Here is a 124,307-nt window from a genome sequence, read left to right as displayed (position 1 = left end):
TAACCCTGGAGCTACAGTGGCCACCATGCCAACACTGGGTGAGAGGTCACCTGAGGATGGATCAAAAAGAGCAGGGCTGAGATGTTGCAGGGGTTGGAGAGAAGGAGAGATAGAGAACTAATGACACACTTTGAGCCTAAAGTGACACACTGTGAATGACACCAGTGATCTAGTGAATGATATACTAGATCCAGCCTGAAGACAGATACCCATGAACCTTTCAGTTATAATACATTCCCTTTCTTGCATAAGTCAGTTAATTTTTTTTTAATTTTAGCATATTATGGAGTACAAGTGTTAAAGTTACATATATTGCCCATAAGTCAGTTAATTTAACTTAGCTGTTTAATAAATGCTTATGTAGCACTTACTAAGTACCAGGAACAAATGTAAGCACTTTACAAATACTAATTTAGTCTTCATGACAGCCCTGTGAAGGGACGTAATTATTTTCATTTTTAAAAAATTTTTGGGCCGGGAGAGGTGGCTCACGCCTGAAATCCTAGCACTCTGGGAGGCCGAGGCGGGAGGATTGCTCGAGGTGAGGAGTTCAAAACCAGCCTGAACAAGAGCAAGACCCCATCTCTACTATAAATAGAAAGAAATTAATTGGCCAACTGATATGTATAGAAAAAATTAGCCGGGCATGGTGGCATGTGCCTGTAGTCCCAGCCACTCGGGAGGCTGAGGCAGTAGGATTACTTGAGTGCAGGAGTTTGAGGTTGCTGTGAGCTAGGCTGATGCCATGGCACTCACTCTAGCCTAGGCAACAAAGTGAGACTCTGTCTCAAAAAAAAAAAAAAATTTTTCCCCGGGCCCGGTGGCTCACGCCTGTAATCCTAGCACTCTGGGAGGCCAAAGTGGGCAGATCGCTCAAGGTCAGGAGTTCAAGACCAGCCTGAGCAAGAGTGAGACCCCATCTCTACTAAAAATAGAAAGAAATTAATTGGCCAACTAAAAATATATAGGAAAAATTAGCCGGACATGATAGCGCATGCCTGTAGTCCCAGCTACTCGGGAGGCTGAGGCAGAAGGATCACTCAAGCCCAGGAGTTTGAGGTTGCTGTGAGCTAGGCTGACGCCACGGCACTCACTCTAGCCTGGACAACAAAGCGAGACTCTGTCTCAAAAAAAAAAAAAAAAAAAAAATTTATTTTTTAATATTTTTTAAGTGATTTTTTTAAGTACTCTGTTGTCCAGGCTGGAATGCAGTGGTGTAATTATAGTTCACTGCAGCCTTGAACTCATGGGCTCAATCGATCCACCTGCCTCAGCCTCCCAAGTTGCTGGGATTACAGGTGTGCCACCATCCTCAGCTAAATTTTAAAATTTTTTGTAGAGGCAGGGTCTCATTATGGTGCCCAGGCAGGTCTTGAACTCCTGGCCCCAAGCAATCCCCCTGTCTTAGCCTCCCAAAGTATTGGGATTACAGGCATGAGCCACTGCCTAATTTCTTTTTAATAAACTATAGAAATGATCACTGAAAGTATGGTTATTTTGGGGTTTTTTGTTTTGAGACAGAGACTTGCTCTGTCATGCAGGCAAGAGTGCAGTGGCATCAGCCTAGTTCACAGCAACCTCAAAACTCCTGGGCTCAAGTGATCCTCCTGCCTCAGCCTTCCAAGTAGCTGGGACTATAGATGTGTGCTACCACGTCCGATTAATTTTTTCTATTTTTAGTAGAAACAGGGTCTCGCTCTTGCTGAGGATGGTCTTGGACTCCTGAGCTCAAGGGATCCTCTCGCCTCAGGCTCCCAGAGTGCTAGGATTACAGGCGTGAGCCACCATGCCCGGCCTTTTTTTCATTTTAAAGATGAGAAAACTGAGGCACTAGGAAGCCAAATAACTCTCCTGGCTCTTTCTTAGGTTGTTTGCCTTTGGAACCCATCCAGAATTTGATCTGGCTCCAGATCCCATACACTTAATCAATCCTTTGCCAGTATTCTTCCATTTCTCCTCATTTCCCTTCCTTCTTTTTTTTTATTTTTTTTTTGAGACAGAGTCTCGCTTTGTTGCCCAGGCTAGAGTGAGTGCCTTGGCATCAGCCTAGCTCACAGCAACCTCAAACTCCAGGGCTCAAGCAATCCTGTTGCCTCAGCGTCCCAGAATGCTAGGATTACAGGCATGAGCTACCGCGCCTGGCCTACCTTCGTTATCATCATTACTATAATCGCAGACCTTCTATACTATTGTTCATTTAATAGTTCCTCTTAAGTCCACTTTAAATCAATTCACTTATTTGTCTCAAGCTGTAATATCAGTGAAATCATGAGTTTCGTGTCCTAGACATGGTTTTCTATTTTAAAAAAGAGGTTAACTATTAACGTGTAAAATGTTTCTCTGTGTAGTGCCTAAAATCGCTGTATCCCTGCCCCCTGCCTCCACTTTGCCTCACTGATGCTTAGTTTCTTCATCTGCAAAATAGGGCTAATCAGATGTCCCTCATAGACTTGTTTTTTTAAACAAATGAGGAAATAACTGAGGCATTACCTTGTCATTCATAAAGCACTAAACAGAAGGGAGGCACTGCAGCTGTTAAGGTGATAAACTCCTAGGCTGGGCACAGCGGCTCATTCCTGTAATCCTAGCACTTTGGGAGGCTGAGGCAGGAGGATCATTTGAGTCCAGGAATTGAGGCTGCAGCGAACTATGATCGTGCACTACACTCTAGCCTGGGTGACAGAGCTAGATCCTGTCTCAAAAAAAAAAAGAGAGAAAAGAATAAAAGAGATGGAATCTATATGAAAGATAAAGGGAAGAAGGGAAAAAGAGAGAGAGAGAGAGATGGAGTCTGTTTCCCTTTCCCTTAAAATGGAATGGGACTTTTTTACTGCCTCAACAATTAGAACATGGTAGACAGGATGCTGAGTGACTTCTGAAGTTGGATCATAGAAGATGATATTGCTTCTGCCTGACTCTCTTTCTTGGGAACTTTGCCCTTGGGACTTAGCCACCATGCCCCAACTGGCCCATGTGGCAAGGAGTTGAGGCCAGTAGCCCACAGCCGGCATCAATCATCAGATAAGAAAGTGTTTTCTAGCAGAATGGGGGTGGGAGAGAAAAGAAAAAAAAAAAAGAAAGAAAGAAAAGTAAGTGGGCAAGGCTTTAGATGGTTCCAGGTTTCAACCTTTAAGTGCTCCAGCTGAGGCCCCAGACACTGGTACAGAGATGAGCCGTCCTGTGGTGCTTATCTGAATTCCTGACCCGGAGAGCTCGTGATTGTAATAAGTGGTTTGTTTAATGCCAATAAGGTTTGGAGGAATTTGGTGTGCACCCTTAGTGTCTAGAATACCTCCTCTCTTTGCCTGCCTAACTCCTACTCACCCTTCCGCTCTCAGCTGAAATGCCTCTTCTTCAGGAAGGCTTTCCCTGAACAAGACTAGGTTAGTTCTCTGGTCATAACCAGTCACAGCATCTTCCATTCCCCTTTTGTAACACTATCTGCACCTGTTGTGATTTTTTTCCCCCGTCTTCTTTGCCATACTAGGAGCCCTGTGAAGGCCAGGACCATGTCTGGCTGCAGAATCTCCAGCAGCTCGCCTGGTGGACCCTTGTGCACGGGATGCTCTCAGCAAGTCCCTACTGAGTGCATGGATGAATGCCTTTCCCCACAGTGCCTGGCACAAACGCTGAACACGCAGCAAGAGCTGGACCCACCCTGGAGGGTTTGGGAATTATTTTTGACAATATTCCTGTCTAGGCTACTCCACTGCAGCCAGGGTAGTCTTGAATTACTATATAAATCTTTCACTGCTGCCATAAAAAGATATCCAAGATATGTTGTTCAGTAACTAAAAGTATGTCTGAAGAAAGTTTAGGCCCCCACTTTCACCTGGAATGAAGCAAGTAGCAATGAACATCACTCCCATCCTAACACTGAGGAAAAGGCAGATAATTTTTGAAGTCATCATTTTTCTTGAGCTCATCAGAAAGTTAAGTTTGCAAGGCAACCAAATGAATTGAATTCCAAAGAGGGATAAGGCTCTCAAAGATGGGATGGGACACACAAATTGTGTCATCTTTGTCAGGGCATGAAAGAAAGTGGTGGCTGCCATCCAAGTGGGTAAAAAGAAAACAGCTAAAATTTTAACAAAATTTTAAAGACCAAGTGTGGGTAGCATGTCTGTTTGGTGGGTTTGGTATACATCAGGGTCCAGACACAAGGGGACTCTGCACTCACTCCAAGCTCTTCTCCACGGGCCTCGGGTGGGTGCTCACGAGAAAGATGGGAGGCAGGGCAGGAGACTAGAGAGAGCCCCCTCAGTGGCACAGGTGACAGTGGCTGCGGTTGAGGGGTGAGCATAAAGCCCTACAAGCTTTTCTTTGCAACAAAGCAAAGGCATCTGGGGTAGGGGAAGCAAACCCTTTCATGCCACGTCTCAGCAAAGATTTATTGCTTCTGGGGAGGAGTAGAAGCAAAACCCATCTGCCTGGGGCAGCGTGTGGGTGGCAAACACTCTGGCCCCATGACACAAGTAAAGACCCACTGCACCTGGGGAAAGAGTAGAATCAAAACCCCTCTACCTTTCTTGGGCCCACGATCCTACAGCAATAACCAAGCTGAGGTCCATTAACACAGCAGACAACCAAAAGTCCAAGAAGAAAGGGCAGAGATGTTTAGAAAGCTCCAGCCAGAGTCCAGGATGCATAAAGCCTGCCTAGGACTGAGGCTGGATCAGGACAACAGAGAAACCCACCCCACTCCTGGAGGAGCATAACCAAGTCACAAGCAACAGCTGTCCACCACAGGGGGTGACTCGGCTCCACTGTGGTGCAGGTGTACAGAGGTGTCTGAAGGCTGAGGAGGAAACAAACAAAAGCTGGGAAAATCCGTTGTCAGCAGACGCAGACCTACACTGAGAAAAGGTAAAGGAGGTTCTTCCCATAGGGGGAGTATGATACCAGAGGGAACTTGCACAAAGAAATGAAAATGGTAAAAATATAAGTTAAATACCAAAAAAAAATTTGGGGGGGGGAAATAGGATCTTACTCTGTCACCTAGGCTGGAGTGCAGTGGTACAATCATAGCTCACTGCAGCCTCAAACTCCTGGGCTCAAGTGATCCTCTGGCCTCCGCCTCCCAAAGTACTGGGATTTTAGGTGTAAGCCACCACCATGTATGGCCACCACTGAAAATTTTAAAAGCTGTATAACCTGCTATAGTCCCTTGTCATGTAAAGAAGAAAAGGAAAAAAAAAAAAGAAAGAAAGAAAAGCGGTATAACCAAAAGACAGTAATGGAGATAAAGTGGAATCATAAAATGAAAAACTCAATACAGATAAAAGGAAACTAGGAACAAGTAAGAGACGAGACAAATAAAAAACACATGGCAAGACAGTACCTTTAAATCCTGTCAAAGACTACATTTTAAATGATCCAAACATCTTAATTGAGAGGCAGAAATTATCAGACTGTATTAAAAAAGCAAGACCAGAAGCATGTGTACCTGGCTCTGGCTGGACTTCTGCTTTTATAAAAGGAAAAAAAGAAAGAAAGAAAGACCCAAAAATATCCTGTCTACAATAATAAATGGCTACTCATGCCGGTAATCCCAGCACTTTGGGAAGCTGAGGCAACAGGATTGCTTAAGCCCAGGAGTTCGGAGTTCAAGACCAGCCTGGGCAATAGTGAGACCTCATTTCTACAAAAAATTAGCCAGAGGTAGTGGTGTGGCCCTGCAGTCACATCTACTTGAGGGGCTGAGGTAGAAGGATCACTTGAGCCTAGGAGTCAAAGGCTACAATGAGCTATGATGATGCCACTGCACTCTAGCTGGGGCAACAGAGCGAGACTCTCTCTGTAAAAAAATAAATAAAAAAAATTTTTTTTTGAATCTGTAGTTAAAACCCTTCAACAAAGAAAACTCCAGATCCAGATGGCTTCGCTGGTGAATTCTACCTTACTCTTAAGGAAGAAATAATATAAATTTTATACAAACTCTTCCTGAAAACTAGAAGAGGAAGGATCACCTTCTAACTCACTTTATACAAAAAGAAGATCACAGACTAATATCCTTTATGAACATAGATGCAAAAAACTTTAAAAAATACAGGCTCACGCCTGTAATCCTAGCTCTCTGGGAGGCCGAGGCGGGCGGATTGCTCAAGGTCAGGAGTTCAAAACCAGCCTGAGCAAGAGTGAGACCTCGTCTCTACTATAAACAGAAAGAAATTAATTGGCCAACTAATATATATAGAAAAAATTAGCCGGGCATGGTGGTGCATGCCTGTAGTCCCAGCTACTCGGGAGGCTGAGGCAGCAGAATCGCTTGAGCCCAGGAGTTTGAGGTTGCTGTGAGCTAGGCTGACGCCATGGCACTCACTCTAGCCTGGGTAACAAAGCAAGACTCTGTCTCAAAAAAAAAAAAAAAATGTAATAGCAATCAAATTTACCAACATATAAAATGATAATACATTATAACCAAACAGGGTTTACGTTAGGAATATAAACTTCTCCTGATGCTTAAAAATCAATTATTGTAACTCACCATATCAACACATTAAGAAAAACCATACAATCATCTTAATATATGCAGCAAAAGCATTTGACAAAAATTCAATATCCATTCATGATAAAAATTTTATTTTTATTTATTTATTTTTTTGAGACAGAGTCTCACTCTGTTGCCCTGAGTAGAGTGCCCTGGCCTCAGCCTAGCTCACAGCAACCTCAAACTCCTGGGCTCTAGCGATCCTTCTGCCTCAGCCTCCTGAGTAGCTGGGACTACAGGCATGCACCACCATGCCCAGCTAATTTTTTCTATTTTTGGTAGAGACAGTGTCTTGCTCTTGCTCAGGCTGGTCTCAAACTCCTGAGCTCAAATGATCTGCCCACCTCTGCCTCCCAGAGTGCTAGGAATACAGGCGAGCCACTGCGCCCAGCCTTGATAATAATTTTAAAAAGCCAATTCTCAGCAAACTAGGAATAGAAGGGAACCTACTTAACCTGACACCTACATCTATAAAAGGCATCTACAAAAAAACCTGTGGCTAGCTGGGCGTGGTGGCTCACGCCTGTAATCCTGGCATTCTGGGAGGCTGAGGCAGGAGGATTGCTTGAGCCCAGGAGTTTGAGGTTGCCGTGAGCTAGGCTGACGCCATGGCACTCACTCTAGCCTGGGCAACAAAGTGAGACTCTGTCTTAAAAAAAAAAAAAAGAAATTAATTGGCCAACTAAAAATATATAGAAAAAATTAGCCAGGCATGGTGGTGCATGCCTGTAGTCCCAGCTACTCGGGAGACTGAGGCAGTAGGATCACTTGAGCCCAGGAGATTGAGGTTGCTGTGAGCGAGGCTGATTGATGCCAAGGCACTCACTCTAGCCTGGGCAACAAAGTGAGACTCTGTCTCAAAAAAATAAAAAACCAAAAAAAACCCTATGGCTAATATCCTACTTAATAGTGAAACACTGAATGCTTTTCCTGTATGATTGGGAATAAGATTAAAATGTCTGCTCTTGGCCAAGCATGGTGGCTCATACTAGCACTTTGGGAAGCCAAGGTGAGAGGACTGCTTGAGTCCAGGGAGTTCAAGTGCAGCCTGGGCAACAGAGCAAGACCCCTCCACCTCTACCAAACAATTTTAAAAATTAGCCAGGCATGATGGTACACACTTATAGGATAGTCCCAGCTACTTGGGAGGCTGAGGCAGGAGAATAGCCTGAGCTTAGCTAAGAGTTCAATGCTGCAGTGAGCTATGATCCTGCCAATGTACTCTAGCCTGGGTTACGGAGTGAGACCCTGTCTCAAAGGAAAAGAAAAAGAAAAAAGAAAAGAAAGTCTGCTCTTACCACTCTTATTCAATCTTGTACTGAAGGCACTAACCAGTGTAATACAGCAAAAAAGAAAGAAAGAAAGAAGAAAAGAAAGAAAGAAATACAAGGCATTGCTGGGGAAATTGGATAGCCACACACAGTAGAATGAAATAGGACCCCTACCTCTCACCACTCACAGCAATTAATTAAATTAAAAAAAAATGAAAAGAAATACAAGGCATATAGATTAGAAAGGAAAAAAATACAACTGTGTTTATTTGTAGCTGACATGATTATCTACTAGCAAAGCACAATAATAAATAACTAAAATAAATTATAAAAGGAGCTAGAACTATTAAACACATTTAACAAGATTGCAGGATACAAAGTCAATATATATAAAAAATCAATTGCATTTCTATATACTAGTGATAAAAAGGAAATTAACATTTTTGAAAAATACCATTTGCAAAAAGCATAAACAAATAAGAAATACTTAGGGATAAATCTAACAAAATATGTGAAATATTTGTATACTAAATATTACAAAATTATCATGAGAGAATTCAAAGAAGATCTCAATGAATGGAGAAATATACCATGTTAATAGATCAGAAGACTTAAAATTAAGAGGTCAATTCTCCCCTAAATGATGAATATACTCAATTAAATTTCAATCAAAATCCCAACAGGGTTTTTTATAGAATTTGGTAAGCTGATTATAAAATTTATATTGAAAGGCAAAGACAACCAAAACATTATTGAAGAATAAGAAAGATGGGCGGGGCGCGGTGGCTCACACCTGTAATCCTAGCACTCTAGGAGGCCAAGGCGGGTGGATTGTTTGAGCTCAGCAGTTCGAGACCAGCCTGAGCAAGAGCAAAACTCTGTCTCTACTAAAACTAGAAAGAAATTAATTGGGCAGCTAAAAATATATAGAAAAAATTAGCTGGGCATGGTGGTGCATGCCTGTAGTCCCAGCTACTTTGGGAGGCTGAGGCAGGAGGATCCCTTGAGCCCAGGAGTTTGAGGTTGCTGTGAGCTAGGCTTACGCCACAGCACTCTAGCCTGGGCAACAGAGTGATACTCCGTCTCAAGAAAAAAAAAAAGATAACATGAAAATAATGGACAGACAAGGCATAGATGGAGAAAATATTTGCTAATCACATATTTGATAAAGGACTTTACTGGTATTATAGACATAAAAAAAAAAAAAAAAAAGATAAAGGACTTGTATCTAGTATATATAAAGAAGATAAATAAAGAACCCTCAAAACTCAAGTTGGTATTGCTATTTGCCAGGCAGGATATGGAAATAAATGAGACTGACACACGTTGTACCTCCATGTGGGTAGTTGAGGCAAAGATTTTAAAAGGAAAGGCAGTGTAGCATGAATGGTGCCAGGCCAGGGGAAGTGTGAAGAATGATGGAGTCCCAGAAGAGCCTTCCTAACCTAGTATTGAAGATCAGAAAAAAAGCCTGCCTAGGGGTGAGATTTAAACTCAAGCCTTCCAGAAAGATCTGTAATATAAACACATTATTTTAGCTGACTCACACATACCAATTTTGTCTTGCCACAAGGCTCTACAAATCCTTGCTACTTAAAGCATGCTCTGGGACCAGCAGCATTGGCATTACCAAGGAACTTATTAGAAATGCAGGTTTTACAAGCTGGCAATGTGGATTTTTAAAGAATAAAAAAGAAGAAATATAGGTTCATGGATTCCATCCCAGACCTACTAAATCAGAAGCCACATTTTAACTAGACCTGTATACATATTACAGTGTAAGACACACTGTTGTGACCAGGTATGGTGGCTCACACCTGTACTCTCAGCACTTTGGGAGGCCAAGGTGGAAGGACCGCTTGAGGCCAGGAGTTCAAGACGCACCCTGAGCAACACAGTGAGGCCACGTCTCTAAAAAAATAAAGACACACTATTCTAAGCTACCTTGATGGCAGGGGCTGTGGGGTTTTTTTGGGGGGTTTTTTTTTGGTCAGAGTCTCACTCTGTTGCCTTGGCTAGAGTGCTGTGGCATCAGCCTAGCTCACAGCAACCTCAAACTTCTGGGCTCAAGCAATCCTCCTGCCTCAGCCTCCTGAGTAGCTGGGACTACAGGCATGTGCCACCATGCCCGCCTAATTCTTTTCTATATATTTTTAGTTGGCCAATTACCTTCTTTCTACTTTTAGTAGAGACGGTCTTACTCTTGCTCAGGCTGGTTTTGAACTCCTGACCTTGAGGGATCTGCCCACCTCCACCTCCCAGAGTGCTAGGATCACAGGCGTGAGCCACTGTGACCAGCCTGGGGCTATAGCTTTTGTACTTAGTACCCTAGGCCCATTAGAACTTTGGTCCCCAACGCGCCAGGCTGCAGACTGGTACCAGTCCTGGCCTGTTAGGGACCAGGCAGCAGAGCTCCACTGTTCCCCTCATCCATCCTTGGAAAATTGTCTCCCATGAAACTTAGGAAGGGAGGGAGGGCCAGGTGTGGTGGCTCACACCTGTAATCTTAGCACTCTGGGAGGCTGAGGCGGGAGGATAACTCAAGGTCAGGAGTTCGAAACCAGCCTGAGCAAGAGTGAGACCCGTCTCTACTAAAAAATAGAAAGAAATTAATTGGCCAACTAAAAATATATAGAAAAAAAAATTAGTTGGGCATGGTGGCGCATGCCTGTAGTCCCAGCTACTCCTGAGGCTGAGGCAGTAGGATTGCTTGAGACCAGGAGTTGGAGGTTGCTGTGAGCTAGGCTGAGGCCAGGGCACTCTACTTAGGGCAACAGAATGAGACTCTGTCTCAAAAAGAAAAAAAAAGGGAAAGGGGAGGGAGGGAGTGTGGTGTGCCATACAGCAGGAGGTGAGCAGTATGGCCCAGGAGCCAGGTTTCATCTGTTTTTATAGCCATTCCCCATCACTGGCATCACCACCTGAGCTCCACGCCCACCCCGCCACCCCTATCCGTGGGAAAATTGTCTTTCATGAAATGGTCACTGGTGCCAAAAAGTTTGGGGACTGCTGCATTAGAATCTTAACTCCAAGAAGGGTGGATTTTTATGCATCTTATTCTCTTTTGTATCCCCCAGTGCTAGTATATGGTTAGGAACTCGGGCTTAGAGCTGGAAAACCTTATGCACTTAATCCTCTACCCTCTGATGCTTTCACAGAGGAGCATACTAGTAGGATACTAAAGCTGGAAGGGGCTGGGCGAGGTGGCTCACGCCTGTAATCCTAGCATTCTGGGAGGCAGAGGCGGGCAGATTGCTCGAGGTCAGGAGTTCAAAACCAGCCTGAGCAAGAACAAGACCCCATCTCTACTATAAATAGAAAGAAATTAATTGGCCAACTAATATATATAGAAAAAATTAGCCAGGCATGGTGGCACATGCCTGTAGTCCCAGCTACTTGGGAGGCTGAGGCAGAAGGATTGCTTGAGCCCAGGAGTTTGAGTTTGCTGTGAGCTAGGCTGACACCATGGCACTCACTCAAACCTGGGCAACAAAGCAAGACTCTGTCTCAAAAAAATAAAATAAAATAAAAAATAAAGCTGAAAGGACCTTAAATACAATTCATCCCTGTCTAATAGAACTATATATGACAATGGACATATTCTATATTTGTGCAGTCCAACTTGACAACTACTATCCACAATTGTCTATTTTTTTCTTTAGAGACAAGGTCTTGCTCTTGCTAAGGCTGATCTCAAACTCCTGACTTCAAGCTATCCTTCTGCCTTGGCCTCTCAGAGTGCTAGGATAACAAGTGTGAGCCACCATGCTCAGTCTGGACAGTTGTCTATTGAGCTCTTGAAATGTGGTTATGTGACTGAGAAGTGAATTTTTAATTTAATTAGTTTTAATTAATTCAGATAGCCACATGACCGACATGCAGTGGGTCATGCCTGTAATCCCAGCACTTTGGGAGGCCTAGGCAGGAGCACTGCTTGAGGCCAGAAGCTAATGGCTACCGTAATGACATCACAGATCTAGACTGATCCTACATTGTCTGTATTGGAAGACTTAGGCCCAGAAAGATGACAGTGATTTGAGTAATATTTGAGCAGGAATCTACAGATGTGATTCGATCAGCATTAAAGGTTAAATGCACCAAACTTAGAAATAGACAGAAGTGGGTCTCTGGTATTGGCTCAATCACAAAACTGGGCAACTTGGATAACTTCTCTGGACTTCATATCTCTTCTGTAAAAGGAAGAGTTTACATTTCTTTGCTCTAAAAATCTAATTCTTCAGGTTCAGAGATTCTAACTGGGTCATGTGTGTACTCTCTGACAGTGCCACCTAGTGGTGCACTATCAGCCCTGCACCTCTCCTCCACTAAATTTTTCGTCACAAAGGATAGAAACCCTCGGAATAGTTGATCACCCCTTTACTGAGTGATCCATTTACTTTCCTCACATAAGACATGGGCAGTGCTGACATTGCTAGGAGATGTCACTGCCAGGGCTCTTCCTGACTGCTTCTCACCCCCTGCATCCACAGGACCAGGGCTTTGTGACCATGAAGCCATATCTTAATTTTCCTTTCAGAAGTCTCCTATCCTTGTGCCTGGTCTGTGGTGCGACAGCCACCTCCTCTGCCAGGCCCCCAGTTTGATTCTGTTTTCTCTTTCTCTCGTCACAGTTCAACTGATGACCAAGAGAAGAGCCAGCAAGTGGCTAATTTTTTTTAACTACAAAAAATTAAAAAATTAGACAGGTGCAGTGGATGTGCCTGTAGTCCCAGCTACTCAGGATGCTGAGGCAGAAGGATCGCCTGAGCCCAGGAATTTGTGGTTACAGTCAGCAGCTACAGTGAGCTACGATTGCACCACTGCACTCCAGCCTGGGAGAAAGAGCAAGACCCTATCTTTGAAAAAACTAAACAAAATAAAACAAAAACAAACAGAAAAAACTAAACATAGAAAAGGTACAGTAAAAATACAGTAGTATAATCTTATGGGATCACCATCATATATTCGGTCCACCGTTGAGCAAAACATTATTAAGCAGTGCCTGACTGTAATATATGTAAAATAGTGCATAATAGGTTATCAATAAATGGTAGTTGTTACAATCACAGTAATAACGTATACCTTCTATTTGCTCGGCACCAGTCTCGGAACTGCAGAAAATGCAGAAGAGCTGAAGGAGATGTGATCCCAGGTGGCTTCCACACCAGTTGTAGAGAGCAGATCATTGGAGACAGGATACGGTGAAGTGCAAAGGGCAGATCACAGCCTGTGAGTGCTGCAGAAGCACAGTGCCAGGAAAGAGATAGTCATCCTCACATCTACATAACACTTCAGTGTTTACACTATCCTTTAACATCTATAATTTTACTTAAAACAACTGGGAAGTAGATATTATTAATGTTATCATCTCCATTGTACAGAGGGAACTGAGGCTGTCAGAGGAAAAGTGACATGCCCAAGGTTGCATCAATAGGAAGTAGCAGAGGTGGGACTTGAGCTAGGGGCATGCTGACTCAGAGGCTGCCTTCGTTTTACTCCCCAGAAGGTTTTCTAGATGACTCTGGACTTGAGATGGGTCTTGAAAGGTGAGAGGCATCAGAGAAGCTGAGGAGGCTATTTGAGCAGTGACATCCATCAGTGAATGGAAAATGGTGGGAAATTGGATCAGGTGACCACTGGAGCCATCCAAGTGGGGGGAATGCCATGATTCTATACACTGAGGATTTCTAACTTGGCCTGGTAGGCAGAAGAGGTCAGGGAAGACTTCCTGGAGAAAGTGGCATCCAGGCTGAGACCTGAATGATGAGCAGGACTTGATCAGAGCTCCCAGGCAAAAGAACTATCATGAGCACATTTGGGGATCTGGAAACAGTTCAACCAGGCAGGAGCAGAGTATGGTTAAAAATGAGGCTGTGGGCCAGGTGCAGTGACTCATGCCTGTAATTCGAGCACTTTGGGAGGCTGAGGCAGGAGCATCACTTGAGGCCAGAAGTTTGAAACCAGTCTAAGAAACATAGTGGGACTGTGTCTCTACAAAAAATAGAAAAATCAGGCCAGGCGTGGAGGCTCACACCTATAATCCTAGCTCTCTGGGAGGCCAAGGAGGGTGGATTGCTCGAGGTCAGGAGTTCGAAACCAGCCTGAGCAAGAGCGAGACCTCCGTCTCTACTATAAATAGAAAGAAATTAATTGGTCAACTAATATATATAGAAAAAATTAGCCAGGCATGGTGGTGCATGCCTGTAGTCCCAGCTACTCAGTAGGCTGAGGCAGCAGGATTGCTTGAGCCCAGGAGTTTGAGGTTGCTGTGAGCTAGGCTGACGCCATGGCACTCACTCAAACCTGGGCAACAAAGCGAGACTCTGTCTCAAAAAAAAAAAAGAAAAATCAGCTGGATGTAATGGTGCACGCCTGTAGTCCCAGCTACTTTGGAGGCTGAGGCAGGAGGCTCACCTAAGGCCAGAAGTTTGAAGTTGCTGTGAGCTACAATGACACCACTGCACTCTACCTGGAGTGGAGTGACAGAGTGAGACTATCTCATAAATACATACATACTTTATCTCAGGTAACTGAGGACTCAGTGGAGTCTTTAACTAGGCAATCTGAGATTCAGACCAATCGCTCTGATTGTCATGTGGAGACTGAATGGCAGGGGCCAAACTGGAGTCAGGAAGGCTGGCGAGGAGGCTGATGCAGTAACCCAAGCAAGAGAGGAAGGTCCCCTGGTGGAGGGGGCATAGCAGGGATTTCGAGGCATGGGCAGATTTCAGATTTCGGAGATGATTAAGAGGCAGAATGGACTGGAGTTGGTGATTAATTGAACACTGGGAGTAGTGAGGGGTGGAGAGCCAAGGGAGGAGTTGATGATGGAGCAGCTTCATCAATCTCTGGGAAGATGAGGGAGACGTGGTCCCTGAAGGGAGAACAAAGGGGTGAGGCTTTGAAGGGCAAGAGGGATTTAGCAGGTGATGGGAGAAGAGGTGTCAAATATTCCTCATGAAAGTGAATTCCCCCTTTTTATTCATTCAGCATGTATCTGTTAGGGGCATACTGTGTGTCAGGCACTATTCCAGGCACTGGGAATATAGCAGTGAACAAAACAGACCAGGTAGTCCTGGTCCTCATGGAGTTTACATTCTAGTGGGTGGAGACAGGCAATAAAGAGATAAGTCTATAAACATGTCAACATGTGGTAGGTGCTATGAAGACAGAAGGGACAGAGTAACAAGCTAATGGGTGGTGGAGGCTGCCATTTGAATAAGGTGATCAGAGCACCCTTCTCTGATTTTCAGACAGAGACCTGAATGAAGTGGGGTGTGACTCCACCAGTGTGGGTCACACCCTTCTGAGCAGAAAGAAAGGCAAGGCTTAGAGGTAAGAGGTTCTTCGTGAGCAGAGGCCATGCTAGCCATGGCAGGGGTGAGAAATGGGGGCTGGATACCCCGAAAGAAATTCGGATTTTACCATAAACTCATTTCCTTCTCCCTGAAAGATGAAATTCCCCAAGATCATTTTCTTTTTTTTTTTAATTTTTATATTATTTACTTATTTTTCTTTACCTATGCCTTAAGTTGAACAGAACAAACCCCAAGGTCGTTTTCGAGTCCACTCAGTCTTCTAGAGAATGGAGCTGGGTTTGCCCTCTCCTAGCTCTGCTGCTTGCTAGCTGCAACTTTTTCCAAGCCCCAATTTTGTCATTTATAAAATGGGTATACAAATACACAGTTGCTGTGAGGACCAAATGAAGTTAAGCATACACTGCCCGGCACGGCACAGATCGTTCAATGTTAGCGTTTTGTTTTTCCGCGGAGGGATAAAAGGTATAGGATGGAGAAAACTGGTTTGATCACGGCGTGAGAATCTAATTCTAGCATTGAACTCTCATTGCTATGTCGTCGGCAAGAAAAGAGCACACGGATACATTTCTTCCCCGTCACCTCCTTTCTCTCTCCCCCTTTTCCTTCCCCCGGCTTCTGACCTGGTCATGTCTGCGGTTCCAAGCAGGCCCATTGAAGAGAGAATGATAACGGATAATTCTCCCAGCTTGATATCCTGGTCCACTCTTGAAGCCCCCTTTTCTGTTCCCAAGCCCCCTTCCCCCACTGATGGACTGGATTTATTCCACTGGTGGAGGAGGGAGTAGCAAAGGGGTGTGGTGGAAGAAATGACTCAACCTCGGACTTGTAGAATTCCACTTAGGCTCCGCCCCGCAACTCCCTGCCCAGGGTCTCTGGGCTGGGTGGGTTGAAAGGTGGCGCCAGCCCTCACCAGGTGTGGCATATTGAAATTCTAAATGCTGAGCCTCTAAAGACAAACGCCCTGGGGCGGAAGTGGGAGGGTGGGCAATAGAGATGATCTCTATGCTAATGACTTAGATTCAGGCCAGAGCTAGGCCTCGGAAGGCAAAGAAGGAAGAACCCTTGAAGAGGCGTTGGGTGGGGGAGGGGAGGATTATAGGGAGTCCTGAGAAGCCGAACTGCGTGACCTTGGCTGAGTCACTTTGTAATCAGGCCACACCTTTGCTTAATAGCCCTCAATGGCTCCCCGCTGCCACAGGATAAAGTTCCCAAGAGTTAACCCAGACCCAACCTACAATTTCAGTTGGGCTTGCCTCCCCCTGCTTCCTGCCGTGCAGACCCCACCAAAGATCTCTACTTGTTATAAGCAAGAACTCCTTTCTCTCCTTTCTTCTTTTTAATGCCTTGTGAAATAAAATAAACTCTTAAGCTCTCGCCCCCCCCCCCCAACTGACTGAATGGACTCTCTCGGCCAAGGGGATATCCTAAAACTTAAGTTACTGCCCATGAGATGGGAGGTGAGACCTGCCTCATTAGGCGCCCCTCCCTTCTTGGAGAATATCCTTTGTAACCTGGCCTCAGGCTATGCAAGAGACAAACCTACAGGTCCACAATTCACACAACAAATATGTCCTGTAGCCTGTCTCTAATTCACAGATTTACTTATCTTAAAACAGTCTAAGCCTTTAGACAGAAGCTTCCTGTCTTTAACCAATTACAAATCAAAGAGACTTTTTTTTTTAGTAGTACATTCCTTCCTGTTGTAAGGTCAAAGAGTCTTTTTTTTAATTTTTTTTTTTTTGGGACAGAGTCTCGCCTTGTTGCCCAGGCTAGAGTGAGTACCATGGCGTCAGCCTAGCTCACAGCAACATCAAACTCCTGGGCTCAAGCAATCCTCCTGCCTCAGCCTCCCAAGTAGCTGGGACTACAGGCATGCGCCACCATGCCCGGCTAATTTTTTCTATATATATTAGTTGGCCAATTAATTTTTTTCTATTTATAGTAGAGATGGGGGTCTCGCTCTTGCTCAGGCTGGTTTCGAACTCCTGACCTCAAGCAATCCGCCTGCCTCGGCCTCCCAGAAAGCTAGGATTACAGGCGTGAGCCACGCGCCCGGCGTCAAAGAGTCTTTAAACTCACCTATAACCTGTAGGCCCCTCGCCCCATTTGAGATGTCCCACCTTTTCGGGCCAGACCAATGTTTGCCTTCCATGTAATTGATTTATGACTTTACCTGTAATTCCTGTCTCCCTGAAATGTATAAAACCAAACTGTAACTCAACCACAGCCAGTCCACTTGCTCGAGGCTACTTGGGCATAGCTCCAGGTCATGGCCCTCAAATTTGGCTCAGAATAAACCTCTTTGAATTATTTTACAGAGTTTGGCTTCTTTTCCATTAACAACAGTCTTAAGATTTACTGGCCAGGTATTTTGCAGAATGCCCCTCAATTTGAGTTTGCCTGACATTTTCCTCCCGACTTGACCAGGTTATGGGTTTGGTGGAGAATCCCAGAGGTGAAGTGCCCTTCTCATCACATCGTATCAGGCTCCCATGCAAACCACATAACATTACTGGCGATGATGCTTGCCAGCTTTCTCCACTGTAAAGTTACTTCTACCCACTCCGACATCTTACTCCTCCCCTTTCCCACTCTGTTCTTCTGAAGCCAAGTCACTAAGTCCAGCCCACACTCTAGAGGTAGATGATGGGCTTAAGCGCCTCCTCCTGGAGGGGTGGAGGTGGCATATCTACATAAATTACACATTTATACATTTCAGGGAGACAGGAATTACAGGTAAAGTCATAAATCAACCTTTTCAGGTGGGACCTCTCAAAAAGTGGAGGGGGGCTCTATAGGTTATAGGTGGGTTTAAAGACTCTTTGACTTGTAATTGGATAAAGAAATGAAGCTTTGTCTAAGGGCTTGGAATGGTTTTTTTGTTTTTTTTTTTTGAGACAGAGTCTCACTTTGTTGCCCAGGCTAGAGTGAGTGCCGTGGCATCAGCCTAGCTCACAGCAACCTCAAACTCCTGGGCTCAAGCAATCCTCCTGCCTCAGCCTCCCAAGTAGCTGGGACTACAGGCATGTGCCACCATGCCCGGCTAATTTTTTTGTATATATATCTAAGTTAGCCAATTAATTTCTTTCTATTTATAGTAGAGATGGGGGGGGGTCTTGCCCTTGCTCAGGCTGGTTTTGAACTCCTGACCTTGAGCAATCATCCCACCTCGGCCTCCCAGAGTGCTAGGATTACAGGCGTGGGAATGTTTTAAGTTAAGATCCTAGCACTCTGGGAGGCCGAGGCCGGTGGATCACTCAAGGTCACTCAAAGTCAGGAGTTCGAAACCAGCCTGAGCAAGAGCGAGACCCCATCTCTACTAAAAAATAGAAATTAATTGGACAACTAAAAATATACAGAAAAAATTAGCCAGGCATGGTGGCGCGTGCCTGTAGTCCCAGCTACTCAGGAGGCTGAGGCAGAAGGATCGCTTGAGCCCAGGAGTTTGAGGTTGCTGTGAGCTAGACTGACACCACGGCACTCTAGCCCAGGAAACAGAGACTCTGTCTCAGAAAAAAAAAGATAAGGAAGCCTGTTAATCAGAGATGAGCCACTGGTCACATACCCAGACTCAAGTAATTTGTTATGTAAATTGAGAACCTGCAGGTTTGTCTTGCATAGCCTGGGGCCTGTTGATGAGTTACAAAGAATACTCTCCAAGAAGAGAGGGAGGGGTATGATACCTCTTGTCTGATCTCCCTTCTCATTGCTGGTAACTCAGTTTTAGGGTATCTCCTTCACCAAGAGGAGATCCATTCAGTCAGCAGCAGTGAGGGAGCCTTAAGTGTTTATTTTAGTTCACAGGGAGCTCTTTCAGGGTTGTCTCCTGTGTACCTTTGACATACCCTCATGCTTTTGTTTCTTTGTTTTGAGTCAGAGCTTACTCCTGTCACTAGAGTGCAGTGGTTTCATCATAGATCACAGCAACCTCAAAATCCTCGGCTCAAGCGATTCTCCTGCCTCAGCCTCCCGAGTAGCTGGGACTACAGGCATGCGCCACCATGCCCAGCTAATTTTTTCTATATATATTAGTTGGCCAATTAATTTCTTTCTATTTATAGTAGAGACGGGGTCTCGCTCTTGTTCAGGCTGGTTTCAAACTCCTGACCTCGAGCAATCCCCCCAGCCTCGGCCTCCCAGAGTGCTAGGATTACAGGTGTGAGCCACCATTCCCAGTCAGATTTCTCTTTTTTTGAGACAGTCTCACTCTGCTGTCCCAGCTAGATTGCAGTGGTGTCATCATAGCTCCCTGTAACCTCAAATTCCTGAGCTCAAGCTCCCCTGGGCTACTCATGGTGGCTCATGCCTGTAATCCTAGCACTCTGGGAGGCTGAGGCGGGATAATTCCTAATGAGCTCAGGAGTTCGAGACCACCCTGAGCAAGAGCAAGACCCTGTCTCTACTAAAAGTAGAAAACATTAGCTGGGTATGGTGGTGTGCTCCTGTAGTCAGAGCTAATTGGGAGGCTGAGGCAGAAGGATTGCTTGAGCCCAGGTGTTGGAGGTTGCAGTGGGCTAGGCTGACACCACAGCACTCTAGCCTGAGGAACAGACCAAGACTCTGACTCAAGGAAAAAAAATTGTCTAAATGCTTGGAATATTTTAAGGAGAAAAGAGAGAGAGGGGGAAAAAAAAAAGAATCCTTCCCTATAAGAGTCTTGCTGTTGCTCAGGTGGTCTCCTGAGCTCAAGCAATTCTCCTACCTGGGCCTTCCATAGCGCTAGGACTATAGGAGTGAGCCTCTGTGCCCGGCCTGTGACATAGGTTCTATTATTACTGCCATCTTATGGATAAAGACAGTGAGGTACAGTGAAGCAAAGCAACAACTTTCCCTGGGTCACATAGCTAGATAGTAGTAGAGATAGCTCTCAATCCAGGCAGTCTGGATTCAAGTTGGTCCCATTGAACATTATGTTCTTTTTTTTTTTTTTGAGACAGAGTCTCACTGTGTTGTCTGGGCTAAAGTGCCATGGCATCAGCCTAGCTCACAGCAACCTCAAACTCCTGGGCTCAAGCAATCCTTCTGCCTCAGCCTCCCAAGTAGCTGGGACTATGGGCATGCGCCACCATGCCCGGCTAATTTTTTCTATATATTTTTAGTTGGCCAATTAATTTCTTTATATTTTTAGTAGAGACGGGGTCTCGCTCTTGCTCAGGCTGGTCTTGAACTTCTGACTTTGAGCGATCCATCCACCTCGGCCTCCCAGAGTGCTAGGATTATAGGTGTGAGCCACCATGCCCAGCCAACCATTATGCTCTTAATGTCTTGAATTTGATCTTTTACGTCAGTTTGAACCAAAGACTGGTAAGGTTGCGGCCGCATTCCAGAACATGGGTTCTTTCGCGTCTCAACCTTCTGATGAGTTCAAGGGCGCGGCGCCTCCGGAATTTGCCTCACCACCCAAACCTGCGCCCCCAGCTACCTCCGAAGCGCCCGCCGCTCCAGGGGCGCAAGCTCCTCTACTTAAAAACTGCTGGAGGTGTCGCGTGCTCTCTGAGTTTGGGCTGATGGGGGCAGGCGGGTAAGTGAACTTGGCGGCGCGGAAGCCCATGAAGCTGGGATACGCCCCCCGGGTCCAGGGACTGTTACGGAGATGGTCATCGGCAGCACAGCATTTTCTGCTGGGGTGTAGCTATGCTGGCAGACCCCAAAGGAAAGTCCTACTGAGCTAGTTGAAGGAACCACCTGTGAATTTGTCTTCTCTCATCCCTGTCCCTGCGACACGCAGAGCAAGCATGGGGTTTACGGATGTTCTGGACAGACACTTGGACATGGACAGACTTCAGTACTGTGGATACTATAAGACTGAAAAGACAATCATAGGTTGTCATTCTTTGTGCATATTTGTGGCCTTCTCATATTTCACAGGGACCAATAAATCCCTCCAAGAAGAAAACAGGTTTTGTGTCTTATCTGGGGAGAGAGGGTATAGTTTAAATTATATATAAATATAAAGTTTAATTATTTAAACATTATGTTACTGCATGTTAATAATATTACTATGTTATAGAGACAGAAATGTGTTTCACACATTGACTGCCACACTAGGAAAAAATGGTGTTTTATTACAAAAATAGAATAAAAACTTCAAAAACAATACAAAAATGCCTTGAATTTCTGCTATCACAGAACTTATGTTCTAGTAAGTTCCATGCTAATAAAATATATAGCATGTCAGACAGCGAACGAGTGGTAGAGAGAAATGAAACAGAGAAGCTAAGAGGGCCTGTGGGGTGGGGGTATTGTACTTTAAAATAAACTGGTCAGGGAATGCCTCACTGAGAGAGAACATTTGAGGACAGATCCCAAAGAAGTGAAAGAGGAGACTGTGCAGATCTCTTGAGGGTAGCATCCCAGGCAGAGGAAACAGCAAGGTCAAATGCTCTGATAGGAGTAGACTGGAGTGTTTGAGGAATAAATGGCAAAGAAGCTAGCGTGGCTAAAGCAGAGGGAGCAAAGGGAAACAGAGTCAGAGGTGAGGTCAGAGAGAGGTGGGGGTAGATTGAGTTGGGGCTTGTTGGCGTAATAAGCACCTTGGAGGGGGCTGAGCAGGGGATGACAGCTCCAACTTAGGCTTTAAAGGGATCCCCCGGGCTACTTTATCAAGACAATAACCTAGACCAAAAAAAAAAAAAAAAAAAAAAAAAAAACGGGCGCTGGCTTGGACCAGAGCAGTAGCAATGGAGGTGGTAAGAAGTGGTTGGATTCTGGAAATATTTTGCAGATTGAATTGACACTATGTGCAGGTTTGACAGGAAAGAAAGGAGTCAAGGACGACTCAAGGTATTGGCCTGAGTAAGCAGGAAGATGGAGTGGCTGTTTCTTGGATGGGGAAGATAGCAGAACAGATGTGTTTGGGGAGGGCATGGGAAGGTCTGGAGTTCAGTTTTGGACATGCCAAACTTGAGATGTCTATTGGACAGCCAGGTAGAGATGTTGAACATTCAGCTGGATGTAGGAGTCTAGAGTTTAAAGCTGAGAACTGGACTAGAGATACAAACCTATGAGTTGTCCTCATATAGATGTTTCAAATCATTGAGATGTTTCAAATCATGAGGTCACCAGAGAAATGAATGTCAATACACAAGTGCAAAGATGAGAACCAAGCTGGGGCCTCCACCATTTAGAAGTTGCGGCTAAAGCAGAGAAGGAGATGATTCAGCAAGGGAAGAGGGAGAAGGAACAGCCAGGGAGGTGGGAGAAAAACCAAGAGGTTGCAGGTTTCCTAGGCCAATTGAGGAAAGTGTTTTCAGAAGGATTACAAGTGAGCATATGTTTTGAAGTCTGCTGATAGGTAAAGAAAGATGAAGACCAATAAATGTCCACTTGATTGAACAACATGGAAGTCATTGGCAACACTGACAAGAGCAGTTTAGGGGGGTAAGCACATGGGGGTGAAAAGCCAACTGGATCTGGTTCAAGAGAATGGGAAGAGAGAAGCAGGCGTTGTCAGCAGAAGTCAGCAGATGCCCTTCTGCTGGCTTTGAAGATGGAGGAAGAGGCCACAAGCCACGGAACATACAGGTGGCCTCTAGGAGCTGGAACAGGCAGGGAAATACATTCTCCCTGCTGACACTTGGATTTCAGCCCGGTGAGATCCATTTTGGATTTCTGATCTCCAATACCATAAATGAATAAATTTATGTTGTTTTAAGCAAAAAAAAAAAGAGAGAGAGAGAGAGAGAGAATGGGAAGAGAGAAACAAGGCAGCCATTGTAGACAACTCTCTGGTGTTTTCAGCAGGGCTAGAGGGGGGACTGGGGTCAAGAGATGTGTGTTAAAGTGCCAAATAACATGTTACACACATGATAGAGATGCCAGGGAGTGGGAAGAAGGGAGGGAAATGTCATTGATGGCTCAAAAGACTTTCAAATTTGATAAAACAGCACAGATAGCTATAAAACACATAGCAAATATATATATATATTTATATATATATATCAAATATAACAAACTGTAACAGCTGAGAATTCCAAAAGTTGGAATTTTGGGTGTTTGTTATATTATATTTATACTTTAAAAATTTTCTTATATTTATAAGAAAATTATTAGGAAAAAAAGGTTTGTGGGCCAGATTGTACGAAGGCCTTTGAGTGCTGTGCTGGGATGGGGTGTGCGTATAGACAGGGGATGGCCACAACTCAGACAGTTCTTCTTGAAAGTTGTGTGAAGGATGGAATGGAGCAGGTGGTAATTAAAAGTTTAATAGGCTGGGCGCGGTGGCTCAAGCTTGTAATCCTAGCACTCTGGGAGGCCGAGGCGGGCGGATTGCTCAAGGGCAGGAGTTCAAAACCAGCCTGAGCGAGACCCCGTCTCTACTATAAAAATAGAAAGAAATTAATTGGCCAACTAACATATATATATATATATAAATTAGCCGGGCATGGTGGCTCGTGCCTGTAGTCCCAGCTACTCGGGAGGCTGAGGCAGGAGGATGGCTTGAGCCCAGGAGTTTGAGGTTGCTGTGAGCTAGGCTGACGCCATGGCACTCACTCTAGCCTAGGCAAGAAAGCGAGACTCTGTCTCAAAAAAAAAAAAAAAGTTTAATAGTCCAGGCCACAGTTTTCCAAAGTGTGGATGGAGTGAGGAACTTTTTTATCAGAATCTTCCTGGGGGCTATGAGGGAGGCCGAGGTGAGAGGATTGGTTGGGGCAAGGAGTTTGAGGCTGCTGTGAGCTATGATTGCACCTGTGAATAGCTATTGCACTCCAGCCTGGGCAGCATAGTGAGACCCCCATCTCTAAAATAAAATAAAAGAATCTTCCTGGCTGGGCGCGGTGGCTCACGCCTGTAATCCTAGCACTCTGGGAGGCTGAGGCAGGAGGATTGCTCAAGGTCAGGAGTTTGAAACCAGCCTGAGCAAGAGCAAGACCCTGTCTCTACTAAAAATATTAAGAAATTAATTGGCCAACTAAAAATACACAGAAAAAATTAGCTGGGCATGGCGGCACATGCCTGTAGTCCCAGCTACTTGAGAGGCTGAGGCAGCAGGATCGCTTAAGCCCAGGAGTTTGAGGTTGCTATGAGCTATGATGATGCTACTGCACTCTAGCCCGGGCAGCACAGTGAGACTCTGTCTCAAAAAATAAATAAATAGCTGGGTGGGGTGGCTCACGCCTGTAATCCTAGCTCTCTGGGAGGCCGAGGCGGGCGGATTGCTCAAGGTCAGGAGTTCGAAACCAGCCTGAGCAAGAGTGAGACCCTGTCTCTACTATAAATAGAAAGAAATTAATTGGCCAACTAATATATATATAAAAAATTAGCTGGGCATGGTGGCACATGCCTGTAGTCCCAGCTACTTGGGAGGCTGAGGCAGAAGGATTGCTTGAGCCCAGGAGATTGAGGTTGCTGTGAGCTAGGCTGACGCCATGGCACTCATTCTAGCCTAGGCAACAAAGCGAGACTCTGTCTCAAAATAAATAAATAAATAAATAAATAAAATAAAGGCACTAAATAGAAGAATTATACTGTACATAGAAAAAAGAAACAGGGTAAGGAGCTGGGAAGGGTGGTAGTGGTGGTGATCCATCGGGCAGGGCAAACGTCACTATTATTATTATTATTTATTTTTTTTTTTTTTTGAGACAGAGTCTCACTTTGTTGTCCAGGCTAGAGTGAGTGCCGTGGCGTCAGCCTGGCTCACAGCAACCTCAATCTCCGGGGCTCAGCGATCCTACTGCCTCAGCCTTCCGAGTAGCTGGGACTACAGGCATGCGCCACCATGCCCGGCTAATTTTTTGTATATATATTTTTAGTTGGTCAATTAATTTCTTTCTATTTTTGGTAGAGACAGGGTCTTGCTCAGGCTGGTTTTGAACTCCTGACCTTGAGCAATCCGCCCGCCTCGGCCTCCCAAAGTGCTAGGATTACAGAAACGTCACTATTAAATAGGGTTACCATGTAGTAGGCTACACCGAGGAGGGAGATTTGGGGAAAGGCTTGAAGGAGGTAAGGGAGTGAGTTGAGTGGACATTTGGGGAAGAGTGTTCCAAGCAGAAGGAATAGCAAGTGCTAGAGCCCTGCAGCAGAAGTGTCCCTGGCAATGTTGGAGACATATGAAGGAACCAGTGTGGTTGCAGTGAAGTGAGTGAAGGGGAGGAAGAAGGCCTTGCCAGGCTGTAACATTATGACAAAAGAATGAAGGAAATTAACTGAGTGCTGAGTATGTGCCAGGAACTGTGCTTGACATACACTGACCTTTTCATCCTTGCAATAACCTTACAAGGCAGGTAATGTGACCCCACCCATCTTTCATATACATGAACAAAGTGAGGGACAGAAACAAAATGTGACTTTCCTATGATGCACAGCTAATAAGTGGCTGAGCAGGTCCTTTCCTAGTGCCATGCGTTATGTGCCATGTATCTGTTGATGTCGTAGCTGTAACAATTCCATTACATTCCCAGCATTTTTAGTGAAAGGATTCAATGAGGGGATTGGGAAGCAGATATGGTTTAAGTAGAGGGAGATGCCACACAGGGCCTGGGCATCCTCAGGCTGTCCTGCATCCTCAGGGGACAGGTCTGCAGAGACACAGCCTGTCCGAGTCAAGAGCAGTGTGACTGAAGCAGATCAGGACAAGGAAAATATAGCACACACACACACACACACACACACACACACACACACACAAAGAACAGTGTGAGCCTGGAATGGTTAAAAAATGAGTTCTTGCTCAAACAATATTACAAATATTACAGTATATTTTAACTGATTTCCTTTAGCAAGATTATGCTTTTAACACATTACCTTGTGTTAAAAGTACACAATACACAGTAATATGATTTATTTAAAAGTGTTAAAATTCATAGCATGCCACAGGTGATATGGTATGATGCTGAGACCCATCTCACGGCTGTGAGGGTCTTCTTCCCAGATTTCCAATTGTCTCTGTGACTGAATGTGTAATTCATGTGGTCCTAATGTCAAAAGTCTACACTTGAGGCCCTTGGGACATGTCAATAAAGATAGTGATGGTGAATATATGTGCTGCCTGCTGGACACTGCTCTAAGTGCTTCATGCACAGTGGCTAATATCTTCACGACAGCCCGTGGGGTTGGCAATATTGTTGCCCCCCACTATGGAGGGAGAAACTGGAGAACAGGGACTGACTTACCCAAGGTCTTTTTTTTTTGAGGCAGAGTCTTGCTCTATGGCCCGGACTAGATTGCCGTGATATCAGCCTAGCTCACAGCAACCTCAAACTCCTTGGCTCAGGCAATCCTCCTGCCTCAGCCTCCTGAGTAGCTCAGAGTACAGGTTTGCACCACCATGCTGGATAATTTTTTTAAATGTATTTTTAGTCGTCCATCTAATTTCTTTCTATTTCTAGTAGAGATGGGGTCTCACTCTTGCTCAGGCTGGTCTTGAATTTCTGACCTTGAGTGATCCTCTCACTTCAGCCTCCCAGAGTGCTAGGATTACAGGTGTGAGCCACTACACCCGGCCCCCAAGATCTTATAATTTGTCAGTGGCGGTCCTGGGATTTGAACCTAGACAACATGGCTATCCACATTAGGCAGCCCCAGTATTTAACTATTATTCTTCACTGCCTCCCCAGGGCTGGGCCTTGCCAACAGGCTCTCCCAGGTGGTTTCTACCAAGGACTCTTTCCTGGTATTGTCATATTGTAACCTTCTTCAGGCCATGGAGGATCTCAGGGCTGGCATTTCCTGGTCTTCCTGGGATCTGCTGGCACCCAAAGACTGGGCTGGCACCCAGAGACTGGGCTGGCATCCAAAGACTGTGGACTGGAGTTGGGGAGAGTCAGAGAGTGGGGAGGATGAGAGCACACCAGTGAGTGCTGCCTTCAAGACTGGAAAGGACTATGTCTTGGAGTTATGGCCTGGGGGCACCTGTGGAAAGTCCCTTCGCCAGCCCCACCCTTTCCTTCTCTTTTTCTTCTTTTTACACTGAACCTGTGGTGTTTTAAAAGAGTGCTGGACTCAGATGTTACAAACCTGACTTAAGTCCTGGATCTGCTTCCTAATAGTTGTGTAACCTTGGACAAATGGCTTTATATCTCAGAGCCTTGGTCTTTTCACGTGTAAATGGGAATGAGAATGGTAGCTTCTATTTATTGAGCTGCCTGTGCAGGAGGACTGGGATCATTGATAAACCTGGGCACTTGGCTATGACCTATAGAGATCTGAACAGTTGGGAGGCATTATTGCCATTATTCTGATCCTTGCTCTAAATGCTGTTCTTCTTTTTGGTTATTTTCATTATAGCTGATGTTCTCCTTTCATCTGCTTCTAGATGACACAAGGACCCTGTCCTTCTCTGAAGGCTCTTCCAGGCTTTTTTGTCATCTTCCAGGTGGCTGGACCTGTGCCTGGAGAATGTGAGGTACATTGAACTCAGTTTAATGTTGCCACCCTCAGTTAGTATAATATCACTCTATTATTTATTTATTTACTTTTAGAGACAGGGTCTTGCTATGTTGCCCAGGCTGGACTGCAATGGATATTTCACAGGCATGATCATAGCACACTTAGCCCCAAACTCCTAGGCTCAAGTGATCCTCCTGCCTCAGTCTCCTGAGTAGCTGGGACTACAGGTGCACCACCTTGCCTGGCTATTATTTTAATATAACTTTTTGTGGAAGGATAGCATACTTAGAGAAAAGTATACACATCATGAGCACTCAATGAGTTATCACAAAATAACTATAATACATCTGTGCATCTGTGTAACCTTTGCAACTACCATCCAGTAAAAAAAAAAAAAACATCATCAGCATCCTAGAAGCCCTCATTGTTCCTACCTTATGCCCCCTTTCCTCCTGTTGCCTCCTTCCTCCTCCTTCCTCCTTCCTCCTCATGGCTTATTCTGTGTTGTCAGAGCCCACTACAAAGCCTTGTTAGGAGATCCAGTAAATATTTAAACTGAGCCAAACCTCTGTGAAATTACTTGTGATCTTGAGCTAGTCACTTTGACTTTCTTGGTCTTAATTTGCTCTTCTGCAAAACAGGGACAGCACTTGAGTAATTTCAATAGCTCTCAACCCTCGTTGTGCATGAGAGCCTTTGAAAAAGTATCCATCCTTTAAGCATTGAATTAAATCTCTGAAGGTGGGTCCCAGGAAATGATATTTTACAAAGCTTTCCAGTGTACAGCTATGATCTCTTGAACCTTACCAATTCCATCCAACACCATAGGTTCAAATCTCAGTTCCACTACTTTTGTGGGTTGAATTGTATCCCCCTAAAAGACAGTGAAGTCCTGACTCCCAGTGCCTGTGAATATGAACTTATTTGGATAGGGTCTTTGAAGATGATCAGGTTGAGATGAAGTCTTTAGGGTGGACCCCTAATCCAATCTAACTAGTGTCTTTAGAAAAAGGGGAAATCTGGACCCAGAAACAGAGACACAGGGACAACTCCATGTGAAGATTGGAGTTATGCTGTCACAACCAAGGAATACCAGACATTGCCTATAAACCACCAGAAGGTAGGAGAGAGGCATGGAACAGATTATCCCTCACCACCCTCAGCAGAAACCAACCCTGCCAACACCTAGAGGTTCTGATCTCTGGCCTCCAGAACTGTGAGACAGTAAATTTATGTTGCTTCACCCACCTAGTTTATGGAACTTTGTTACAGCAGCCCTAGTAAACTAACACAACTATTTACATACTAGCTAAGGAACCGTCTTCATCTGTGAAACTGGAATCATAATAATGTGCCAGAGTGCGTTCTAAACACTTTACATAGAGTGTCTCTTTGACATCACATTAGTGCTCTTATATAGGTACTTCTGCTATCTCCACTTTACAGATGAGGAAGCTGTGAAACAGAGATGGTAAGTAACTTGCTCAAGGTCACATGGTTACTGAATACATAAGATTATCTTTCACAGGTTCTGGAAAGCCTTTACGAGACTGCAGTTGTGGATGTGAAGCGAAAGCGCTTTGTAAATAGTACAGCATTTTACGCACGTTAGTTGGAATCTCTGCAGATTCAGGACTTTTTACTTTTCTTTTTTTTTTTTTTGCCATCTCTGACTCTTCTTCCTCTTCCTTCGCGGTACTTCCTTCCCTTGGCGACAGGGGCTGCTGCACTGCGCGGGCGCTGACAGGTCGCTCTAGCCTGTGCGCCGGCTGCTCGCTGGTGCCTATAAATAGCAGCGCCGGGCTCAGCCGGGCATCAGTGCGCTGCTGCCGGGGCCAGGGCAGGGTCCGGAGCTGGACGTGCAGGAGCTGCAGCTGGGCCCGGGCGGAGCGCAGCGCCGCGCCGGGGACGCAAGAAAGGGCGTGTTGCTGTTGGCCCACCGCGAGCCGCCCCCTGCCCGCGCCCGGGCGCCTTCCCGCCAGGCCGCCTGCCTCTGCCTTCCGCCTCCCTCCATTTCCCCGGAATCTATGCCTGGCGCGCCTGGACCCCGGCCCTTCTCTGGGTGGGAAAGCTCTCGGCCGCTTTCCGGCTTCACTCCTTCCTCGCTGACTGGGCTCCCAGCCTCCTCTCTCCTTTTCCTGGACCGGGTCTCATCGCCGTCGGTCCCCTTCCTTTAGCTCAGGCTCCCGACCCCTTCCTTAGCCCACAGTCCCAAGCTCTCCTCACTTTCCTCAGCCAAAGGTCCCAGCCTTTGCTTTCTTTCCCTTGGCCGGGGTCCTGCCTATCCTGTCCCTTCCTCTGTTGTCCCCAGGGCTCATTCTTCCCCTCTCCCAGGCCTGGAGTTCCAGACCTTTAGTTTCCCGTGGTTCTTCCTGGATCCTTGTCCCTCTTCCCCAGTTTGGAGTTCTAGATTGCTAACCCAGCCTCCCTCCACCCCAGGGGAGTGTTTCCACGAAAATACCTCTCTAAAACATGAACTTTTGCTAGAGACTACTCCAGTCTCTCTTCTCACTTGCTGACCCCTTGCTACCTATGTGCCAGGTTTTGCTCTCACTTAGCTAAGGGTCGAGGCCTGCTGGGCTGGGGAAGCAGCATGATGCATCTGTGGTCTGGCATCTGTGGCCTCTCTCCACCTAGGATCTTTCCTTCCTTACTTGTGGCAGTAGCCTTGGTGGGGCTGCTACCTGTTCTCAGCAGCCATGGCCTGCAGCCCAGCCCTACTGCCAGCACCATCCGAGGCTCAGAACCACCACGGGAACGGTCCATTGGGGATGTCACCACTGCTCCACCGGAGATCACCCCAGAGAGCCGCCCTGTTAACCACTCTGTCACTGACCATGACTTGAAGCCGAGAAAGGCCTTTCCAGTCCTGGGCATCGACTATACACATGTGCGCACACCCTTCGAGATCTCCCTCTGGATCCTGCTGGCCTGCCTTATGAAGATAGGTAAGTCCAATTTGCTCTGATGCTACCATTGCCAGCGGACTGGTGAAGCCTCTTACCCCATCTGTTACCATTTGCGATTGCCTAGGAATAAGGGTCTGAACTACTCCTATAATTTAGGGAGGCTCCATCCTGCCATCTTGGTCCTTAAACTCCAGCTATGATCTGAGGCCTTCAAAGATTGGAGCCAGCATTGTGCACAGGAGAGAGAAGGATTACAGGATGGGATGGTTCTGATAGTGAGTACCTTCAGCAGGGCTTCCAGGCCTGGCAAGTCACCTCTGGCTTGGCCAGACCCCAAGGGATGCCAGGCACCCAGCTGTGAGTGAGACAGAGAGGAGTATCTTCTGGCAAGTGGCACATGCTGCTCTGTCAACAGCAACCAGTACAATTTATTACAAGTTCAGTGGCAGGGTGTTCCAGGATGGAGTATATTTCTACTTGGCCTGTTTGAGAAGTTTAAGTATAGCAGGGACCTGGACATAGGAAATTTACAAGTGTGGTGAAACATGAGGGATCCCCATATTCTCACCTTCCTTCATCCCCAGAGTGTTATCTGTCAGCTTTGCCTGCCCAGGCTGGTTAAGGAGCCCCTGAGTCAGTTTCCGGCCCAGGAATGCCAGCCTTTATAGTCTATGGGACAGGGGGCCCTGGCAATTTCTGAAGTCTTCTTTGGGGGTGGAGGGAGAGAGGAGGGGGTCGAGGCTTGGTTTGACCCTAGCTCACCCCCAGGTTGGCAGCTGTGCCAACTGTGTCTCAAGGGGCTGTCTGGGTCAACCAGGCACCTTGTCCTGCTGCTCAGTCAAGTAGGTGAGGTACAGGGGCAGTGGCTAGGGGTGTTCTGGTCTGAAGAGACTTTGAAACATTCTTTTTGGGAGAAGGAAACAGAAAACTTGTTCCCTCTTGGAGGGTTTTTCCCCTGCAGGGCCTGAACACCCTGTTCTACTGGATTATTGGTGGAACTCCCTGGAGGTTCCATAGCCCACGTTCCTGGAAGTGGTGTCCAGGGGGCTTTGAAAACTGCCTATGCTTTTTCAGCCTGCCACCAGCTAGCTGTGGAAAGCATGAGGTCCCAGGACTCTGCTGTCCTCTTTGCTTGAGATTTGGGTTTGGGGAGTTTGAGACTCTTGGCAGAAAGCCTTGTAGCTCTCTCAAGGACATGCAGGAGCTGAGTGGCAATGCCAGGCTGGTGTGAGGCAGGCTCTGGGACATGCTGCAGGAGGGCACTGCTGCCTTTGATTTGATAGATCCAGGAGCTCGTTTCCTGGTGTGGGGCTTTGGTGCTGAGCCGGTCCCAGTGACAGAGCCTTACATGGAGCTGGGCCATCAGCACCTATACCCTGATGGCAGCCAGCTTCCCAGAAAAAAAGTCAAGGACAGCACCTATACCCTGATGGCAGCCAGCTTCCCAGAAAAAATATCAAGGACTGGACAAGTGGAACTGTATGTACTGATTCTGACATAAATGCATGACCTTGAACAGCTGGGGCCTTTTTCCGTAGGTCTCCTTCACCTGTGAAATCTCAGTTTGACCATACCAATTGAGTCATGAAACCTTGTGTCTTAATTTGTTGTAAGAAGCCGAAGTGACAGTGATGTGTCATTTGACTCTGTGAGACCAGGAAGAGACCTCACAAGTGCTGTCTATAAATTGCCTCCTCTCTCCAACACCTTCACCTCCCAACCACACCTGGCATTGTATTAGGGCACTGGGCTGGCACACACACTGCAGGTCTCAATGTCTGCAGTGCGTTGACAGCATGACCACAGACCCCACTCTAGGCAGTCAGAAATTTGTCCCTGCAGGCGTGATATTGCTAGTCCTAACGGGGTCAGGCTTGGCTTGCTTTGTCACCATCTGAGCACTGTGCCCAGGACCGTGGACAGCTGGAGAGCAGAGATGGTGCCATGGCAAGGATATCAGTCTAGAAGTCAGGAAACCTGGCTTCTCATCCCATCTCCCTTGTGACCTTGGGCCAGTCATGCCTCCCTACCCGTCAGTTGATCTTTCTGGTCCCTTCCAGGTCTGATGGTTCTGCCATGCCACTGACTCTGGAAACCCTGGCAAGTCACTCAGCCTTGGGCCTCAGTTTTTCCTGAGGCTGAATGTGATCTCCTTTGCAATTCCAGAAGTCTGTGTCTGATTTGGAAAGGCATTTTTCTGCCTCTAAAAATAAAGAAGCCCTAGCCTCTGGCCATTCTATGCAAAGAGAATGGAGAGAAAGGTGGCCAAAAGATCTCAAGAGTCCCTGTTCAGGTGGCAAAAGTGAAAGCCCATTTTTCCCCCTTCACCTTTGCAGTGTAGAATTTAAGTTTTAGTGTAGAATTCAGCTACCACTGTGCCACTTACCCTCTCTGATCCTGTTTCCTAGTGTTTAAAATGGGAAATAAAGCAGTAGACCTTACAGGTTAAGGGAAAAAAGGGAAATAATAGTATCTAGCTATAGTACTGCTGATGTGACAATAACATAAATGAATGCATATAGGCTGGGTGCAATGGCATAGGCGTCTAGTTCCAGCTCCTTGGGATGCTGAGGCTGGAGGATCCCTTGAGCCCAGGAGTTGGAGGTTGCAGTGAACTATGATCCACTGCACTCTAACCTGGGCAACAGAATGAGACCCTGTCTCGGAAAAAAAAAACAACAAAAACAAAACCATATAAAGCTGATTTTGTATATACAGGAAGTGCTCAGTGCGTGACACCTGCCTCTGTTAGTATTTTAACCATGTAAGACAAATGAATCCCTACCTCAGTCTTCCTCTGAGGCTGGGGGATTACACATCTCTCAAACCGGCCTGGTGGCTCACGCCTGTAATCCTAGCACTCTGGGAGGCCAAGGTGGGAGGATCACTTGAGGTCAGGAGTTTGAGACCAGCCTGAGCAAGAGTAAGACCCAGACCCCATCTCTACTAAAAATAGAAAGAAATTATCCAGGTAACTAAAAGTAGAAAAAATTAGCCGAGCGTGCTGGCACTTGGCTATTTCCCAGCTGTTTGGGAGGCTGAGGCAGGAGGATCACTTGAGCCTAGGAGTTTGAGGTTGCTGTGAGATACGCTGACGCCACGGCGCTCTAGCCAGCGCAAGAGAGCGAGACTGTGTCTCAAAAAACAAAACAAAAACAAATTTCTCAAACTTAGGCTGCCACCAAGTGTCCTTCCTTAAAGTTTCTGGGTTTTGGGTGTGTCCTATTCCCTTCACTTGGGCTGCCTCCAGAGCTGTTGTGGGGAGGGAGGGGAGATGGCACCGGTTGCCTTAGGGGGCAGAGTTGGCGGGTTGAGGCCATGCTTCCTCTGCACTTTCAGCTACCCAGGAGCTTATTTTGGGGTCTTGCCTCTTCTCAACATACCAGCGTGGGTAGCAGTTATGTTGGAGCCCTCATTCTGTCATCTTGGCAGCTGCTTCCCTTGCGAGGTACCCCTCTTTTAAGAATAGAAAGTGCTTTGTGCAGTTCTTCCTATCCTAATCATGGAGCAGAGTCTCAGGTAGATTCCTGCAGAGACTGGTGTGGGAGTGGTAGGGTGGGAGCTAAAGTTCTAGAGTAGATGCTTCTGGGTTCTATTCTGCCTCTGACTCAGTGGGTGACATTAGGCAAGTCACTTCCCTTCTTTGGGCCTTTTTTCTCTCTGTGACAGTCAGGAATTATTGCCTTTTCCTTGGTGGGGAGGAGCCAGTGGCATGGGGGTGGATTTAGGCTGTTGGGAGAACTGTGAGAATAACCCTAAGCCTTAGGGTTAGGTCCATTCCCCACCCCCACCCTGCGTGTGGTTTGGACTCTGCCTGAATTCTGCTTTGTTCCCAGTTCACCTGACTCCCAGTCCAGTGCTTGCTCTAGGGGACTACCTGACTGTAACCCAGCTCACCACCGGCATTCCTTGCGTTTATTTACCCATATTTCTGACCCAGAATGGCTGGCAGAGGCCCGGGAGCCCATAAAGCAGGTATTCATCTTGTCTCCTGACCAGGGACAAAAAAGACTTCCTTTGTCCATTTATATCCTATAGCTTTTTTTTTTTTTGCTTTTGCTTTTTGCAAGGCATATCCTTCCATCTCATCCTTAGAACAAGTCTATGAATAGAGGAGGTGGGGTCACTGCTCACTTCACATTTGTGAATATCAGACCTAGCAACTAGTTTCCTGTAAAAATGACACTAGAATTCTCTCACTTCTCAAAAGAAGAGATGAACAAAACACCTTAAAGGTCACCTTGAAACTGTCTCTAGAAGCCCTGGTGGAGGCCAGAGGTAGTGTCTCATGCCTGTGATCCCAGTACTTTGGGAGGGTGGCTTCAGGTAGGACCTGTGTCTCTAGGAGTGCCGGGGCACTTCAAGGGCTTAAGTTGGTCATATGGCTTGGACTTCATTCAGTTGAGCACCCATGAGGCTCACTTTTCCTCTGGGTCCCAGCCAGCCCCACCCTATCCAGAAAGACGTCATCAGAAACCCTGGGTTCTGCCCCTGACATTGCCTGTGTGTCCATGGACCTTGGGGTTCATGCACCTCATTTCTCTGACTTGCCTCATCAGTAAGGTGAAGATACTGTCTCTGCCTTCTAAGACCCAGGTAGAGATTGAACGTGGGGATGCCCAGCTCACTGTAGCAGCTTTCGGGGCCCGTTCAGGTTCCTCTTCTTTTGGCGGGTCTTCCCAGCTCACTCCAGCCCATGGCATTTACTTTGCCTTTCTCCCCCTGAACCCTGTTCCCTTATTGTTTATGCATAACTTTGCCATTAGGCCTAGTCTGCCCTGTGACATCTCCTCTGTTGGGGTATGTATGTGTGTTTTAATAATTAATAATAATTATAATTAATGTATTATATGATATAATTAATAATAATAATTACAATTTATTGAGTATCTATAGAGTAGTGTCAGGCACTTTATAAAACAAATCTCATTTAATTGCTACTAAAAATCATATGAGATAAAGGTTATCCCTGATTTGCAGATGAGGAAACAGCTCAGAGAGCTGTTTATTTTCTATTCCAGTCTTGGCACAGCCTCCCAAAGGGGTGCAGCTGCATCTTCTGCCTCTCGAGTTTCCCTCAGCAGATGCACAGAGCCCTGCAATGGGTAGTGCCCGGCTCACTACACCTGCTCTCGGGAATGATAGGACTCCCTCCAGGGCTTGGGCTAATGTCGAGGGTGGGAGCCCTCTCCCTGCCCCAAGAAAACTGTAGATGTTCTGTGCCTCGCTTTGGGCCTGTCCTCTGTCCCTGTGAGTCTGTATGGGGGCACCCAAATCCTGCAGTGAGGCTGGGCCTGTCCCTTGTTCCCTGGTAGTGACCATGACTGCCGTTGCTCCTCTGGTGCCCTCTTAGCGATCTGACCAAAGCTCACTTCTTCCCTGTTTGGGCAGGGGAATGCCAGCTAAAGGGTGGTTTTCTTTAGCTGGCAGGTGGTGGCTGACTGTGACCTCCTGCCTCTGAACAGTAAGGGTGACGGGCTTCTTTGGGTTATCCTCAGGGCCCAGCAGGATCCCCTGAGAGGCAGCCTCTGTATTGGGAGCATGTGGTACAACTTTCTTTAGCCCTACAAGGTAGGAGGAATTTAGTAGTAATTCTCATTAGTACTGAAATTTGTTGCCAAAGCACTTGTATATGCAGTATTTAATTTTGATCTTCTCAATGGTCCTGTGGGTTAGAATAGCACATGGTATTGATGTACCCATTTTACATCTAAGGAAACTGAGCCTTGGGTCACTTAGCTAACTAAGCCAAGGTCATTTAGCAAGTAAGTGTCAAAGGATACAATCCCTGGACTTCTAACCCAAGGCCCCATTCTCCTTCCTACCAGACTGACATATTGGGCTGTTGTAGGGATCAAGGGGCACAAGAGATCCAAAAGGGCTTTGAGGAGAGTAAATGAGCAGACACTTCCACATTAGTGACCTGGATGGCTGTCAGAAGGGACACCAGATCCTCCTGTAGGAAGGAAGAGTTGAAGGAGCCGAGTGGTCTGGAGCCTTGGCCGGCTCAGCTCCAAGTTCTTATCAACTCCACAAACACACCTGCATTTGCATGAAGGAGGCATTTGAGGGCTGAAGTCAGACTTGCAACCTTCCTTCTCATAGGCCTTGTCTGTGAAGCGGCTAACCTTTGGAATAGAGGGCTTTTGCCTTCCCTCCAAGTGGCATTATAGGCCCTTGGGGAGAGGACAGGAGAGGCAGGGAAGTGAATTACAACAGAGAACAAGAGACCTGACTGAGACTGGGTCTCTGTTCTTTGCTTCCCAGCTGTGTGACCTTAGGTAAGACACAACCTCTCTTAGCCCTCGTTTCCTAGGTGGTAGTATTTTTGTTTAATGCTTGTTAATTATATTAGCTGCCACTTATGAAGCTCCTATTTCAGAGGCCGTGTTAGGAAGGTGCTTGCACATCTAGAAAATATTGGGATTTAAGCCCACATCTGTCTGACTTCAGAGCCTGTATTCTTTTCATCCTTGTGCCCTGACTCCAAGGGCCTTTTCAGCTTAGAAATTTAGTTTTTCCCATAATCATTTTAAACTGGGTAGGTTTAAAGATTTTAGTATTTCAAGTCTTGGCTGCTCTCTGTGAATCACTTCTTGGGTTTGGGGAAAAAACTGTGACCCACTCCAAGTCCCACTGTGAAACAAATGGCCTTACTCATAGGTGGTGGCGTTCGGAAATACACGGGACTGACAGGGAACTGGAGCTAGGGGGCCGGAGGCTCCCTCTGGGAATGCCAGGCTGTACACAGGCTCCTTTCCTCCTCTCTCCCTTCCCCCACCTTCCCCTATTCCCTCGGAGGCATGGGAAGAAGGCTCGCTCAGCAAACCCAGGACCTAGGTTATTCCTGAGTCATCCACTGCCTGTGTGGGCCTCATTTTGCAGCACTCACTCCCCCTGCAAACGTCTGAGTCAGACATGTCTCCCCAAGGTTGTCTGCACACACCGCACTGGGCCAGACCTTCTCTTTAGATGCCGATAAACATCAACTGATACTTTAAGGCAGCCTGTGATTATATGTGTGTATTTTTAATCTTATAGACTATTCTAATTTTAACTGAACTAAGTTTTGGGTTGGATCTGAATCAGTGGGCTGTCCTCCTTCCCCCTAAAGCGTATCCAACATGCAGGGCCAGTTTTGGGGTCTCAGCCAGACCTGAGTACTGAGATCTAATACTACTTGCTGAGAATCTGGAGTTCCCAAATTACCCCAGCAAGCTGTTTCCTAAAAAGATACGTCCTTAAGCAGCTCTGACTGTGGCTCAGGATGAGAAGGGCTGTTCCTTTTCGGGCCCCTTTCCCAGTCCCTCAGGGGACACTTACCCCTAAGCCCTGATTGGCCTTTCCACAGTGCTGAGCCTGTGTGAGACCAGGCCACCAAAGGTGGAGGGGTGACACACAGCTGTGCATTAGACAGAGTCCACAAGTTCACCAAAACAGTAAATAGCTAATACTTACATGGCACTTGCCGCATGCCAAGTAAAGCTGGAAAAGGTTGTGTTTTTCCTCTGGCCATCTAGGACTACGAGCAGCTTATTTGAGAGCCTGGGTCCAAGAAGCAGGTCCACTGAAGTCAGCCAGCAGGCATTTAGCATGTGGCCCCATGGGGAACAAAGAGGAGTGAGATCCAAGCCTGCTTATTAGGAGCTTCCAGTCTGGGCAGACTGCTGGTAAAGGCAAGGTGCAGAGAGAGCAAGCAGTCCCTGAGGACTAGGGTGTTTAGAGGAGGCCTCACAAAGGAGGTGGAACTTGAGCCCAACTCTAGAAGGATGGAAAGAATTAGATAAGCAGGCTATACTTAGTACCGGTCCCATAAGAATGTAAGCCTCTTGAGGACAGGGGGCCTTTGTTCACCCTTCTTATCTGTGCCTGGCACAGAGTAAGGGCTCTGTAAATATTTGAGGAATGGATGAATAAATGAGCATGTGATTGACTTCCATGAAGAGATAAGGTCCCTGCAAAGCCTTTGGGGCAGACAAGAAACCAGTTTGACTACTCAGAGAGGACGGTGGGCAAGGGTTGCAGAGGCTCCTTGGCGCCAGACTGAATGCCAGGCTAGAGAGTTTAACTGAGTTCACTGGGAAAGTGACACTGGCACTCACAGATGGATGCTTTAGGCATCAGCCAGTGTTTAAGTGGTGCTGCTGCGCCGCTTCCTTGTCATGACTCTAATGGAGGGTCTGCAAGGGCATCCTCTCTGGGCTGGATGGGGTCTCCCTGGGAAGATCTAGGTCTGTTTGGTCTGCCCTCAATTTGTGTAAGTAAAAGCAAGATACCAGAGCTTCCTTGGGGAGCTGCCGAGAGCCCTAATTGAATTAAGCTTTTTCTGGGAAGATTCCTCAAGCCATAAACTGCACTGTGACTGTGAATTAATGAGACCCGTGGCCATAAACCATACAAGAAGGCAATCTTATTAATTTATAGTTATACCTGGACAGGTTTACTTATAGCTTCTCTTTGCTTTTATGTGTGTCGGGGTGGGCTGGGGCCAGAATCTCCTTTCTATGGCAGATTTATTTTTATAATCTGAATAAATAAAGCACATAAAACGTGTTAATGGTAAAACAACAAAAAACAAAACAAAAACAAAGCAACAACAACAAAAAAATAAAACCCAACAGTACGGAAGGGTATTAAGGTAAAAAGTTAAAGTCCCCTCCTCACTTCTCTGACCACCCCCATTGTCATACTCTCTAGAGGTTACCACTGTTAACTTTCTTGTCCATATTTTTAGAAATTCTCTATGTATATATGAGTATGTGAATGTGTGTGTATGTGAGGGCAAATTTATTTTTCATAAAGCCATTTCATAGGCTGGGCATGGTGGCTCATACCTATAATCCTAGCAATTTGGGAAGCCGAGGTGGGAGAATTGCTTGAGGCCAGGAGTTCAAGAAAAGCCTGAGCAACATAGCGAGGCCTCGTCTCTACAAAAATTTTTTTTTTAATTAGTTGGGTGTGGTGGCACATACCTGTAGTCCCAGCCACTTAGGAGGCTGAGGCAAAAGGCTTGAGCCCAGGAGTTTGAGGTTATAGTGACCTATGACTGCACTACTGCACTCCAGCCTGGGTGACAGAGTGAGACCCTGTCTCAGAAAAAAAAAGAAAAGAAAAAGCCATCGTGTAAAGGGAAAGAGCTCTAGGCCGGGAATTGGGGACCTGAGTTCTAGTCCCAGCTCTGTCTCTTTGCTGCATATTGACCTATGGTAGGTCATTTTGCTTCTCTGGGCCTTAGTTTACCTATCTGTTGATTTCATTGTGAAAGGCCCTTTGGGGCTTTCCAATGGGAAGGGCAGTTATTCCCGGGGAGCCCCTGTACTATTGAGGCCTGGGCAGACTCTGAGGTTCTCAGAGGAGGAACTCTGCTACACAGCCCTATCCTTTGGAGGTGGGCCAGTGCTGTATTTGAGCCCTGGCTTCAAAGCACAGATTTCTCAAGTACAGGATCATGGTCATCTCGAACTCCGGCTCAGGATTATGAGATTGAAGAAATGGACATTTATGTTTTACTGGCTGGGATGCTGGAGGGATCAGAGCAGAGGAAAGATGAAGGAAGCTGCTGCCTTTTTTGTTTGTTTTTTTTTAAGACATGGGGTCTTGTTTTGTTGCCAGGCTGGAGTGCAGTGGTGTGGGCATAGCTCACTGCAGCCTCAAATTTCCGGGCTCAAGTGATCCTTCCATCTCAGCCTCCCAAATAGCTACTATAGGTGCAAACCACCGCACCCAAGGGAAGCTTCTTAAAGGAGGTGGTCTTGAGGTGAGCTATCTGGAGAAGAGGAACGTCATTCAGGAGGGGTTGCTGAGGGATTCTGGCTTAGGTGGGAGAATGGACTGGGTGACCTATTGTTCTTCTAAGATCTAGGTTGCTAAGATTCTTCCAAGTCCATGATGGAGTTCATGGACCTTGCAAAACAGTCTGCAGACAGTTGTATATGTGTATTATTTATTTATTTATGAGACAGAGTCTGGCTCTGTTGCCCGGGCTAGAATCCCATGGCATCAGCCTCGCTCACAGCAACCTCAAACTCCTGGGTGCAAGTGATCCTTCTGCCTCAGCCTCCTGAGTAGCTGGACTACAGGCATGCGCCACCATGCCCAGCTATTTTTTTCTATATATTTTTAGTTGGCCAATTAATTTCTTTCTATTTTTAGTAGAGACAGGGTCTCGCTCTTGCTCAGGCTGGCTTTGGACTCCTGACCTTGAGCGATCCTCCCGCCTCAGCCTCCCAGAATGCTAGGATTACAGGCGTGATCCACTGCGCCTGGCCTATATGTGCATTTTTATCAGGGGAAAGGGGTCCGTAGCAGCCACAGATTTTTTTTTTTTTTTTAACATGGTTCATTGTCAGTGTGCAAGTAGCCGTAGATTCTAAAGGTTAAGAGCTTCTGCCTTTTGTGCTTTGGGAATTTGAAGAAGGTTAAAGGCCTGAGTAGTCTGAGGTGCATCCTTGGATGAGGTGGTACTTAATTCTGGGATGAGTAGAGTTTGCCTGGGGTACTGTGCAGCATGCCCTCTAGGCAGGCAAGGGGAATGAACCTGGTCAGAATGAGTAAACTGTGTCCTGAGGGAAGAGGAGGGAAAGTGAGTCCTTAAGGTAGAGAAAAGCTTCTGGGTTGGAGATCAAAGCAGACAGCTCTTCCTGGCTCCTCCTGCACGTGCAGACCGGGAAGGTGCTGGCTTCCTTCTGCCCCCGGTGTTTGCTGGGTTGCCATGGGTGAGCCCATCTCACACCCCAGTAGATGACTCAGCCCTCCTGCCCTTTTTCCTAAAGCGCCTACAGCCCAAGCACATCTCTGAGGCAATGTTAGGGGAGGTGGCCACCTTTGAGGCAGCAGACACACGATAGAGAGCCTCTGAAGGTGGTCTGGCTTTGAGGGTACAGTGCTAGGAAGCCCTGTCTGGCCTCCGCTGTGTCCCTGATCTCTGCTATCACTGTGCTGGGGAGTGAAAGTATAGAATATAATTCCAAACTCAGTGGCTCATACCTGTAATCCAGCACTTTGGGAGGCCAAGGCAGGAGGATTGCTTGAGGCCAGGAGTTCAGGACCAGCCTGGACAACATAGTGAGACCCTGCCCCTACAGAAAAACCCCAAAAATTAACCGTTGTGGTGTGTCCCTATAGTCCCAGCTACTTGGGAGAATAAGGCCAGCGAGGATCACTTGAGTCCAGGAGTTGGGGGCTGCAGTGAGCTATGATTGCACCACTGCACTCCAGCCTGGGTGACAGACTGTCAAAAACAAACAAACAACAACAAAACAACAACAATAACAACCAAAAAGCCCCCAAACGATATTCTAACTCTAGAATATTAGAGGTAGAAAGAACCTTATCATAGCCTGTGGGGACTGGAGATGTTTTGATCCAGTCCTCACATTTTCCAGTTGAGGCCCAGGGAGTACTGGCCCCAGGGCACATGTGAATTAAAGGCTGAGGCAGAGCTCTTCCCTGCTCTGTTAACTAACTGAGGGATCTCTAGGCAGCATTATTGGACAGTGGACCAAGAGGAGGGGCTGTTGTCTTTGGTCTTTGGCCTGGATGTTGGCATCTGAACATTGGCAAATCTGTTTTCCCAGTGGGTCCTTTAAGCCTAAAGGCAGGCAGCTTCCTGTTGGGATATTTATGAGGGAACTGTGCCTGGCAGGGAAACCTTTGTACCTTAGCCACACTGGTCCTTACAGGGGAACCAAGTACAGGGCTTGGTACCTTTGCGTCAGCCCGGAGACTTCTGCCTTCACTCACTGAATTCCTCAGGCCTAGTAGTCTATCACAAACCAATGTTGAGCTTGGGTGCTGTGCTTTTTATAGCATCTTTTCCATCAAGCCAGGGAACAAGATTCTATCTCTCGGGTCCTGGGCCAGGGTCCACAGGAATCTGGATGCTGTACCAGGTAGGCAGCATGCCAGCATTAGGCGGGGCCTACTCACCTAGCCGAGCAAAGCCTAAAACTCAAGTTACAGCTAAAAGGGGGAGGGTGAGCAGGCACCCCACCCTCGCCCTTCCCTGACTGAGCCCAGCCTGCCTGGCTGGTGGAAGAAGGTACAAAAATGTATGAGAATTGCTTCTCTTAAGGAACTCAGGGACTGGTCTAAGATATGCGATACAGATGCAGAAGAATCAGGTAGTAAAAAGTGGGTGTGATTTGAAGTGTAGATGGAATTTCATTGGAGTTTAGAGGTGAAAGAGAGGCCTTCTCACCTGGGAGGATCAGGGGAGGCTTTTGCAAAAGTGATCATTGAGCTAGGCCCAGATGACATGCTTGAATGAGATCTCACTGGGCACAGTGGGAAGCTTCTACTTGAATTAGAACCTCTGGTTTGAAGATGAATGTCCAGAGCAGTTCCCTTTGTAAACAAGCATAGTGGTCAGGAATACAAGTTTTACAGCCCTGCAGACCTGGGTTCAAATCTCAGCTCCACCACTTTGTAGCACCATGACCTTGGGTAAGTCACTTACCCTTTTTGAGTCTCAAGCTGATCATCTGTAACATGGAGTAACACTTACCTGGCAGGGATGTTAGGGGGATGGGGAAGTTTCTATGTAAGGTAGATAGCACAGAGTTTGCCACATTCTGGACACACATAAATGGTGGCCCTTAGGAGTTCCTCTAGAATCAGGAAGAGGAGAAATACTGGCTTGTTTTCTCTGGCTCTTGTATTTCCCAGCAACTGGATAATCACTCGGCAAAACTTATCAGTGCCTTGCTGTGTGTCCAATGGCGTGCCAAGCACAAAGGTGAGCTGGCTATGGTGAGGGAATGTTGATCTTTTGATGCTTATACCCCTTAGGTGGGTAGAGCACTCCCCAACCTCCATCAGGAAACCTTTAGCGGGAAATGCTCTTATTTCTTTTTTTATAAGTGAGGAAATAGGCCCAGAGGGGAGGTGACCTGCTTAGGGTCCTAATGCCTGACTGTAGCACAGCTAAAACCAGACCAAGGGCTTCCCATTCCAAGTCCTGTGCTATTTCTCCTGCATAATATTTATGTTACAATACCTAGCTGGAGCAGCAAGACCACTCGCCTGAAACATTTAATGAGCAAGGCATGATTTTATATGACAACTTGATGTGTAGCTATAAAAGCATTCAATTTTGCAGAACAGATGATAGTTTTGTTTTTTTTTTTGAGACAGAGTCTCGCTTTGTTGCCCAGGCTAGAGTGAGTGCCATGGCGTCAGCCTAGCTCATAGCAACCTCAAACTCCTGGCTCAAGCAATCCTCCTGCCTCAGCCTCCCGAGTAGCTGGGACTACAGGCATTCGCCACCATGCCCGGCTAATTTTTTGTATATATATTAGTTGGCCAATTAATTTCTTTCTATTTTATAGTAGAGACGGGGTCTCGCTCTTGCTCAGGCTGGTTTTGAACTCCTGACCTCGAGCAATCCGCCCGCCTCGGCCTCCCAGAGTGCTAGGATTACAGGCGTGAGCCACCGCGCCCGGCCCAGATGATAGTTTTTATTTATTTTTATTTTATTTTATTTTTTTGAGACAGAGTCTCACTCTGTTGACCAGACTAGCGTGCCGTGGCGTCAGCCTAACATACAGCAACCTCAAATTCCTGGGCTCAAGCAGTCCTTCTGCTTCAGCCTCCTAAGTAGCTGGGACTACAGGCATGCGCCACCATGCCTGGCTAATTTTTTCTATTTTTGGTAGAAATGGAGTCTCGCTTTCACTCAGGCTGGTCTCGAACTCCTGAGCTCAAATGATCCACCCGCATTGGCCTCCCAGAGTGCTAGGATTACAGGCATGAGCCACCTCGCCCAGATGATAGTGTTTTTTTTTTTGAGACAGAGTCTCACTCCATTGCCCAGGCTAGAGTGAGTACCGTAGCGTCAGTCTAGCTCACAGCAACCTCAAACTCCTGGACTCAAGCAATCCTACTGCCTTAGCCTCCCAAGTGGCTAGGACTACAGGCATGTGTCGCCATGCCTGGCTAATTTTTTCTATATATAGTAGTTGTCCAATTAATTTCTTTCTATTTATAGTAGAGACAGGGTCTCACTCTTGCTCAGGCTGGTTTTGAACTCCTGACCTCGAGCAATCTGCCTGCCTAGGCCTCCCAGAGTGCTAGGATTACTGGCGTGAGCCACCGCACCCGGCCCCAGATAATAGTTTTTAACATAGGCTCAGCTATGCTAAGTGCCAGGTGAGCTATGCCAGTGTTAAGGTCAGAAGTCTGCCACTTCCTGGCTGCATTACTCTGTCTGAGCTTCAGTTTCCCCAGTCAAATGGGATAATATCTGTAAAGCCCTGAAGACATTGTGTGTGCTCAGGAATGGGGGTTGCCACTATTCCTGTAGCATTGAAGGAAGAAGTGAGGGTGGACTGGAGACCTGGAGGGTGGTTTTAGGTATATGGGCCAGAGGGCATTGGGGTGGGGCCGAATATCACCAATACTGGGGTTGGAGTATAAATGCCACCGTGAGCTGAATTGTCTGAGTTTAGTCTTTAGTTGGGAGAGAGGGAGACACAGGCTCAGCAAACATTGATTGGATAAATGCTGTACTGAAGATGGAAAGATGAATAAATATAATCATAGCCTCAAGGGAGAGACCAGCATGTAAACAGGCACTTGTGGAGTGCTGTGAATTGCCACAGCAGGGCCCACAGAGCTGTGCATACACGGGAGGGAGGGAGGGGGTGGATCAGGGGAGGCTTCCCAGAGCTTTGAGCTGGGTCCTGAAGGTTAAGCAGGAGTTTGCTCATCTCACACGGAGAGAACTGGAGAAAGGCACAGAGATGTGGATAATGTGGAACCGTTGACCTTTGCTTTTGAAACTCATTGGGACGTTTCCAGCCTTTCCGCCTCACCCCCAAACACGCCTCATCCACCTGCTTGGCTGGGCAGAGAAGGCGGAGGAGCTAACCACACCTGTAAGGGGGTGAGCACCTGTGATGGCTGTCGACCCATGTAGACAGTGAGGTGGGAGCTACCTACCGCTTATTGAGACCCTTTCAGGCCTCGTGCAGAGGGCCTCACGTAGTGCATCGCTGTTCAATGCACTGTGCAACAGCCCTGAAGGCTGTGAGTCTTGGTGTGTAGCTTTATCCGGTTTACAGCTACTTTGGGAAAGTGGAATGGAATAATTAAGTGCTTAATGACTGCTGTGCTACTGCCCCAAAGCACAGAAGGCCTTTATGGAGGGGAGAAGTGTGGCTGGACTAGCAGGGAGCACAGGTTTGTGCAGACACCTTCACCAGACCCTCCTAAGAGGAGGGGAGGTGGCAGGTCAGGCAAGGACCACAACCCCAGCTGAGGCTCTGAGCAGCAGGCATAGGCGGGCACCTAGGGGGAGGCCCAGCCAGCTGGGGGGATGTCAGTGAGCATCTAGAACCCCAGCCGGAGGGGTGTAGACATGGCCAGCACCTCAGGCTGGTGGCAGACATGGCCACAGGTATTGAAGGCTTGCCCTTTCACTCCATCTCCTCTTTGGCTCTCCCCATCCACGGGAGCATCTCCAACCCAGTGACTTCTGAGCCTCTAGCTTCGGAATGGTCTCCCAGCTCCACTCCTGCCTGCCTGTAATCAGCTCTCCACAGAGCAGCCACAGGGAGCTTTTAGAAATGTAAACCAGAACATGATGTTCCCCTGCTGAAACCTTTCAAATGCTTCCTGATAAACTTGGGAGAAAATCCAAGCAAAGTGTGACCCACACCTTTCTCCACTTCATGCTCCACTGCTCTTCCTGCTCCAGGCACACTGGCTCTTGTGCTCCTCAAACACACCTGGCTTGCCAGGCCCAGCCCTCTGTGTGGCCCCCAGCCTGGAGCACTGCCCTTAGACTGTCTGCATTCTCATTCAGGCCCCAGATCAAATGTTGTCCCTTCAGAGAGGCCGCTCTGACCACCCAGTCTAACGTGCAGCACACGCCCCACCAGATGCCTCCCCTGCCATGTCAGACACTATTTGGGATCTGTGGACATGGCCAGGAACAATACAGAAGAGGTTCCTGATGTCAGGGGGCTCCTGTGCCAGCACAGAACATAGGACAGTGGACACAACAATGTCAGGCAGTGGCAAGTGTCCTGAAGAAAACAGACATAGAGAGAGATGGGGTTACCTTGGGGTCAGCAAAGGTTCTCTGAGGAGGTAGCATTTGAGCTGAGACCTGAATGGTGAGAAAGAGCCCACCTTTTGAAGACCAGGGCCCCTTAAAAAAGTATATGTTTGAGGAACCTGGAGTGGGGTAAGAGGGGAAGTGTAGCACGACAGTGGAGAGGAAGGCAGGGGCCAGGTCATGTTGGGCCTAAAAGCCTTAGGTTAGGGTTCAAGGTCTGTGTGGTGCCACCAAAGGCTCTTTGGAGACAGTCTCGCTCTTTCACCCCAGCTAGAATGGAGTGGCAACATCGCAGCTCACTGCCACCTCAAATTCATGGGCTCAAGCGATCCTTCTGCCTCAGCCTCCCAAGTAGCTGGGACTACAGGTGCGTGCCCTGACACTCAGCTAATTTTTCTGGTTTTTTTTAGAGATGGGGTCTCACTCTTGCTCAGGCTGGTCACAAACCACCAATGGCTCTTGAGCAGCATGACAGAGTCTGACCTGCAGAGGGATGTGCAGACAGCCTGAGAGTCAGATGGAGAGTTGGCTCGGGCTCTGGGCTAGCTCCAAAGTGAGCTGAGCAAAGCAGGTTCCCTGCCTACCAGCAGCTCGGCCTGGGTCTGTGAGAGCAGCAGAGCAAAGCTTCCCAGCAGTGGAACGGAGGCTCCAGCCTCGGACAGCCGCTAACAGGGAGCGGGGAGCAGGGCTCTGGAGCAGAGTGGGAGGGGATGGGCTGTGTGGGCGCTGGGCTCTGCCGGACTCCTGCCAGCCCGCCCCCTCCCCTGCCCAGTCTCAGCGCCTGCAGTCCGACAGTCACCAGACCTGTCATGTGGGAGGCGTGGTATTGCCGAGCTCCAGAGCCGGACAGGCCTGTTCCCAGCTGAACCCTATGATCATGGCCTGAAGAGTTGTCAGCCAGGAAAAGACAGACCTGTATTCAGAGAATCAGACTTTAGAGCTGGGAGGGATCCTAGAGACAGAGCGGGGCATCCAAGAGGTGTAACAGAGAAGACGGGTTTGGGAATCAAAAGACCTGGACTTGAAGCCTGGCTCTTCCACCTGCAGCTGTGCAGCCCCCTGCACAGGGCTGTGGGTTAAATGAGCATGCTGTGGAGAGCACCTAGCAGGAAGGACTCGTAAATGTCTGGTACATGATGACAGAGCGTGGCCCAACCGCCTCATCTCACAAGGGGGAGGAAGCAGAAGGCCAGAGCGGAAGGGACTTGCCCAAGGGCCACAGAGCTGGCACTGAGCTCTACTCTCCCGACCCTTAGTCTGAGCTCTTCTGTGATGATGTGAGTGATCCTTCTTCCCACACCGTTTCCTCTGGAACAGTTCCCTGTTCATTCTGCAGAGGTGAGGTGAGGTGGCGTCCCTGATGTCCCACCTTCTTTTCCACCTGCCTTGAGCACCTACTGTGTGGCAGGCACATCTGCGTGGGAGGTGGTTTCCACCCTTGAGGCCCTGACACTTGGGTGGGAGACAGACACGTAAACAGATAAAACACAATGCAGGCTCCAGTTACACATGGACACAGCACAATGCAGGTGACCCAAACCTAAGTTGGAACATACCCACCTCAGATTCAGTGCAGGGGAGTGTGGACTCTTTTCTGTAGATCAGGAACTGCCAAGGCTCTGGGGGAGGCGTGGCCATGACCGGCCTTTGTTTAGGATGAGGGCCCTCCTGGCTGATGGAAAACGGACTAGATGAAGTTTTTCCCCAGTGTTCTTGGCTCTGAGAATTTCCGCCTCCTCCCTCCGTGGATAATTATCCTTCCTAAGAAATTGATCAGATGGGAAACTGCAGGAGACGGTTTGGGACGGGGATTGTGTAGGAGTTGGGGGGAGTGGAGAGGATGTAGCAGGAGAGGGGGATCCGTGCCAAGCAGCAGGAGGTGGCTCCCTTTGGAGTGGGGGAGGGAAGCCTGGTCAGGGCCAGGGACTTAAAGCAGGATGCAAGTGGCTCTGGGGTAGCTAAGTCCCTGGTTGGGGAAAGGTGAAGGTGACTGGCAGGGTCCGGCTTTTCTGGGTCCAGAGGAGCTGGGGAAAGTGTGAGGCAGGGTGGCCCAGCAGTCGGAGCCAGGCCCAGCCCTGCTGCTTGGCTGTTACATGACTCCTATGGCCTTGGCCCTTCCCTGTCGGAAATCCCCTTATTGTGGACTAGGCCTGTCAGGAGCAGTGGGTGTGCACTGGGCACCGTCCCCTGGCACAGAGCATCCCTCCTCCTGCCCCTGCTCCCAGCACACCTGGAACTTGAGTTGTGGGCCTGGCTGCTGCCCCCACTTGGCCTTGCTGGTAACACAGCAGCTCTCAGTGTGCTGAGGCTTCTGGCAGGCCAGCCTTCACTTAGTGACCCATCGAGCCACGGTGGCCAGTGAGGAGCAGACAGCCTTACACATCTGAGCTCAGGAGCCAGGCTGCCTCTGGAGGGGACCCAATGGCTCTGCAGGTAGAGATTGAAGGCATCCTTCTGGACAGCCAGGGGTCATAGAACCCGGTATATTTTTTTTTCTTCTTTTTGAGACAGAATCTTACTCTGTTGCCCTGAGTAGATTTCCATGGCATCAACCTAGCTCACAGCAACCTCAAACTCCTGGGCTCAAGCAGTCCTCTTGCCTCAGCCTCCCTAGTAGCTGGGACTACTGGTACATACCACCATGCCTGGCTAATTTTTCTATTTTTAGTAGAAACAGGGTCTCACTCTTGCTCAGGTTGGTCTCGAGCTCCTGAGCTCAAGTGATCCTCTCATCTCAGCCTCTCAGAGTGCTAGGATTACAGGCATGAGCCACTGCGCCTGGCCGGAGCCTGGTATCTTAAGGTCGCCAGAGTCTGTTTGAATCCCAGCTCCACTGTCCACCTCACCTGTGAGTGTCATTTTCTGCAGATAATTCTTGCCCCAGTGGTTTGTTTTTTCTTTAAACCTTTCTACCTCTATTAATTTGAGGAATTACATGCATACATATATACACACCATAAAGTGTACTAATCCTAAAGTGTACAGCTCAATGATAATTTGCAAATGTTTGCATCCAGTTGATGCAAACCTCGAACCACCCAGGTCAAGATATAGGACGTCTGACCCCTGAGGTCACCTTGTGCCCTTCCCTGTCTGTACCCCAGACTCCCCTGGGGCAACCACTGCTCTGACTTCTATCATTATCTATTGATTTTACATGTTCTTCAACTTCTTACAAATGGACACATACAATAGGTGCTCTTTTGTGTCTGGCTTACTTCGCTCAGCGCTCAGCGAGTCTGTGAGGTTCCTCTTCCTCGTCACACCTACCAGAGGTTTGTTCTTTTTGTTGGCGTTTGGTGTTGCCTCGTGTGAATATACCACAGTTGGCTCATTCTCCTGTTGATGGGCTTTTGGGTTGGTTCCCTTTTTAACAATTATGAATAAAGCTGCTCTGAGCATTCTTGTACTCCATTGGGCTTTTGTGAGAATTAAATGAAATAATCTATTATAGTAAAGTGTTTAATACTGAATTTTGACTCAGATTTTTTTTTTTTGGTTCAGAAAATGTAAGAAAGAAAAAAATTCAAACATTGCATAAATATATAAAGAAAAAAAGATGCGAGTCATATCCCTGCTTCTCACGCTGAGCACTCTGAACAGTTCAGCGTTTCCACCTAGGCTTTTCTTTTTTTTTTTTTTTTTTGAGACAGAGTCTCGCTTTGTTGCCTAGGCTAGAGTGAGTGCCGTGGCGTCAGCCTAGCTCACAGCAACCTCAAACTCCTGGGCTCGAGCGATCCTTCTGTCTCAGCCTCCCAAGTAGCTGGGACTACAGGCACGTGCCACCATGCCCGGCTAATTTTTTCTATATATATTAGTTGGCCAATTAGTTTCTTTCTATTTATAGTAGAGACGGGGTCTTGCTCTTGCTCAGGCTGGTTTCGAACTCCCGACCTCGAGCAATCCACCCGCCTCGGCCTCCCAGAGAGCTAGGATTACAGGCATGAGCCACCGCGCCCGGCCCGCCTAGGCTTTTCTTTATCGTGGTGTGAAATTTTTAATAAAAATAGTTGGCATAAAAACAATCATGCTGTCCATACTCTTTTGCAACTTAACTTTTTAAATTAAATCTGATCTTTTAAAAAAGTTCCCTTATCTGCATTAAGGGAGCAGCTTCGAGAGGGAGTCTGGGATGAGTGCCGGAAGCAGTCACGTGGGCTGCCTGGCCTGGCCTGGCAGGGCCACTGTCACGGGCTTCACTCGGGTGGAACCCAGGGTTTGGTTTCCGGAGCCCTGGGTGCAAGTCTTGGCTCTGTGGCTCCCTGTCTGGGTGTATTCTGAGGCTTAAATGCCCTGAGCTTTGATTTACTTATCTTTAACATAGAAGAACCCATACCTAACTCAGAGAGATGTTATGAGGCTTAAGTAAGATCATATACATGAAAGTACAAAGCAAAATGGAAAGTGATGTATATGCTAGTTATTATGGGCTGTCAAAGCTAGAAGAAACCTCTGAGAACTTAACCCAGCCCTGTCATCTTATGTGTGAGGAGACTGCAGCCAGGGAAGGCCACGGAGCCAGTAAGGAATGGAGCCAGAACCGAACCAAGGGTTTCTGACTCAGAGGAGTCTGCACTGCTGCTTCCTGGGCAGTGGGAACTCCCATGGAGGATTCTCTCTCTGGGCCAGAGCTTAGCTCTGACCCACACACTTCTTATCTTTGGGTTTCCTGCTACGGAGGAAGGGCACTTGATAAGATGTCCAAGGCTCAGTGGTGTGCAGTGGCTCATGCCTGTAATCTAGCACATTGGGAAGCCGAGGTGGGAGGATGACTTGAGCTAAGGCATTCAAGACCAGCCTGAGCAAGAATGAGACCCCGTCTCTACTAAAAATAGAAAAAATTAGGCAGCCATGGTGGCATGCCCCTGTAATCCCAGTTACTCGGGAGGCTGAGGCAGGAGGATCGCTTGAGCCCAGGAATTTGAGGTAGCTGTGAGCTAGGCTGATACCACGGTACTTGCCTGGGCAGTAGGCGAGACTCAGCAGTGAGACTCTGTCTCAAAAAAAAAAAAAAAAAAATTGTCCAAGGCCCTGACTGAAGCCACTGGGTGACTAGAAATTCCAGGCTGTGAGGTGTGCTCCACATCCTGTAGTGTAGAGCAGAAATATGGGGGCTTGGATGGGGAGGGAGCTGCTGTCACAATAGGCCACCGCAGCTCTTCTGTCCTAACTGCAAACTTGGCCCTTGGTACCTTAGTTTCACCAAAGCTCACCCCCACCCGCCAAGAAGTCAAGTTAGAATCCCTGCTCCCTGCCCTCTTGGGCAGATGATTTCAGAAGTCTCTTACACTTCTAGCTCAGTGTTCAGATCTCCTGAATCTTCACCTGCAGCTTCCATAAGAAGACAGAAGTCCCCAGACCTGTGAGACCACAACCTACGCTGAGATGAAGAATCTGGAATCAAAACCTTGACTGGTTTGGGCTGGGCTTTTGCCTCGTTCACCTTGCTTCTTCCCAGGAAGCATTTGGCATGATAAGATTTACATGGACCCACCCGGGTGGGCCTCACTCTGCCAGGTGTTTAACTACCTCAACAGTACCAGGTACCAGGCCGTGGAAATGGCTTCTGGTGGCTCCAGCTCCCGCCCTCTCTTGAAGCCACAGCTCCATAAGAAAGCACCGTGGTAGTGATAACAAGGGAGCCAGGCAGGGCCCACCTGGGAGTGCCCTGTTGGTCCAGGGCGGAGGTTGGGGAGGGACTTCGAGCCCTGGTATCTGCTTTCAGGGCGAGGTCATGGAGTGACACGTGTTCTAATGGCAGCGAATGGTGCTGAGAAAAAGTCCTGCACTAAGAGGAGGAGGCACCCCCAGCTCATGCTTGGGCGCCTGCCTTATCTGGCCCTGTGCTGGGCTTTCTGCAGTTGTCATCTAGGGTGGTCTTTACCCGACTCTGTTAGGTGAGTAAAGGTATCCCCATCCTGTAAATGAGGACCCCAAGGTCCAGAGAGACTAACTTACCCCAGATCACAGACACAAGAAAGTGGTGGAAATGAGTGACCCCGAATCCTAGGAAGTCCAAGTGAAAGAGCCATTTGAGGTTACCTAGTCCACTGTCTTCATTACATGGCCAAGCAAACGCAAAGCCTAGAGTGTCACCTACTGAAAGAGGGCAATGTGGAGACTGGCATTCAAGATCAGCGTTCTTTCCATTCTGTTGACAACAACAGTCGTCATTACCATACTGAGGCCCCCGGCTTGTTCCTTTGAACAGTCCAAGACAGTTCTGGCTATGTCCATCCTTTGGAGAACTGAGAAAATAAAACTTGCAGATCCTTTTCTCTGTGGCTCATGAGGAACCAGTTGAGAAATGCCTTGGAGTATGAGCAGCTCTCAGCTCTGAAGTCCGCTTCCTGGGCTTGAATCCTGCTTGGCCCTGTAACCTAGCCTCTCTGAGCCTCAGTTTCCTCATCTGTGATATGGGCCTGTGCTGGTGCCTACCCTTGGGGTAGTTGTGAGGATTAAGAAGCCCCCAGAAAGTGCTAGGTCTCATTATTGCTATCATCTCCACCTCACGAGGAAGCTGGGTGACTGAGCTGATTGGAACCAGGGCCCCCGCCCGAGTTCCTGACCCTCCATACCCTCCACATCCTGCCCAGTGGTGGCTGTTTCCCCAGTTCCAGCTGCCACAGGCATTGCCCCTGCCCGGCCGCAGGGAGGCGTGTGCACCTCGTGTCTGTGCCATGCACGGGATCACACAACGTGCCCTGCCCAGGCCCAGCAGCCAGCACGGCCAGGCGGAAGCAGGCGCTGACAAAGACTTCCTTATCTCCTTCCTGGGCACAGGGTGCTTATTCTGCGGGGGCTGGCAGGCACGTAGGCAGGCATCCTCTCAGTCTTCTGGGACCCTTGGCCCTCTGTGTTCAGCTCATCTCGGATGGGATCCCAGCCTCCAACCAGGATCTCCTGCCGGAACCTGTGTCCCGAGGACGAGAGCATCAGTGAGAGGCAGTTACCAGGCTTGGTAACCTGAGGGCAGAGCTTGGCCTCTGGGATCAGATAGCAGTTTGGTTTCTTATTGGCTGTGTGTCACGTCAGCAGGTTCTTTAAGCTCTGAGCCTCAGTTTCTCCACTGGAAAATGGAAGCAGTAGTGTCTGCCTCACAGCATTGCTGAGGCTAAATGAGAAAGCACAGGGCTTGGTGGTAATTCTCCCTTTCCATAGTGGCGTGTAGCTGGAGTGCCACACTGTGTCCCCCAAGGCAGTGCACACAAGCTGGAGCAGAGGGAGGCCTGCAGGCCAGACCCCGGCCTGGGAGGTGCTGCCAGCAGAGCTCTGCTCACTGTTTCTAGGGGCCAGACAGCTCCTGCTTCTCCCCTTGTGGGGCACACAGGGAACCAAGGCATGTCGGTGCTACTGAGGGTCTTAGACCAGCGGTTTAGGATGGGTGAGTGGCCTGCCCAATGTCATGCAGCAAAAGAGTGGCAGACCCTGCAGTGAGCAGGGCTCCTGCTCCCCATAACCCATTTGGTCAAGCAATAAGACAAAAAAATCCAGGTTCAGAGCCAATAGGCAGCATGGTTAGGGGCATGGCTGTGCTTGGGTTAATTCCTTTCACCTCTCTCTGCCTCAGTTTCCTTAGCTGTAGAATGAGGGTGATGTCTACATCAGAGGGCTGCTAGGAGAATCATGCAGTTAAAGTACACAAAGCATCAAAGGGAAGAGCTCAGTAAAAAGGTGGTTAAAAGAAAGTGGAGGTGGGATTGGGGCTGGTACCATGTTCCAAGCGAGAACCAGTTTTGGGGTGGATCATCCTGGGCGTGAGTCCCAGCTCTACAACTTTGCTGCATGACCTTGGCCAAGTTCCTGCCCCTCTCTGGGCTTCATCTGTTGCATCACTAAAACAGGGGGGTTAGATTAGATGGTCTCAGAGGGCCCTGCCTCTTCTAATCTCCTGTGGCTTCCTGCTGCCCCTCTTCTCCCCTAGGAGAGGTCTAACCTCCTGTTTCCTTGAACCTTGGGCCCTCCTGACACCAGGACCAAGCCCTGCAGCTGGCTATGTCCTGGTCTTTTCTCTGCAGTGTCCTTTAAAGGGCAGCCTCCTCTGAGCATGCTCAGCTCTCCCATCCACTCAGTACATCTCCTGGCTCCTAGCAGCCTGAGGTGACAAACTGTCCCCAGTATGGTGGGGTGGGAGGCAGGGAGAGGCTCTCCCAGCATGCCCTCCATGTCTCCCACCACGAGCAGGGCTCAGCCAGCTGTGCTGTTTTTGGGAGAAGTGTGTGGAAGACCCTTAGGGCTCCCCTGGAGACAATGCCTCAGGCACCTGCCTAGGGGGAAGCTCTGGCCTCCCCAGCCCTCCTGCCTCTGGGACCCTGCTGAGGGGTTCAGGGACCTACATCTACAGGGGAGTGTTCAGCTTTTACAAAGCCCAGCCACTTTCCCAGCTCTTGTGACCTGTACTCAGGGTCCCTGTGAGGGAGTTTTGCAGATTCTGTGGGAGAAATGAAGCAGGTTCAGTGGGGCTCCAGAGGGTGTCTGCCTCTCCCAGCTTTCTTCAGCGTCTCTGGGGACTCCTGCCAGCCAGGCTCGGCCTGAAACCAGTCATGACAGGGACAGGGACAGGGTGCCAAGCTCTGCTTCTGCAGGGCTGCCTCCGAGTGCAGCGGGTGTGGCAGACCTGGGCCTGAGCGTGCAGAGATGGAACAGAGCCCTTTGCTGAGCGCTGTCTGTGGCCGCTCCAGCTTGAGAACAGCCCTTTGAGATGGAAATGATTATAAGCCCAGCTTTTCAGGTGAAGAAGGCGAGACTCAAAGGTTAAGTACCTGCCAAAGAGATGTGGCTAGTAGGTGGCAGGAAACCAGGCCACCTGGCCACCTCTGTGCTCTCTCACCCACAGGGCTCTCCTGCCTGTCCTGCCTGGTAGCTGGATTTGGGTTGAAGTTTTGGACAAGTCCCTGAGGTGACACTCCCACCCCCACTTCTGGATGCCTCCCTTCCCAGCCACCTTCCTCAGGGTCAGCCTGCATTGCATGTGGGACTGGCTGGGCCTCCCTCAGCCCAGCCACCCTTCTGGCCCAGCGCCCTGCATGCTGCTCCCCAGGCCCCGTGAGAAGCTGCCCCTAGTGTAGGCTACTCCCCTGGCTGTGGGCTGGGCTGAGCCTCCAGCCTGTGCCAGGCAGTGAGTAACCTCTGCTCCCCAGGAAGGCCCAGCCCCTCTGGCTGTCCCAGGAAAGTGGTGGCCACGCTAGGCTGCTGAGTGGGCTGAGCCCTGGGGGGCAGACGTCCTCTTCCCTAAGAACAGAGAAGCCCCTTGACGTCCCACTTTTCCATTCAAGATGCTGTCACCTTGCCCCCTTGTGTCCTCCTTGAAAGCAGAGTTGTCATATAATTACCCCTCTACACCTCTGGGTATTTGTTTTGTTTTTGCTTCCTTCTGAGTGTTTTTACGTCCGTACTCTCCTCTTTCTTTTTTTTTCTTTTTGAGACAGAGTCTCGCTTTGTTGCCCAGGCTAGAGTGAGTGCCGTGGCGTCAGCCTAGCTCACAGCAACCGCAAACTCCTGGGCTCAAGCAATCCTGCTGCCTCAGCCTCCCAAGTAGCTGGGACTACAGGCATGCGCCACCATGCCCAGCTAATTTTTTCTATATATATTAGTTGGCCAATTGATTTCTTTTTATTTATAGTAGAGATGGGGTCTTGCTCTTGCTCAGGCTGGTTTTGAACTCCTGACTCGAGCAATCCACCCACCTCGGCCTCTCAGAGTGCTAGGATTACAGGCGTGAGCCACCGCGCCCGACCTCTCCTCTTTCTGTAACAACCCTGTGCCATAGACGTTGCTTATCCCAGTGTTAGAGAAGACGGAACTGAGCCTCAGGACAGTGCTGTGATTTGCTGTGGGTCACAGAGCAGTTGAGGTTTAGAACTGGGACAGAAACCAGCTCCTTTGTTGGGAAACCAGGTCTCTACGCTGCTCTGCACTGGCTCGTGCTGTCTCGCTATGACACAGACCCTGTTCTGGGCCCAGATACCATGGTTGTTGGCATGGACAGAGATGGTGAGTATTATAGAGCCTGACCTCCAGCAGCAGAGCTCATCAGTCAGTTGTCAGAGGTGGAGAGGCTTTTAGCAAGCCCCTGAGAATGGGGAAACTGAGGCCAGAGAAACACAAGGCTTGTTCTAAGTACCCACTGAGCTAGTGGCACGGTCTAGAGCGTACCCCAGGTCTCCTGAGCCTTGGTCTATGCTTGGCTCGGCCCTTCCTCCTTCTGAATATAGCTTTCTGGTCTCCTGAGGCATTTGGAGGTGGGGTAGGGGAGGCCTTGCCCACCCTGCTGGTATCAGGCAGGGGGCAGGGCTGGCTGTTCTTGGAGCCTAGACTTCATGGCTGTGTAGTTGGACAGCTCTGCCCCACCCCAGGGTGCTGTGGCTGGGTGGCCAGGGCCATTTCCTTTGACCATCTCCCCAGGGTGTCTGTGGAGAGGACTTTCATGTTGTACCTTGGGCCAGAGCCCTCCAGCGGCTCTGCCTGGCTCACCAGGCTGATCAGGAATTCCCTCCCCACAAGGTATTCAAGACCTTCATTGGCCTGGCGTGGTGGCTGACGCCTGTAATCCTTGCACTCTGGCAGGCCAGGGTGGGAGGATCACTCAAGGTCAGGAGTTCAAAACCAGCCTGAGCAAGAGTGAGACCCCGTCTCTACTATACATAGAAAGAAATTAATTAGCCAACTAAAAATATATAGAAAAAATGAACCAGGCATTGTGGTGCATGCCTGTAGTCCCAGCTACTCAGGAGGCTGAGGCAGAAGGATCGCTTGAGCCTAGGAGTTTGAGGTTGCTGTGAGCTAGGCTGATGCCATGGTGCTCTATCCCGGGCAAAGAGTGAGACTGTCTCAATAAAAACAAAAAACAAAAAAACCCCAAAAACGAAAAAACCCATCACAACCTGGCTCTGGCTTAGCACTGGACTGGGAGTCAGCAGTCCTGGGTTTGTGACCTGGCCTCACTGCTATCCATGTTATCTTGGGAATATCTGGACATCTCTGGACTTTTGTTCCACCATCACTGCCCACTGCTCAGGCTTGTGGGAAGCAGAGAAAAGGCTGCTCTGTGAGCATCTAGGTGACAATTTCCTTGCCAGCCTTCACTGTCATGTGTTCCCGGTAGAAATCCTCTACCCACCCCACACGCCTTCCCCTGTCCTGCCTTCCCAGATGCTGCCGCTTCACCTGCAAGGCCTCCCCGGTGCCTCACTCTAACCCTCCCTTCAAGGCAGAGGCCAGTTCAGCTGGAGTTTAGCGTACACGTGCTTAGTGCCTAACACTGGAGATTAACTTAAACCAGACAGGAATTCTGCCCTCACATAGTCTGGGCTGAACATGCGAGTCTCGATCCTTACCGTGTGCCAGGCTCTGGCTACATGCTGGAGAGCGAACGATGAATAGCTCAGCTCCCCACCCTTGCTTGTGGTCTGGAGGGGAAGACAAACTGGCCCTGCAGGGTCATCAGACTCTTGATAGAGGCTCTGCAGGACCACAGAACCCAGTGTGGCTGGTTTCTGCCTCAGGGTATTTAGGGAGAGCTGCAGGGCAGCACCTTGGAGGAGGAGTGGCTCTCCAGGGACAAGCCTGCGGTGACCTGCCCTGACAGGGTCTGTGGTTTGCTCAGTGCTTTCATATTTGTGTCTTAAGTGACCATTACAACAACCTTCTTAGGTCACTGGGGAAACAGAGGCTCATCCATTCAGCAAGCATTGATTGTGAGCCTACTGTGTGCCAGGCACCACTGTAGGTGCCAGGGATACAGCAGTGATCGGGACAGAGTCTGACCTCATGAGGCTCCCGTTCTGGGTGTGGCACTGTCAGAAAGCACAAAGCACATAGGCTGTCAGGAAGTGACAAGTGCTATGAAGGAGAAGAATGCGGAGTGAGTGTGTAGGAGTTGGGGAAGACCTCCCTGAGGAGGCAGCATCTGAGCAGGGAGGGGAGGAACTGAGAGAAGGGAGGGACCCACCTACACAGTGAGAGTGTCTTGGGCACAGGGAGCAGAGAATGCAGACCCTGAGGTGGAATCGTATTTGTGCTCCAAAGGAGCTGGTAGAGCTAGAAGGGAGTGAATGGAGGTTTGGTGGAAAGTCACTGGGGGGCTTTGTCCCCACCTTTCAAGAGTGTACTTACCTCTTAAAAAGGTTCACTCTTGGCTGGGCATGGTGGCTCATGCCTGTAATCCTAGCACTCTGGGAGGCCCAGGCAGGCGGATCGCTTAAGGTCAGGAGTTCGAAACCAGCCTGAGCAAGAGCGAGATCCCGTCTGTACTAAAAATAGAAAGAAATTAATTGACAACTAAAAGTATATAGAAAAAATTAGCTGGGCATGGTTGCGCATGCCTTTAGTCCCAGCTACTCAGAGGCTGAGGCAGGAGGATCGCTTGAGCCCAGGAGTTTGAGGTTGCTATGAGCTAGGCTGACACTACGGCACTGTAGCCTGGGCAACAGAGTGAGACTCTGTCTCAAAAAAAAAAAAGGTTCACTCTTGGCTGGCGTAGAAAGAGCCTGGGGACAAGAGTGGCTGCTGCCACGGTAGTCCAGGCAGGCATTTGTGGTGAGCAGTGTGAGGGTCTGCCCATGTTTAGAAAGTAGAGGCAGTGGAGTTTGCTGGTACATTGGATATGGGGTACAAGAGGAAGAAAGGAGTTGGGATGATTCCAGGGCCTTGGGCCTGAAGCAGCTATAGGAGGAGCAGGTATGGGAATGAAGAAATGAGAGTCCCCTGTCAGGAGCCCCCAGCTCCTGTGCTTTTGCCATTCTGCAGTCCACCATATGCACACCCAGACACACCTGCCCAAGGGTGCCCGTGCCCCCACCCCCCTCTGGGAAGGCTCCCCGTCTCCTCTGGCTCACTCCAAGTTCTGTCCTCTGAGAGTCATTTTCTCTTGATGATGTCTTTCTGGCCCTTGAGAGAGGTCCCAAATGCCCAAGTTAAGGGTGGTTGACACCCCATCATCCTGCCCCCAGATGCTGTGAAGCACACATGAGAGAATAAGCTGACTGAGCTGCAAGGGGGAGAAGGGGTCCTGGTTGCCTCCCTGAGGCTGCTGGTCTCTCTCCCCCACCCAGCCAGTACCACCTGAGTCTTATTCTTCCTTTGCAGTCCCCCCTTCCCTGTAGCACTGAAAATAGGACGCCGTGACTTGCTTTCTGCAGGGCAATTGTCCTGGAAATTGTAGAATTTCTTTTTGTGTTGCTTTCCTACCACCACCGCTGCCTACCTCACCTCTCTACATCCAAGTATGATGATATTTTGAGCAAGTTCAAGTTATATTTAATGGATTTAATACTTTGTTAAGTTTCTAGGCTAAATGACTTTCAAATGGAAGTGACACTAGGAAAAACAGGTATTTGGTATATTCAATTTGAGTTTTCTCCCAAATTTGCATTTTGCAAGCTATACCCTACCCTCACTGAAAAGAAAAGAAAAATCTAGCTTTCCCATGGCTCTAACGTTTCTAGAACTGGAACATCTCTTACTGAGCCTCTGTTTTCTCCCACACTGCTGCCCCACCCCAGGTGTGGGGCAAACTGGTGCTTAGAGCTGTCCCCCACCCTAGGTAACCACCCCTGCAGGCTGCCTGGCACCTCTCCTTTGCCAGGCACTGTTGTGGAGCTCTGTCTCTTGTCAACACACAGGCTGTTTACCTCCGGTCCTGGTCCTGTCCCTCCCCCTGTATGAGTCATCCTCACTGCACAGGGACTCTTGATCCAGCGCCTTTCCTGCAGGGGGGTGGGGAGGATCTGCTGGATCGAAATTCATTCAGCAAACGTTTATGGAGAGCTTGGATGACTGGGGAGACGGGCTGGATACCAAGAGGTGCTGCCCCAGTGTGGGGTGGGATGGCATGGGTTGGGGTACTGAAATAGGTCTTTGAGATGCAGACAGAAGGCTGGTGGCAGTAGAACCTGGCTGCAGGCTGGGACAAGGGCATTCAGGGCCAGGCCTGAAGGCCAGGGGACCCTCTGAGTCCCGCAGCGTCGGCTCCAGCTACTCAGCTCAGTTCTTGCCACAGTCCGCCCATCTCAGGCCCGAGTGCCAGTGCCCCCCACCGTGCAGCCTCATTTCCAGGCTGGCTTCAGGCCTCAGGATCCTCAGAAGGCTTTTGACGTTCCCTCTCTGTTCATTTGTTCACACTCTTCCCCCAGGGGTCCCCCTACCCTTGAGACCAAACTTTCATCCCATGTCCTTGAGGAAGTTTCCATCAGTCCCTTAACCTACTTTTCCTGAGCATCACCTCTGTGGGGCCCAGGGCTGTGTGCCCGGGATGCCATGCTGACTAGAGCACCAGCCACAGATCTCTCCAGTTTGGAGGAGCACCTGACTCAGCCTGGAGATTTGGGAAGGCTTCCCAGAGGAGGTGACACCTGCACTGTGTTTGTTTTTGGGGTTTTTTGTTGTTGTTATTGTTGTTTGAGACAGAGTCTCACTCTGTTGCCCTGACTAGAGTGCCGTGGTGTCAGCCTAGCCTACTGCAACCTCAAACTCCTGGGCTCAAGCGATCCTCCTGCCTCTGCCTCCCGAGTAGCTGGGACTACAGGCATGTGCCACTATGCCCTGCCAATTTTTTCTATATATTTTAGTTGGCCAATTAATTTCTTTCTATTTTTAGTAGAGACGGGGTCTCACTCTTGCTCAGGCTGGTTTCGAACTCCTGACCTTGAGCAATCCACACGCCTCGGCCTCTCAGAGTGCTAGGATTACAAGCATGAACCACCGTGCCCGGCCTGCGCTGGGTTTTGAAAGGTGGGTAGAAGTTCAAGACCAAGACGAAGAGGAGTTTCCCACTAATTGTGCAGAGCTGGGATTTGGGGACTTCTGGCAAGTGGAATCCAGGAGTTGATGGAGAGTGTAGGGTCTGGAGAGACAAAAGAGCTGTAAATTGTGGAGGCTTTTACCCAGCGCTAAGGCCCCTGGCCTTGGAATCCTTGATGGAGACATACCTACCTCTGGAGCAGCCTCTCTTGCCTTGTGTCTGAGCGCAGACTGGGCCAGTCACTGCTGGTGGAGTCACTCTGCTTTTTACTTGGGGAATCACCCCTGATTCCCCACCTGCCTTACCTGTCTTTTATCTCTGCCACTCCACAATACGCAAAGTACTCCTGTGTCTGGTCCCTTAATTCTCAGTCATTTACACGCAAGGAGACTGAGGCCCTTCTGTGCTGTAGTGATTTGCCCAAAACTCATGGTTTCTAAAGGGCAGAGCTGGTCCTGGATGCAGGGTTCTGGCCTCCTGCACCAGGCTCCTCTTTTCCATGGCTCAGGGGCCCAGCATGTGTGGTGTGTGTGTTTCTTTTTGTTTTTTGGTTTTTGGTTTTGTTTTGAAACAGAGTCTTACTCTGTCGCTCAGGCTGGTCTCAAACTCTGGGGCTCAAGCGAGCCTCCTGCCTCAGCCTCCCAAGTAGCTGGACTACATGTGTGCACCACCACACCTGGCTAATTTATTTATTTTTTATAGAGACAGGAGTCTTGCTGTGTTGTCCATGCTGGTCTTAAACTCCTGGCCTCAAGCGATCTTCTCACCTCAGGCTCCCAAAGTGCTGGGATTATAGGCATGAGCCACCGCTCCTGGCCCTGCTGCTGGTGTTTTCTGCTAGTTTTTTAGCTGCTTTCCTAATCAGACCTGATGTTCCAGAGGGTGGGACCCTGTCTCCCCAAGATAATAAGACCTCCTGAAATCTGGGTTGAAACAAACGAGAAGTAGAAGTGCCATTCGGAAGAATGATGGGGAAAGGTACAGAGGGAGAGACCAGCTCCCTTGGGCATAGGGAGTAGTTCCCACCCAGGTACTCGGAACAGATTTATTTGTGGCTGTTTGTGTGGGGGAAGGCACATCACAGACTTGTGAATTCTCTTCCTGGTGATCCTGGCAGGCTTGGTTTTCATCGAAGCAGCATGGCATTAAGAGTTGGCAATTAGGAGGCCTGGGTTCTAATTATAACTCTGCCACTTCCTAGCTAGGTAGCCTTGGGGATGTCACTTTGCCTCCTGAGCCTTGATTCCTTTATCCATCAAATGGGGGTCAGGATATGAGATGAAACGAGGTATATAAAAGCCCCAGCACAGCACCTCACATCAGGTACTATTAAATGTCCAGTAAGCGTTTTTCTCCTTCTCTGTGCTGGAGATTGTATCTTAATGTGGATCATGATCAAATGGGTTTACATTTTTAAAAAAGTGTTATTCATCCATTTACTGCCATGAGCCAGAAGTTCTAGTTAAATTATCTCAGTGTTGCTTCCACCCACCTGGTGGGGGGGATAGCATCATCAACCCAGTTACAGAGAGGAAACGCAACTCAGAGACTCAAAGCCTGCTGTCATGCTAAGCGTTTTGCGTGTGCCATCTCATTTAATCTTCACAAGAGCCTTCATTTTGGACATTGACAAAAGCTTGGTGCAGTCAGCCTGCCTTCCTGTTTGTTGTTGTCTTCCTTTGTTTTTTACACATTCACCACCCACATTTGCTATGTGCAAGGCACTATGCTAGGCTTTTTAGAGGGTACAGACACTTCTCTTCTTGCAAACTTTTATTGATCCTTCAAAGCCCATCTCAAATGGCCCCTGCTCTGGGAACACCACCTACCCTTAAAAATTCAGAGCCATCCCCACCTCCTTCCTCTTTCCTATATTTCATATCTGACGAGGCAGATTTATTTCAGTTCACAAATAATTGATGCCTATTTTGTGCTGGAAGCTGGAGACTCAGATGACTCTAGAAGGTTCCTACCTTCAGGGAGTTTATTGCCCAGTAACGGACACATGCACACCAGAAGGTCAAGATAACATAGAGTGATTTGTGTTATACTGGGGTTTTGAGGAAAATGACAATATAATAGTAGTTGCTACTTTTGGCTAAGGTTGAGTGCCGCCATTGTTTACCTTTCTTAATCCTTATTATCTCCTCCAGAAACCCTCTGAAATAGGCTTGTACATACATGGGGAAACTGAGGCTAGGAGATGTAAAGTAACTTGCTCAAGGCCACCCAGCTGCACCTTGATGGGAACCCAGTTTTCTGGCAGTGGGAGCGTGGGGCTGGGCAGCTCGCACCACACGTCTGCTCTGCAGGTCAGCTTTTGAACCTGCTGAGGCTGCAGCTGGGTCTGTTCTAATCTGGATTACCTTTCTCCCTGGTCCTCAGTAGCCTTCATTGATGGTAGGAATAATCAACATTGAGAAGATCCAGAGTCAAAAAGAATCCGAGCCCTCTCCTACCCAAGGGCCCTCCAGCCCCGGTGGACTCCGGGGCTGAGTGCAGACCAGGCGGGCAGGGGCTGATCAGCCTGGGTCATTTCCACCTCTCACCCTGAGAGTTTGATAGAGAAGCTGACCCTTCCTGGCTGAGTTAGCTTCACTTTCTGGAGGGGGCAGGCTGAACAGATAGGAAGGATGTCATGAGGTCTTTACTAGGCCTCGAAAGTGGGAGGGAGCAGTGGGGAAACTTCTCTGGAGAAGAGCTCGTGAAGGGAAACGTGCACCTCTGGCCCTCTGGGAACTGCTTCAGGCCTCTTTAGTCCTGAGCTGATGCTCCCCTTAGAAATAAAGTGGGAATAAAACGGGATGACATGGCAGGTGGCTAAGAACACAGACTGTGGGCCAGACGGCCTGGGTTTGAATCCCACTTACCAGCTGTGCAACTTTGAGCAAGTTGCTTAACCTTTCTGTGCCTCAGTTTCTTCATCTGTGAAATGCAGAATTGGTAATTGTGACCCCCCAGAGCTGTGGTGAGGAACAAATGAGTTAAAAAGTGTCAGGGCACACTGCTATAAACTGTAGAGTGCTGGGCTTTCATTGGGAAGTATTACCTTTCATTGCTATAGTTGAGACTGGTTGCTGGGGCAGTTGAAGAGGGAGTTAAAGAAATGGAATCATTGTGCAACTAGGAATCCCTTGGGAGCTGGCCGAGTTGCAGCCCCAGAGCAGTCCTCAGGCCTGGAAGTAGGGCGGCAGAGCCCCCAGCGTGCCCCTGGGTCCCTGGTGACCCAGCACTGGTGGGCCTAAGATGCCCCTCTTCCCAGCACTCCCCTCCAACTTCACAGATCAGGACAGGAAGTGGGATCAGGGGTATCTGGTCACCCTGGCAACCCAGGGTGACGTGTGGCAGCCCTGCCTGTTCCAGTGTACCAGTCTCTCAGCAGACGGGGACAGTCGAGGACATGTAAATAAAACATTCTCAGGGTGGAGGGCAGAGCAGCCACCCAGGGGCTGAGGGCCCCTTACTAATTCAGAGTTCGGTGACATGTCTGTTCAGCACACCACTGCGTGAGTGCGTGTGTGTGTTTTCCAGCTGCCACCTACGCAGGATAGAATGAGAAACACCTTTCCCTCCCCCCAGCCTCTTCTAAAAGGGCAACCGGCCCTGAATCACGTCAGAACTTGGTGTGAAGCTCGAAGATGCTGAATACCACACCTTGCCTCCTTGTTCTGACAGGACTGGATACCCTCGAAGGCCGTGTGGCTCAAGCAGACCACTGAACTTGGAGCATCATGGGCTGTCACGTTAGGACTGGTCATGTGATGGCTGGCTCCCCTGGAGTCTCCGCTTCCCTGTCTGTGTAATGGAGAGTTTAGATGCTCTCCAAGGTCCATCCCAGCTCTCATGTCCCTGGATTGATCCCAACTGCCTCTGCCCCACCCCAATTCTGTCCTGGTGACATCACCACTGCTGCAAGTTCAGGCCCTGGAAGTTTTGCCTCATTTCTTTACCTGCTGGGGGCTTGCCTCAATGCTGGGCTTTGTCAGGGTGCCAGGGCCCCCAGCCATTCTTCCACGCCCCTCTCACCACACCTGGTGTCGGCAAGCTTCCTGCACTTTGAAGGGACTCCTCAGGGATGTGGGGTGGGGACAACTGGTGGAGTCAGAGCCTTGGAGAGGGACAAGCTGGAACAGGCCCACGGCTGCCCCTCCTTCCCTGAGCCGCTGTGCCTTTAGGTGCCTTCTGATGACGGAATCCACCCCTCCCCCAGCCGTGGAATAGCTTTCCAGTAATGTGCCGTGTGCCGCCTACTCGTGGGCAAGGAGCCAAGAGTGTATCTCAGACCTCCCTCCTCGGCCAGGCCCAGCCCTCCCCCTCAGCCCAGAGAGCCCTCTGGGGCCCAGATCTCGTGCTGACGGAGAGGCCGAGCAGGAAAGCCTGCCTGGGAGGTCAGCTCGGGAGCTGGTCTGGGAGCTGGGTCATGTAGGAGAAAGGGCGACGCGCTGCTGTCGGAGGCCCAGGACCCAGTCCTGCGTGGCCTGCTGGGCGTGGCCTGCCTCCTCTCGGAGCTCCAGTTTTTCAACTATCCAGTAGGAAAGCCAGCTGTCACTTCACCTAGTGATGTGGGTCCCGAGGTCCAGAAACGTGTGGCCATCCCATGAGCTCCTCCCGGAGGCTTGGAGTCAGTCCCAGTGCCCAGCATGGCCTGGTTCAGAGAAGAACACCTTTTTTATTTTAGGATAGAGTCTTACTCTGTCGCCCTGGGTGGAGTGCAGTGGCGTCTTCGTAGCTCACTGCAACCTCAAACTTCTGGGTTTAAGGGATCCTCCTGCCTCAGCCTCCCGAGTAGCTGGGACTACAGGCATATTCCACCATGCCCAGCTAATTTTTCTGTTTTGAGTAGAGACAGGGTCTTGCTCTTGCTCAGGCTGGTCTAGAACTCACGAGTTCAAGCTATTCACCCTCCTTGGCCTCCCAGAGTGCTAGGATTATAGGCGTGAGCCACCGCGCCTGGCCAATACTGACCTTTGAGTAAAGGAATAATCAGTTCTCAGCTACCACCTGTGCTGGCCAGAATGAGAAACACCTCTCTCTTCCCCCAGCCTCTTCTAAAAGGGCAGTGGCCCTGAACCAGGTCAGAGGGTTTGGCCCCTGGCTTGGAGATGCCAAATTCCACAGCTTCTTGCTCCGACAGGACAGGAGAAGGAGCCCGTGTGGCTTGAGCAGACAGCTTGAGCCACAGGTTTGAGACACCCTAAGCTAGAGCAGAGCTCCTCCCTTAGGCTCTGGGGACGCTGCCCAACCTTGCTGAGCCTCAGCTATGTCTTCTGCAAAATGGGGACAATACGTAGCTCACAGGGCTGTCGTGAGGACTGAATGAGATGGCATATCCCAGGCTCCTGGCATGCTTTCAGAAATGATGAACATGCTTCAAGTTATGCCCTTGGCTTGCTTCACACACCTTCCCCCTCCCCAGGAATGACTGTGTCCCACTCATCTCTGGGCACTGTGTTGTGTCATGGGGCCAGGAAAGCTCTATGTATTAGGCTGATGGCACAGAGGGGTGGGAGGCATTTTTAGGACCTCACCTCCTAGTTAGAGGGAGAAGCCAAGTGGGGAGGTGTTGGTGGGATCAGCTGGCTGGAGCTGGACTTCTGGCCTTGGGAAGCTGCTTTCTGGCTCGTGCCTGCAGGAGTCCCCTAAGCCCCCACGCCTTCCCGCCTGTCTCCTCCTCAGCATGGTGCAGATCTCTAGGGTACGGTGCCATCGTACCCTAGATGGCACCCTGTCTCAGCTGCTTCTGCCTAGGTTGTCCGACTGACCTCAGTGGGTGCCAGAGAGAGAGGACCTGAGCAATGACTGTGGATCAAAGGTTATGGGAGAGGGAGGCACCAGAGAAGGACTCCTGCCCTAACCTGGGCAGACCAGGTGGTCAGGGAACACTGAGGAGGAGGCAGGCAGACGGATATTGTGTCAGCCACGCACAGTGGAGTAGAGGTAGAGAAATGGTGTTCCAGAGAGAGGAAGTGGACTAGGTGAAGGCCAGCAGGCAAAAGAGGTGGTGACTCACGTGGGCAGTTACAAGGAATTTGACAAGGTGACACCAAAGAGACAGTGGAGAGAGTGGGACATGAGGCAAGACCAGATGACAGAGGCAGTGCCAAAAGTTTGGGCCTTATCCTATATAGCAAGAGCGATTTGGACTCAGCATGACATAGCCCGTCCCAGTACAGCGGCCAGCTGCTCACTGGGTGTTACTGGTGGACACTACAAACACTGGGGGACTTTTTAGCAAAAGAGGTGACTTTTGGTCAGATCTCTTGTGAAGTTAGGAGAATGCACATGGTTCTCTGATGTCTTCTCCTGGCCTAGGATGGAGACATATTTTTTTCTGACATGTTTTGAGCGTCTCCCTAGTAGTTGGCACTGTGCCAGGGTTCTGGGCCCGGATGGTGGGCATTTGGAGTGTGAGTCTTGACTTGTAGCTGTGTTAACACTGCCCAGATCAGTACCTGGGAGTGGGAGTGGCTTTGGGTGTGGGGAGAGAAGTTCCTCCTTCTTCCCAGAATCTCAGGGGTAGGACAAGCAGAGGCCTGGCTAGATGGGTTATCGGGAATGGTGTGGGTATTGTCCCATTCCTCTGTGTTTTCAAGTCAGCACATATTTGTTGAGCTCCTGCTACATCGTCAGCCCTGGGCGTACAGTGATAAACAGATGTGGAACCTGCCTGCATGGAGCTTACAGACTAGGGAGGGGAGGAGGGAGAGATTTTACCTTGAGCAAAGGGTCCCACCTCTTGGCAAAGCTAACCGGGGGTTATGGCATCCAACATGCAGCTCTATACTCCATCCACCTCTCCATCCAAAACCAAACAAACAAAACAACAATGCATAGGGAACTTGGAGCCCTGTGGCCAAACCTGGTATCAAGAGAGGGCCTCACTGATGGAGATTTTTGCTGCCTCTCAGCTCTGAGTTTGCAGCCGTAAGGTGGGCCACAGCAGGGAGTGGCCAGCTGCTGCTGGCCAGGAGGTTTGGGGAGATGGTTGGCGGGTGTCAGGCAGAGGCATATATGGATGCCATGGTAGGGAGGAAGGCTAGAGAGCTTGCATTACAGAACTGCGGAGTTTGATAGGAGCTGGCGGGGGGGGGGGGTCAGGCCTGGGTTCTGTCCTGCTTCTGCTACGAACTTGCTGTGTGACTTTGGGCAAGTCCCTTCCCCTTTTTGAGTCTCAGTCACCCCTTCTCTGAAGTGGGTGGCATTAGGCTAGAAAAAAATCTGGCAAATAGGTTTTATCTCACGTGCCAAAACTGATCGGTTGGTGTTGACATCTTGGAGCTCTGTCTCGAGCAGCTGTCTGGCTCAGCGGGAACACGCGCTTGATTATTTTGAGATGTCTGGGACTGGAGGTCGCTGCGAGTGTTCTGTAGGTTTGCAGACCCCAGGCCTTATTATCTCCAAGTTCCTTCCTGCGCTGATAGTCTTTGATTCTTCTGTGCTTTCTTCTGTCTCCTGTGTTGCCTTCCTACGAGCTGGTTGCTGTCTTCTGCTTGAACACCTCCGTGATGGGGACTTCTTCTTCCCTCAGATAGAATTGTTAGATTGTTATTCCTCGTGTTGAGCCCAGATCTGCCTCCCGAACTTGTGCCTGGAAAGATGCCATGGGTTCAGGCGTAGGCGATGCCCTTAGGTCCCCGGTGCCTCAGTAATCAGTTTATAATTTCTGCCTTCTGGAGGCATACAGTTTGGCTTTCTAACATGTTATGGCAGTGGCAGAGATAGCACATGTATATCCTATGAAAAAAGCACTTTGAAAACATCGTCACTTAGTTTCTACGACAACCCTGTGAGGCTGGTGTTATCCCTTCCATTTTACAGGCAGGGAAACGGAGGCTCAGAGAATTAACAGAGCAGCCCTCTGAGACCAAGCCTGTGCTCCTCTCGCCAGCTGCGTTCCTTGGCCCTGGCCCTGGCCCTAACCTCCTGTTCTCCTGGCTCCCCCAAAAGCCCACGGCCTCCCATTCTCTCGCCCTCCGCAGGTTTCCATGTGATCCCCACGATCTCCAGCATCGTCCCAGAGAGCTGCCTGCTGATCGTGGTGGGGCTGCTGGTGGGGGGCCTGATCAAGGGCGTGGGCGAGACACCCCCCTTCCTGCAGTCGGACGTCTTCTTCCTCTTCCTGCTGCCGCCCATCATCCTGGACGCGGGCTACTTCCTGCCGCTGCGGCAGTTCACAGAGAACCTGGGCACCATCCTGATCTTCGCGGTGGTGGGCACGCTGTGGAACGCCTTCTTCCTGGGCGGCCTCATGTACGCCGTGTGCCTGGTGGGCGGCGAGCAGATCAACAACATCGGCCTCTTGGACAACCTGCTCTTCGGTAGCATCATCTCGGCTGTGGACCCCGTGGCCGTCCTGGCTGTCTTTGAGGAAATTCACATCAACGAGCTGCTGCATATCCTCGTCTTTGGGGAGTCCCTGCTCAATGACGCCGTCACTGTGGTGAGGAGGCCGGCGCCGCGCCCACATGCACACAGCACAGACCCGAATGCAGGTCCAGCAGTGAACCCCTCATCCGCCCACCTCTGACAGTAACAAAAGCAGCTCTTCCCGTTCCTGCTCACTGTGTGCCAGGTGCCACGCTGAGCCCTTTGACGTGGATTATCTCATTTAATCCTCACAGCCTCGGGAGGTGCTTATTATTCACAGTTTCCAGAGGGAGAAACAGGCCCAAAGAGGTCAGATGATAACTTGCTAGAATGTGATAGAACCAATTTATGAATGAACCAGGTCGGTCTGACTCCAGGGCCTGTGCTCTTGGCTTTACCAGGTCATAGGCTCCCTCCTTGACTTGCCTTTTGATGTCATCTTGAGCAAATTACTTGGCCTTTCTGTGCCTCAGTTTCCTCTTTATAGACCGTTTAACCTGAGAGGCCTTTTGGCTCTCATGTTGACTATGTCTTAAGTTTGAATTTGGTTTGCCCAGAGTTTTAAGGCAGAGATTGGGAAAAGGGTCTTGCCCCTAAAACCTCCAGAAGGTAGTAAGTAACATGGGTTGGCCTGCATTGGCCACTTGCTTGCTGTGTGACCTTAAGCAAGTGACTACCTCACTAGTCCTCACCTTTGACAGGTGCAAAGTGGCAGAGTGTTAGTGCTTTCCTCCCAGGGTCTAGTGAGGATCTGCACAAGCCTTTCCTCCCTGCTGCTTTCCTTGGGAGACAGATATGTGTACATGCACACACGTTGTGGGGTGAGGACACCCCCACCCCCTCCTAAGCTGGCCCCCTCAGAGACGCACGCACAGGAAAACACGGGGCATGTGGCATGCTCGCACACGCACTCCTGCATCCACAGCCCCTCAGGAAGCAACATCTCAGAGTGGAGACGCCGTGGTGTTCAGCTGCCAGCAGCCTGTTTCCTCATCTTCCCCCCTCACCAGCTCCTCACGGGGTTGGGTAGAGCTGCAGCCTGGCCTGAGTAGGCAGGCCTCTGTCCCAGTCTCTTCCAGCACCAGCTGTTGCCCAGGGTTACTGCATAAGCCTCAGTTTCCCCACCTGTGACACAGGATTGCAGTACCCAGCCTGTCATCCTCCGAGGGCTCCTACAGGTGTTACACTAACTAATGTCTTTGAAACCAGTGGGGGCCAAAGACAAAACCCTCCCCAGTGGGTCTGGGTGTTGGGGTTCAGGTTGGCACTGCCGGGGAGCAGTGGGACATGGTTGTGCCACGCGGGTAACTCAGATCCAGCCACTTTAGACCTGCAGCCGTGCCACCTGAAGGCGGTGGTTGTGACTGTGGTGTTCATCAGGTGCTTCCTGTCTGAATGCGCATCGCCTCATCTGCTCTGCACAGTGACTCCATGAGGTTGGCATTGTTATTATTCCAGCTTTTTGAGATGAGGAAACTGAGGCACGGAGAGGCTACATTAGCCCGATAAGTGGTGTAGCTGGGGTTGCCACCTGCACACTTACCACTGTGCTACACTGCCTCTCTGTGGCTTCAGTGGCAATAGCACCAGGCCAGGAAAGGAGGACCTTGCCCTCTGCCCACCCCATTGGTCCACATGGTGGACCATGAAGGTCCATGAATGCTCTCAGGCCAGGAGCACATTTAGGTAGCCCAGGGCTGGGTGCACGCGTGCTAACAAGTCTGTCTGCTGCTGGAGCCCGCCCGCCTCCCAGGTGGCTGTGGGCCAGGCAGCACCAGGCCTGGCCAGTGCAAGTCGGGCCTTTCTGGAGCTGTGGGCATGGGTGTGGGTCCCCGTTTCCCAGACAGTAAAGCTGGAGGCTGCCCCTGTGCTCTATGCCTTAGAGCCAGGCCCTTCTCATACCCCGTTCCCCCTGCCTCCAGGTCCTGGGGGCTTTGGAAGGTTCCCTGTCATGGATTCCTAGGTCTTCTCCTCCCTCCCCCCAGGCCTAGAAACTTCCCACTGGTTCCTGGCAGAGCTGTCTAGGACCGGACTAGGTAGGCCAGGCAGCCAGGGAGCAGCTGCTAGGAGGAGGCAGGACCTCAAAGCTCAGCCTGCTGGGGCGGCCCCAGCCCATGGCTAACAGGGAACAGGTTCTGGGCCCAGTTCTACTGAGATCGTCAACGGGCTTTACGGTGGGTGAAATGCCACTTAAACATCTCACCATAGTGTTACAGTGACCATCTGTTTCCCAGTCCAGGAGATGGGGAAGCCTCAGAGAGCCTCCAGTTCTATGGCATCTGAACTTGGTTGTTGATTGCAACCACCTGGGGAGCTTGTGAAATAGAGATTTCTGGGCCCAGAGAATTCAGTATGGCCTGGCCTTGTGTATTGTCAGAAAACTTCAGAGGTTAAGAAATCACCTTCTAGTTCATGGTCTGAAGGACAGACTGGAACCCAGAGATGGGCGTGATGTGTCCAAAGTCAAACAGTGAGAGAGGCAGAGTTAATAGTACAAGTAGCAGCTCACACTGCATCAGGCGAGGTTCTGAGCACTTTATCAACTAATTTAGTCCTCACAACAGCCCTATAAAGTTGGTACTATTATTATCCTCACTTTATGAATGGGGGACTGAAGTGCAGGAAGATTGTATGATTTGCACTCTGCGTACAGCTCGGGGGCGGCAGAGCCGGGCTTCCAGCCTGGACAGTTTGGCTTCAGGATCTGTGCCCTCACCAGTGGCAGGCTACAGGCCCACGAAAGCCACTCCAGCCCCAGGCCGTAGTTTTGAGCACTGCTTGGCGCTAGGGTTTCTCTGCTCCCATGTGGCCTCTTCTTGTGGCTATGGTCAATGGAGGGGACAGGGTCACTCTGGGTAGACCCCAGAGAGCCATTGGCCAGGGCCCTGCCCTCCTACCCACTAGCCTGCACACCCTCCCCAGGTCCTGTATCACCTCTTTGAGGAGTTTGCCAACTATGACCATGTGGGCATCGTGGACATCGTCCTCGGCTTCCTGAGCTTCTTCGTGGTGGCCCTGGGCGGGGTGTTTGTGGGCGTGGTCTACGGGGTCATCGCAGCCTTCACCTCCCGATTTACCTCCCACATCCGTGTCATCGAGCCGCTCTTCGTCTTCCTCTACAGCTACATGGCCTACCTGTCAGCCGAGCTCTTCCACCTGTCGGGCATCATGGCGTGAGTCTGGGTGTGGCAGGCTTGGTGGGGGGCTGCCAGCTTGGATTTGCCAGGCTTGTAGGGTCACAGAGCTCCCCAGGGCCCAGCCTCCTGCTGCAGGGATGAGATACGAGCTCCAGGCTCCCGACCTGCTTGGTAGTCGTTTAAATGGCCAGGGTCATCAGAGGTGTCTAGAAGGGGTGCACTTCTGGGCTTTGTGGGATCCAGGCATCTGGGCAGAACATTTCTGTCTGTGAGCAGATGCGGCAAGAGTGACCTGTGTTAGGGGAAGCCCAGGGCAGGGGAGGACAGAACCCGGGCTACTCTTGGACCGTGGAAGCCACTAAGCTTAAAGTTTGGAAAAGTCTCGGCTCTGCTGCTTCTCCCCTTCGGTTGTCCCAAAGGGAGTCCCATGGTCATTGCCAGAGAGAGATGCTCATCACTCCTCCCTTGGCAGCCCCAGTAAGGGGGCTTGAGGCTTCTGTTAAAGCGAGGAGCGCCTTCCGCTGGGGCTTGAAGTGGGGGGAGTGGACGTGGCAAGGCAGCGAGATGCGGGGGTGTTCCTAACAAAAGGGGACATTGGAGGCGCAGAGGTGGAGCAGAACTGGGGGCTCCAGGGCAACAGTGAGGAAGCAGGAGCAGAGCCCGGTGTCGGTGCTGGGCTGGGAAGACTTGGGCTGCTGCTTGGAACAAAACACCCTGTGGGGATCTCTGTGCACTGGGGGATGCCACACTCGGGGAATAAGCCCAAGAGACCATGGACATGTCACTGGCTCCCACTGGGCAGCAAGGCAGCATGGCCTTGGGGTGAAAGCACAGGCCCTGCAGCTGGACATACCATAGTATATATCTCTGCTCTGCCAGTCGCTTGGCAATGTGACAGTGGGCAGGTGACTTTATTTCTCCTGGAGTCAGATCTGTCTTCTGAAAAAACCAAGGGTACGCGGTGCCTGTAGGGTGATGGGAGCATCGAGTGGGCACAGGCGTGTGGACACCTTCATCGAGCGCTCTCAGCCCCCAGCAGTGGAGGGCTCGGCAAGGGGCAGCTCAGCGCTGAGCCCTGATCCCCCCTCTTCCCGACCCCAGACTCATCGCCTCGGGAGTGGTGATGCGGCCCTACGTGGAGGCCAACATCTCCCACAAGTCCCACACTACTATCAAATATTTCCTGAAGATGTGGAGCAGCGTCAGTGAGACCCTCATCTTCATCTTCCTCGGCGTCTCCACCGTGGCCGGCTCCCACCATTGGAACTGGACCTTCGTCATCAGCACCCTGCTCTTCTGCCTCATCGCCCGGGTGCTGGGTGAGGAGCGGGCCAGGGCTGGTGGGGAATGTGTGTAGGCGTTGTGGGGAGGGGGCCGGGCTGTGGGGGCCGTGGTGCACTGGGTGTTGGAGGGGCCCTGCTTGGCGCCTGGCTGCTCCAGCACGGCTGGACACTAGGGGCTTCCCATTCCTCCCCTGCAGTGCTGGCTCCATGATGAGGCCTTTCTGAGATGAGTGTTAGGTCTGCAATCCCCTAGCCTAGCTGGGCGTCACATCTACTTGATGCACTTTTTAAAATCCCCTTTATTCCTGACCTTACCCCACCATGGGTTCGGGTTCTGTTAAGATTAGACCCAGCCCTCTGCTTGCTTGTTTGCTTGCTTTATTTATTTATTTATTTATTTATTTTTGAGACAGTGTCTCACTTTGTTGCCCAGGCTAGAGTGAGTGCCGTGGCGTCAGCGTAGCTCACAGCAACCTCAAACTCCTGGGCTCAAGCGATCCTCCTGCCTCAGCCTCCCAAGTAGCTGGGACTACAGGCATGCACCACCATGCCTGGCTAATTTTTTCTATGTATATTAGTTGGTCAATTAATTTCTTTTTTATTTATAGTAGAGACGAGGTCTCGCTCTTGCTCAGGCTGGTTTCGAACTCCTGACCTTGAGCAATCCACCCGCCTCGGCCTCCCAGAGTGCTAGGATTACAGGCGTGAGCCACCGCGTCCAGCCTATTTATTTATTTTTGAGACAGTGTTGCTTTGTTGCCCAGGCTAGAGTGAGTGTCGTGGTGTCAGTCTAGCTCACAGCAACCTCAAACTCCTGGGCTCAAGCAATCCTTCTGCCTCAGCCTCCCGAGTAGCTGGGACTACAGGCATGTGCCACCATGCCCGGCCAATTTTTTCTATATATATTTTAGTTTGCCAATTAATTTTCTTTCTATTTATAGTAGAGACGGGGTCTCACTCTTGCTTAGGCTGGTTTCGAACTCCTGACCTTGAGCAATCCACCCACCTTGGCCTCCCAAGTGCTAAGATTACAGGCGTGCTTTATTTATTTTATTTTATTTATTTATTTATTTATTTATTTATTTATTTATTTATTTATTTTTGAGACAAAAGTCTCACTTTGTTGCCCAGGCTAGAGTGCTATTTTTAAATTTTTGTTAAAAAGTATTTTTCGAGACAGGGTCTTGCTCTGCTGCCCACGCTGGAGTGCAGTGGGCACAATCATAGCTCACTACAGCCTTGAACTCCTGGGCTCAGGCCCTCTTCCCACCACAGCCTCCCGAGTTGCCAGGGTTACAGGTGTGACCCATTGTGCCTGGCCTGCATTTTTTAATGTTTTATTATGGAAATTTTTTTTTTTTTTGAGACAAGAGTCTCGCTTTGTTACCCAGGCTAGAGTGAGTGCTGTGGCGTCAGCCTAGCTCACAGCAACCTCAAACTCCTGGGCTGAAGCAATCCTTCTGCCTCAGTCTCCCAAGTAGATGGGACTATAGGCATGCGCCACCATGCCCAGCTAATTTTTTTTATATATATTAGTTGGCCAGTTAATTTCTTTCTATTTATAGTAGAGACAGGGTCTCGCTCTTGCTCAGGCTGGTTTCAAACTCCTGACCTTGAGCAATCTGTGCGCCTTGGCCTCCCAGAGAGCTCGGATTACCGGCGTGAGCTACCGCACCTGGCCTATTATGGAAATGTTTAAATCCATAGAGTAGTAGAGAGAAAAGGATAATGATCTCTCATGTACCCATCATATTTAAGAAGTATCAGCTTGTGATCAGTTTTGTTTCTTCTCTTCTCCCTCCACCCTCCTCTTCTTCGGCCACTGGAGGCCTCTGTGTCATCTCTAAAGCACATCCAGGTTGTGGAACCCCCTTAAGGGTCCACTCAGCTCTTGGATTGAGGGATTGGAGCACCCAAGGCTGAGGGACCCAGGAGATGAGTGAGTTGGGTGGGCTTAGTAGTGGAGGCCTCCTGGATACTCAGAGAAGTCAGCAGTGCAGAAGCCAAGGAGGGGCTGGGGACAGCCTGACCTGACCTTCCCCCTTCCCCTCTCTGGCAGGCGTGCTGGGCCTGACCTGGTTCATCAACAAGTTCCGCATCGTGAAGCTGACCCCCAAGGACCAGTTCATCATCGCCTACGGGGGCCTGCGAGGGGCCATCGCCTTCTCCCTGGGCTACCTCCTGGACAAGAAGCACTTCCCCATGTGTGACTTGTTCCTCACTGCCATCATCACCGTCATCTTCTTCACTGTCTTTGTGCAGGTGCTGGGCCAGGGCAGTGCAGGCCCTTTCCTTGGGGACCCTAATGCTGTTCCAGTGGAGAGGAAAGCATGTGACTCAAAATGGGGCCACGGGTTCTAGTCTAAGCTCCACCGCTAACTTGCTGCATGACCTTGGGCAAGCCACTCCTCCTTACTGGGCCTCAGTTTCTCCAATTATACAGTGAAAATTATGATAATGAGTCGTTGTGAAGTGACTGATCAGAATATAAAGTAACTAGAATGCTGCCCAATTTAATTAGGAGCCAAAATAGCATTAAGAGAAGCAGGTACAGTCAGCAGGCCCGAGATCTGCCTTTGCTGCATCAGAGGGCTTTAGGCAAGAGATTTCCTATCTTAGGATCTCAGTTTCTGTGTCTGTAAAATGGGAACAATAGCACTGCATGGGGAACTGGGAGGGTCTTGCAGTTCAGGCCAAGCTCAACTGCTGTCCTTGTGACCCACCTTCTATGAAGTAAGGGGACTGGGTAAGATGACCCACAAGAATCCAGCCTGCTAACTGGTGAATTCTGCACATTTAAATGGCCCAGGAGCCAGCCCCCTGCAACCCCCATCCCATGTCCCCAAGGAAGCCCAGCTCTGCCTTGCCTCTGTGTGGCCTTGGCAAGTGAGAACCACCGTCGGGGCCTCCAGTTCTAGACCATCCGTCTGTCTTTCTGGTCACTAATCCTTGCAGAGCCCTAGATGGGACACATCTTGGCCTTCTCCTGAGAAAAACGATAGGGAAACCTCCTGCGGCTGGGCTTATTTTCTGTCCTTTGAAAGAAGGGGCTGCTTCTTTTGTCTTCCTGTCCTGCTTTCACTGTCAAAAATATTTTTTTCACCTTGACTTTGCAGTTAGACATGCTAATGGTTTTCCAAGCCCGTTTTTACTGAAGACAGCATTGGGATGGGGACCTCCTTATGGAGCTAGCCTGCCTGAGTTTGAATCTCGCCTCTCCTACTTCTGTGGACCTTAGAAAGTTGCTTAACCTCTCTGAGCTTCAGTTTCCTCATCCGTAAAAGGGCTATGAAAGGACCTATGTCTAAGGGCTGTTGTGGGTATTAGAGAGCTAATACTGGCCAGGTGCGGTGGCTCACGCCTGTAATCCTAGCACTCTGGAAGGCCGAGGCAGGCAGATTGCTCTGAGGTCAGGAGTTCAAAACCAGCCTGAGCAAGAGCAAGACCCTGTTTCTACTATAAAGAGAAAGAAATTACTTGGCCAACTAATATATATAGAAAAAATTAGCCGGGCATGGTGGCACATGTCTGTAGTCCCAGCAACTTGGGAGGCTGAGGCAGCAGGATTGCTTAAGCCCAGGAGTTTGAGGTTGCTGTGAGCTAGGCTGACACCACAGCACTCACTGTAGCCTGGGCAACAAAGTGAGAGTCTGTCGAAGGAAGGAAGGGAGGGAGGGAGGAAGGAAGGGAGGGAGGGAGGGAGGGAGGGAGGGAGGAAGGAAGGAAGGAAGGAAGGAAGGAAGGAAGGAAGGAAGGAAGGAAGGAAGGAAGGAAGGAAGGAAGGAAGGAAAGAAATTAGCTAGACAATTAAAAATATATATAGAAAAAATTAGCCGGGCATGGTGGTGCATGCCTGTAGTCCCAGCTACTTGGGAGGCTGAGGCAGCAGGATTGCTTGAGCCCAGGAGTTTGAGGTTGCTGTGAGCTAGGCTGATGCCACGGCACTCTAGCCCAGGCAACACAGTGAGACTCTGTCTCAAAAAAGAAAAAAAAAAGAGCTAATACTAATACAACACATACAACACTTGAAACCAAGTCTGTCCCAGGACAAGTGTGCAGTTAAATTAGCTACTGCTGTCATTACGAGGTCCTCCTGCAGTCCTGGGAGGCGGGCAGAGCAGAGCTGGTTCTCCCTGTATGCTAGGCCCTGGGTGTGCAGAGCAAGCCTGCAGTGGAGCCTACATAAGTGCCGGGGTGAAGACTGGGGAGTTCAGGCACCCTTCGTTCCTGGGAGAGGGCAGAGCAGAGGGCAGCCTAGCCTCAGGGCCCTCCCTGCCTGGGTAGCAGAGCTGGAGTGCCTGACACCCACGTGCTCCCCCAGGGCATGACCATTCGGCCCCTGGTAGACCTGCTGGCTGTGAAGAAAAAGCAAGAAACGAAGCGCTCTATCAATGAGGAGATCCACACACAGGTACCGGGAGCTGGGCTGGGCCCTGGGGTGCAGGAGAAGGCTCAGGAGCTGGGGAGCAGCTAGGCCTCACGTCTCCACCCTCCTCCCTTACACCAGTGCTGGCCTCGTCCCTCAGCCCCTTGAGGCTGCCAGGGTGTAGCCACAGGGAACGTTGTGTGAGCAGCTGGGAGCCTGAGGAGAGGGATCATGCCATCTCTGCCTCTAGTGGGAACCTATCCCATGCATTGGTCATATTCGGAGAAGGGGGCTCAGCAGGACACTAGGGGCAGAGGGTTTGGGATGCCCAGAGTTGGTGTTCAGGATGAGTGAGGTGTTGGTGCCACCTCCTGGCCACTCTTGGGACTACAGGGCAGGGTTGAGCAGAGCTGCGGCAGGCAAGGAAGGCTGAGGGGGGGTGGGGCGGCGGCTGTTGGGAGATTTGGGGAAGGAAAGTGCCCAGTAGTGAGCCTTGACCTGGCCCTGGGCCCATTTCAGTTCCTGGACCACCTTCTGACAGGCATCGAGGACATCTGTGGCCACTACGGCCACCACCACTGGAAAGACAAGTAGGTGGCAGGCCCGGTAGGTGGGCAGGGAGGGGCAGTGAGGGTCTCGGGTCCTGGGCATCTTCCCACCCCTGGGAGCTGGCTCCATCCATCTCGTCTCTGTCTCCCACCAGAATCAACCGGTTTAACAAGAAATATGTGAAGAAGTGTCTGATAGCCGGTGAGCGTTCCAAGGAGCCCCAGCTCATCGCCTTCTACCACAAGATGGAGATGAAGCAGGCCATCGAGCTGGTGGAGAGTGGGGGCATGGGCAAGATCCCCTCTGCCGTCTCCACCGTCTCTATGCAGTGAGTGCCCGCGGCCGGCCTGGGTGGCTTCTGCACTCACACCCCAGCCCCCAGCCCCCAGCCCCTACTGGTTGCAGGCCCTCTGGGGGGAGGGGGAGCCCTCTGTTGTCCTGTCAGGGTGGGGAGAGAGCTGTGGGACCCACCTGGGCCATCCCCAGGGGGACCTCCTGGTCCAGCACAGCAAGCTCTAGGATCATAAGAATTTTCTTGGGGACCCAGTCTGTGCCTATTGTCCCAGGAACATCCATCCCAAAACCCTGCCTACTGAGCGCATCCTGCCAGCATTGTCCAAGGACAAGGAGGAGGAAATCCGCAAAATCCTGAGGAACAACTTGCAGAAGACCAGGCAGCGGGTGAGAGCCTGCTCCCGGTCTGGTGCCCCTCTCCACAGTGGCCCTGCCCTGCACGTGCCTCTCTGCTTGGCGCTCCGGAGCCCTAGCCAGGCCTCTAGCACTGTCCCCAGCCCTGCCCCCCACGCACAGCCAGGGCCTCCCAGCCCCAGCTTCTGGGGGCCCGTGCTGATGGCTGTTCCTCCCACAGCTGCGGTCCTACAACAGACACACGCTGGTGGCGGACCCCTACGAGGAGGCCTGGAACCAGATGCTGCTCCGGAGACAGAAGGCCCGGCAGCTGGAGCAGAAGGTGGCCTCTGCCTTTCCCTAGGAGTCTGGGTGGTTCTTCCTGCACCCCACCCGCAGCAGTCCGCTGTGCCCCTTTGAGGAAATGTGCCTGTTCTAGAAACTGAGAGGGTTTGGGCTTGATCCCAAGGACATAGAGAGCCATGAACCCTTGTCCTAAGCAAGGGAGTGACGTGGGGGTAGGGTGGCGGTGGCCTGGATTGGGGCAGTGGCAGGGAGATGCAGAGGAGTGGGTAAGGGACATTGAGGAGGTGAAACTAGCAAGACTAGGTTGTCAGTTTGAGGTGGGCTGAGAGAAGAGGAAAAAGGAGTCGGGGTCACCACTGGGCCTCTGGCTGGGCTGGTTGGGAGAGGCCATGTGGGACCCCAAGGAGGGAACTAGGTTTCAAGGGAAAGTAAGGAGCTGAGCTTGGTTTCAGGGTATTTGATTTGAGCTACATGGGGCTATCTGGGGCCCAGGTGTCCACTCCCGAGCTGGCTTTAAGGGTCTGAGCCTCGGAGCAGGTGTGAGATAGAGCTAGAGGCTGGGGCAGCGTAGGGGTGTTCAGAGCTGCCCAAGGAGGTTGCTGGCTTGACAAGAGCCTGGGACAAGCCCCCCCCACCAAGGCCCAGCGTGGGTGCCGGCACAGGCACAGGGGAAGACGGGGTGAGCACCCCCAGGGACACTGAAGGGGGTGCACTGGCCTTGGGCACCGTCCAGAGGGCTCTGCTGCCCGGCTGCCCGTGCTCACCGCCACTCTCTCTGTCAGATGAACAACTACCTGACGGTGCCGGCCCACAAGCTGGACTCGCCCACCATGTCTCGGGCTCGCATCGGCTCAGGTGAGGGCCTGGCGAAGGGCCTCGGGGCTGGGCGCTCGTGCCGCTGCCCCTGAGGATGGGTTCTGACGGGAACAGGCCTCAGCCAGCCATCGGGGAGGACAGACCGCCCCTCGCTGGCCTCTTCCCGAGCCATGAGCTGCTTCCAGGTCAGGTGTGGCTGGGGGTTCACAGCAGGGGGCAGGGAGGCGGGGGTCCTCAGGAAACAAGGGCGAGCCTTCTCTCGGCCTGGGCCCTGGGCAGACAGTGACTCAGGAAGAGCCCCGATTCTTGACTTGCAAAGGGACACCTGTGGCCTGAGGAGAGGACCAGTCTGAGGCAAGAGAAGCTTTTCCCTTCTCTGGGGTGGAGGGTCGCAAAGGCCAGTCAGTATAGACGCAGGTCTGAGGGCTGTGGACAGCTTTATTCACAGGAAGGCCCTGTGGGAGGTGCTGAGGTGACGCGCTGGGCCAGGCTCAGGAGCAGAACCCAGCTTGTGCCTTGCTCTTGGTCCCCAGACCCCCTGGCCTATGAGCCGAAGGCAGACTTGCCCGTCATCACCATCGACCCAGCCTCCCCGCAGTCGCCCGAGTCTGTGGACCTGGTGAACGAGGAGCTGAAGGGCAAGGTCCTGGGGCTAGGCCAGCATCCAGCAAGTGTGGCCGAGGAAGATGAGGACGATGACGGGGGCATCACGATGCGGAGCAAGGAGCCTTCGTCCCCAGGCACCGACGATGTCTTCACCCCTGGGCCAAGTGACAGCCCCAGCACCCAGAGGATACAGCGCTGCCTCAGTGACCCAGGCCCCCACCCTGAGCCTGGGGAAGGAGAGCCGTTCATCCCCAAGGGGCAGTAGCGCCAGGGCCGCGGGCAGTGCCCGTCCCACCAGACTCTCCCGCCAGAGCAGGGGCTGCTGGAGGCCCCCTCACCCTTCCTGACCTGGATCGGCCCTGCCCCTCCCCCACCGCATGGCAGCTGGGCCCAGAGGCCACCACACTCCCCCAACCCCCACCGCACGGCTTCCCCTGCCTCCTGGGAAGCGTCCTCCCGTCCGTCCTCCCGCCAGAACTGCCTCCACCAGAACTGCCTCCCAACCACGGGCAGAACTGCTGGGGCTGATGAGGCAGGCCCTGCCCGTTCCCCAGGCCCAGGCACCCCCATACCTGGACTAGGGCCTCAGAGGCCCCCCTACACTCCATCACCTCCCTGTTCAGACCAATCTGATTTCCAACCAAAGAGGCTCTGGCTCAGCTGTGGCCCCACCCAGGAAGGGAAGGCGCTGAGGCCTCCTTTATCAGGGGAAGCACAGGCATGTGGCTCGGGGGATCGGTGACCCATGGGCGTCTCACCCTACTCCTGCCAGCTCTCACCCTGGCTGGCCACTCCAACCGGTCCTCACTCAGAGCTGCAGTCTGAGAGCATCTCTGAGCTGCTCTGCCTGGAGCTGGGGCGCTTTGTACAGGGACAGTGTCATGACTCAGCTTTCCAAACTGTGTTCCTGCAGGGACCACTGGGCCCATCAGGGGCTGCTGCCGGGGGAGGGACTGTCTGGGCTCCAGAAAGTGCCGCCTTTTTATGTCTTGTCTGTTCATGCCTCCATGTAGGATTCTGTGTGCACAGAGGGCACTCCTCTTTTTAAAATGTTTTGAAGACCCCTGGCCGAAGAGAGCTCTGCCATCTATCTTCCTCCCACTCCAGAGAATTACCCCTCCTCAGCCATGCCTGTCTGTCCGGCCCCCTAGAGTCAGTCCTCTGCCTGCCAGGCTCTTCAGTGCTGCCCAAAGGCTCTGATTGCAGCAGTGACCCCCAACTCTAATCATGATTCTCTCCAACCTCACAGACACTGGGCCTCTTGGCACCTGCCTGGCTGTTGGGCCTGACCCTACGTTCCTGTTGGCCTGGTCTTTCTTACTTCCCCCACCCCAGGGGTGGCCCCTGGAACCTCTTCCTCATGTGCACCACACCCAGTTGCCGTGGAGCCTAGGCCTGGGAGAGGAGGCCTTCCCTGAGGATCTTTTGTTGCCAGGGCTGGGAGGTTGGGCGGAATGCTGGGCCCCCAGCGGCCTTTGCTCACAAGCAGTCCCCTCCCCTAGTCCCACCATGGCCAGGCCTGTTGGTGTTTGTCCTCCCCCCAGGGCACTCCGTTCCCCAGGATCGTGCAATAGTCAGAGTGTCCCTCTTTCCAATGGACTGGGCCACGGGTCCTTGGCCATCTGTCCACCCTCTCCATGCAAGTGCTGTTTTGAGCAGGAGTCACCATACCAGGGTGATGTCGACAACCATGTACAAAGCCACTGCAGCTGCTGCCGCTCTGCCGCCTGTACAGAAGAAACTGAATCTTTTTCATATTCTAATAAATCAATGTGAGTTTTTGATAGAGTCAAGAGCTGCTTCCTGGGCATGAGGGGCTTTAGGAAGGAGGGCGGCCTGCAGGCCTGTCGTACTCAGCTCAAAGGCTGGCACAGAACCACTTAGTAGCCATGGTGTGGAGCTGCTGGTGTGGACGTTCCCACGTGCCAAGCACTGAGACACAGCAGTGAGCAAAACAGGCCACTCTTCCCCAGGAGCCCTCAGCCCAGCGGGAAGAGCAGCCTGGACCAGCCGTGCAGCAGGCTGGAAAAGCCCAGTGTGTTTGTGAGAGGTGAATAAAAGGTAGAGGGGGAGGAGGGGGTGGCACGGAGGGCGTTCCTGAGTAAGTGATATCCCAGGACAGGACTAAGAAATGAGCCAGGGTAACCAGGTGGAAAAGGTCTTAGAGCTCCCAAACACTAATTGGGAGCTGCACACACAACACCCTGGGATCTGAGAAAAGGTAGGGGTGGCCAGGTCAGAGAGTGACAGCAGGAGGCAAGGATGGGACTTTGAGGTCCATGGTTATGATTTTGGTCTTATCCTAAGGGCAGTGGGAAGTCACTGAAGCCTTTGTGTTCTCACCTGTAAAGTGGGGACAGCAACCCTTGGGTGAGCTATGCCTAGGTGTGTACAGGTTGAGCATGTCCAATCTGAAAATTCAAAATCTGGAATCCTCCAAAATCCAGAACTTTTTATGATTCTGAAAGTGGAAAATTCTATACCTGACCAACCTGTTGACAGGTTACAGTCAAAACACAAAGCTTTGTTTCATGCAAAAAATTATTTAAAATATTGTGTAAAATTACCTTCAAGCTATAGCGTAAGCTGTATATGAAACATAAATGAATTTCACATTTAGACTTGAATCCCATCCCCAAGATTATGTATGTGCAAATATTCCAAAATCCAAAATCTGAAATGCTTCTGTTTGCAAGCACTTCGGGGAAGGGACTACTTAACCTCCAGTGGCTGAATTCCGAAGTTGGACCCCTGAGGTACATTTCCTGAGTTGACCACCAGAGGGCAGGGGGGCCTTGGCGCACACCCCAGGCACCCTTTGAACCTGGGCTGTCCTAGAAAGCTCTCCTGCCCACCTGGGACCCGAGTGTGGATCACTTTGACTCAAATTCTGAAGTGGTCGGTGCCAAAAGGATTGTGGTGAGGGACCACACTGTCCTTTGCTGTATCCACCAGTGTCCCAACAGAAAATGGATGCAACAATTATCCCTCTATTTTCTGGGGATTGGTTCCAGAACTCCCATGGATACCAAAGTCCTGGGATGCTCAAGCTCCTGATACAAATGGTGCAGTACCATTGGCCCTCCGCATCCGTGCAGTCCATATCCATGGATTCAGCCAACTGTGGATTGAGAATATTTGAGGAGGCCGGGTGCAACGGCTCACGCCTGTAATCCTAGCACTTTGGGAGGCGGAGGCGCAAGGATCACTTGAACTCAGGAGTTCGAGACCAGCCTGAGCAAGAGTGAGACCCTATCTCTACTCAAAATAGAAATTAGCCGGTCGTGGTGTGCACCTGTGGTTCGAGCTACTCGGGAGGCTGAGGCAGGAGAATCGCTTGAGCCTAGGAGCTTGAGGTTGCTGTGAGCTAGGCTGACACCACGGTACTCTTGCCCAGGCAACAGAGTGAGACTCTGTTTCAAAAAAAAAAAAAGAAAGCATGTACTGCCTCCTGCAGCATGGCATCTCCCAGCTGGCGAGGTTCGCAAGCTGCTTCTAGCACATTCCATGGGTGAGACTATTGCGGTGTGTCCTTCACCATAAAATAGTGGTAGGCAGGCCGTGTGTGTGAGAGAGCAGAGTGATGAACAAGCTGTTCTGTCCAGTCTGGAAATGATGGTGCCGGCAGAAGCTGGGAAGGCAGGGAAGGCAAGTCCACATCAGGAGTTCTGGTTATTACCCTGAGGGTGGTGAGACTAGGACATTTCTGGGAGAAGGCCTTTTGTGGCTGAAGTTTGGACAGCAGGAGAAGTGCAGGGGAGGTAGGCAGTGGTAGATGACACAGGCGACAGAGGCCAGACGGGAACAGATTCTATTTGAAGCACCCTGAGAAATTACTCGCATGATGTAAGGAGGGGAGTTAGCTGATTTTCGCTTCTGAAGGATGACTCTGGGCTGTGTAGAGGGTGGATGGAGGGATGGGGATGGAAGCAGGAGTTGGGAGACTGGGCCAGAGGTCCAGGTAAGAAGCGATGGTGCTGACGCAGCCGTGGGTGATTTTGGAGTGTGACGACAGTCTCTGGTGGGCTGAATGTGGGGAGTGAGGCAGAGGCGGGTCCCCGCTCACTCGGTGCCGAGGCAGGAGGCAGGCCTGGGAAGCAGGGAAGGCCAAGCTCCCCAGTTCGAGATGCAGGGAGAGAGCTGGGCAGAACCCCGCAGATGTCCACATCCATGAGCCTGGAGCTGGGGGGATGCTGAGCTAGAGAAGAAATGTTAGGGGTATCCGAGTGGCATTTACAGCTGCAGAACTGGAGGAGGGAACCTGGCAGACAGAGGGGGGAGGAAGGAACAGGACCTGAAGAACCACCAGCGGGACCACCAGGGTTTCAAGGTTGGGTGCAAGAGGACTGGCCAGAGGGGCAGAAGAAAGACCAGGAGTGTCTGGTCTCCTCAAAGCCCAAAGGGGAGGGCACCTCAAGGAGGAAGTGAGTGTTAAATGCTGCCAAGAGGATGAGTTTGATGATAATGGGAAAGGGCCAGAGGACAGAGGAATGTATTAAACACCACGGGGGGCTGGGCATGGTGGCTCACCTATAATCCTAGTACTTTGGGGGGCCGAGGAGGAAGGATTGAGCTCAGGAGTTTGAGACTAGCCTGAGCAAGAGCAAGACCCCGTCTCTACTATAAATAGAAGAAAGGAAGGAAGGAAGGAGGAAGGAAGGAAGGAAGGAAGGAAGGAAGGAAGGAAGGAAGGAAGGAAGGAAGGAAGGAAGGAAGGAAGGAAGGAAGGAAGGAAGGAAGGAAGGAAGGAAGGAAGGAAGGAAGGAAGGAAGGAAGGAAGGAAGGAAGGAAGGAAGGAAGGAAGGAAGGAAGAAAGAAAGAAAGAAAGAAAGAAAGAAAGAAAGAAAGAAAGAAAGAAAGAAAGAAAGAAAGAAAGAAAGAAAAGAAAGAAATTAGCCAAACAACTAAATATAGAAAAAAATAGCTGGGTGCGGTGGCACGTGCCTGTAGTCTCAGCTACTGGGTGGGCTGAGGCAGGAGGATTGCTTGTGCCCAAGAGTTTGAGGTTGCTGTGAGCTAGGCTGACGCCACGGCACTCTAGCCCAGGCAACAGAGTGAGACTGTCTCAAAAAAAAACACAAACAAACAAACAAAAAAAACACCACAGGGATCCAATCAGCCAGATCCAGAAGGCAGAGAATTCTCCAGAAATATAAATCCTTTTCTTCAAAACCTAAGTGGCAAGACAAAAAAAAAAAAAGTAAAAGGAGGACTGTTAAAGATTAAATGAAATTCAATTGCATATGAGCCAAATGCAATGAATGGCTCTTGTTTGGACCTTGAATCAAACCAACCCACAGGAAAAGACATTTATGGAGCAATCAGGGAAATTTGAAGACTAATATTAGGTAATATTAAGGAATCACTATTAATCTTTTTTCATGACAATGCTACTGTGGTTATATTTTAAAGAGTCGTCATCATTTAGGTATTCATACTCAGGTAGTGACTTATTAACTAGTAATACAAATCAGTGAGATTTGCTTTAAAATAGCCCAGAAGAATAGAGGGGAGAGAAGTTGGGGGTGCAGGTGAGACACCGGCCCTCGTTGAGTTACTCAAGCTGGGTGTTTCAGTTCTTGGATGTTCATTACGTTGTATTTTTTGTTAATTACTGAAAATTTCCATAATAAAAAACGTTAATGAAAAAAACTCAAAAGAAACGTGCTTATTGGATATGGCAAGAATGGTATTAGTGACCCAACAAGTTCAATCTCAGTGGATGGAAGTCAGAATGGAGTGGGAAGATGGTCCCCAAGATTCCTGCCTCTTTGTATAGTCCTTATACAATGCCCTCCCCTTAAGAATGGGCAGAAGTGGGCAGGCGTGGTGGCTCACTCCTGTAATCCTAGCACTCTGGGAGGCTGAGGCAGGAGGATCACTTGAGGTCAGGAGATCAAGGCCAGCCTGAGCAGGAGCGAGACCCTGTTTCTACTAAACATAGAAAAAATTAGCCAGGCATGGTTGTGTGTGCCTATAGTCCCAGCTACTTGGGAGGCTGAGGCAGGAGGATCACTTGAGCCTAGGAATTGGAGGTTGCAGTGAGCTATGATGATACCGCCACACTCTAGGCTAGGGGACAGAGCAAGACTTGGTCTCAAGAAAATAACAATAAAAAATAAAGAACGGGCAGAACCTGTGCGTGTGATGGGATATTGCTGCGGTTAGGTTACATTATATAACAAAGGTGACTTTTGCAGATATAATTAAGGTCCCTAATCAGTGGACTTTGAGTCCATCAAAAGGGAGAGTATCGAGGTTGGCCTGAGCCAATCAGGTGAGCCCTCAAAAGGGAGAGACTCTATTGCTGGCCTTGAAGGAGCAAACTGCCCTACTGTGAAGAGGGCCACATGGCAGGGGACAGCTAGTGGCCCGTAGGAGCTAAGAATGGCCCCCTGTTCACAGCCAGCAAGAAAGTGGGGACTTCAGCCTTACCATCACAGGGAACTGAATTCTGCCAACAACCAGTGAGCTTGGAAGATGATCCGCAGCAAAGGTCATGGCCTGGGCCAAGATTTCAGCCTGCTGAGATACTGAGCAGAGGACCCAGTGAAAACATGCTGGACTTCTGACCCACAGAAACCACGACAGAATAAATTTGTGTTGTTGCAAGCCACTAAGTTTGTGGTAATATATTATACAGCAATAAAAAACTAATATAGGTGTTTGGTTTGGTTTCTGGGGGTGGGGGCAGGGAGGGAGATATTAGAAATATTTGTAAACTGTTGGGAAATGACCCAGTAGAGAAGGAAATACTTTGAGAAAGTAAAACGAGTGGGTAGAATCAAGACATCTTTGAGACGGCTGGGCACGGTGGCTCACACCTGTAATCCTAGCACTCTGGGAGGCCAAGGTGAGAGGTTCGCTTGAGGCCAGTTCAAGACCAGCCTGGACAACGTTGAGACCCTGTCTCTACAAAAAAAAAAAAAAATTAGCCAGTGTAGTGTCCTGTGCCTGTAGTCCCAGCTACTTGGGAAGCTGGGGCAGGAGGATCCCTTGAGCCCAGGAGTTCGAGACTGTAGTGAGCTATGATTGCGATACTAGGTTCCTACCTGGGTGAGAGAGCAAGACCCTGTCTGTAAAGCAAAACCCATGGTCCATTAGCCCATTGGAAGGAAATGGGCATGAGGGGAAAGCCCTAAGTTTTATGGCCTGTACTTGGAGGTGACACACATCACTTCTGCTTACATCCATTGCTGATAGCTTATCACATAGCCCCACCCAGCCACAGGGAGGCTGGGAAATGTAGTTTCTAGGTGGATAGCCAAATAATTTTACTATTTTTTAAATTTTATTTATTTATTTTTAAAAACAGAGAGGGGGGTGTCACTCTTGTTCAGGCTGGTCTTTAACTCCTGACCTTGAGCGATCCTTCCACTTTGGCCTCCCAGAGTGCTAGGATTACAGGCATGAGCCACCGCGCCTGGCCACCTAATTCTACTATTAATCCAAAAGAAAGAGAGACTGGATTTTGGTGGACATACAGCAGTCTTTGCCATGGGAGTATTTTAGCAAATGAGCATGATAATTGTAATATGTGATCTCATGATTTATTTATTAATTCCCCCTTTTGAACATGTAAGTTGTTTTACCTATTATAACCAGTTTGCCAATTAACACCTAAGTTAATGGGATGTAAGTTTTTGGGGAGTGCAGTTTCTAGTAAGTATCTTCCTAGGAACATCTTCCTGAAAAGAAACTACAGGCTAATAATGAACAACCAGGCAAAGCTAAAGTGAAACAAGTGGTAAGCCAAGGCCTAGAATGTGTTCTCCTGAGATCATTTGCTAACTGGGTACGTAGGGGCTTCAGTTTGGATGTCACACTCAAATTCCAGAACTTAACCAAGAAGGAAAATCTAATATGAGACCCCAAAGAGCTACATACAGGTGAACCAGAAGAAACCAATAGTTCACCCCTAAGGGACTGCAAGAAAATATGCCATGGTGCCAAAAAGAGCAGGAATTTAAAAAGCCATATCCCTGAGAAGTTGCATCCTGAAGCAACTTCTTTTGATCAGTGTTGCATACCAACTTCACATCACCTACGATGGCAACACACCTTCAAACTGCATATTTAGTTTAAAATGATCCTGGAGAGGCTGGGCGCAGTAGCTCATGCCTGTAATCCTAGCACTCTGGGAGGCCGAGACAGGTGGATCATTTGAGCTAAAGAGTTCGAGACCAGCCTGAGCAAGAGTAAGACCCTGTCTCTACCAAAAATAGGAAGAAATTTTTAGCCAGACAACTAAAAATATATAGGAAAAAATTAGCCGGGTGTGGTGGCACATGCCGGTAGTCCCAGCTATTTGGGAGGCTGAGGCAGGAGGACTGCTTGAGCCGGAGTTTGAGGTTGCTGTGAGCTAGGCTGACACCACAGCACTCTAGCCTTGGCAACAGAGTGAGACTTTGTCTCAAAAAAAAAAAAAAAAAAAAAGGGAAAATAAATAAATAAAATGATCCTGGGCTTATAATTGTCTTAGCACCTAATAGAAGCAAGTGCAAAAGCTCTCTGAAGAAATGCACTGTCGGCCAGGCGTGGTGGCTCACATCTGTAATCCTCACACTCTGGGAGGCCGAGGAGGGCGGACTGCTCGAGATCAGGAGTTCGAAACCAGCCTGAACAAGAGTGAGACCCTGTCTCTACTATAAATAGAAAGAAATTAATTGGCCAACTAATATATATAGAAAAAATTAGCCAGGCATGGTGGCACATGCCTGTAGTCCCAGCTATTTGGGAGGCTGAGGCAGAAGGATTGCTTGAGCCCAGGAGTTTGAGGTTGCTGTGAGCTAGGCTGACGACACAGTACTCACTCTAGCCTGGGCAACAAAGCGAGACTCTGTCCCAAAAAAAAAAAAAAAAAAGAAAGAAATGCATTGTCATCTTGGGCCTCAACATTTCAACAAATGACATCTTTTAAAATGTGAATCGTTACCCATGCAAACAAGGGATCAAGGTGACCATAAAGGAAAAGATAGGAACCTTAGGTATATTAAAATTCAGAGACTCTATAAAGATTATGAAAAAACAAGCCATACAATGGAATAATAGTTGAACAGATAAAACTGCTAAAGGAGTCCTATCCCAAATATATAAAGAACTCCCACAAATCAACAAGAAAAAGACAAACCCATCAATAGAAAAATGAACAAATAAATTTAGTACACACTTCACACAAAAAAGTCCAAATGGCCAATAAATATATGGAAAAATGCTTACCTCCATAAATAACCAGAGAAATTCAAAACCTATAATGAAATACCGCGATACACACACCAATCAGGTAAAATTCAAGTCTGCCAACACCAAGTAGTGACAAGGGTGTGGTACACCAGGGACTCCCATGCACTGCTGGCTTATATTAGTACAACCACTTTGGGGGAGAGTTTGGTACTTTCTAGTATGTGACATAAACACTCATGCCCTATGATGTAGCAACACCACTTAAAAAGTCCCCTAAGAAGTGTATGCACTATGTACCAAGCAATATTGTACAAAAATGTTAAGAGTAAGATGGTTTATGTACACTCAAACTGAAAACAATTCAAATCCTATCCATAGTAAAGTTGATAAGTAAATTTTTGTTTTTTTGAAACAGAGTTTCACTCTGTTGTCCTGACTAGAGTGCTGTGGCGTCAGCCTAGTTCACAGCAACCTCAAACTCCTGGGCTCCAGTGATCCTCCTGTCTCAGCCTCCTCAGTAGCTGGGACTATACAGGTGTGGACCACTGTGCCTGGCCAAATTTTTTATACTATAGAGTATTAAACAGCAATGAAAATAAACAAACTAGAACTTCACAACAACATAGACTGATGTTATAAATACAATGCTGAGCCAAACAAGAAAAGCACAAGAGATATACAGGGAATGATTTCATTTACATGAAGTTCAAAACCAGAAACATCTACATTATATTGTATAAGGATGGATAAACTGTAAAGAACCATAAAACTGTAATGATAGACAGAAATTATCATAAAAATACAAGGATGATTACTCTTAAGAGGAAGGAGGGGTGTGACTGGGAAGGGGAACTGGGGATCCCTGTGGTGCTGGCAATATTTTATTTCTTGAGTTGGGTGGTGAATGCACAGATGTTTGTTTTATAATTACACATTATACTACACATTTCTATTCTATGCACCTTTCTACACATGAGTCACATCTTACAATCAAGTTTTCAAACAGAAAGATGTCAGGAATAGCTTAATGCCAATATGTTAGAAAATTTAGGCAAAATGGACAAATTTCTAGAAAACTATTACTTCCCAAAACTGAATAAAAAAGAAACAAAATATCTGTAGTTATAAGTATAATATAACTAATATAAGTAGTTATATTAGTTATCTATTGCTATGTAACAAATTACCACAAACTTAGCAATTTGAAAACACACATTTATTATCTTATAATTTCTGGGGATTAGGACTCTGGGCATGGTTCCTGTAGTTGAGTGTTCTATGTTGAAGTCTCTCACAAAACTGCAATAGGTGTCCAGGGCTGGGGTCTCATCTGAAGGCTCAATTGGGGAAGGATCTACATCCAAGTTCACATAATTGTTGGCAGAATCCAGTTACTGGAGGGTTCCTGGACTGTGGGTCTCAGTCTCTAGCTGGCTGTTTCTCAAGAGGGACCCCTCCAACACAGCCATGTGTTGCATCAAAGTGTGCAAGCCAAAAAGGCAATAGGGAGGGTCTGCTAGCAAGACAGATGTTATACTCTCATTTAATCTAATCATGGAAGTGACATTCCATTACCTTTGTATATTCTATTAGTTAGAATAACTAATAGAAAATAGAATAACTAATAGCATAACTAATAGAAACCACACATCCCCCACCCACACTCAAGGGTAGAGAAATTTTACAAAGGGTTGATCAGGAGGCAGAGATCACTGGGGGCCATTGCAGAGTGGGCCCACATAATGACTAAAAGAAGTGAATCAGTAGTCAAATATCTTCCCATAAAGAAAACTCTAGCCAGCCCTGCTAAGTTGTGCCAAGAATTAAATCAATGATTCCAAACTTACATAAATCTTTGTCTTCATTTCCAATTATTGCCATAGAATAAAGAAATTAGTGAGGCACTTTTGTTGCTGAATTTTTTCCCCAGGAATGTTGTACTAATTTACACTTCTACTATTTTTCTTTTCTTTTTGAGACAGGTCCCAGGCTAGAGTGCAGTGGTGTGGTCATAGTCTAGGGTCCCAGGCTAGAGTGCAGTGGTGTGGTCATAGCTCACTGCAACCTCAAACTCCTGGGCTCAAGTGATTCTCTCACCTTGGCCTCCCAAAGTACTAAGATTACAGGTATGAGCCACCTCAGTCAGCCTATTTTTCTATATCTAATTTTTCCAATATTTTATTATGAAAAATTTCAAACTGTACTTAACTGCACCATGAACGCACATGTACTCATCACTCTGATTCTACAGTTGTTAACATTTTGCTCTGTTTTCTTTATCATAGATCAATCCCCTCTATTTATCCATCAATGCATCTTTTTTGGTTTATTTTTAATTGTGGAAAATATACATAAAATTGACCATTTTAACCACGTTTAAGTGTGCAGCTCTGTGGCATTATGTACATTCACATTATTGTACAACCATCACCGCCACCCATCTCCAGAACTTTTTCATCTTGCAAAACTGAAACTCCTACCCATGAAACAGTAGCTCTCCAGTCCCATCCCCAAGCCCCTGTCAACCACCATTCTACTTTATGTCTCTATGAATTTGTACTCTAAATATCTCATATGAATGGGACCATTTGTCCTTTTGTAACTGGCTTGTTTCCTTAGCATAGTTTCTTCAAGGTTCATCTATGTTGCAGCATGTCTCAGAATTTCCTTCCCCTTTAAGGCTGAATAAAATTCCACCGTATGTATAGATTACATTTTGTTTATCCATTCATCTGTTGATGGACAGTTAGAGTGTGTCCACTTTTTGGCTATTGTGAATAAACAATGGCTGGGCGCGGTGGCTCACACCTGTAATCCTAGCACTCTGGGAGGCCGAGGCAGAGGATCGCTCAAGGTCAGGAATTAGAGCCCAGCCTGAGCAAGAGCCAGGTGCACAATAGTTATCTTTATATCTTATATATCCTTACATAAGATATATCTATATCTTTATAGGGTACATGTGATGTTTTTGATACAGGCATACAATATGAATTAATCAAATCAGGATAATTGGGGTATCCATCACCTCAGGCAAAAAAACACATTTAATTTTAATGCAATTTGCAGATATCAGTATACTTCATTCCTAAACACTTCAGCATGAATAGCATTGACTAGAGTCCAATATTTGTTTACAGTTTCTTTTCTTTTGGCATAAAATTTAGACACAGGGAAACACACAGATCCAAGTATGCCATTAGATGAGTCAGGACAAATGCATATATATGGTGCCCAGTCCTCATCAGTAAGTAGAATATTTCCATGTCTTTTCATTGTCAGTTCCCAGCCACCCTTGCCCCAAGTCATGAAGCAGCCACTGTGATGGGTTTTTTTAAATGATAGATTGGTTTTGCCTGTAGCAGCAGTCCCTTCTGTTTTCTTGATGATTGGTGTTCTATTGTTTGGACACAATAGACTCCATTCTCCCGTTGATGAACACCTGGGCTGTTTCCAGTTTGGGCTGTTGTGAATAGAGCTGCTATGAACCGTGTACGGATCTTTTTGTGGACGTGCATTTTCATTTCTCTTTGGTAAACACCTGTAAGTGGAATTACTGGCCATGAGGTATGTGAATATTTAGTTTCATACAAAACTGCCAGACCAGAATCGCTGAGCTGTTTTCTCCTCCCACCAACAACACGTGAGAGTTCCAGTTGCTCCTCATCTTCGACGACACGGTGTTGGCAGTCTTTTCATTTTTAGCCCTTCTGATGGGTCATCTCATTCAGTGGCATCTCATTGTGGTTTTTGGATTTGCATTTCCTTGATGACTCACGACATTGAACATCTTGTCTTAGCTTATCAGCCGTGCACATATATTTCTTTGTGAAGTATCTGTTCAAATCTTTAGCTCATTTTGAAATTGGGTGTTTATCTTTTTATTATTGAGTTTTAGAAGCTCTATATGTATCCTGGGAACAAGTCATTTGTCAAGATAGATACTTTGTGAGTATTTTCTCTCACTCTGGGGTTTGTCTATTCATAATGACTTTTGGTGAGCAGCAGTTTTAAATTATGATGAAGTCTAATTTATCATCTTTTAATGCTTATTGCTTTTCATGTCCAGTCCAAGAAACCTTTGCCTACCTCCAAATTGCTAAGCTTTTCTCCTGTTTTCTTCTAGAAGCTTTATGGTTTTAGTTCTACGTTTAATTTTGACAACAACTTTTAAGAGTTAGATACTGTTAGACCGGGCGTGGTGGCTCATGCCTGTAACCCTAGCACTCTGGGAGGCCGAGGTGGGCGGATCGCTCAAGGTCAGGAACTTGAAACCAGCATGAGCAAGGAGACCCTATTTCTACTAAAAATAGAAAGAAATTAATGGGCCAACTAAAAATACTTAGAAAAAATTAGCCGGGCATGGTGGCGCATGCCAGTAGTCCCAGCTACTCCAAGAGGCTGAGGTAGAAGGTTGACAGCACGGCACTCACTCTAGCCGGGGCAACAGAGTGAGACTCTGCCTCAAAAAAAAAAAAAAAAGAGTTAGATACTGTTTTTCCCCCATTCTAGGAGAGGAAACAAAGGACAAAGAAAGGCTAAGTAACTCACACACTAACTCCTATTGGAGTCCCGAAGTCTGACACTGCACTAGGTGCCACTTCCAAAAAGTGCTGTGGGGCCTCCTCCACAAAGCAGTAGGGTTTCTGGAGGGAAGAATCCAGACCAAACTATTCTGTAGGGCCAGTGGCCTTGTCCTTTCCTACAGAAAGAGAGAGCTGGCACCAGGGGCTGCGGAAGACAAGAGAGGCTGGAAGGACTCGAGTCACAAGTGACCCAGGAGGAGCTGGGCTGGCCTGGCCAGGCTCCCTCTGACTGTGCCTGTCTAGCCCCCCACGCCCTCCACAGGCCACACCAAGGGGCCTCCAATCCTGCCGGTCCCCTGAGGGCAGTATTTCTGTCCTGCACTACTTATTTTATGTTCCTTCCGCCTTTAGCCAGCACAACAGCTAGAGGATCCATTCATGATGTGAACCTTCGCTCATGAAGGACCTTAGTCCTCGGGTGCACTTTTGCCCACATCGGGTGACAATTCCCCACTGGCCTTACCACGAGGTGTGGAGGAACAAGGACACACCGCACAGGACGCTGCCCTGCCCCTGCTCTCTGCAGAGTCCTCCCTGTTTCTGCTTTAGAGCAGGCTCGTGTCCCTTTGGCACTCAGGGTCAACACCACAGCCAACCCCACAAGGCACCCTCTCACCTGTTTCCTCAGCTGCATTGACAGTCCCAGAGGAATCATTTTTGCATCTCTGGATGGACCCAGTCCACCCCAGGTGACTAAGTATGTGCCCTCCCGCCACCCCTCACTGACTCTCAGGCCCCTGGGCTTTGACTCCAGGAGAAACAGCATCACATGTTGTCATTGGCTCCAAGCATGTGCCACTTCCTACAGCTCACCGGAGGGCATCCCACCATGCAGTGAGGCCATCTCATCCTGGGTCCCAGGTACAAGGGAAGACCTGGGCACCCCATGGGCACTGGTCCATTGCTGTACATCTTCACAGTCCTTGCAGAATCGTGAGCTTCTCAGTGGGAGGCAGTTCCGTGCAGGACACCGGGCAGGGGCATTCAGTAAGGTGACAAGTGCAGGCACAGAGGGAGGATGGGAGAGCGAGCCCAACTGAACCATGAGGAGCTGATGCAGGTGCACAAATCACTGCTCCTCCAGAAAGGAAGGTGCTTGTGTAATCAACCAGGCACCAGATGGCCGGCTGAGCCCTGAGGGCACAGGCGTGGCCACGAGAGGTGATGGGAACCAGGTTGGCTTCAGTGGGGGGAAGCTCTGGCTGCAGAGGCCAGGCTGAGCCCTCTGCCTGCCTCTGTGGCCACTTTGTTCGTGGCCTATCGATTATGCTCTTGATTAGCTGAGGTTTATGAGAGACTCTCAGAACCCCCAGACAGTGCCATGTAACAATTTGTCCTCCTCTTGGGAAGCAGATGGAATAAACAAACTGTGACTATTAAGCAAGTTATACCAGGAGATAAATTACACATATTGCAACAAGGAGGAAGAGAACATGTGATGTCTGCAAAATTCCTAAGGGAATTTGTCCTTGTCCTGGAAAAAAAAATGCTGGCTTGCTGTTTAACATTTCTATTAGAAAATTAAGGCTCCTTGTGCCTCAAATAAGATAAGAAAGTCATGCTGGGATGTCTCCCTGGACACTGCCTCAAATGAGGTGGAGTCATGACCTAGTTATGACCAGTTCTGTCCCCAGGGAAATAATGGCCAGATGTTGCTGGACATTGTTAGCACAGGACAATGGACCAGGAGAAACTCTGTATCTCTGTGTAAGGGTCTGTGTTTCTTATTCCAAATGTAAGTTTCATTGCAATGGGAAGTATCAAAGGTAAGGCCTGGGTGTGGCTGGGATGTCCTCTTGAATTTATCCAGGTCCTAATAACAGAGAAAAGGATGATGATGACACCTACAGGTATCACCTGACTGTACAGAGCCTCCTTGGGAGCCGGGGCGGGTGGGGGGGCTTTGGTGAACAGTCACTTGCAACAAGCATCCTCTCAAAATCTGGGCCTGTTGAGAGCCCAGCCATGTAGCACTAACCCAGCGCCTTGTCACCAACCCTCCCACCCTCCTCCTACCTGGCAAGACCACCAGCCACTGCCCAGGGCCACTGCAAAGCCCAACCTCAAGCCACCTCTCCTTCCACACAAAACGGACCCCACCCTGTGCTGCTGAGGGCCCTGGAAGGGTCTCTCCTGGCTGTCGCTGGGGGAGGCAGGCGTCAGCGCATCAGCGACGGATTTCAGGCTGGGGCTGACTGCTGCGGGACCATCTGTTCACAGGCTGTGGAGAGAGCTCAGAGTTGTCTGAGGAATGACCTCAAAGGCTCATCCTGGGTTGCCTGGCAACTAGCAAGTGGGGACCAGTGGCTCCCTGTCCCTGAAGGAGGGGCAGTGCCTGCACTCAGCTTCCCACGGGAGGAAGGCGGGGTGGGGCAGCCAGCCCCAGGCCTCCAGGCGTGTGTCGTTCTTATGCCTGCTGACATTAGCATCAGCCTTAGCATCTGCGCTCAGGATGCAGGCGAGCCCCACCCCACAGCCCCAAGGTCGTTCTCATACCTGCGTATGAAAAAGGAGGACATGGGGGGACAGCCTCCCTCTGCTCCATGCTGCCTCCAGGTGTCTGTCAGCATGAGATCCGGACTTCAACAAGTGTTGCTACAAGCGTCCACCCGAGCTCCTTGCATGGCACAGGCTCCAGTGTTCAATTGGTCATAGGGTGTAGGTGGGGGCAGGGGCAGCTGGACAGCCCAAGAAGGGACTCTGGGGAAGGAGCCACCTGCTCCGCAGTTCACCTGGGCTTCAGGATGTGCCTGCACTCAGGCCTCGACCACGTGTGCCCTCTCCCCTTGGAGGACAGAGGCTGCTGGGCACACCTGACTTTGTGGCAAGGTCAGACGGCACTCAGCTCTCGTCACAAGATCCCCTGGTGCCACATGTCAGGCTTTCCATCTCGCCAGGGCTCACCAGTTTACCAAAGGCATGAGCTGTTTCTTAAAGGGAGAACTGTGGCTTGCTGAAGGGGTGCAGCTCTGCACTAAAATCCTGGCTCCCAAGCTGAGTTTTGCCTCCTGGGGCTTGTCCCAGGCTTCATAAGGGCATCTCAATATGCCATAGGCGCTCAGGGACCTCAGATGGTTCCGGCAAGCTTCTATTCCTGTATTAGCTGGAATTCATTTAAGCTGTGAATGATAGACACCTGAAATAGCAGAAGCTTCAATGCGATAGAAATTTATTTCTCTTTTAATCTTTTTTAAATATTTTAATTACTTTTTTTTTGAGACAGAGTCTCACTTTATTGCCCTGGCTAGAGTGCCATGGCATCAGCCTAGCTCACAGCAACCTCAAACTCCTGGGCTCAAGCAATCCTGCTGCCTCAGCCTCCCTGAGTAGCTGGGACTACAGGCATGTGCCACCATGCCTGGCTAATTTTTTCTATATATATTTTTAGTTGGCCAATTAATTTCTTTCTATTTTATAGTAGAGACAGGGTCTCGCTCTTGCTCAGGCCAGTTTAGAACTCCTGACCTTGAGTGATCCGCCTGCCTCAGCCTCCCAGAGATCTAGGATTATAGGCGTGAGCCACCATGCCCAGCCTTTTAATTACTTTTTGAATTTTAGTTGTCTAGCTAATTTCTTTCTATTTTTAGTAGAGATGGGGTCTCACCCTTGCTCAGGCTGGTCTCGAACTCCTGAGCTCAAATGATCCACCCACCTCAGCTTCCCAGAGTGCTAGGATTACAGGTGTGAGCCACCGCACCTGGCCTATTTCTCTCATTTAAATGTCTAGGAATACAGTCCAGGCTGGTATGGTGATACTACAATCATTAGGAACCTAAATTTTTTTGTCTTGTTGCTCCCAAATCTTCCAAATTCACCTTTTGTTTCATGGTCAAAAATGGCTGCTCTAGCTCCAGCCATAATGCCTACATTTCATCCAACAGGAAAGAAGAAAAAGGAGGAGAAAGGCACAATCCTTCCGTTGCATATACTCCCTATCCTGGAAATTGCATATACTACTTCTATTTATATTCCAGTTGCCAGAACTTGGTCATTATGTCTAGATCTACTACTGCAAGCCAGGTCAGAAAGTGTAGAAATGTATTTAACTGTTTGCAAATGATGATTTAAGGCACAAAAAGAGCGTCTAAAGTAGCTGAAAAGGAGAGGGTGCAAGCTAAAGATAAAATCAGCTAATATAAATCATATACTTCCTGAATGCCAGTTATAGTTCTAAGCGTTTCATGTGTAACCATGAATTTAATTCTTCCAACAATCTTGTGGCTTGTTGTTTTCTAGAATAGGGAAATACACACTCCTAAACTACACAGACTGAAGGATTAGCTTGCCTACCTACTCTCTGAGTGACTCTGAGCAAGTTCTTTGCTGACAAAAGGGAATGAAAAAATCATAGTTCGTTCAGACCAGACACAACTCAGCGCCCTAGACCTGGTGTGTTGCCAGCAACACCTTGGCAGAGTCAGGCCTCTGCCAGCCAGGAGGAAGGGGTACAATCTGCCCTGGTATTTACAAATCAGGTGTTGGCAGGGGTGTCCCATGTGACTGAGGAAAGTTTTGCTCAAATCCCTTCACGTGCCCTGTGGTCATGTGAAGCCCTACCTATGTTCTCTGTATACCTTGGGAATTTCGTTCTCAGGGTACTTCTAGCTCTGAAGCCAGCATTCTTGCTTCTGCTGAGTTCTTATGTCTGTGTATGTTTGGAGCCTGAAGGTGTAATTAATTGCTGGGCTCTGGCTCCTCTAGTGGGTCTGCTATTGGCACAATGCTGGGCACAAAGCAGCTGCTCAATAAATGTTTGCTGGATAATAATGCTAATAGCCATCATTTAATAAGCACTTTCCATATTCCAGGCTCTGTGCTAAGAGCTTGACATATATTATACACTTTGATCCTGACAACTGCCAAGATCTTTATTTTACCAATAAAGAAACTGACTCACGAGGGTTAGGTACTTGCCAAAGTTCTCACAGCTGGTAAGTGGTAGAGCTGGGGTTTGAAGCTGCAAAGTTTTAACCACAGTGCTCAGCTGTCCACAGCCACATGCACTATGAATGACCCAGGAGACGGGCATCCTGAGATGTGCAGAGCCTGTCCAGGCTGATGACTTTGTGGGGTGACACCACAAGAAGAATGAGTTTCTGTTTGGGCTTCCAAGGATTCTAACAACTGCAGGACACTCTTGTCCAATCTCTTCTATTTCCTGCCCCCAGGTCCCCAACACCCCCACTCTGCCCTACCAGTGATCGCGTGCAGCACAGAATGGAGGCTGCTTACACTGAGGAGGGACAGGGGAGGACAGGCCTTTCTTCCCCGGGAGAATTGGAAACCATTTCCAGAAAAGCCGCAGAGCGCGCAGCTGAGAGGCTGGCCTCTCGCCTGCCACTCTTCGGCTGCCACCAAGCCAGTGGGGATTAAATGAGCTCACACAGGTCACAGAAAGCACTTGGAAAGCAGCGGGTGCACTACCCGCCCTCCAGGGTTAGCCATCGTGATGACAATACAGGCGAAAGCCAGTCCCCGCAGAAGTCAGCCACCCGGGGGAGGGACAGGTGCCCCTCGTCTCTCTTTTATAAATAATAAAATGGTTTTTAAATAGTATGTGATATATGGTCAACTAGAGAAAATGTAAAAATTCAGATTAAAAAAAAATCACCTGCAATTCCACTCTCCAAAGACCATCTTTCTAGTTTTCTATTTGACTCATATCATTGTGATTTGGTGGTGACTGGGCTGTGTGATCCTCTCACCCCATCAGCATCTGCCTGTCACCCTGTCCCAGTCACCCAAGATGCTGGTTTGCGAAGGGAGTGATGTCTCAGAGAGGAGGGGCTGAAGAACAGGCCGTGTGAGTGCCGCTGGCCTGTGCCCAACAGAGAATTTTATGAGCAAAGCATTTCAGTGACTTTGAAATGGTAAATCAGACCTGCCAACCCTGCTTAAAACCTTTCAGCAGCGTCTCTCGGTGCTAAAGTAGCGGGCAGTGCCTGTATCCAGGCTGTGTCTGCGTCCCCGCCTGCATGTATTAGCCGTATGGCTTCAGACAAGTCATTTAAACTTCTCTGTGCCTCAGTTTCCTCATCTATAAAGTGGTAAGAACAGAACCTACCTCAGAGGACTGTTATGAAAGTGCTAAGTGAGGTGCTCAGCACAGCGCCTGCTGTGTGGAAGGTCCTTGGTAAAGATGCCCCGCTGCGACTGTCATTATTTCGTCCCTTCCTCGCCATCTTCCCCAGGACCACACCCAGCGGCCCACCTGTGGAGCCCCCACCTCTAACCCCTTTGGCGCATGGCCTGTGACAGCCACGGGCCAAGGTGGAAGGACAGGGAGACACTTCTCCTCAGATGTCTTTCTTGTTTTATGAGGGGCAGGGATGGGGCTGGAGGATCTTTCCAGAACCCCCTTCTGTCTCATTGACCAGAACAGGGGCCTACACCTGCCCGCCAACAAATGATTGTCAGAGAGGACTGGGGATACCTTCGCTACACAACACTGAGCACAGTCGGGCTCCGTCAGCACAGATGAGTGGCTCTCAACTTCGGGTGCGTCAAAGCCACTTGAGGGTTAAAAAGCAGATTTGCTGGCCCCACTGCCAGAGGTCTAAGGCCAAGAATGTGCGTTTCTCACTGGTTTGCAGCTGCTGCTGCCGGGGCGGGGCCCACACTCTCAGAATGGCAGCGTGCTGAGGGATGAGGTGTAGCCCCGTCTCAGACCCCAGCCCCGCCCCTAGAGATTGGGGTGAGGCGACAGCAAACCCCGCCGGATGGGGGCTGCACGGACACCGCCACCATTTCTGCCTCCCCTCAAGGCTTTCCTTCGCATGGCCACTGTCCTGCTTTGGCTGATTTCTTGCAGCTGTTGCCTTTATTTCTGCCCTGGACTTGACCCAAATAAGGGACAGGGCTGGAGGACATTTTCCCCGCCCCAGAGCAACTGCACGGCCAAGGCTGTTGTGAGAACGGGATTTCGGAGGCCGCCCCACACCGGGGATCTTAAGGGTCTCCATTCCCTCCCTTCTTGTTCTGTCCCCTGGGCAACCAGCACAACCCAGCTCTGGTCCTGCCTGTGGCCAAACCCCTGAACAGAGGGACCAGGGATGGAGAGTCCCCTTCCATGGGGAGCCTTTCTGAGGACGCCGAGGCAGAGCCCCAGCCTGGGGAAGGGTCTGTTCCTTGTCTGCGCAACCCTGAACACAGAAGGGAGATAGCCACAGCCTGGGCTGGGCGCTTCCAAACACCTGCGTCCCCGGAGGCTGCGTGGGGCTGCCCTGGGTCCAGGATGGGGACTGGGCTTCAGGCCTGAGCTATTCTGGTCCGGAGATGGCACCTAGGAACATTGGTGGAGGCACCCAGACTTCTGCAAAATTAGGATGGGGCTTCCTCCCCCTTCTTCAGCTCTCGGAGTTGCTCACAACAGGCTCCTGAGAAATCACTGATGCTTTTGAGCCTCAGAGGCGGAAAGCCTGCTGGCCAGGCAAGAACACCCCCCCCCCCCCCCCCGTCCCAAGGCACCAGTTTGGGGCACGGGGGGTGGGGGGGTTTAGAAAAAGAAGGCTGGTATTTGGATTTTACCTTCGTAGGTTCTGGAAAAGTGACCATGACCTTCTCTGTGAACTTCCTAAGGACTCTGAAGGGCTTAGGCATGGGCATGGAGAGGCCCCTGTGGGCTGTCTGCTTATTTTGAAATTTGAATTCCCAGTGCACTGAGAGGAGCCCAGAGGGGTCAGTTGTTATTTATAACTACAGCTTCCCTCCAAGGAGAGCATTTCCTGCTTCATTAAATAAAAGGCCCTTTTGTTCTGAGGCCCCTTGTGGGTTTGGCCTGGCAAAGGCAGCTGGGTTTGGGGGAGAGGGAGGGGCTGGGGAGAGCGGAATTGCAGAATTGCTGGGTGTCCTGTGTGAGAACCGGAGGCCCCTGCAGGCATGAGGTGGCAGGCAGGGCTCACAGGAAGGGCAGATGATGAGGGGCCGGCAGCCTGCGTGGGCAGTGCGTGGCAGGGCTGAAGGGTGAGGGAGGAACCAGCTTGCGAGAACAGGGGTGTCCCAGGGCCCCCTCTGGCTGTGTGCTGAGCAGCTCTTCCAGGGACCCACAAATCTTCCGTGAAATTCTGCTTACAGAGCAGTCTGGTATTCATGGTTTCTTGGGTGAAGAAACAGGCTGCATCCTACGTTTGAGTCGATTCCAGGGCAGAAATAAAGGGAACAGCTGCTAGAATTCAGCAGAAACAGGAAACCGGAGCCACGCGATTATATGCCTGAGAAACTGCATGCTTTTCTTTTCCAGGCCCCGAGAAGGTAAAAGCAAACATTAGAAAGATACGGGCCTCCTTGTGTTTTCCAAAGCCCTGTCCCCAGGACTGGTGCCTCTGGACACCTCGAGGGGCTTTGCCTGGCTGGCTCAAACGCCTCAGTGATTTCTTTTAGGGGCCTATTGTGAGCAATTTTGAGAGCTGTGGAAAGTAAGGGCTGGGGCCTGAGCCAACCTTATTTTAAACCCTGTGGGCTGGCTGACCCCAGCTACCAGCAATGGGTCCCGCCACAGGGGCAAACCCTGTTTGGTTCAGGTGACAGGAAACGTACCTAATGACCCCCAGGCAGATGCTGACTGCTGAGAGAGAACCACATTTGCTCCACTCTCCTCTCTGCTGAGGAATTGGGGGAAGCGTCTGACCCTGTTCTGGCCAATGAGGCAGGAGGGGGGTGTTTGGGGGGGCTTTTGGGAAGGAGCTTCCTCGCTAGTAAAAAGAGAGATGTTTTAGGACAAGCCTTCTTTCCTGGGGTGCTGCCTGTGGTGACACAACTGAGCAGTTAAAAGTGGGGACCCCAGAGTCAATGCACCTGGTTTAAAAGCAGGGCTCACCTCTGAGTAGCTGTGTTGTCTTAAGCAGGTTCCTGGACCTTTTTATACTTCATGATCCTCATCTGCAACATGAAAATAATAATTGTGCTTTCCTCATAGGTTGTTGTGAAGATCAGATGAGTGACCACACCTAAAATGTTTAGACAGTTCCAGCACGCGGTTAGCACGGGATACGTAATAGCTGTTATTTTGTTGTGGTCATCTGTGGATATGATTGGGACCACAGTGGCCATCTTTCAGCCACAAAAGGCTTGACATAGAAGATAAGAGGGAATAAAAGAATATTGACTCAAAAATGGTCTATCTCAAGGTCTCTTAAGATAAAGTTCCCAGCCAGGCATGTGGGCTTGCGCCTGTAATCCTAGCATTTTGGGGAGACCAAGGCAGGAGGATAGTTTGAGCCCAGGAGTTTGAGACCAGCCTGGGCAACACAGCAAGACCCTGTCTCTACCAAAAATAGAAAAATGGGCCAGGCATGGTGGTGTGCACCTGTAGTCCCAGCTACTCAGGAGGCTGAGGCAGGAGGACACCTTGAGCCCAGGAGTTTGAGGTTGCTGTGAGCCAGGCTGACACCACAACACTCTAGCCCAGGCAACAGAGTGAGACTCTGTCTCAAAAAACAAAAAACAAACAAACAAAAAACTGCCATGTTTTAGCTGGGCACACACTGCCTGGCTAGAAACTACATTTCCTAGTCTTCCTTGCAACTAAGTGAAGCCACGAGCCCAAGTTTTAGTGAAGAAATAGAAATAGAAGTGATGTGTGCCAAAGGACTGGGCATGTTCCCACCTCCCTCTTCTCCCTTTGTGCTGGCAGGAAGGGAGCAAGAGCCAGAAAACGTACCTTCCTTCCTTCCTTCCTTCCTTCCTTCCTTCCTTCCTTCCTTCCTTCCTTCCTTCCTTCCTTCCTTCCTTCCTTCCTTCCTTCCTTCCTTTCTTTCTTTCTTTCTCTCTCTCTCTCTTTCTCTCTCTCTTTCTTTCTTTTCTCTCTCTCTCTCTCTCTCTCTCTCTCTCTCTCTCTCTCTCTCTCTCTCTCTCTCTCTCTCTCTTTCCCTCCCTCTCTCTTTCTTTCCGTCCCTCCCTTCCTTCCTTTTTAGAGGGACAGGGTCTTGCTCTTGCTCAGGCTGGTCTACAACTCCTGACCTCAAGCAATTCTCCTGCCTTGGCCTCCCAGAGTGCTAGGATTACAGGTGTGAGCCACCACGCCCGGCCTAGGAGCACTCACCCTTGATTCAGGTGCAGAAGAGCCATTATAAGGGTGGACAGAGTTGTCTCACCAGACCTGAACCATTTACCCCTGACCTTTTGCATGCAAGAAAATAAACGATCTCGTCTAAGCCACTATATTTTTGGATTGCTTCATTGAGGCAGATATATATGAGGCTCCAGAATATGGAGTGGAAATTGTGCCACAGAAATAGTGTTCTGTGAGTATGACTGTGACCCTTCTTAGGGTCAGTTAGCTGTTGCTGCATAACAATCCACCAAAAATTTAGGGCTGAAACTTGCTATGTTGCCCGCTCAGGTTGAACTCGAACTCCTGAAGTCTCAGCCTCTGAGTAGCTGGGATTACAGGCATGTGCTGCCATGCATGGCTAGTAATGATTTATTATTTCTCATGATTCTATGGGTAGGCTGCAATCTCCTGCTGATTTTTCCAGACCCTACTTGTGTGGCTACATTCAGCTGGAAGAATGGCTGTGGGCTGGGTTCAGCTGGGACAGTGGGGACAGTTTGTCCTCACTCTACATGAGCTCTTTGATCCTCCAAGAAGAGAGCCTAGGTTAGGTTTCCTCCCATGGTGGTTCCATGAAAGTTACAAGAGAATAAGCCCCAAAGCACAAGTGCTTATCCAGCCTCTGTGTCCCACTGGCCAAAGCAAGTCACATGACCAAGTCCAGAGTCAACATGTGAGGGGCCTACACAAGGGCATAAATATCAGGAGGCTTGATTCATTGGGCCATTTGAGTAACAATCAACCTCACTCTATGATGCCCCATGAATTGTAGAAGCTCATTAAGGATAATTAGAAATCCTAGTGCAGTACTCATTAGGCCCATCTGCACAGAAACTAATATAGGATTAGGGACAATTGAAATTCATTCCCCTATTTGGTTATTCATCACCTAGCTCAAAAAAAAAAAAAAGGAGTTTCAGGTTGTTTACATAAATACAAAAGACCTTTAAATGATAAAATTAAAAATAAGTGTTGGAGAGAATCAGAAGGAAAATGAAGGTAGAAATAAAAGATGGTACCAGGAGTAGGGTGAGAACTAAAAACTGTGTGTCCCAGGGGCCCATGCTCCTGCTAAGAGAGGGACATGATGCTCCAACGGACGGTGCTGGGACAAGATCAAGGAGGTGGTCAGGGGATGGGGAAGGGGATGAGGGGTGAGGAGTTAGATATCTAGGGAGCTCTAGTACTTTGTGGGACTTCAGGAGCCACACCTCAGGCACTTTGAGGTGGTGCTTCTCAATCTTTGTTGTGCATCAGGATCACTTGCGGAGCAGGTGTAAGTACAGGTTCCTAGGCCCAATCCCCAGAACCTGTATTTTTAACATGCTGCCCAGAAGATTCTGAAGCAGGTGAACCACATTTTGAATGACTTTGAAACCCATAAGTGGGCGCCAGAATCTGGGAAGGATATTCACAGGAGAAGAACAGGCAAGAGAAAAGTTCCTTTTTTTTTTTTGGAGACAGAGTCTCACTCTGTTGCCTGGGCTAGAGTGAGTGCCATGGCGTCAGCCTAGCTCACAGCAACCTCAAACTCCTGGGCTCAAGCGATCCTCCTGCCTCAGCCTCTCAAGTAGCCTGGGATTACAGGCATGTGCCACTAAGCCCAGCTAATTTTTTCTATTTTTGGTAGAGATGGGGTCTCACACTTGCTCAGGCTGGTCTCAAACTCCTGAGCTCAAAAGATCCGCCCACCTTGGCCTCCCAGAGTGCTAGGACTACAGGCGTGAGCCACCGTGCCCAGCCGAGAAAAGCTTCTTGAATTAAGTGAGTGGCCCTCAGAGTTCCAGGAAGATTCTAGAAAGGGGAGAGGGATCCCATGTGCTCTTGAAGCACCCTAATACCTCAAATACTTTATTTCTGCACCAAACAAACCTCTTCCCTGAATAGCCATCTCTCAGTGAGCTTCTCGGCCCTCAGCAATATGACCTGCCCAGGACCTGCCCCCACCCCTACACCACCACCCTCCCCTTTCGGCCATTGCTGATTGGACCAGGGGTGTGCACCTGACTCAGCTGGGCCAATCAGACTCTCTCTGCTGGGAAATTGGAGCAGCTAAGCTGCACCTGGAAGAAAGGAGTCTTTAGGACCATGTCCGTGTTGCCATGGGAGCCTATGAACCCTGCTGCTGGGGTCTCCAGACCTGCTCTGGTCCCTACCCCCCTGGGTCTTGACTCCTCAGCTTCTCTCCACCCTGTGACACATTCTGGCATCCTTCCACTAAATTCCACTTTGGGCCAAGTTGGCTTTTCTCACTGACCTCCAAAAGAACCTTCACTGCAGCAGGCTGGCAGTGAGGTGGGGACAGATTTGATGGGCCCCTATGGTTTCAAACCAGCTGTCCCAAGAAATGGGCCCATCTAGTTAGTTTCCTGAGGAAACCATGGGATGCCAAAGGCTGAGGCTGTTGTGCGAAGAGCTGTGGGAATCTCGGGAAGACATCTTTGTGCTGCATCTGGAAATCACCACTGAGACACAGGAAGTGCAGACCAGTGAAGGGCAAAAGAGGAAGCGAGCCCTTGGGAAGCTGGTAGGGCCTGCATGGGCATCAGCCTCATCCCTCTTCAGACAGATCCATCATGGGTAGAAGAGATGCTTAAGATCCCTTAGATAGAAACAACGGTGATATAGCACATCTTATATTTTCCTGGTTAGAGCTGGAACCCATACTACTAAGTGAAGTATCCCAAGAATGGAAAAACAAGCACCACATATACTCACCAGCAAACTGGTATTAACTGAGCAGCACCTAAGTGGACACATAGGTGCTGTATGTGTCCATACAGTAATAGAGTATTGGGCAGGGGGGAGGGGGACGGGTATATACATACATAATGAGCAAGATGTGCACCATCTGGGGGATGGTCATGCTAGAAACTCAGACTTGTGGGGGGAGGGAGGGAAAGGGCATTTATTGAAACCTTAAAATCTGTACCCCCATAATATGCCAAAATAAAAAAAAAAAAGATCCCTTAGATAGTTCCAGGGGGCAGGGAAACTGCAGCATATGAAGTTGATGTTTCTGAAGATTTACCTGAAGGTTGGTGTGGTAGCCAGCCTCCGAGATGGCTCCAGCAATCCCTACCCCCCAATAGTCCTGCCTTTGTGTGGCCTCCTCCCACATTAGATAGGGCTGACCTGGGTGACCACAGGGGTGCAGCAGGAGTGATGGTGTGGTTATTTTCAAGGCTAGGTCATGAAAGACATGGGTGGCTGAATTCAACCTTGCCATCTCGGATCACTTCCTCTGGGGGGAGCCAGCCACCATGTTGTGAGGATGCACAAGCAGCTTTGTGGAGAAGCCCCCAGCTGAGGAACTGAGGCCACCTGCCATCCATCAGCACTAACTTGCCAGCCATGTGAGCTGCCTTGGGAGCAGACCCTCCAGCCCCAGTCAGGCCTTCGGTTATGCAGTCCCAAGTGACGTCTTGACCACAACTTCTTGAGAGACCCGGAGTGAGAACCACCCAGCTAAGCTGTTCCTGGATTCCCAATCCACAGAAGCTGAGTAAGAGAATCAATTTGTATTGTGGGATAGTTTGTACCCCTGCAGTAGATAAATATTTAATAATACATCTGAGGATGAGAATGGGCTGGACTTGGAACATCTCTGGAAAGCAGTCACAAAGGGATGACAGTGTTAATGGGGGAAAAAACCCAAACTCTGTAATACAATTCAAAGAGGTTTATTCTGAGCCAACATGAGTGTCCATAGCCCAAGATCCATAAACACAAGAAGCCTTGAGTCAGTGGTCTCAAGGCGGTTGGGTTACCATTTGGTTTTACACATTTTAGGGAGACAGGAATTATAGGTAAAGTTGTAAATTCCATGTATTGGAAGATAAACATTGGTTTGGCCTGAAAAGCCAAAACATGTAGAAGTGGAGACTTACAGGTTATAGATAGGTTCCAGAAAGTCTCTGTTTGTAATTGGTTACAGAAATAAAGCTTTGTCTAAAGACCTGGAGTCAGTAGAAAGGAATGCTCGAATTGAGATAGGGGGTCTGCTGTCACTTGATGCTATACAAGAGTCTGATTGGAAAGTAAGCCACATTACACGGGGTTAACTTAAAGAAAAAAAAACCTGTTTAACAAGATTTCATGGTTTGTAAGGTGTGACTTAACCTTTGCCTTGCATGGCCTTAGGGCCTGTCTGCAACTAGTCTAAATTCCAAAAGGGAAGGGGTATAATGAGGTGTGTCCAACCTGCCTTCCCTTTATGGCCAAAAACTCAGCTTTAAGGTTTTTCAGGGGTCCCCTTGGCCAAGAGGGAGTCCATTCAGTTGGGAGGGGGCTTAGGATTTTATTTTTAGTTTACAACAGGATAAGGCTGTGTGACCCAGATCTGCCTCAGTGGGACTTCAGGCACCAAAGGCAGCCATGTAGAGTCCCCCAACTTCTCTTATACTGGGGAGAAGGGGAAGGGAAGCCCCTTTGGAAATTGAGGGAAGGAGCCCAATCCACTGGAAACAGCACTCATTCCCGTGTCCTTCTCAGGTATGTCCTGCTACATCATCACGAGAGCCAAAACAAGTTCCCAGTCCCTCTGATATTCACACTACCAGATTTGTGAGAGGTTTTGCTATTAATGGAAAAAAGTCTACCTTTTCTTCTCCTGAGGTAGGTCCAAGGATCCCAGAGTGTCTTGTCTAACAGAACAAAGGGGGCCATCCTGGTTAGTTTTGCCCAGCCTTCCTCAAAGCAGACATTCCAGCAGTTTCTCAGAGCACATCCTGCCTTTGCTAAACACCCAGGGACCTATTCCGATGGAATGACTCATGGATGTTGCTATGGTTTGAATATTTGTCGCTTCCAAAACCCATGTTGAAGGCAATATTGAGAGGTGGGGCCTTTAAGAGGTGTCTGTGTCATGAGGGATTAATGTCACAAATGGATTAATCTATTTGTGGATTAATGGGTCATCATGGGAGCAGGACTAGTGGCATTATAAGGGGAAGAGAGACCTGAGCTAGCACCCAGCCCCTCGCCATGTGATGCCCTGCACCTCCTCAGGACTCTGCAGAGAGTCCCCACCAGCAAGAAGGCCCTCACCAGAGTTGGCCTCTTGACCTTGGACTTCTCAACGACTACATAGCCATAAAAAATTAATTCATTTTCTTTATACATTACCTAGTTTCGGGTATACTAAGGAACAGAAAACAGACTAAGATAGATGTTCCAATTTGTCCAAGCAAAGAAGTCCAGGCCACGGTACAAGCTGTCCTCCTGGCATGCTGAGTCAGGCTGCATGCTTCCCAGAAAGGAAGGGAGACTTCTCCAGACCTCCTAGGGCCCTGCATTTTCCCTCAGGGAACGGTAGGCCTACAAGGCTTTCATGATTCTTGCCTGCCTTCTAGTTCTCTGTGTGCTGTGCGCCCACCACCCACCTCACTGCCCTGGATCCTGCAGACTCGGGCCCATGGTGCTCAGACACCAGGGCCCTTGCCCCAGGAGCCCCTTCCCAAACAGCCACACTCTTTCCTCTCAGACATTCTCCTTTCAGGAAATTCCTGAGAGGCATGCCCACAGCACTGTGGTGACCTCTGTCCTGCTGCTGTCCCAGTCATGGCATGGGGAGAGGGACCCTCATCCTTACTCCCTCTCCACCTCCCATGGTGGCAGGAAGGGTTTCTTCCCCCATGTCCCACAGTCCTGGACCCTGCATATAAGGAAGGACTAAGGAGTCAGGGAAACCCTGCCCCATCGCCAGTGGGGCAGACACATCCTCTGGTGGCCCCATGCCACAGCCCCCGCCAACACTCTTGCAGTGCCCCAGCATGGGCCTCACTGCCATGACGGCCTTCAGGACCCTGCCTGCCCACCTCCATCCCCTGGGCCACTGCCCCTCCCCCAGAGCAGGGCCTCAGCTGAGGAGGGAAGGGAGGGAGGTCACTGCAGAGCCCCTTGCCTGCCGGGATGGGACAGGACTGTGCAGTTTGTCCCCCTACATCCTGGAGAACTTTTCAGACCCCTGGGAAGGGCTGGGAGGTGCCTCTCCTGCTGCAGGACTCTGAGTGTCAGCTTGTAGGAAGACTGGGGAATGGGGGAGGCTAGGGGCATCTCAGCCATCCTCCGGCCTAGGCGACGGAGGAGTGTGGCCAAGCGGTGTGGAGACACGGCCCTCGCCCCAGTCGGGACAGCCCTGAAGAGGAGCAGGAGCTGCGTTCTCGCCTGTAAAATGGGAACGATATGAGTTTGCAAGGAGATTACAGAAGTAAAGCCCCTCATTCGACCTCTGCAAGGTGAATTTCTAGGGCAGCGGACACAGCAGGAGGCAGGGCGGGTTGCAGCAAGGCCAGGCACGGAGAGACAGGGACTGCTCCTCCGACACATAAGAGCTCCTGGAGAACCTCAGGAATATAATTCCTTTGTCAAATGAGAGAACGACTGATTTAGGGAATGACTGAATACAACCCCCGGTGAAGTCCTGGCATCCTGAACCCTGATCCCTGGAGACCAAGGGTCAAGAATTCCCTCTACTGCCGCAAAGGATTGGCCTTGGCGCCACCTGCTGGCGGGCAGTGACTCTGGCAGGCCTGCTACAGGGGGAAGATGTCACCTGAATGGGGAAGGGGACTATGGAAGGAGAGGGACCAGGCTCTCTCCAGATGTCTTGCTCCCTCAGAAACTGCTGCTACCTGATTCATCCCGACCCTTCTGGGGGTGAGCCAAGAAAACATCCGAAGCCTCTGAAAAGGCAAAAGAGATTGCTTGGTGTCTGTCCTTTGAGAGAAGGGCTGGGTGTCAGCTAGGTGACCTTCAATCATTTGATCCCATTCCGTATAGGTGGGTGCTTTTGATTGTCTTTGATTGACTTTGTAACTCTGTAGAGACAGAGACAACTATTAGAAAACAGATCATAACGCACATGATGCCTGTTCATAACTGCACAAAGGAATTTTGTCCAGTAGAGAATGTAAATACCTGTAAGTGAAATTCTCATTTAAACTAGTTTTAACATCTTGCTGATTCCCTGCCAATTAATGAGTCAAAGAACATCTTTGACACATTCTCATTTTTATTTGTATGAAGGTCACAATTTTACCTTTTGAAAATTATACTCAAGCAGGTCCTTGGTCCCTAAGGGATCTACAAAGTCTCTCACACCTTCCTTCCCTTCCCCCACAACCTGTTCAGGTGGGACCAGCAACTGCACCTCCCAGGTCCCCCCTGTGCCCAGACCCAGCCTCACCCTACAGACTGCCAGCTCCCCAGGGCGGGGCCAGCTCTGATCCTGCTGGAAGGACAGAGCGCCATAGATGCTGCCAAATGAATTTATGCACATATTTAATTTGGGCCGCACCTGGCTACGGATAGAGGGTGTAAGGGCAATTCCTGCACGTGGCCTAACACTTCTGAGCCTCAGTTTCTGCAACTGTGAAATGAGGATAATGTTTCCTATGTGTGCAGCATACAGATGGGAAGGAAGTCTTAAGTAAGGCCTGCATGTTTTCCATTTCCCTCTTTTGGTTTATTTTCCCACCTCCCACCCCACCCCCAGAATGGGGAGAATAGGAACCAGGTCATTTCCTCCGGCTGCCCACCCTGAAAGGCCCATGAGCTATGTTCAGTGACGTCCTCCTACCTGGTTCATGAATGACAAGGGGAGGGGAGACTGGCCGGGGTGCCCATCATCAGGATGACAAGGAGCAGGGCCTGCGTAGCAGGAGACTTGGGCTCCAGTGCTGGGGGACTGTGGGGAGAGTGTGGAGGGCTGGGCGCTTGAATAAGGACAGGTATTCAAGGGTTTGTCCCTAAGAGACAAACCAAAGGGGGATAGAGGCTGGAAGTGCCTGGATTTCAAGCAGATCCATGTCCTGGCACAAAGCCCCAAACCACCCCAAACCCAAGGAGCCTACCTGCTTCTCTGGCCCTTCCTGCCCCAAAGCGCTTTGTCTGCTAAGAAGCGCCGCTGATCCCGCATAACTGGGATTCAGGCGTCACCTTGTGGCCATTCCTGGAACTGCCAGCCCAAGCTGAGCTGAGCCCAGAGGTTCAAGGGCAGCCAGGCCAACCCTTCTCCAAGTTCCCTGTGCTCCATCCTCCTCATCCCCCATCTTCTCCTTTCCATTTATTGAGCACTGACTGTATGCCAGGCTCTGTGCTCAGCATTTTGCAGGCCTTTAGCACATTTATTTCTTGGAACAGTCTTAATTATACTTAAGGTATAGTTAATACCATTTTACAGATGAGGAAACTGAGGCACAGAGAGATGAGGGAGTTTTCCCAAGTCCACACAGCTAGGAAATTGGTAAGAATAGCTTTTCTCTGTACAGAAGAGGGACAGTGAGGCAGTTGGTCCTGCCTTTTAACAGCCAATTGGCCCCAGGGTCTTTCAGCTCTAATCCAAATACGTTTTTGGTGGGGACTCTGTGTGAGACCCTGCCCTGGGCACTGGGACCTGCTGTAAAGCTATCTCAGTCCCTGTTAATCCCCTTCGCAGCACCTGTCACTGGTCACATGGCCTGATTCATTTGTTAAGTGTCGATCTCCCAGCCAAGACTATGGGCTTCACTTCACTGCTGTGTCCCAGACTCAACATGGATTTCGGAGCTCCATAAACATCTGTGAATGAACTACTAATCCTCTGGATGAATACAAGATTAACAAAAGACCCGTCCCTGCCTTCAAGGCGCTCACGGTCCAGTGAGGAGGACAGACCGGTACAGAGCTGATGTGGTCCCCTCCCCAGCCCCACCTTCCCTCACTCAGTGCTCTGCACAGAAGCCCGGACTCGGCGCCTACCCTGGCCCGGGGCGTCTGAGGAAAGGCAGAGAAAAGAACTCCAGGTAGAGGCCACAGCTTGAGCAAGCAGAGAAGCCGCATGGTGCACGCCGGGAATTCAAGCTCCGAGAAAACACCCAGGGAAGGAAGCGAGGTCTGCGGGGCAGTTAGCAAGTGAGCCGTGAAAAGCAAACCCCTCCCTTGACGATGCCTCGGACTTCTCATCCACAGGATGGGATAATGCGAGGTTGGAACGAGTCAGGAAATACAAAGCGCTGGACTCAGGGCCTGGCACACAGTCACCTTCAGGCCTCTCTGGCACGCCAGATGCACTTTGGGGGAAGGGCCACCAGGGGTCAGTAGTGGGGTCCTAGAAGCCAGGGTGGGGCGGGGGTGGGGTGAAGTTGGGGGAAAAGCTGCCCAGCTGGTTTAAATCCTGGCCTCTGAGGCGGCAGTACCAGGAGACTCCTTGGGGTCCAGTATCCAACTCCCACTAGACAGCGGAGCTGCTGTGGCTGCCTCGGGGCCGTTCAGCAAAGAACACTGAGTACCTGCAATGCCCGGCCCTGGTCAAAGAACTGGGGTGGCTGCCTGAGAACAGGAAGGAAGGAAAGAAGGGAGGGAGGAAGAGAGGGAGAGTGAAAAAGAAGTGGGATGGGCCTCACCTGGAGGTGTCAGATAGAGACCTTTGACATAACCAGTAACTCATCCTTTCCCTCAAAACATGTTTATTAAGAATCTATTGGCCGGGCGCTGTGGCTCACGCCTGTAATCCTAGCTCTTGGGAGGCCGAGGCGGGCGGATTGCTCAAGGTCAGGAGTTCAAAACCAGCCTGAGCAAGAGCGAGTCCCCATCTCTACTATAAATAGAAAGAAATTAATTGGCCAACTGATATATATATAAAAAAATTAGCCGGGCATGGTGGCGCATGCCTGTAGTCCCAGCTACCTGGGAGGCTGAGGCAGAAGGATCACTCGAGCCCAGGAGTTTGAGGTTGCTGTGAGCTAGGCTGACGTCACGGCACTTACTCTAGCCTGGGCAACAAAGTGAGACTGTTTAAAAAAAAAAAAAAAGAAACTATTATGCTCCAGCTGTTAAAAGCACTGGGGATGCAGCAGACAATAAAGCAGAATAGTGTGTGGTGTGCATGCATGTATATGTTTGTGTGTGCGCCTGTATATGTGTGTATGGTGTGTACACTTTAAACTCCTGGGCTCAAGAGATCCTCCTGCCTCAGCCTTCCAAGTAGCTAGGACTACAAGGGCACACCACCACACCCGGCTAATATTTTTTAAATGTTTTTGTAGAGACAGGGTTTCTCTGTGGTGCCCAGGCTGGTCTCGAACTCCTGGCCTCAAGCGATCCTCCTGCCTCAGCCTCCTATAGTGCTGGGATTACAGGCATGAGCCACTGCATCCAGCCAGTTTGCAATTTTAAATAGGATGATGTGGCAAGGCCTCCTGAGAAAGGACCTTTGACTAGAGACCAGAAGCCTCAGTAGTGTGTCTTCTAAGAGATGCTAGGAAAAATAGAAATTACAAATATAAGGAAAAAATAATAATAATAAAAAAAAGAAGCCTCGGTGGAGCAAGCCACGAGGATGTCTGAGGGAGGAGCGTTTCAGGTGGAGGAGACAGTACGTGCAACAGCCCTGGGAGGAGACTGTGCCTGCCCATGGTGCGAGGAGCAGTGAAGCAGCCAGAGGCGGCTGGGTGGGGGAGGTGGGATCAGGGAGGGAAAATGAGGAGGGGACCAGACGGAGTACGGTCGCAGGCCACGGGGGATTCCCAAACGAGGAGGTAACACGTGGTGACAGGCACACAGTGGGAGAGAAGCACACACTCACTCATCAGGCGGCGCTACGAGCGTCTCATTACCCAACCACACCTCCCATAGTGCACTATGAATTAATATTTTCTATAAATCCTATAATTATCTTGTGAATCGTGCAATTATATTGCATTGCATTGTGTGTGTGTTAAAAAACATTCATTTGTTAAATGTAAACATTTAAAATGTAGCATGTTTTCTGCAACTCTTTTTACTTTTTTCTTTAGTATACTGGAAGCCTTAAAATCGGAAGCATGGGGGCTTCTCTTGACCTCCAAGAGGCCCTGGGGGCAGGTCTATACTCACACTCACCCTCACCCAGGCCCTCACGCTCACATAGCCTCCCACACTCACACTCACCCCAGGGCTGGGAGGCAGAAGCCTGTTCCCCTACTGCCTCGGGGTGACTTTGGACAAGTCATTTCAGCATCTACCTTGGCCTCACCTCACCCAGCCCTTGACTGTTCACACAGAACATTCTCATCCTCATGGACCTTCACTACAACATGGACAAGGACACACTTGTCCATTTTACAGATAGGTAAACTGAGGCTCTGCGAGGTGCCCGATGAAAGCTGCTGAGGCGGGAGAAGCCAAGATGGGATGGGGAAGGCTGAGAAGTTTCGAGGTGAGGACAGGGGTGGGAGAGGGACGTTGCTAACCTTCTGATGGACCGTGACCATAGTCAGACCTGAATTTGAATCCCAGTCCCATCGTTATCTTGGGCAAATTACTTAAGCTCCCTGAGCCTCAGTTTCCAAATCTTTGCAATGGGAATAGTGACAGTACTCACCTCGTGACTTTCTTACCCAGATTGAATGAGGCAGTGTTGGTGACTTGTTATTTTCACTCTTGCCAAGCCTCATGACCCTGGAGTGCGGGATGGGGAGGGGTGGGGAGGAGGCTGCTTAGATTAGACCCTGCCAAGCCACATGCTAGTGACACTCCTGCTGTGTTACTTCCCCTGCCTGTGTAGACAGCAGTTACTTTATGATCATCACTGTCCAACCTTGCCCAGCACTCCCACTTCGTAGTTTGCAAAGTGCTTTCATTCATGCATCCCTCCATTCATTCCTCCAACATTTACCGAGTGCTTCCTGTATGAACCAGGCACAGTGCTGGGTTCTGGCTACGTGCTGGTGAACAATGCAGGCCCTGTCCCTGTGCCCAGAGAGCTTACAGACATCAAGTAGTTAATCACACTCCTAAATAAATAGTTAAAAATTGGGTTAAGGACAAGGAGAGAAAAATGCAGGGAGCCCAGGAGAGAGGATCATGGGGTCTCCAATCTACCCCAGCAAACCTGCGCAGTAGTGGCCAAGGCAACTCTCACTCTCGCCCCTCCTGCCTCAGCTAGAGACCCTGAAGATCACACTGGTCAGGCTCTTGCCCAAGGGCACTGATGAGGTGGGAGGAAGGAACCAGAAGGCAGCCCAGCAGCTGACTCTTTCTCCTACCCAAACTGGCCCAGGGGCAGGAGAGGCCTGCCAAAGGTTTCCCTGGCCTGCAAGAGCAGCCAGGCAAGGGAGTGAGCCTGCCTGGGGTCCTGTGTCCCCTTCATACCTTCTTTCTGTCTCCTGGGGCGCGGGGGAGCTGGTTCAGGCCCAGGGTGGGAACAGGTCAGAAGGACAGAATGTTCCCTCCCCTCGGGCACCAGCCTGGGCACCTGTGCCTACCCTTTGGGCATAGCTGTTCCAAGCTTGGATCCCTCTGGGCTCCAGAGGGCCGGACTGTGAGTGGGGGGAAGGTTGCTCCCTAGGGAGGCTAAGCCAGGCTGAGGTGGCAACACGCCCACGCTGTGGGCACAGTAGGCTAGAAGCTGTGCTGGCTCTCAGATGAGTCTGTCGAGCCGCTGTTTGGTAATGACCCCAAGGCCACCAGCCTGTGGGCTCTGTTTTGCCACTTGCAAACGCCTTGCACAACCCTGTCTCCTTTGACTGCATGTGCCAGATCTTGAACATCTTGAATGGCATGTTACCAACATTCATGAAGCATCTACTGTGTACCAGGTAATACGCTAAACTCAGCGAGCAAAACCAGACCAGACAAGGTCCCTGCTGCCCCGGACAGAAAGGAAGAGAAAGTACTCAAGTCATCACATGAAAATCAGGGCTCCATTCCCAACGTCATCCCTGCAGTGTCTCTCTCCCTCACGTCTCAGCCAACCCGCCGGCACATCCCGAGTCCAGCCACTTACCGCTGGCACTGTCCCCCACCCCAGCCATTGGGTCTTTCAGGATGACTGCTTTGTCCCTCGAATGGGGCCCCAGCTTTCGTCCTGCAGACGGTTCTCCACACGGCCAGAGCGAGCTCCCTGCATATTGTCCCTCTGTGCCCTCCATGGGCCTTCTTCAGAATAAAACCCACACTCCTTTGGTGACTTAGGAGACCCCACATGACCGGCACCCTGCTACCTGTCCCACGTGATCTCCTGCCACTCTGGCCCTCACTCGCTCCACCCTGGACACACTGGCCTCCTTGTATCTCAAGTTCACGGGCACATTCCAGCCTCGGGGTCCTTTGCACTTGCTGTTCCCTCTGCCTGGAATGTTCCTCACCTGGGTATCCATGTGGCTTCCTCTGTCGCATCACGTGGGCCTGTGTTGAAGTGCTACCACCTCAAGACAGCACCTTCCTTCCTGCTGTCTTGCCCTGCTCCCTTTCCCCCGCCACCTCACACTGCAGTGCACATTTACTGGTTATCATCTGTCTCCTCATCCAGAGCAGGGGTTCTCGTCGCTCTTGTCCACTACTGTATCGGTGCCTAGAACATGCCTGGTACATTGGAGGTGTTCAATGGACATCTGTTAAACAAATGAATGAAGACAAAGTGTGCAGAAGGGCTAGGAATGAAAAACACAGGAAGCCTGTGGATGACGTCACAGGAGCCGCCCCTAACAGGTGGGGAGGGGTCAGGAGAGGTTCCCCAAGAGGCTGGGACAGGACGGCCCTTCAGGCTTACTGGGGGCTGCGCTTGGGACCACCCTGCAAGGGAGTGAGGAGCAGAGGAAGCTGCAGGGAAGGCCTCGCCTGTCCCCAGGTGGGAGGAGCTCTGGGGCTAAAAGGGCCCTTCCAAGGTGACCCAAGCTGAGGTGAGGAGGCCAGGCCTCTGGACCTCCCTGCCGACTTACTACCAGGCTCTCTCCCATCCTCTGTATTGTGGGAACTTCACGGGTGTTTATGTATGTCCAGGAATCCACCCTGGTCAGCCTCAACTTTGGGCACTGTTAAGCCTGGTACACAGTAAGCGCTCACTAAATGTTAGATGGTGGGGACAGAGTGTGGAAGGGGAGAGAGGGACAAGTCTAGGGAGACTCCCAGCTTTCTTTGTAGTTTGGTTCCCGGGCTAAGACGGAGGCTGCACTGGGGAAAGAAGATGTGGTGGGTTTGGGACACGCCAAGGCCATGGTGTCCCTGAGATGCGCAGGCCGTGGTTCAGTGTCAGCTCCCCAACGAGCCCCACTGTGAGGGGGACAGAGGGGAAGAGACCAAGAGGAGAAGAGCAGGGCGGGGAGGAGCCAGGGAGCTGGCCTCAGTGTCAGACACTGAGCAAAGGGCAGATAAGATGGGGCTCAGGAAGTGGCAGGGACTGGGGAGGCATGGGCAAGCGTGGGGCAGGGGCTCAGTGAGGGGCTGCAGGTGCGGTGAGGGCTCCGGAGGTCCCTGGTGCAGTCATGGAGGGGCGAGGAAAACAAGGCCGGCTGGAGGCAGCTAACAGCATTTCCTACCCCAGAGCTCTGCCCCCACTCCAGTGCCCAGACTCTCCCAACCCCAGAGCCCAGGGTCAAGTCCCCTCCTTCCTACCACATCTCCTGAGGCCTCTTTCTCCAGGAATCCTGGCTGAGGAGATTCCTCCCTGGGAACTGCTGCCTCAGGCCAGACTCAAGTCGGACAACAGGAAGGACTTCCTGACTATGAGGGATGGGAGGCCCTGGACAAGATAAATGGGGGCATTTCTGTCCCAAGACAGGGGACTGACTCCTGGAGGCCCTTTTCCAAATGTTGGACCAAAAGAGCAGTGTCTTCTCCAACCTGGACAGGGCAGGGAGGGAGGGTGTTTAGAACAGGTGTTTAGAACAGCACTTGCCCAGACTCTGGAGCTAGACTCCCTGTGTCAAAATCCTAGCTCCGTCACTCACTAGCTGTATAACCTCTCAGTTTCCTCGTGTTGAGAATGGGAGCAATAGCAGTGCCTCGCTCACAGGGCTTCTATGAGGTTTAGATTAATGAGTTGAAATGTGTAAAGTGCTCAGAACAGTGCCCGGGAGAGTGAGCACGACGTGAGTGCTTGATAAAAGCAAGAAAAGATACCAGCAGCTTCCATTCGAGCGTCCTGGGCCAAACTGTGCCCGGCTGTCCATCTGCATTACTGCTAAGACCCCATCACTGGATGAGGGAGTTCTTTCTCATTCCCATCCTGCAGATGAAGAAACTGAAGCCCAGAAAGGAGAAGCCACTTGCCTAAGTGACCTGGGCGGATTCTTCTAGCACCCTGCATGATCACACGATGTTGCTTTTCTTCACGCCACAGGCAGAGCCCTGGCGGGGCCAGGCGTGGACCGAATGGCCTCCCAGAGGTGCTCTGGGACCCTCGCAGCCACAAACAGCCACTCGGCCCTGTAGCCCGCAATTCCTCCCGGCCTCATCAGAGCCTGGGAAGAGTCCCGCAACCATCTAATTAAGCAATTACCTCTGGGAGCGCCAAGGCGAGGAAGTGACCTCACCGCCATCCTGACACCACCCTGCGGCTGGGGAGGGAGTAATGGGGGTAATCATGGTGGTGGTGGTAGTGACGTTGATGGTGACACTTCACATGATGAAAGGTGACAGCTCTGTTACACCTTGACATTGGTGGAGGTGAGGGGCCTGATAACAACTTGCTGGTGGCTCAGGGCATGGAGAATGGTGATGGCAGATCACGGCCTTGATGGAAAGGGGACAGTGGTGGTGACGGTTTGTGTGGCGGACACTGTGGCTTGGCTCTCTCAGCCTCCAGGGCACCCTCCTAGCAGGCAGGGGAGGCTGGACAGCTAACAGCTGCCTTTCCCTTCTCTGTGGCATCTGTGCGTGGAACAGGCACTGAGAGTGGAGCAAGATGTGGAAGGCAGAAGTGAGGCTCACTCCTCTCTGCGCTTCTGTTTTGTTTATAAAATAGGGATAATAGCAGAACAGCACCTTGCACATAAGCACTATGTAAGTGTTGGTAGTTGTTGCTATTGTTATTTTATTATTTCTTGTCCCCTTTTGGCTGTTTCTGTCGACCAGCAAGGTCACGGTATTGTGAGGATTTTCTGCAGCACAATCTGGTGTCAGGGATCCAGCTCTTAGGTCTCCAGCTTTCTGTTTGCTCAGAGGCAAGTTGCAGCACTGAAAACAGCAATAGCAGCTTATTAAATCCAGCTTCTTGATCCCTGGATTGAAGCTTCAGGGGTGTGTTCAGGAATTCATAGCTCCTGTGTTGGTGGTGGCTCTCGGCTCATCAGGTTTCTCTGACGATTGTATAAGTACCTACGGCCCTGTATTAAATAGCTTCCTGCTAAAAATACCAAGAGACTTTCTTTTTCCTGCACTGAACCCTTGAGATTGATGGAGATGGTGATCATGACAATGTCTGGTGGTGGAGGAAGGCGGCAATCAGAGTTCTTGAGTGCAGGCAATAGACTCTGACTCGCTGACCTGTGAAGAAAAGGAAAATATTGAGGAGCTCCCGGAATTGACCCAAAGCCTAGTGATCAGGTTCAGATAAAGAGCAGAAACCAAGGAAGTAACAACACTGGACAGGCCAAGTCCACTGCAAGACATCTGGACACCACTGTCACCATCAGATGCCACATTGACCACTGCAACCAAAGACCATCTTTCTGAGCGAATTTATACTCTCCTGGCTCTGCGTCACTCACTCCAAGCCCTGGGCTTAAGCATCCACTTGGCTGAGCCCAGAGTATGTGCCCATGTCCTCTCTGCCAGGCAGTGGGCAGAGGGGTCTGTGGTCCCCTTCAACTTCAGTACTGGGCAATGGGGCCCTGATGTCCACCAAGACTCATGCAGTGGGGGCTTCTCCCCAAAGAGAAAGGACATGTGGATGCAGGGCGGCCAGCCATCAATGAACATCTACTCAGTGAGGAAGCCAGTGGGCTGGGGCGGAATAGAGAAATGGATAGGAGATGCTGCCTCTTTATTAAAACCAAGACAAATCAAGGTTGGACGCCACTGGCCCTCTCAATCCCAGCAAGACTCAAAGTCCCTTGAGATCACCCAGCAACTTCTGCTGCCACTACCACAGGGGCCTCCTGCAGGGCACTGGTCCATCTTTCACACTGTGGCCCAACTGCAGAGAAGACACTTTGCCCCTTCCCTGTATAGCCCAGTAGAGAGAAGAAACCAGGCCTGACATTCAAACAAGATGTCACCAATGTCCCAGAGATAACAAAGGGGAAACAAACAGACATTTATTTATTCCGTATCCACTTATTAATATTTGGCACCACTGGATACCAGGTACAGCAGAGAATGGGGTCGCTACCCTCACGGAGCTCTCACTCCAGTGGGGAAGACAGTCAAACCAGTAACACTTCGGTGAACAAGGACACCGCAGATGAGAGCCGCGCTGGCCCGCAGTGGCAAGGGCGACAGGACAGAGAGTAACCGCCGAATCCTTCAGAGGGAGCATTCAAGGAGAATGAGCAGCCAGACATGGGAGAACTGGGGCAAGTGTAGGCTCGAAGTCCCTGAGGCAGAAACAAGCTTGCTGCATTTGAAGAACAGAAAAGTGACTGATTGTAGCTGGAAAATAAGGAGCCAGGGGTGTGAGGAGGAGATGAGATTAGAGTCAGCCCGGGAAAGAACCAGCATTTTATTCCAGTCCATGGGAAGCCACCAAGCGCTTTCCTTTGATAAGAGGAGGGACTCGTCCTCAGGTCCAAATCAGAGGAAAGAAGTTGGGCACAGCGCAGGTGGGACTGCAGATTCAAGAATGGCAAGGTGTGGGAGGGCATCGCCCACGCCGGGCGCTGGGCTCCTGTCTCCTCCATGCAGCAGGAGGCCAGGTGCGGGGACAGAGTGGCTGGAGGTGTGTTGATGAGGTACATCAGATTTCCAGTGTCCCAGACAGAGCTGTGATATAGCCCTCGTGCTCCTGGGTACCTGGCTATTTCCCTTGAGGGACAGAGGGACTTCCTTTACTGGCCCCTCCCTTGTCACTGAGAAGACACTAATAACTGAAGCCTCAACCATCACAATCACAATGTCAGCTACAGCCACAATCATAATCACAGTCACCTCCACACCAGCAGGCACAGGGACAGGAAGGAACACCCTCGAGGATACCCTGACCCAACAAGCCAGCAGGACCCCAGCCCATCGCTGGGCCCTGGAAGGCAATGGGACTGTCCTGGCACAGGGAGTGGCATGTTGGAGCCAGCACCCACTGACTTCAGAGAGCCAATAATGTGCATCTCTTCCAACCCCGCATTCAGTGACGTCACATGGATAGCTTGAAATTGGCTGTAGTGGAGGGCTTTTGGTTCTTTTCTCCAGAGGGCCAGTTTACCAGCACACATACCTCTGAACAGAACCCCGAGGATAGTTAGAGAAGCTGACCCCCTACAGCTGCCACTAGAAAGAGCTGCTTGTGGCACCACTTGCTTGTGTAAGCACAAGGACCTTGAGCAGGAACAGTGGGAGGAGACAGCCAGCCATGTCCATAGGGCCCTGGTGGGTAGGCTGCATGGTGGGAACGTGGCTGGAGATGGGAGGTTCACCTGCCCTCAGGACCCACCCAGTGGTGATCCAGGGACCCTGGGCCTTAGTTCAGGATGTCAACTTCACGCAGAGCCTATGCTCTAGCCCTGGAGCCTAAGGCCTGTGGGCTCCAGCCAGCTGCCTGACTCACCCTCCTGGAGTAGAATCCTAGGCTGGTTCTGTCCTGGGAGGGACCCAGAGCTTCTCCCTATTCCCTGATCCCGGGATGAGCCCTGACCTTGGTCATAACCTGGGCTCAGTGACAAAGATTTCCACCCAGGCCCAGACATAGCCCCTCCCCTTCTGGGCTGTGCCCTGAGGAGGCCACAGAAAACACACTCTCACAGGCCTGCTCAACCCCAGAACCACAGCAAGGCCTGGCCCTTGCGCCCAAACAGGCCCGGGGTGGGGGTGCCCAGCATCTCCCCCCTCTGCAGCTGAGGCTTGGGCAAAACAGTGAAAAACAAAACCAGATTCAAACCCACCATCAGCTCCTTCTTGCTTTAGTGACACATCTCTGTCTTAGGAAATAAAGCCTAAAAGCAAAGTATATTTGGGGGCATTAAATCTCCCCTCCCCTTCTGAGTTCCCTCTTTGATTTGGGGGATCCTTGTCTTTTAAACCCTCCCTCCCCACTGTACCTAAACACAGACCCCAGGTCCTCAAGCAGAAGAGGGGGCTGTGAAAGCCCCAGAAACTTCATCTGAGGGTCTGAGGAGTAGGGACCAGGGCCTTGTATGGCTTGTGAGCTTGGGCAAGACCTTTCCCCTCTCTGGGCCTCAGTGTCCCTACCTGTATAATGAGAGGTTTAGCATTTCCAGTTCTGACATTCCAAGTTGAGGATCCTGATGGAAATTTAGAGCCTCATGTTCAGGGTTGGATGGGTTGGACTTCCTGAATAACTCAGGCCCAGGAGACCCAGGAAGCTTCTCCTAAAACATGTGCAGCATACCAGGTTCAAGTCCTGGAATATCCTCTTAGCTCTGGAACCTTGTGGTAGTGACTTGGCCTCCTTGGGCC

At 49.9% G+C, this 124,307-nt stretch overlaps 1 protein-coding gene across 1 annotated transcript; it reads left to right on the top strand.

The window, feature by feature from the left end:
* The first annotated feature begins 29,247 nt into the window (after positions 1–29,247).
* SLC9A1 (solute carrier family 9 member A1) lies at positions 29,248–82,724 on the top strand. Its single transcript, XM_012750753.3, has 12 exons — positions 29,248–30,361; positions 69,102–69,562; positions 72,412–72,662; positions 73,728–73,945; positions 75,969–76,171; positions 78,231–78,320; positions 78,795–78,865; positions 78,979–79,152; positions 79,391–79,505; positions 79,693–79,794; positions 80,540–80,612; positions 81,107–82,724. The coding sequence occupies exons 1-12, from the start codon at positions 30,007–30,009 to the stop codon at positions 81,442–81,444; spliced, it is 2,451 nt and encodes an 816-aa protein (XP_012606207.1). The 5' UTR covers positions 29,248–30,006; the 3' UTR covers positions 81,445–82,724.
* Positions 82,725–124,307: the final 41,583 nt, after the last annotated feature.

The sequence above is a fragment of the Microcebus murinus genome, chromosome 2, assembly GCF_040939455.1.
Source record: "Microcebus murinus isolate Inina chromosome 2, M.murinus_Inina_mat1.0, whole genome shotgun sequence".
Taxonomy (NCBI): Eukaryota; Metazoa; Chordata; class Mammalia; order Primates; family Cheirogaleidae; genus Microcebus; species Microcebus murinus.
The sequence above is the reverse complement of the archived record's forward strand: the minus strand, read 5'-3'. Positions and strand labels throughout refer to the sequence as shown.

Bases quoted from the DNA above. Each gene is read 5' to 3' on its own strand.
- SLC9A1 (XM_012750753.3), top strand. From the start codon at position 30,007: ATGATGCATCTGTGGTCTGGCATCTGTGGCCTCTCTCCACCTAGGATC. The intron at 72,663-73,727 runs GTGAGTCTGGGT...TCCCGACCCCAG, and splicing joins CACCTGTCGGGCATCATGGC to ACTCATCGCCTCGGGAGTGG. The intron at 79,506-79,692 runs GTGAGAGCCTGC...TTCCTCCCACAG, and splicing joins TGCAGAAGACCAGGCAGCGG to CTGCGGTCCTACAACAGACA.